The sequence below is a fragment of the Sminthopsis crassicaudata genome, chromosome 3 (genome assembly GCF_048593235.1).
Source record: "Sminthopsis crassicaudata isolate SCR6 chromosome 3, ASM4859323v1, whole genome shotgun sequence".
NCBI classification, from domain to species: Eukaryota; Metazoa; Chordata; class Mammalia; order Dasyuromorphia; family Dasyuridae; genus Sminthopsis; species Sminthopsis crassicaudata.
In genome coordinates, this window is record NC_133619.1 from 452,179,146 (window position 1) to 452,323,324 (window position 144,179).

At 33.1% G+C, this 144,179-nt stretch overlaps 1 long non-coding RNA gene across 1 annotated transcript; it reads right to left on the reverse strand.

The window, feature by feature from the left end:
• Window positions 1-26,830: 26,830 nt before the first annotated feature.
• Window positions 26,831-95,701, reverse strand: LOC141562923 (uncharacterized). The gene is made up of 2 exons (XR_012488284.1): window positions 95,626-95,701; window positions 26,831-27,238 (listed from the first exon to the last, which is right to left on the reverse strand). It is a non-coding gene; the product is annotated as an uncharacterized LOC141562923 (long non-coding RNA).
• Between the last annotated feature and the right edge of the window lie 48,478 nt (window positions 95,702-144,179).

Genomic DNA, 144,179 nt, shown 5'->3' on the forward strand with positions numbered 1-144,179 from the left:
TGCCCCACGTTGGGCGCCAATTGTAATGTTCTGATCGTCTCTCAGTTGTAATCCTTCTTTGGGAGGAGGTTTCTTTTCTGTATAATCTTTTCCTCTATGAGCAGGTTTCTTGGGAGGCTTCTGGGGCCTCCAGCCAGCCTCTTCTTCTTCCTGAATCCTGGATCTGAATCTCCTCCAGCTCTTGTCCTTCCTCAGTCCAGACTGCTCACCAGGCTCAATGTTGCCTCTTTTTATCCTCCCAGAGAATGGGTGTGGGATAATGCAAGGGCTTCTGGGAAGAAGTACTCTAACCAATGAACTTGCTCCTCTTAGAATTCCTAAGGTGTAAACTCCCTTTAAAGGCCCAAACCAAAGGTCTGAGCCAGAGAACTGTCAAGTCGACCTGAGTTCTCACCTTGTAATTGTCCAGACAACCTGAATTCTCCCCTTGTCACTGTCCAGACAACCTGAGTTCTCACCTAGTAATCCTAACAAATGAGTTTTTAAATTGTGGCTAGATTTGAATTAACGTCTTTCTTGCCTTAGGTCTAGAAATCTTTACACTATGAAAGAATTATATTCAATGAAGCAATTAACAAAAAATAACTTTTTTGGTTACCCTAGCAATCTGTGGGAAAGTAATAGAAGAGAGAAGACAAGCATAAATGGACACTAATTAAGAGTGTATTACTTCAAGGTACTGTACTATATATTTGGTAATTTGTGGCAATTCAAAGAGAAAATTGAAATATGTATCAGTAGATAGAACACTGGACCTGATGTCAAGAAGAAGTGATTTCAACTGTGAACTTAAACCCATTATTAACTGTACATTCCTGAACAAATCACTTAATTTCTACTTGCTTCACTTTTTTATCTGTAAAAACTAGATTATTAATCATACTTCCCAATATTGTTGAGAGGATAAAATCAGATCATATTTATAAAAGCAAAATTTAAAGCAATATTTGAGTGTACTAGTATTAAATATCAGATAGAAAGCTATCAAGAAGCCAAACAAGGTAATCTAAAATTTTTTAAAGAAGAGAATACTATCAGCTTGTAGACTCAAAGAAAGCTACATGGCAAACAGTGTACTTGAACTGAACCTCAAAAGAAGATGAAATTTCTCAGAGGGAGCAATGAAGAGGGATTATATTCTAGCCAGGCATGATGGTCCCTTATAAATACATGGAAGTAAGAAGTGATATATTGAGTTATGGTATATTATGAGATATGCTATTTCTAGGCCTTGCTTTTTTCCCTTTTTAAAAAAATTGATTCCCTTGATAGTGATTCCCTTGATTTTTTCTTAACACAAATACACACACACACAGACAGACATACAGACACACACACATAAATGTGTGTGTGTGAGTGTGTGTGTTATGTTTTCATAACTCAGTTTGTAGCCTTGAAGTTTTCAGTGCTTTTTAAGTGGAATGGTCCACTTTGTTCACTGCCTCTATGATTGCTCAGCCAAGTTGAGGTCTGTTGGATTAGGTGTGGTCAAATGGGAAGTTCTGCAGGTTCAGAGTAACTAAACTGCTGACTAACTCTTGACTTGATCTTTTGCCCTAATAATTTCACTGAAGGCTTTTATATAAAGCTAAAAGTTAAAATTGAGTACTCCATTTTGCTCCTGGCTCAGAACCACATAACTAATTTTTTGGAACTTATTCCTTATTCCATATTTAGCTAGAGTGTCTCTCACTCATAACATCTTCTCTCATCCCTAGAACTACAACTGAGTAAATAGATGGAATATAAAACAGAGCAACTAGATAGCACCTGTCACTGTTTCCAATGAATTGCCTGGGCTCTCTTTCTACTACAGTGTTTCCTGAGCTGAGATTTAGTCTCAGCCCCTTTATTGTTCATAAACTTAGGAATGTTTTCCACAACTATCTCTGCTGCTGAGCATGCTGCTAAGTTGTCCTCCTGGACAACCAACAACCAAGTTTTCACAAACAACTCTGTCTCCCTATACTTCCCTGATCTAGAAAAATGACTTATTCTTACTTCTTGTCAGATTTTTCTACCAGAACTCAATTTGATATATTTTCTTCCTTGTTGTGAAAGAGGTATGTGGAATGATCTGGGAAAAAATGCTGGCTTTAACTTCACCATCTTGACTCCACCTCCTCTATGTAAACTTTAAAATTAAATTGTAAGTGGGTTGAGATTTGTATGTATAATTGATATCCCATTTCTTGCCCACAGAATTTGTGGTGGAGGTTGAGTACAAGGAAGGAAGGAAATTTGGAACAGAATTTTTTTAAAAAATAAATTTAAAAAATAAATAAATAATAAACAATTTAATTGAGATCTATCTTTTTAGAATAATTTGGCAAGACAACAGAATTGTTATTATGTGTCAGACACTGAACTAACCATGCAGGATATAAAGACATAAATTAAAGGGATTTCATTATTCAAAGGATTGATATGCTATCACAACATTTACTTATAGATGTGATGAGCATGTGTGTGTGTGTGTGTGTGTGTGTGTGTGTGTGTGTGTCTGTATGTGTGTGTGTGTGTGTGTGTGTGTGTGTGTTTAAGGGCATAGAATAGGCAAGTCACAAGTGAGGTGTAGAAGCTGTGAAAAGTGCATCAACTGAATTTTGGAGCAACCTGATGTTTCTAAGAAATAGCAAAGAAGAGACAGTGCAATGATACTTGCACTGTCTTGCTCTCATCAAATCACATCTAGAGTATTAGTTTAGTTTTATGGTCATTAGTATTCTCATTTCCAGTTTGGTCCTCCTCAACTCATCCTCTTCATTGGCATTCCTAAAATACAAGATAAGAGGGAAGGGAAAAGATTACTTTATCCTCCAGAGTAAATATGCCAGCAGTTTTCAGTAAGAAACCATGTATCTATGAAAACATGAATCACAAATAATCCAGAAAAATATACCTCTGTAGATGCAATGTATTTGCAGTTTTATAGTCATATTGTGGACCCATAAATTATTCTACCTATTTCTGTCAATATGCTCCACTCTGCCCACCCACCATCCATTGCCTACTTAAAGTTGCCAAATCAGACTAGCCTTCATTAAAGTCTAAATGACTTAATTTGTTTCTCCAATAAGGCTGTCCAAATCACTTAGAAAGTGAAAGGAAGAAAATTCAAGGGATCCACTTTCCAAGTTTCTCAAATTGTCACATAAATTAGAAAAATATAACTTCTCTCTCAATTTTTCCCCTAATCCTCCTTGTACAGCATTATTGCAGTTATTTCTGGCTGATAAAAGTGTTAAACAAAACTATTAAGTTACAAAACTGAAGTTTCCATATCAAGAACCTTCTCTTTGATCACTTTAAGAAAATCAGCTCCAGATTCTGAGTCACATATTAGTGTTTACTTGTGCCAGACAGTGCAGAGAACTAGTGGAGTGTTTGGTGCCAGCAGAAATTTCCACTAGTTTCCCTATGTTTTTTTTCTTTATTATAGATTTCAAGTTCAATGTGTTTTTAACATATTTCTTTTTTATACTAGAAAGAGTCACAACATTAGTGCAAATGGCAACCATTCCACTTGTCATCCCGTGTGATACTGGTCTATGTTTTTTCATTTAATCTTCCCTAAAGCTTCCTCACAGTGTCTTAAATATACCCTTCTGGTTCTTTTAATATTTCAGGGATACCATGACTCAGAGCCTACTCATCAACTATAAGACTAACCCAAACCTTTTTTTTCTGATCATCTAGAAATAAAGGTAAAGATAAAATCAGATCTATAATTACATTGCTTTGGGGAACTCATAGTGAGAAAATCTCCTCTGCCAAAGAATCTAAGTTACCTACTCTGCAAGGAGCAGCTAGATAGCACAATAGATAGAATCAGCAAGTCTCATGTTCCTGAATTCAAATCTGTCCTTACTAGCCATGGCAAGTCATTTAACCCCATTTGCCTCTGTTACTCCATCTGCAAATGAGCTAGAGAAGGAAATGGCCAACCAATTCAATATCTAAGAAAACCCCAAATAGAACCACGAAGGTGGCACAGTGGATAGAGCACCAGCCTTGAATTCAGGGGAACCTGAGTTCAAATGTGCTCTCAGACACTTAACACTTCCTAGCTGTGTGACCCTGAGCAAGTCACTTAACCCCAGCCTCAGAAAAAAAAATTTTTTTTTGAAAAAAAAAATGTATATTACATCAGCTGAAGTAAGAGATAAGGTATTAAGGAACAGGTCAATTCTCCAAGAGCCTCCACAGCTGTGGAGCATAGCATCTGAAGGAGTTGCAGGGCAGCCTTTGCTGACACAGGTGTTGCAGACTGGGAATGAGATAAATTGGAGGAAGAGGGAAGAGAAGAGAGGTCAGACAACACAATGGCCTCTCAGTTAGGTCAGACAACTGCAACCACCTCTCAGTCTCCTTGTATCATCCTCTCACAAGAGGAGATCCATTCTGGATTGGATCTCCAACAGCCACTGTCAGTTGGCTTCCATGTATTCCAACAGCTCTCCCATGTATTCCACCAATAAGGCCCCATTTATTTCCAAATATTCTTAAATATGATGCCTTAAAAACTCTTTCTTATTATCATACAAACTATTATGTCCTGACGGTGTCCTTGATATAAGGCTAAATATACCCTAGCTTAAATGTATATGAACAGTCCAAATTAATTTAAAATGTTTATGAAATTGGAATTACAAATATAGGCAAAAATATTTAGCTTGATAGAACATTTTATTTATTTTAACACTAATTTTGAGTTCCAAATTTTCTCCATTTCCCTATAGCAAACACCCACCCATTGAGAAGGCAAGCAATATCCATTTCCGATGTGAAATCATGCAAAAAGATATTTCTGTATTATTTCTAGGAAATTTTAGATTTGCTGTAGACAAGATTCTTAACATTTTTAAATATCTTGGATCCCCCTTTTGGAAGTCTAGTGAAATCTATAGAATTTTTCTCACAATAAACTGTATGTATATGTACAGTTATATACATATACAAAATGTATAAATTAAATATATAGGATTATAAAGGAAACCAATTATATTGAAATTTTAAGTTTACTTATTTCAATTGAAGAACCCAGTGCTATACAGGATCAGGACCAATTAAACCAAAACATTATGCCCCTCAAAATTTTCAAGTCTTTTCAAACTAGGCCCCACTTTCTTGAGTCTCCATATTGATTGAACCATTTTGAGTGGAAGTGGGGGACAAGAAATGCAAGAAATATAGAAAGTGATCATGCTAATTTAAATATGTTCAAACCAGTAATGAATTTGGAAAAATATTAAGCAAGTATTTTTTGAGCAAAACCTAAATATCTAGAGCTATATTGAAATTATTTGTTATAAAACTGTCAATAATTTAATGGATACATTCCTAAATAACTACAGATTGAGTTCTGATGCCAAGAGGTAATTCCTTAAGTAACTCATTGATCATATGTACCTAACAAAATCTTTATTTTACATGCCACTAACAATATAAAATTCAAACAGGAGAGTAAGGTGATGTAATGCATATTATACCACCTGAAAGAACTGATAAGACCCCATTTATTCCATCTAAAAATTCTCTCCTGTCACCATTTAAACTATTATGTTCTGCTAATATCTTTAATATAAGACAATATAATATTACTTGTCATTCCTCATTAATTTAGGACCTAATTATCCAAGATCATGTTGGTCCAGTTTATTTATATAATGAAGTTACTGCTAAACAGGGAATCTGCAAGGATATTTTGGTTTTATAGAATAATTCTTGAAGCCTTAAATAGAGCAACCAATATTTAACTATTTTAATAAGCCAAACCTCTGTTTTGAAAGAGGGAAAAACAGATTTGTTTTAGCATGCTCATCCAAGGAAAAAAATCAAATTGAATGAGCAACAAATTTTTCAATTTTTTTCCTAAAAGTCTTTGACAGACTCAGAAGAGAAACAGATTTTTAAATGTTAAGTAAAAAAACTGAGAGCAACAGTTTTTAAACCTCTGACACAGTCACTAAGAAACAGATTCTGTTAACTTCAAAGAGAAGCTGCTGAAAGGGATCGTTATTTTTCCAAATATTCTGACAGTCAGAAAGCAATGGATCTTTTTAAAAGAAAAGTTCTCACAAACATTTAAATTTTTACATACAAAATACTAGCAATATTTAGCTTGGGAGCTGGTGATGACAGAAAAGAATATCTCTATCAGCATTTATTTCAGTCTTACATATTTCCTATGCATGCAGAAGTCATCTATTTCAAGTAGTAAAGCCATGCATAAAAGAAAACTACAGGTTGGATAGGGAAGCAAGGAATTGATCTATAAATATCTCCTTGGATTAATAATGTATTGCTGGTCTTTTATAAATGAACTCCTGCTTTGAAATGTTCAATATATTAATGAAAAGACTTATTGCATAGGTATTACATTGAGAACACAATCTCCTAATTCACCTTAGTTAGAACCTTAGTTCTAAGCAAAAACTTCAGATGGATCAAGAGTTGATTTGTTTGCTCTTCTGTTCTCTTTCCTTTACAAATCTGCCTTCTATTGATGTAGCTGAAAAATCCTCCCTCCTTTTCCTCATGAGTCTTTTCTTCTCAGCTAGCTATTACCTAATCCCAACAAAAGTGCTAGCCCATTAAAGTTTATAGTGTAACCCATACTAAAGGTATTTGCATTTTGCATTTTATAGATGACTCAAAAACCAAAGATAATTAATACACATTATCATTTTAATTGTATTTTCTAATCCCCAGCATCTGCAAGCAGGTAGTATAGTAAATATATAATAATATAATATGCATAATAATAGTTTATAATAAATAAATAAAACAAATAATTTGTTAATCATATGAGAATGGGGCATTCAAAAGGAATTGAAAACAAAAAAAAATTGAAAAAAAAAAAAAAGGGTGAAAACTTGCCTTTTGTCATATTAGAAATAATTATTTACTCTCCATTAGGCCTTTGAGATGTTAGTCATCTAGTCTAGTGGTTCCCAAGCTTAAGACCAATGAGCCACATTTTGTTGTTGTTCTTATTTTACTCAAACAAAATGTGCAGGGACCTAAAGAGCCTTCTATAGATTGCATAAATGATATCTCACATATATATGCTCTATTGTTTCCAAATGCTTATAGGTACTATTTTGGCCAATAAACCCTTTTGAAATATAATTGAATTTATCTTTTATCTTTTCTTAATCCATAAGTAGTAAGACTACATCTAGTATTTAGTGTGGGTACCTGAAATTTTTTTATTGGTATTAAAATGCAGAGAAAGAACAAAATTTTTACTTCATAATGTGATCTAGTCATAGAAACATAAATTTAGACATAAAACAGACCTCAGAAGTCTGAACATGTTATTTAACATTTGAAGAAATTGAGGGCTAAGATGTTTTAAATGACTTATCTTAGGTTGCACAGGTAATAAATGCAAACTCAGCTCCTCCACCTTAAAGATCAGTATTCTTTCCACTAAATCTTGTCCACCTCCTAAAGGGTAATTACTTATACAAGACCTCAAGGCTGATTGTTTGCTAAGCTAGGACAAGAACCATGACTCATGATTCCAATCCAGTATTCTTTCTACTAGAGAATACACCCAAAAACTAACACTAGCCCTCAATAGTGATCACCTTTCCAGTAGGCATTGCATTTGGCAAATTAGAGTAATTTAACTTTTATAAGGGGATTCAAATTAACAAGGAATATAATTCATCAAATGTCTAAGTATAAAAAATATTCTTTGAGCACCTACATTGCTTTTCTTATATCATTTTTTAACTGTAATTATTATATTTGGGAGTATGTTAGAAGGAGACAATTCAAAGAGCCTCCAATTGCAAACCTGGGTCACAAAAGGAATATGTTCTTCCATAATAACTATTTGGGACTTTCATGAGTTCACAATGGAATTGAATATAGCATGAAATATAATGTTAAATTCTTAGAAACAGCACATATTTAGCAAACTTGAACTCAATGTACTTTTTCCCCCTAGAACTTGATTAAAGTATTATTTGGCCTTATAAATCTGAGATTGGAAAATATTTTAAAAGAGTGGTAACATAAAAAATAATAAAAATAAAAATTAGAGGCAATTAGGTGGCACAGTGGATGGAGCACCAGGCCTGAAGTCAAGAAGACCTGAGTTCAGATATGGCCTTAGATACTTAATACCTAACTGTGTGACCCTGGGCAACTCACTTAACCCCAATTGCCTCAGAAAAAAAAGTAAATAAAAAAGAATGGTAACTGTAATGTTCTTCTCTAAATTATAAACTTCTCTGGGAGCAGGTTTCTTGGGGTACTTCTGGAGGCAGCCTTAATTTCAGTTCAGTGTAATAATCACCTCAAATACAGCCAGGAGTTAAAGTCCAGAGCCTTTATTGTCTCCTTCAAAATAGACCAGTTAGCTTTCTCAGAGGCCTATCTCTCTCTCCTTGGTTCCAAGAGCTCTTGCCACTAGTCCCTTGTCTCTGCCAGCTTCAGCCTCTCGTCCTCCCAATGTCTCCAGTCAGCACAAAGGTGGAAGTTGGAATGAATCTGACTACACCTCCAAGAGTGGGCTTCTGTGTCTGAGAGCTTCTTGCTTATATGCTGTTCACTGAGTATACTCCAATCATTACATCACTAGGAAACCATTATTTGTTGTAGGATTAAACCAATGCTAAACTAGATTTAACCACTTGTCTCCTCAATTCCACTTAGTACCTTGTTTCAAGTTCTGGCCCATAACATCTCCTTATATGATCAGATCAATCATGCTGAACCATGCTAAATTAGATAATTATTGTCTCTATCTATTAAGAATCATAACAGGTAACATAATATATGTATGAAATATAAAGCCAATTGTAGCAAATGCAGACTGTTAATGGCTCTTACTAAGTTGTCTTTCTGCCTAGAAATGACAAAGTTACACAATTTAAATTGAAAAGAGGCAGAGCAAAACTCTCCTGTGAAACAAAAATTTATATTGATTGACCCAAAGAAGAGAGTCTGAGATAGAAGGAAATTTTTAAAGAACAATTTAGTGATTATGTGGATGTTTATGTGTAATCTAGAAAACATATAATTTTCTGACTATTTACCTAAGGTGCCAGGATAAAATGTTGACTACCTCAAATGTTATCTACTATCTTTTGTTCATGTGTAATTTTATTCAAAAAATTTTATATTGATATTAAGTTGCAGGGAAGATGCCACTTCTACTTGATAATGTTATCTAGTCTTAGGAACAATTTAGAGAAAGAAGGGATCTCAGAAAACAAGCACAAACTTTTCATTTAATAATTGAAAAAATTGAGGCATAAGTAATGAAGTGACTTGCTAAGTTCCACAAGAAATAAATGTCAGATTCATTGCTCTCACTAAGTGGTCAGGATCTTCTTAATGATATAAGGAATATGTGGACAATTGATTGAAGAAAAAAAATAGACACGAGAAACATGAATCTCAGAGTTGGAAGGGAATCCTGAGACCATGTGGTTCAATGCACAAATGACTTAGAATATCTTTTCCAACCTGGCCAAACAAGTAGTAGTTTATTTACTGTTTGAAGGCTTCCAGGAAAGGGTACCTCCTCTGCCTTCCTAAATAGTCTGTTCTACTTTTAGTTCATAGTTGCTGGAGAGTTTTTCCCTACATCAAGATGTAACTTGTTCAGGTCAGGATGATTCAAAACTCAGACAGAAGTCATTCTGTATGCCTCTTTTGAAATTAAAGAAACAGGAATTTTGAGATTTGTTCAGCTTGATTTTTTTTGGCTACCATATCATATACTGTTGATTCATAACTTGTATTCTGAAGCTTTAAAATCATTGGAAGGGAGAGGAGAATTGTTGTTATGAATATATTCCCTTGATTATAAATCCAGATATAAACCATGTACTGTATTTGAATCCATTTTTTTTGGATGTGGCAAAAAACCTAGCTGAATATTTAAAGATAAACAGGTTGTAATCAAAAGCCTAATTCTTTTCATAAAAACATATTTTAAATCAACCCAGTGGAAACCACAGAATTTTTACTTCTTGGAGCAGATAGATTGAAACACAAAGTACTTGGGTTTTTTCAGGGTCACATAGCAAGTCAGAAGCAGAGTTTAAAATAACTCAATGGAATTTAAACATCTGAGGTAGACCAAGATCAATTGCCCACTAAAATTTCATTACGGCAGTTGCATTAATGAATTAAAGATGAATTATTTCATCCACTGACATGGGTATTTCTTCCAATTGCACATGTTGTAACCTTTCTAGCACTTAGGGAGATAGTCTCTAAGACTTGTTATAGTCTAAAAATTAATCTCTCCCTAAGGCCAAACTATCCATGAACCTCTCTAAATTTAGCTAGGTTAGTCCTCAGATGACATAATCAGTCCACCCTTGGATCAATACTGGAATATTTTTCAGCTTGATTTGGAAACCACAATCACCTCTATACCATAATGAGCCATTATAAATAGTCTGTCAAGTATTATACTTTATAAAGAGCCTTAATGAAGGAAGACTGGATATTTAATATTTGTATAATATCAAGTGATACATTACCTTATCTAGTGTCTCTGTTTTTGTGTATGAGGGCTGCATTTTTCAATGGAACAATTAAGCAAAATTTGCCATGTAATGGTGGTAGAGACAGGTATGTACTATCACATATAAGACCAGAGGTTAGAGTTTTTTGGTATACCTTACTTGAGGCACACATGATTTTATTTATTGACAGTACTTTCAAAACTTCAAAATAAAATTATACATAAAAATAAAGACTAGATAGATTTTTTAATCTCCTTTTTGATTGAGAGCCAAATATCTTTCAAATATTTCAAAATTTTGGTTTCTATCAATTCTCAGTCATAATCAGGGATTTTTGTGGCTATAAGTGGCCAAATAGTTCTATAATTTCCTGTTTATTACTTAGTCTGTCTCAACTCCATTTTGTGAAATATATATTTATGAAAATAGAAGGAAGAGAATCTTAGGATTGGACGCCACTACAGACAGAAACTACAATAGAAGTAATCAAGTTTAACCCATTTTCAAGATAAGGAAAATGAAGTCTAGAGAGATAACATTATATACATATCTAGCTAGAAGCAAGTACTTTATTATTTCTACAATACTAAGTGAGCCAAATCTATTCTTTTCAAATACTCAGAAAATGCTGGATATTCCCTGCATGGCTTTAAGACAAAAAACATAAATTTTCATTTTTAAATTAAATTTTATTTTATTTTAGAATCTGCAGTTTCCCACTCTCTTACTAATTGTATGATTCTGAACAAGTTACTTAAACATTATTTGCCTCAGTATCCCCAACTATAAAATGAGGATAGCACCTACCTGAAAAGGTGGTTGTAGATTAAATGAGGTAATCTTCCTGGCATATAGTTAATGCCATATAAACGCTTATCCACCACTTCCACCTCCAATTAAGAAAGCAAGAAAAATAAAACCTTTATTACAAACATGTAATCAAGCAAAAAAAAAAAAAAAAGTCTCAATCTGTACTCTAAATCTATCAAGGATTTGACAAATCTATCAGGAAAGGATTAGCTTTGTTTCATTTTTAGTGTTCTGGAATTGTGATTGTTCATTACACTTCCTTAATCTTTCAGATTAAAAACTTGTCTTTACAAATTTAAGTTAATGTAGAAATCGTTTTATTCGTTCATTCTGCTCACTCTGACTTGAATCTTCTCATGTTTCTTTGATATCATTTTCTTCATTATTTTACACCACAATAGAATTTCATTACACAATATATCACAACTTACTCAATCATTCTGCAATTGATAGCCCCATTTAGTTTCCAGTTCTTTGATGCTAAAAAAAATTAATAATTACTGTGATTGTTTTGGAACACATAAATAATTGCTCTTGTTCTTTGACCTCTTTAAGATATATAGCATTAGAGGTATTACAGAGCCAAAGGGTATTTCATATTAAATAACTTTTAATTGTAAATTATTTTCCAGAATGATTTGGATCACTTCGCAACTCTATCAATAATGCATTTTATTTTTCTGTCAACTTTACCACCTTGATATGTGTGAAGTATACCATAGAGTTTTTTCTTACTTTACATTTTCTAATTATTAGTGATTTAGAGCATTTTATATGGATATTTATAGGTCGGACTTCTTTCTCTGAAAACTGCCTATTTATATATTTTGGCCATTTATCAAGTGAGGAATGACTTTAATTTTTATAAATTTGAATCAACTCCCTATATTTAAAAATGAGATCTTATCAGAGAAATTTTCTGCATTTTCCCATTTATCTGCTTCTCCTTAATTTAGGTCAATATTCAGCATTTTATGGATACTCCTGAATTCATTTTTTTTGTACAAATGCTTTTTATTTGATTTAATCAAAATTGCCTCTTTTATCTTATATTACCTTCTCTATCTCTTCTTTGTTCAGAAAACTACACATCCATAAATCTGACAGGCAAATTTTTTTCTTTTATTTATTGTTCTTATTTCTCTAATGTGTTTATTATATCATACTTTATGCCTAAGTCACATATCCACCTGGAGCCTGTCTTGGTATATGGTGTGATATGTTGGTCTATGCCTCGTTTCTGCCAGATCGTTTTAGTTTATACAATGTTTTTTGTCAAATAGTGGGTTCTTTCCTCAGAAGCTGAGGTGTAGGGTTTATCGAACATGATTCTACTATGCATATTTTCTTCTATATGTTAATTTACCTAATCTGTTCCACTGATAAATAAATCTATTTATTAACCAGTATCAAACTGCAGAACTACCGTTGTAATAGATAACACTTATATAGCAATTTAAGTTTTACAGAGTGCCTTACAAATATTATCTAATTTTTTCCTTATGATAATCCTTGAGGCTTGTATTATTATTATTTCTTTAGACTAATGAGGTAAATGAGGAATACAGAAATGATGCAGCTAGTAAGGGACTCAATAAGGTTAGAAATTATGTATTCCTGACTTCAGATCCAATAATCTATCCACCAAAGTATCTAACAATTTCTCAATGAGTTGAGAATCAGAAAAGTACCTGACAGTTTTTTCTATATATTTTTGACAAATATTGAGAGTGTACCAAAAATGAGTCAAAGCCAAAGAATGAAATGAAAGTCTTATGATTTCTATGGCCTAAAAGAATGGAAAGATGATTCATTATTAATATGTTCCTTTTGTATTTAAAATCTACACCTGGATTTTTCTAAGTAAATTATAAAAGCATAGTCTTTAAATTTTATGTAGAAGAAATGGATTTGTATTTTCTACCTAGGTTGCTAGAGGATCATTAATATCTTTCCCTAAGTCTATCATATTACAGAAGTTCCTCAAATAGGAAAAGAGGATGTAACTGCAGTAATTAGTTATCATGTGTCAAATATTCTTCTCATTGATTATCTTTAAAATATAGAGATAACTGCTAATACCTAGATTTTACACTTACATTGCACTTTATCTGAGGGACATTGAAAATAGTGTTTTATTCTTTCTCAAAGACTTTTTATTAAATTATAATAAAATTATTCACCATTTAAAATTAACAATAGTTTGCTCAGCAAAAAAAGAATGCTTGCTAACATACAAACCCCAATTGCCTCAACAAAAAAAAAAAAGAATGCTTCCTAACAATAGATTTTTTTTTAAAAATCCAAACTTTTTTTCTATCTCTAATATCTTTACCTGTTCCTCATTAGATACAATGTCCTGAGACATCAACTAATTTTTCTCTTCATGTTTAATAAGAGTATTGCTTTCTTATTCTTCAGTTAGATTTAATTTTTCCCAGAGATGTGCATATTATCCTTATTCTTTCTTCACTAAATAAGAAATGTCATCCACTGAAGGCTTTAGTGGCATATTTTCCTGCCTACACACTGGATAAGTTCCAATTTTTTTGCTAACTTTCTAACCAAGCTATCAAGGGCTTGCAGATAAATCTGCTTCCCTCCATTGTGATCTCTTCTTGTTCTTAACTATTCCAATTCGAGGTATAACTTTTGTCATCATTCAGGGTATCCTATTAGTCTTGTGCAATTTTAAACTTTAGTAGCTTAAAATTATACTTTAAAGATTAAATTTTTCATTTAAGGTTTAATAGCTGAAAATCACAATGAGATTTTTGAAACAGCTTGCCAAATAAATGGCATTCTATCAAGAGATTACTACTCTTAAAAAGGAAATCTTACAAGCATCTGTTAAACACTTTGCTAATTATAAGGCACTGTGCTAATCACTGGGAATATGAAAACAAAAACAGTCCTGTCCCTCCAAGACCTAGAAGTTTTAATTCTAATGACACATATAAAGTAGATACAGGATAATCTAGAAGAAGGCATGACCCTCTGGCTGGACTAGGAGAAGCTTCCTATGAAATTGAAGAAAGAGATTTTAAGAGAGGTAGATAAGAAGATGAGAGATTGGCAGTTCAAAGACAAGGCCATAAGATGTGTGTTGGACATCCATCAGACCAGAGGAATTCTGTAGTGCATAAAGTGGGAGCAATATGAAATAATTGGAGTGATGAGAAGGGCTCATGTTGCAAAGAACTTAAAAGGTTAATAGAGGAATTTCTATTTAATCCTAGAGATAATTAAGGGTCACTTGAACTGAAGTACTGGGTTGATGTGGTCGAACAAGCATTTTAGGAAGATCTAGATTTTTTAACTTGCTGATATTTATAGTTTTAGAATTTATGTGTAATGTTTGGGCTAGCTTTCTGAAGGTCCTTCAGATGGGCCTTGGTCTCAGCAGGATAGACACCACGAGAATGGTCAAGAATAAAGTCTAGATTTTTTATTCTGACCCAGTCTTGATCTTAGTGCAGGAGGCATGAGAACATCACAAGGCTGGCCAAAGATAGGTCTATCTTTCAGTCCTTCTTAGCCTTTATATCCCTTATTGTAATTACATCATTACAACATACTAATTATGTGTGAATTTAGAGAGCCATTACACCACCATAATAAGTATTAAATATATATGTGAACTAGAGAATCATTATCTCATCAATTGCACTGAATTAATACCTTGTTTAAAGTATACTTCTCCAGAGTTCCGGCTCTCTACATTTATGCAATCTTTTTATAGTGTTACCAAGGAATGGAATTAGTTGGTGCAGAATTAGAACTATCGGGTGGACCAAGAAAAGATATAAATTCATTTTGTACATTTTCTGATGTCTTTAAGAAACTTTTAGACATCTCACAAAGTGTTATCATTCCATAGTGGTTTAAAAATAACTAGTTTGTCCACCAACTTCCTCCTACCCCTTTTTCTAGACTACAAAGTTAAATAAACTCTATCCTTTCCATCTTTTCTAACATCTCTCAGGAGGTAATATAGTCTAGGACAGAAGAAAACATAAATTTATTAGGTATCTACCATGTGGTAGGTACTTTACTTAGCACTTTACAAATTGTATCTAACTTGATACTGACAGCAACCTTAGAAGATAGATTCTATAATTATCTCCATTTTGCACCTGAGAAAACTGAAACTGGGATTGAATGACTTGCCCAGAGTCACACAACTATTAAGTGTCTGATACAGAATTTGAATTCAGGTTTTCCAGGGCCCAAAAACATTGCTAACAGAAAACATTCTATTATGGGAGAAATATCTTTGATCTATATTGGAAAGAGTACCAGACTCTGAATTAAGATTCTCTTGAGTTCCAATACTGGCTCTTACTCATCAACTCTGTGACTGTAGGCAAGTCACTATGAGGAGATTTCTTTTTCTCATCCATAGAATGTCTACTACCCACATCATACATTTGTTTCCAGTAAAAGCACAGCAAGAAAGAAAAGTGCTTTTTCCAGGTCACATAGGTATAAGGTAAAGGAAATGCCACTTAGCAAGGTTTTGTTGTTATTTGTTTTTGTTCTTGAGGCAATTGGGAAAGTTGCTCAGGGTTATATAGCTAGGACATAATAATTTAAAGTCTGCCACATTTCTTGCAGTTTTTGATTTGATTTCATTTCAATGGATCACTTAGCTTTCCCAGACTTTTGTTCTAGTAGAATACTTGCAACCTACTGAATGCTTTTCAATGTTCACTTTTATTGTAGTATATTTATTTCTAAAGTTGCTCCCAAGTTTTCCCATGTGGATTAGAACTCTTCCTTAATACTTCAACATAAGTATTTGTTTTCTTTAGAGATGACTGAAAATAATACCCATGAGTATCTACTTTTCTCCATCCTTAGCTTCTCACCTCAAATATTGCTTTTGTTCTAATCAGAGTAATGCCAATGCTGCCTGTAAGATATCAACAGGAAAAAAAATCAAATTACCTAGAGACTCTGTGCCTCCTGAATTTATCAGTAGAAAACTAAAATGATAAACAATCCATTCCTACTGTCACCACAACTTTTCAAAAAATTCAGAAACTATATTATTAAAGCATTCAAACACTTGGCCTGACATTTCAGAAGTATGTGTTTGGGGTTGGGAAATGGTTCTCCCTTCTGAGAAGGGGGAAGAGAAAAATGGTTTACCACATGCTTTTGTTTAAGAAAGGTTTAGAATTGTGTTTTTTTTAATGCACAACATGGCCTAGATTCCATGCTTCCTTCCTTCCCCATCCCTTTCCCTCCTTCTCCCAGGAAACCATTCTTTATAACAAAGAATTTTTTTAAAAGGATTTGGAAAGAACCAGCAAAATCAATCAACATATAAATAAAAATAATGGTAACAACAATAACAACTAATATTTATATAATGCTTTTAGATTTACAAGATGCATATGTGATTCTCACCACAGTCCTATGAGAAAGATACTTTTATTCTCACCATTTTACACATGAAGAAACTAAAGCACAGAATGGATAAGTGACTTGCTCAGTGTTATACAGTCTGTATCTGAGCCAGTCTGAGGCCAGAATTAACTTCCAGTCTTCCTAGATATTATAATACCTTGTATTCTGTTCACTGAAAAAAAAAAGCTGACATTTGTAACATTGTACATCATGGACTATTGACCTCTTCAAAAAAGAAATTAGGAGGGGTGTATATTTTTTTTTATTTTTCACAGCATTTCAATTTCTCTTGATTATGATTGTACTCTTTCAATTTACATATTATTAGGTGTTGTGGATGTTCTTCTGACTCTGCTTAACATTTCATGTTTATTTTTTTTCTTAAAGACAGAAGTGTCCTTCACATTCATATAACAATTTGTTTAGCAGTTCTCAATGATGCATAATTTTTATTGTAACAGAAAATTAAGTGAATTTTGTATTTCACAACTTCATTAATTTGCATTTTTAAAGGTTTTTGTTATGCTCCTAATAACTAGAATGAAAAATTGAAAATTTAGAGTCAAATAACAATGGAACAGGTTTAGTTACAATAGCCAAATTAATCTTAAATATCAGGAGACATTTGAAGACAGAAAACATCTTCACTTTTTTTGTAAGCAGAATATAAGGGGAAATTCATTTAAATTTTCTTTTTTACCTTATTGAAAGATCTGTATAAAATACAGTATAAAATAATTGCAAGGTTGTGTGCATATCATAATAGCTAGAATGCCAGCCTTAAAGTCAGAAACACTTGGTTTCTAGTTCTACCTTGAATTTGGTAACTCTGAGCAAGTCATCCATGATATCCCAGGTCACTCACTAAAACTATAAAATTCAAAGCAATTTTAATTGAGAGATTCAGATAGAATTTCTTTACTACACCAATGAAATCAGTGATTCGGTTTTTAAAAGATATTGTTAGACAATACCAGATGATGATCAATTCTGATGGATGTGGCCATCTTCAACAATGAGATGAACCAAATCAGTTCCAATAGAGCAGTAATGAACTGAACCACCTACACCCAGTGAAAGAACTCTGGGAGATGACTATGAACCACTGCATAGAATTCCTAATATCTCTATTTTTGTCTGCCTGCATTTTTGATTTCCTTCACAGGTTAATGTGATTCTTTTTGTACAGCAAAATAACTGTTTGGAAATGTGTACATATATTGCATTTAATCTATACTTTAACATATGTAACATGTATTGATCAACCTGCCATCTGGGGGAGGGGGGTGGGGGGAAAAAGGGGAAAAATTGAAACAAAAGGCTTGGCAATTGTCAGTGCTATAAAATTACCCATGCATATACCTTGTAAATAAAAAGCTATAATAAAAAAATAAAAAGTGACATTATCTGTTATGATTTGATACTACAAATAAAGCTAGTCAAATGCCATGTTAAAAAAAAGGATATTGTTAGGTTTATTGTGTGACTTTTTTAATTGATTAAACAAAAACAAACAAAAACAAACCCACACTACTACAACAAATTGTATAAAATCAACATGGAAAAGTAAAAAATTCTAGTTGATTACAATGATCAATATAGTATGATAATGTCAAAATGAAATGACATATCCTTTCTTTTATATGGTAATAAACTTACTTTTTTGATAGTGAAAATTAAATACATCCTTTAGAGGTATCCCAATGAAATTTTTTTCCTGTATTTTAAGTCTCAGTAATTTTAACATTTTATTTTAAATTTTAACACTAAAAAAGCATTTGTGTGTTCAGAGAAGCAAAAAGAGGATTCTATATACCATGAATCTCCATTTTACACAGATTTGTTTTTTAAACTGTTATTATAAATTCTATACTTTATTTTCAAAATTAAACTAATACATGTTTTCCTCTGAATTTCACTTTTCTTTTGTAACTATACTAAAATATTACTCTGTGTGACCCTGGGCGTGTCACTTAACCCAGCAATAAAAAAAATAAATAAATAAATAAATAAATAAATAAAATAAAAAATAAAAAGTTACTCTAGACTTTTTGGGGATTGTATAGAGAGAGGCATTCCTACTGCTAACCTGTTTTCTCTTCTCATCTTCCTTCTTCCCATTCATGAGTAAAGACGCAAACCCTTTTAACAAGCACAGAAAAATCAAATAAATCCTTACATTTGGCAAGACCAAAAATTTATGCCTGCACTTTGTGTAAATCACCTCTCTATCAGAAAGTAGATAACAGGCAAAGATTTGCTTAGTCAGTTCTTTGATCAGATTCTGAAATTTGGGGTAGTTTGTTTTGTGGTTTTGTTGTTTTTTACAATTGTTTTTTCCTTATAAAAATTGTTCTGCTTCTGCTTATCTTATTTTGCATAACTTCATGCTATTCAAGATTCTCTGAAATTGTCTCTTTGTTTCTTTGAATATTCCATTTTATTCATATGTAACTTTTTTCCTGTCGTCCTCCAAGGTCTGAGATCATACAAGGCACCCTCTCATTTTCTACTTTAAAAAAAAAATGTTTCTCTTTTTAATCCAGCAATGCTTTAGTATCAAGAAGCTTATTTTGTTTGACAATTCCCTCCCTGAATTATGCTCCCTCTTAACCCTGTACCTTATCCTTGCTTAACCAGTAAAGCTTGATATTTCTTCACCAAATTTTAGCACATTCATAATCTTCTTTTTACCCTTTCATATGTGTGAAACTCATTCCCACTTTCACCACTCATCTCCTATTACTACTTTTCTCACATGCCTCAAATATGAGAAGTAGCAAAATCTACATTCTTCTTTTGTTCAATAAAATTTTCTTCATTTTACCCTCCCATTTATTTTCCCTGTTAAAACCCTTCAAATAGAACCAATCCCCTCTTTCATCTTATGTTTTCCTTATTAAATCCATTGAGACAATTTAAAGAAATCAAGGTTATGAAATGATACCTGTTTATTCTTCCCTTTTACATATTAACATTGTATCATCATTCAATTCCTACCAATTGTTTAAATAAATTTACTTTTCTAGATTTCTCAAGACTCTGCATATATTTCAAAGTGCTTACTCAGCTCTGGTCCTTTCACAAAAACTACTTAAAATTTCTCAATTCCGTTAAAAATCCATTTTTCCCTACAGAATTTTACTCAGCTTGGCAAGGTAAATTATATTGTTTATACATCTATATTATTTGCCTTTGGGATTATTATTATTCTAAATCTGATGGTTTTTAGTGGGAACAGTGTAATCCTATAATTTCTTGGTGTCTTAACCTTTTTTCACAATGCTTGACTTTTTTTTTCATTGACTAGAGCTTTCTATTTTGGCTATGACATTTCTAGGACCTTTCTTTTTTGTATATTCCTTCAAAGACTGATTGGGAGAGTCTTCATATCTTTACTTTTACTTTGCCCTTTGCTCTTAATAGATCTGGGCAGCTTTTATTTATGAATTCTTAAACTATAGTGTCTATGCTTTTTTTTCAGGCAGCCCAATGATTCTTAAATTTTCTCTCTTTGACCTTTTTCAGGTCAGTTTTTATATCAATAGCTTATATTTTCTTCTTTTTTCATTATTTTGATTCTGTTCTAATATTTTTTGCTCTCAAGGAGTCATTGACTTGTTTTCTCTAGTCTTTCTGAGATTCTATTTCATAGGTTTTTACCACATTTTTTGCTAACCTTGTAATTCTCCTGTCAATTTTCCTCAAGAGCTTTTATTTCATTTCTTTTATCTCTTCATTTCTTCTACATATTCATAAAGTTCTCATGGAGAATCCTTTTTTTCTCTTTTAGACTTTTTTTTTTACAATTGTTATGAAGGAAATTTATTTTAATTGTTGATATTGAATAGTGTTTTCTGAACTTTCTCCAGCCTTAGTTATAGTATTAGGCCTTTGGATCAGTCAGTTTTTGTCCCATACTATGCTTTTGGGTAATATGATCAGTCATTTTGAGTCTTACCCTGTATTCCTCCTGTATCCCCCAGAGTTCTTGTACTGAACTCCACCTCCTAGATTTGATCCCCTTAAAGGTTCAGAATGTTAGATTTTAAAGGCTCACTCTAATATCTCAATACAACATTTTTAGATTCTTTAAAGCCTCTGGGCCAAGGCTGACCAGATCTGGACAGTGCAATACCAGAATGGTCTGGTCTGTACCAGACCACTGGCCTGCTCCCTGGGGTTATAATTCTTTTCACTCTATTGCTTTCTCAAGGAGACCTGTGCCCTTGCTTCCTTCAAACACAATAATGCAGGCTCCATATATCAGAGGCTATCTCTGGTCTTATTGGAAGGCTACTCTGTATTAATACTGTAGCACTGGCTTTGCTTGGGAGACGGAGTTTTTGTTAACTTATGGAGTAGAAGATATCACTTTGCATGCTTTCTCATTGGATTTCTTCATAATTGTATATTCTGGTTTGAACTTCAGGGTAGCCATTCTGCTCAGAAGTCAACTCAGTGCATTATTAAAAAATAAAAGGACTTATTTTTACAAAAACTAATCAAATTAAATCATAAAATTCTCCCAGATTTAACAAGTAGGACTTCTTTGACCTTTGAGTTTCCTAAAATGGGAGAGTTGAAAAGGAAGCATACAGCTCAAGTGACTTTTTCTTTTCTTTTAGCTTTAGAGTTTTAAGATGCATACTCTGCTAACTGTGGAGAGAATAACCTGCTGTTAACATAATGTATAAAAGTGGTATAAGCAATCATATCACTCCCAAATATGCTAAAATAGACAGACTATGCAGTTAAATTAAACTATATTCTGAGAAATATGTTGTTCCCTTTGGGGAGGGATTTCATTCTTTTTAAAGAATTTATTGTTGTAAATAAATATAATTTTGTTTCAGATTCCATGGAAGTATGAATTGAACTTCCTGTGAAAGAGCTGGTTGGTTATCATATCTTTATTAACAAGGGCTTGTGGGAAGAGATACCTGTGAGATGCATACATCTTTATTGGCATATTATGGAACAACTAAAATAGTAAAATGTAATATTATAAACTACTAATAATCGGTTCTGACTTTCAGAATTAAATTACTTTTCTTTCCATTATTTCAGTATAGTAGTAGTAGCAGAAGTAGCAACAATGGACTATTCTTGTTGTAAGAAAATATAGTAACTTTTTAAAAATCATGCTATTAAAGCCATATTTTCTTCCCTACTCACCACATTTGCAAGACAGACTATGTTTAGATGTACAGCCTTTATCATTGAAACAATGAAATTATCATTCATTTATTAAGTACGCATTCAGTATAGAGCAGGGGTTAACATATATATGTATGTGTATATACATATATATGTGTGTATGTATGTATATATACACATACTCACATATATACATTTGCATCTATGTGCATTATACACACATATTTACATAACTATGCGTCAATATAATTGGCTTCCTTTGTAATCCTACATATTTTAGTTTTTCCATTCAAAAATATTCTTCCGAGAAAGGATTTTATCAAAGTGCTAAATGTGTCTAATATGTGTACAAACACAGAAAAACACACATCATTAAGAACTGCTGGTATTAAAAAAATCTATTATCTTCATTTATGAATAGGGGAGCTTTGCTAGAGATAAAAAGTCCTGCACAAAGTCCTCCTAGCTTGATTGTTTGACACCTGACTCCTAGGGAACTCAAATACTTGAAATATTATGCACTCTCAAAAGCTTTCAGCCTCAAAACAAGAAAATGCTCTCTCTAAGGCATTCAATCCACTGTGAGTGATTAATCTTTTCCCTGATGAATCAGTAGTTAATTGTGTTGGGTTTTTCCCCCCAACTCTTATGCTATGGGCACTTATCAATGTTTGTCAACTTGTGATGACTTAGATATGCTATCATTAATTTACCACAAAATCCCAGATGTGGATCATTTTAATGTCCTTATGGTTATATGTGATATAGGGCAAGAGAGTACTAGGTCAGGATCAAGATTAACAGAGTTCAATTACTATCTCTGCCTGTTGCTACTTGTATGACCTCTATTGAAGAGACAAGTCATTTAACTTCTCTGTAACTCTGCTTTCTCATCTATAGCCCATTTCTTTTGCCATGATACCAGAACGAAGAACAGGGAAACTTTTAAATTTGAATCCCATTGATACAGAGTTGGAGGTAATTCAAAAAAGTGACAGCTGAGGTTTCCATGAAGTGGAGACGAAGAGGGAACAGTAACAGAACTATGGAGGTAGTCATTGCAAAGACACTGAGAAAGGAGCCGAAGGGCCAATGTAAAAGGGTAGAGAGGAAAAACCAGTTTGGCTATTTCATAGAAGAAACATAGAAGGAATATAATATACATGAGGATGGAAAGATAGATTGTAATCATGCTGTAGAGGTTTTCAAAAGACAAAGAGTAGTTTATATTTTTATCCTAGAAGCAAAAGTGGAGGTTCAGTACAGAAGTGACATGATCAGATTTGCATTTAAGAAAAATCAATTTAATGGCTATGTGGAAGGTGAATTAAAACTGAGATATTTAAGGCAGGGAGGCTTCAGAATTCAATATAATGATCTAAATGGGAGGTGAACAAAATCCCAAACTGAAGAGATTATAAGTCCATTTGATATGTATACATGCATGTAATGTCCTATACATAGGAAATGTTTTCCTAAATGGTTTTGATTTATATTTTGTGTAACAATTTTCTAAAGAATGTCATATTCCATATCATATATAAAATTTCATATGATACATGTGTATATATATATATATATATATATACATATATATATGTAATTAAAGTTGGTTAGGAAAATATTTCTAGTATATATGTTAATATTCAGCCATAACTGAAGCCTTATAGGATAGGAGACATGGGAGTTAACCTCAATAGTATAGAGATTTTTCCTATATTACTGAACTAGGAAGCTAGCAGTAAACAGCTTGCTTGGTTTATGATTATTAGTGGACTTTGAGGGCAATTCTTACCTAATCCTCCTTTAAAAAAAATGCTGTATTCTTTTTATTGTACATGTGCAGTTATTTCCACTTTCTCACTGTTCAAAAAAGTCTGGATTTTTAATATCCAATTTTTTTTAGGGGGAAGGGGAGGAAGAGGGATCTCATTCCCTTTCTTATGCCCAACTTCATTCTCAACTCTAATATAATGAAAGACTACTTTTGGAATCCAAGTCTGAGAATTTTATAGAAAGTAGGAGGCTCTCACTAAGGCTGAATGAAAAACAGGGTTCTTTACATCTTTCAGTGAAGCTTAATTTATCCTAAATCAAAGCATTCTTAAAATACCTATCAGGTGAGAACAGGCTGTTGACTGAATCCTGCACTTTCTGTCCTCTGCTGTAAATGAGAGCTCCACTCTTCAGCTTCTTGAAAGAGCACTCCCCAGCCTGCCAATCCCTGGCCCTGAAAGGGCAAAAGGATAGTACAAACTGCTACAGCTGAGGAATAATGTAGTCACGTTTCCCTCCTCCCACAGTTTCTTACACAATAGATATTTTAAGAAACCTTTATTGTTCTTCTGTAAGAAGCATAGAAATTTTAGGATTTTTTTTAAGATTAAAAGATTACATAAATGACTCTCATAATTCAGAAAATATATTTACCTTTTCATTTACTTTTTAAAATTATTATAAAATATTGGAAAACATTTCAAGTCAGAACAATATAAGCATGTTTTATTGTATCTTTGGAAGTTTGCTGCCTTACCTTTCTTATCTTTTCAAAAGAAAAGTATTTTGTTATTCCTGGTTATTGCTATACTTAAATAGGGAAAAGGTTCAAAACTGGAATGTAAATTCATCAAGGATTTATTAAAAGCCTACTATGTGTATATGTTTAGGCACTCTGTGCAATGTGAAATAAATGTAAGATGAGTATTTGTGCTGGGGAAACCTATAGTCTTGTCAAGAAGATAGGATATACACTTGAAATAATTAAAATAATAATATAAGAATGACAGTGGGATCCAGTGGAAAGATCATGGATTAATTGTCAACTGAGTTCATTTTTCTTTATTAACTAAATAAGAAGGTTAGATGACCTTAGACGTCCCTTCTAGCTCTAAATCTTTGAACTCTGGATACTATTCCCTTTGACAAACATTTGGTAAATGTGTAAACCACTGCTAAGAGTTGTTGATAACAGAGATAGATGTAACACAAGCCCTGGCTTCAATATATATATATATATATATATATATATATATATATATATATGCAAAAGAACAAATACACCCAAAAAATATGGTTTTAAAAGAATAAAATAAGGAGGCAAATATAGAGTATTAGTGAGAAATTATTTTAACCAAGTTTGCAGAATTCATGGAAAACTCTTGGAGATAATAGGGCCCCAAAGGAAAGAAGACACTTCAGTAAACCAAGTGGGTGAAGAATTCACTGAATGTCTAGAATGGCAAGATCAAAGGCACAAGACAGAAGAGGAAAGGTACTGGAAAGAAATCCAGTTTGGCTGGAATATGTGAAGGAAAGAAATATATGATTATATAGTTAATTTTTAAATCATTTAAAAAAAAAAACAAAGTTAGGGCCAAAGACAGATTTTAATGTGGAAGTAAGTTAGGTTTTTAAGTTATTGAGTCTGAGCTATAATGGACCATTCAATCAGAAATATTCAGAAGCTATCAGAGGTTTAGAAGGAAATAAATCATTGTATAAGAGATGAATAACTCATAAAATTAATAAGAGAGAAAAATATGCTTTAGAGATCAGAGTGGGGAGAAATCAGGATAGACTAAAATAATGAAGTCCTCCAAGGAATTTTTTTTACATAAATGACTGGAGGTGTCTCTACCAACTATCACCCTGGTACTACAAACTCAACCTTTTCAAATCTGGCTTATCCTATCTCTTCAAGGCCTATTCCTCTTAACATCCTTAGAGATTATATGAACATCCTTCAAAAATCATCCAAGCTCAAAAACTTAGAATCATTTTAGACCCTGATTTTTTACTTCCAATTAATTGCAAATTCCTTCACCACTTTAATATCTTACAGCTGTCTTCTCCTCTCCATCCATTGATTGGAGCTTCCATTTTAACTTACTTATTATATTGTTTATTTCTTATTTAAGAAATTTCCCTGCATCCAGTATTCTCTCCACTGCCCCCATCCCCCAAATTGACCCTTCAAGCTCTTGACAACAATACTCTTCCTATTCCTAATGAAATATTCTTTCATTAAAATTCTCTGACATATCATAACAGCAAAATGGAGATCCCATATCTTCAGAGGCTGCATAAGGACAGTAAATCGGATTGGGGGTTACTGTGTATTTTTGTTCTATGCCATGATTACCATGGCTAAAGAACTGATGACCAAATCACTGAGCTAATGTTTATAAATCTAACTGTTTTCATCAAGTTGGCTCTCTGAAAGCAATTATAGTGTATTTCCAGGCCCATATCTGAAAGGCTTTTCAGTCAGTAAACATTCAATAGTCAATAAATATTTATTATTTGTTGTTGTTTTGCTGTTCATGTTGTTCATATCTGATACTTCATAAGCCCATTTGCTTTTTGTTTGCAAAGTTACCTGAGTGGTTTGCCATTTCCTTTCTTCAGCTCCTTTTCCAATTGAGGAAACTGAGACAAACAGGATTAACTGACTTGGCTAGGGTCACACTGGTACTGTCATAGGCCAGATTTGAACTTAGGAAAATGAGTCTTCCTGACTTCAGGCCCAGCATTCTATGTATCACCTAGCTGCTTTTTTTGTTGCTGTTCTATAAGATCCAATTTTATTCTGGGTTTTGTTCTCATAACTTTATTGATAAATATTGGTAAATTAAGGAGATATCTTCCTCAATCATGTGAAGGCCTCTCTTGATGGAATGGGTGGATGACAACAGCTTGTTCCAATGGTCCTGGGCATTGTGGAACACTTAGAGTTTAGTCAGACACAGAAGGTCATTTTCATTTACTGCATTCTAAACCATCTCCAGTTGTCTTGAATTTTGTATTGCCATTGAATCTCAACAACTCTTAAAGAGTATACAAACTGACTTTGTATATCTCTGCCTCACTTAAATCCAATTCACATATTTGGCTACCCATGTTCAAAAGCTAGGGATACAAATAAGAAAAAGAAAGTCAGTATCTGCTCTCAGAGAGTTTATAATATAAGAAAGGGAGAGGACCACCAGCGGGTATCCAGCTTGGGGGCATGATGTTTTTGTAGTTGAAATGAAGCAGAGCAGCTAATGGGAAATGCTCTTTGGAGGAGTTTAATACTTTACCCATAGCTTTCTAATCATAGGGGAAAAGCAACTGGGGATAAGGAGATATTAAGTATCAAGGCTGAATCATTTTCCATGAGGATGAAATTTCAAGTGATGAACTTATCCTGGGGAAATCCATAGTATTCATCAAGTTGAAGCCAAGCAGAAAGGCTAGTGCAAAATGAGGTTATGGCTAACCTTCCAGAGTTGGGTCTCCTTTTCCATGCATAGCCTTCTTTTTCACTTAATTTTATTTTTTCAATGAAAAAATATTTTTCTTCTTTTCCTCTATTGAAAAAGAAAGAAGAAAAATAAAACCCAGATTATAAATATGCATAATCAAGCAAAATGAATTCTCATATTTTACATGGCCAAAAAAGTCTTTCTCGATCTATGCTTTTGTCTACTACCTTCTTATCAATATATAGGCTGCATGTTTCATCTTCATACCTAAGGAATCCTGGTTTTATCACTGTGTTACATTGATCTTGTTTGTTTTTCATACATAGTCATTTGTCCTTGAAACATTGTTATAGTATGATTTCATGTACACTAGAAAATAATGAAAGTTATAAGCTTTATCCAAGTTTGGTAGAAACTATTTTGGGTGTAAATTTTGAGATCAGATTCAATGAATATAAGGTTTGCAGCAGATCTTTTAGAGACATAAGGAAAAATATATAGGCTTCTATGTATGTGTCTGTCTATTTTTATGAAAGCTAAAAGAAATTCTCCAGGTTTTCCACATTTGGGATCATGATCTCTGTCCAATTTTGGATCATTCCCTCTGTAATTACCTTATGCTAAACATGATTTAAGTTTCCTCATATAACTCTTTTCTCATCTTTACTGACAGCACAGTGGTAAGGTAACCTGTATTTGGACCCCTAGAGAAGATAATTTAATTATAGAATACATTGATTTACTCATAAATAGTTGACATTTTGTTATAATTTGATCATTCATATCTCCTATTTACTAAGACACTTGGATCCGCATATAGCATTTCTAGAAAGCTATCTAAGAATCAGTTAAAAGTGGGAGCAGAACAATATAATACACATATTGTCAATGAAGCATGTTAGAAAGGGATCAGATGCTATAAAACCCTTCCTTTGATTTGAATTTGACAATGGTAACAGGACATATGTTCAAAAATAAATCTTACAGCAAGGCAGTTTGTCTTTTATATCTTTGGTGACTTCATCCACATCATTAAAATTCACAGTAGCAAAATATGAATTTGGTTAAAACTCATACCTCCTCTGAAAACTCTGAATAAACTTGAAATGGGATCCCCTAAATAGAGTGAGCCAGATGTTTGTACCTAAAGCAGTTACATGTCTTTTATAGAGCATGTATGTCTTCTTATGGTTTTATAAGCCTTATTGCACAAATATTATTTTAATATTATTACTAATTATGACAAATTCCATCTAATAATTTTTTAATTTTTTAGTACCACATAGTCAAATGTTTTTTTTACTAAATTTTCTTGATAATTGATAAAAATGCAACATATATTATACATATACACTTTTTCCTGTTAAGAAAGACTCTTTTATTTAGAATCCCTTATTTAAATGTATTTCTTTCCAAATTGGCCCATTGATTTTAATGAGGGCAAATATCAGAATGAAAGTTATTATGCATCATGTCATATTCTAAGGCCTAGAATTTAACTGTGCAGGCCTATATTAGTTTATAGTAAGATTCCCTCTAATCTGTTAGGTCTAGAGATAATATAGCATTGAATTGAATAGTGAATAGTGGAAGATTGACTTGAAATCAGAATAGTTAAATTCAAATCCAGGTTCAGTCCATTTGTAGTTGTGTGACTATGGGCAAATTATCAAGCCCTTCTATGTTTGTTTTCTCATCTTTGAAATGACAAAAATGATCATACTCTATGTACCTTAATGATGAGATGTAAAGGAAATCACTTTATAATTCTTAAGATATTGTGTAATTGTGAGTCACTATCACTAGAAAGCGGATCTAGCAGTTCAAATATATATATCAAGATAGCTCTGGAATGATGCATCTGTCTAGAATGCTTTTAATCAATAAGTTAATAAACAAATACTATATTTCACTTATTATGCTGAGCTTAGAATAAACAGGAAAAAACAAAAACACTTCTTACTTTAAATAGGTATAGTCAAAATACATACAGAAGAGGTAGAAAATAGCCTTAGAGGAAAAGGATCTAGAAATAGTAAAGGCCGGCAGAATGTGGTGAATGTGTTGAATTTTGAAGGAAGCTAAGATTTTAGAAGACAGTAAGAAGAGAGAGCATTCAGTGAAGGAAAAGGGAATAAACATTTATTAAGCACCTACTATGAATCAAGCAGTATGCTAAGCACTTTACAGATATTCTAGCAAAGATGACTAACAGACAGTGAAAAAGTAGAGACAGTGCATGTGTGATGAAGAACAGGAGACCACCACAGAAGGTATGAAGTTGAGTAATAGATAATAGGATAACACGATTGGAATGGGCCAGATTGTGAAGAATTTTAACTGACAAAGACATGATTTTATTTTTAATCCTAAAATTATTAGAGAATCACTGGTGGGATGGCAAAATCAAACATGCACTTTAGGAAAATCACTTTGACAGCTTTATAGAAGTAAAGAGATTAAAGTGGAGAGGAGTTGGAGCCAGAAAGACTAATTTGAAGACTATTATAATGGTCCAAGTGAGAAGAGACTTGTTGGGATCAAATAAGACAAATATGTATGAAGTCCTTTAAAGTGCTGTAGAAATGTGAACAATTCTTATCATCATTCCCCTCCTATATTTGGTACTTTGGGCAATATAATAAATAAAAATCTGTGGTTTTATGTATCAAAATAGAAAAATTAAAGGGCAAGTTTGTCCTTGGATGAATTTTATTTCCATATGTGTGTATGTGTATAGCCTTGGTTATTCCTCAATTAGAAATCATAACCTGGATTACAGAGGATGAAAAGGGAAGTAATGTACATTGAAGTTTGAAATATAGTTTAGGGGTCAGGTTATCCTAATATTACAGAGAGCCCCTAGAGGTTTTTTCTTATTTTAAGTAGGAGATTCACTCTGTACTTAATGAAAAATCACTGGCAGCTATCTGAAGAATGAGTGTGACTGAGGAGAGACTTGAAGTAGGGAGACCAATTAGCAGACCATTGAACTGGTCTAGGCAAGAGATAACGAACATAAGGGAGAGAGTAGGGATAGTGATAAAGATTTGGAAATTATATGCATAAAAATGATAATCTTACTCATGAGAGTAACAAGTTCAAGTAGAGAACATAAAAATAAAAGATTGGGATAAAGATTTGGGAAACATCTATTATTGTTTAATAATTCTTCAGTTGTATCCAGTTCTTTGTGCTTCTTTGGGGGGTTTTCTTAGCAAAGATACTGGCGTGATTTGTGATTTCCTTCCCCACCTCATTTTATAGATGAGGGATTGAAGCAAACAAGATTAAGTTATTGTCCAGGGTCACAAAGTCAATAAATGTCTGAGGCTGGATTTGAACTCAAGAAGATGAGTATTGTTACTCTAGGTCCACTACTCTATCCACTGAGCCACCTAGATGTCCCTGCAGTTATAGTTAGGAAATAATATAAACGATGAGCTAGTAATGATTTAAAGGAGCAAACAGGACTAGTAGGATAAGAACTAGGAAAAAGCAGTGCCCACAAAAATTCGGAGGTGAGAGAGTTTTCAGGAGAAAGAGGGTAGACAAAATCTAATGCAGAAAAAAAGTCAATAAGGAGGAAGGAAAAAAGATAAAGTAGATGTTTAAGAAAATCTAGATAATTTTAGAGAGAATAGTTTTAGTTGAGTTGGAAGTCTGACTGTAAAGGTCTGAGTAGTGAAGAAGAGAAGAAATGGAACCAAGTATATATAACATTTTGTAGATGTTTGTTGATAAATTGAGAAGTTATACAACAAGATAGCTTGACTGGATGGTAGTATGGTAGTAGGATGGCAGTATGGTAGTAGGATGGTAGTTAAAGGTGTTTTAAGGATGGGGGAGCCTCAGGCATATTACTGAGAAAGGCAGCTTCCTTATCTGATAAAGGAGACAGTGGTCTCTTAAGTCCTTCACATTTCCAAATCTATGATCTTATGACTAGATAAATTCGGAATCCCATTCCAGTACTAAATCTAATTTAGTCTGCAATATATGGAAGTTCTGGTCCTTTTCTTTTTCTTGTGCTGGTAAAAACCAGAGTTGGGGGAGAGGATCATATAACATTAAGCTCTTCTTTTGACAGTTACACCTTTGTTTATTTATCTACTCAAGAGTATGACATTCCATTAATAAATAATGGACATAAGTATTTCACAATTCCACAGGTCTCATATATATGAGAGACACTACACACACATGCATACAACACACATATGTATAGTGCAGTGTTAAGATTACTAGGTGAGAACTCAGGTTGTCTGGACAGTGACAAGGTGAGAACTCAGGTTGATTTGATAGAAGGAGCAAGCTCATTGGCTGAAGTGGTTCTTCCCAGAAGCCCTTGCATTATCCCACGCCCATTCTCTGGGAGGATAAAAGAGGACAGCACTCCAGGAAGAGGAGAAGTCTCTGCATTACATCAGGCTTGACGGGGCTCTCTGCAGGAAGGGAAGTCACTTCTCTGGACAAGAGTTAACACCAACTGCCTGGAGACAACGATTCACTACAGTGCAGGGTGTATATAGATATTATATGTGAACATATGTGTATGTCACTATAGTAGTCATCTCTTCATCTATGTGTGAGGCTGTGTGGCCTGCCAATAATAACAATTTCAAAATGATAGTTTGTATTTTATAAGAGCATAGACTCATAGATTTAAAGTTGAAAGGGATCTTAGAGGCCACCTAAGTGGCCAAAAAAAGATTCAAAAAAGGGTAAATTACTTGCCCAAGGTCACATAGCTAATAACTCTATGAAGCAGAATCTGAATTTGTTTTCTGTTCAAACCTTAGATTTTTATTTAATCCTTTTTTTTTTTAATTTTCACTACAATAGAGGGTTTAGGACAGACATTAGAGGTATCAAGATAAGGAAAGATTATCCCAATTTTATAGATAAGGAAATATAAGTTTGGACTACACAGACAGTATGAAGCAAAATGAAAATTAAATTAATATTTTTTGCCCTATGCCCTGTTGTCTCAATAAACTAGAATGCAACTGGTAGGCTGGCCTTTGTCAGGACAATGATAATCAAATTATCCATAAGAAAAAAAATTTTGGTGGGCACAGAACCAGAGAAAGGAAATAAGTTGTTTCCAAAAGGAAATCCGAATCAAGCCAATATGGCTTAGCACCAAAACCATTAACACCCCTCCCCTGCCAACTCATTCTCTCAGCAAAATATGTCTGTCCAAATAACAGTTGCTAGTGATAAATCAAAACTCCCAAAATATAACTGTAAAACTCCTGAGTGTAGAGAGAACTATATTAAAATGAATTGAGAAAATGTTTAATAAATAAATAATTATATAATACAGTGTAGGCAATGTTAATTTGTGATTTTGTAAGTCAATATACAACACACAGGAATTGAATTATATCTGAATTTGTCATTGCTTCTCTAGAGCAAAGCATACTTTCTCTTGGTCAGTGCTTGAAAACAAAGTCTTTTCCTCTTTTTCCTCTGGGGAAAGAGGGAGAAACAGAGAGACAGACAGAGAGACAGACAGAGAGACAGACAGAGAGACAGACAGAGAGACAGACAGAGAGACAGACAGAGAGAATGAGGGAAGAGGGAGGGAGGGGGAGAGGGAGATAGACTTTCCCTTACTGTCCCATAACATAATCAATATTGCTTTTTTTTAGATCTGTTAGAGAAAGGCGAAGTTAAACATAGCTGCTAAATAGTGGTGCTTTGCAATTTTGAAAAAAAGGGAGTGTGGGTGAAATGGAAAGTATCAGATTTGGAAAGAAAAGAAGTAGGTTTCAGTGCCAGCTCTGACTCTTGCTTTCTCTGTGACCTACCATAAGTCACATGACCTGTTTGGATCTCAGTGTCCTGGCCTGTAAAATGAAGGGATTGAACTAAGGGCCCTTCTAGCTCCAAAGTTATCATAAAGCCAAATAACAGAATAAGGAAAGCTTAATTTCTCATTGCTAGGGACTGTGACTGAAGCAGAACTTCTGAGAGCTTATCAGGTCTCTAGGGAAGGGGTTGAGAAGTTGAAATGGTGGCTGAGGAAACTTCCCCAAGAGAGCCTTGGGAAAACAGTCAGAGATTAGTAATAAGTGAAAAATATCATGTGGAACAGAGAAAGGGCCCCTCTACTATTCCCATTCTGTCTTACCATTTCAGTCATATCACTGAAGAGAAGACTACTCTCTGAAGAAAAAAATTAAAACTAAAGCTTGGCATTACATGAGAAGCCAGAATTGTCTTTGGGAAGGGAAAGTGGAGAACATCCTCTTCATAGAGGAATAAATGGCACCCCTTCTAGATCTCATTTCATAAAATATTATTCATGCTTTTAACTGGGAAATTGATAAGATCACACAAAGTCATTTAATTGGTGGGTCTTTGAGCAAAGAGAATTAAAGCAAAATTCATTTATATTTCAGAAAAATAAATGTAGTCTACATTGGGTTTTTATCACTAAAATCAGTCCTGGAATGGGTCCTAAAAGGAAAAGAAAGTTCTATGACTCTGGCAGATTCTAGGGAGATTTTAGGATTTGGGGATTACTTCCTGAGACCTGGGATTTGTTTATAAAGTTCTTCGAAGTATGTTGCCCAATAGATTTATACTTTAAAAATTTAGTGGACTTCCTAGCAGAGTAATTTCCCAAATTACTGTATGGATACTAAGTACACCTGACATTTTGTGGTAGAAAATTTTCCTAACCAGATAGAACCATTTCTATGGCATAGCAAAGATAGGGGAATTGCCAAGCTTCTGTGTGTACATTTGTTTGGTCCCCTGAATTATTAACATTAAATCAGTAGGAAAGGCAGCATATCAGTATAAGACCTGATTTCAAGTCTTGTTTTTAGCAGTTGGAAACATAGATGGAGAACCGAAGGGAAACATAAAGATCATCTATTCCAACTATCATATTTTACAGAGAAGTTGTAACTGGCCCAAAGTCATACAAGAACTAAGTGATTAGGAGTTGGACTTTGAACCTAGATTCTAGGATATCAAATCCAGCATACTGTGCCTCATTGCCTCCAAGTGACTAGCCCTTGTCCACAGGAAAGTTATTTAACTTCTCAGGGGTTGCAGGTACCTTTCTGGGATTGATCTACATTAGCACAGGAAACTTTCATATTAGAATATTCCCACAATCCAGACTTTCCTGCTAGTTTATGGTCACACTCAACATTCCTATTGTACTCTTCTTCACTAAGTAATTTTCCCCCAGTTTCAAACACCCTGAGCATGACATAAGTTATTATTCTATTAATATGGAGGGTCATTTGAATTTTCATTTTTGAGAATAAATTGTCTCAAGGCACAGAAACTTTTATATGACATATTAGAAGCTATTAAATATATATCATGTCTTATCTTGCTGTGATGTGCTTTATTTTAAAAAGATGCAAAGCTACTTATTGATTTTGTCATTAAACACTTTTTGTGATAGTTTCAACTAAATAATATTTTCTATTTCAATGAAGAAACTTTAATAGTTTAGTTTTCTTAAATTTCAAAGGTATCTCAAACTTTTAACTATCTCAAAATGAATTTTTCTAAGTACTTTTTATGAACCAAATTAAATCAAATTCAGAAAGATATTCAAAAGGCCACTAATACTGAAAACTGTGGGATGGAAGAATGAATAAAGAATAATACTTTAATTAACTAAAAGCTGAACTTTGCCTTGGTTTTCACCCCAAAAGAAGGATAATTAGAAACAACATGGTGAAATATTTTTTCATATGACTTTTACTGAATGAGGCCAAAATGACAATCATGATAAAAGGAGAAAATTGAATTTAACTCACAAATTAAAAGAAGAAAAATGCATACTCTGTGGCCTCTTTATTCTTTACTTAATTCACTAAATTATTCCTATATTAGGACAAAATAAATCACTGAGTGCTTCAATAATTATCACATCAGGGATGTGTTAATGTAGAATGATAGATTTAATGTTTAATCTTTCAGAATCAAAACTTCTTTCCCCCAGAATTTATATATAGATTATTTTAAGGTTGTATTCTCTCTGAAGAGGCAGATAGAGAATAAGTTTGGAAAACATATATTCTAATTCTACCTCTGACATATATTGACTGTGTGACTCTGGGAAAGTCATTTATGCTCTTGGTACTCTGTGTCACTCTGACTATACATTGCTAATAAAGAGCAAACCCACATTGCTAAAGGGAGTTTCCTACAACAATGAAATTACAAACCTAAACCTGTATACTTATCTTATTTTAACTGAGGAAGAAAAATTAATATATGTATATTAATAATGCATGCCTATATATATATGTATATGTATACATATATATGTATATATACTAGTTTTAATGCTGAAAACTCAAGTAACAAGATCTTACTTGAACTAAAAGCATGCTTGATTTGTAATCCAGAGAAATGTATTGCATTCCCAATTCTGACCTTTGCCAGGGCATGGGCAAGACAATTGAGTCTTCTGTGCTTCAGTGTCTTCAACTGTAAAATGGATATGGCACAAATTGGCCTGAATAGAAAGTAAATTACCTCTTCTTCTAAACCAAAGGAAAGAGAAAGAAAGAAGTGGTAACTAAAGAATTAGTAAATGAAAAATAAAAGATTTATTAAGCATTTACCATGTGCCAAAGTGTGTACTGAGAGTTTCAAAGCAAGACAATCACTATCTTTGATTGAATAAACAATATAAGGGGCACTAAAGACCAGAAAGAGTTGTTTTAGTAGGGGAAATAAAACAACATGGAAATTTATTGACAGTTCTTACCAGTAGGCATTTGGTGGTACAGTAGATAAGAGTAGTACCTGGAGTAAAGAAGACTCCAAGCTCAAATCCAGTCTTAGACGTTAGTTAGGTAACCCAGAACAAGTATTTTAATTTCTGTTTGGTTCAGTTTCTTAAACTGTAAAATGGGGGAAACTACAGCATCTACTTCACAAAATTATTGGCAAGATCAAATGAGAGAGCATTCATTAAAGTACTTAGCACAATGTCTGGCAACTAATAATAATGTCATATAGGTGTTTATTCACCCTTCCCAGTAGCGATAGCCATTTTCAACTTGATTATACTTCTCAAGATGAGATTTGAAAGTAGAATTGGAAAGTAGGGAAGAGAAGAGAAAGTTTTGAATAATTACAGTAAAGAATGAAGAATGAGATAGGTATCAATAAAGCAAGAAAAAGTATCAATCAATGAGATTGTGTAAAATAAATACATTTATGATGGATAATATAATTAGAGATAACATCACTCATGCTACCTACTTCACAAGATTGTTGAAAGTATATCACTAAGCATTTCTATGAATTACTATTTTTGCTACTAAACAATTATTAAATAATTATGGTCATTGAACTTTGAGTACATTATCACTCTTTGACTCAATTAAAATTCTTCTATTAAGCAGATGCTATTTTGTTATGTTTCAGGCATATAGATGCCATACTACTTTAAAGAACTAAGAGTAAGAGGCAAAAGATGGAGAGATATACATATAGTAAACAAATACATGGTAGAATGAGGTAAATGAAAAAGGGAGGTTCAAGAAAAGAATGAGGAGAAAGTTAATCACTTTTACCAGATGAGGTCCAATTTGGCTTTCTGAAAGAGGTGGCACCTGAGTTGTGCCTTAGGAAAATTTAATGACTTCAGCAGATAAAGAGGAGAGGAGAATGAAAAATTAGTCCAGTTGTGAGGGAACAAGTGACTGAAATATCACTTTCCTCAAAATTATTTCTAATTATGTTGCTGTTTATAGGTTTTCCTTTTCACATCAAGCTCTTCCTTGTAATTTGGGCTAAAACAGTCACCTTGTCTCAGATGTATGCCCTCTGGGTTAATCTTTCTGTTGTTATTGTTCCCCAGAATTTTGTACCTGTGCCATTTTTGCTTGAAATTATGCTCCAAATGGTCTATAACCATTTGTTTTGTCAGTTCAGCTTGCCTTGGTTCTATTTGATGACTGTCTGGATAACTGGATTAAGTCCAACAATTCAAGTATAGCTGGTACAAAAAGCATGCATTCTCTCCTACTGACTAAAGTGACTTTGAGTATTTTAATGATAAAACTTAAACCATTTGCTGCTTCATAGTGTGACATTTGCTTCTCCAGCATAGATATAAACATTCATTGTTTTTATTTGGATAAATCCATTTTTTTCCCTAAACTGAAATTGGAAGTTGAGTTTTAGCATCCAAGAGGTCCCAGTTAAGAATTTCTGGGGACACTAAGGCGAAGATACCAAAGATCTGAGTATGTGATTTCTGGACCACTCTCTACCATGATGATTCTAGATGAATTCATCTAGATGAATTCAGCCAAAATGCTGGAACTCTGTCTTCCCAGAAATCAGCCGGAGTCAGGATCACTAAACGTCTTTATTCTTGATCTTTTACAGTCAAGGTCAGGGGGATAGGTTTAGCAATCTCACACACACCTTCCTCCCTCAAACGCCACGAGAGACTGAAGGATGGAACTGAATACTTAACTTGGTAAACAGAAAGAAAGAAGTGCAAATTTAACAACTTCTTGGGGTTGGATTACTAGGCTGTATGAAAAGAAATGAAAAAAATAAGAGGAAAGAACTAAAAGGTAGGTAAAGTTAAGTAGCTTCTAGGTACAAAGATGGAATTCTGCTCAGCAAATGAAATGACAAGTGAAAGAAACAAGCCTAAGGAAAAAGGAGTAGTGAAAAATGCTCTAATTTCATTGTTTTTGTTGTTGTAATAATAATTTATTACTATCATTTATATAACTCCTTAAATTTATCAAAGTGCTTTATATATTTAAATCCCATTTTATCCTCACAGAAAACCTGGGATATATGATGCTATTATTATCTTCATTTCACAGATGAAAAAAATTGAGGCAGACAGAGGTTGTGACTTGGGTCAGAAAGTTAGTGAGTATCTGAAGCCACATTTGATCTTAGGTCTTCAGGCCCAGAGTTCTATCCACCTTATTGCCTCTAGGATTTATTTTCAGAGAACTGTATTCATAACCGGACTTTTTTCTATGACTACTATAACTTAAACAAGTCACAGCTTTTCTGGCACTTAGTTTTCTTCATCTCTAAAACAGGGGATTAGATTGGGATCTGTCTCAGTTCTAAATCCTGTGAAACCTACAAAAGTATTGAGCAAAAGACCAGCCCAGTAGAGAATGAAACCCTTTTAAGGTCAAAGAAACAAAAGAGGAAAAAGAAGCCAGAGAGACAGACTAAGGTAGAGATAGATTAGCATATGTAATGCTATTCTCACATACCATACAAAATTATTGGGGCACTCAGTGGTTGACACCACAACATTAATACGTGGAATTAGAGAAAAATAGAAATCACATGTAGTAATTCAAAATCCATTTCTGTGAAGACTAATATGTCCACTTTAACAGAGATATATGGTAAGTTTTTTTTAGTTATATATTAATTTGTATATTTGAATCCAAGGATACATACATTCTTTGAGCAGAAAACCATTAATAGTAACTAGACATACATAATTTATTAGAAGGGCAACAAATAATTACGGAAGCTTTGGAAATATCAGAGAAGTTTGGAAGATAAATGTTAAGGAAAGGAACTAGTTTAGAAAAGATGGACTCAGGGGCTGGCAAAAAATCTTGGGAGAATATTTGAGAAATTAAAGAATGCCAGGCTTTTGTATATCAACTAATAGATGTATCGACTCTTATTGTCATGAATACTCTACAATAGGGAACTGTAACATTCTGTTTGGGAGCTAAGGGTCAGCAATAATGCTAAGAACTGAATTCAGAAAGTAGTACAACTAATCTTTAGGAAACCTTGGAAGCCAAGGACCACATTTTAAATCATTCATATGCTCTAGATCATAATTTCATCCAGGTGGCACACAAAATCATTATGGCATAGGAGATATTTGTAGGTTGAATCACTTGAATTACTCAATCAACAAGTATTTGTTAGGTGCTTATTATGTGCCAGACATGGTGCTAGGTGCCATGGATACAAATGCAATGAAGGCAACAATCCCAACAAATGAGGAGATCACATTTAACTAGGATAAAAGAAGACCATACATAAGTCTATAAAGAATAATTTCAGTGAGTATAAATATTAATATATACAAATGTTAAATACAAGGTAGTTTTAGAGTGAAGGTATTAGTAGTTAGGTTTCCCATAGAAAATGGTTGGACCATATTTTGAAGGAAGAAAGGTATTCTGTGAAGCAGAGTTAGGAGGAAAGAGAATACACAATTACATAGTACTTATTATATGTCAGGAGATATTATGCTATGTTTACAAATAATATCCCCTTTGACCATCCCAACAGTTGAGGAAACAAGCAAACATAGATCAAGTAACTTGCCCAGGGTGATACAGTCTGAGGTTGGAGTTGAACTCCTTCTCTACCCATTGTAACACCCAGCTACCTCTGAATCAACTCACTTCCCATAGGGAAGGGCAAAAAGGGTTTGGTTAGATTGTGAATTGGAACAGGAAGAATAATATTCAAGAAGACAGTAAAAATAAGTTGGGTGCATATTGTATAGGCCTTTAAAAGATAAATAGAGGATTTTATACTTGCGTGGAGGAGCAATAGGAAGTCACTAGAGTTGATGCAATTAAGGAATACAACTTTGGCCAAGAATCACAAGGAAAGACTTGTTAGAAGTGAACTGAGATATACATGTGGGTGATAAGAAATGGAAGGCATTTCTGGTTACCTCTTTAACTTCAATATGGCTTGAAATATAATATTTGATATAATATTATAGGGCAGAGTTTAAGTAAGAATCCAGAAGGAAAAAGGACTGGCAGAGAAACTGACAGATTTAATAAACAGAAATATGAAATCACAAATAGCTCAAGGAAGGACAGGAATAAGTTGTAAGACTGAAAAAGGATAGGCCTGCAAACTGCAGGGAAAAAAAATAGGTTAATATCTCTACTTCACCTAACCTCAGTCTATTTGAGTCATGTCTTGCAAGGTCATATGACATCCCTTCTGAAATCATGGCCCAAAAAATGGCAGATTAATGCTGACAAGCCAGGTGGACCTAGCCTTCATAAAATGATGTTTTAGTATATCTCATAAGAATTCTTAGCACTAGAACTTTAATTTTGTATCAATCCAAGTGAAGAAAAGAAAATGCATTTCTTTGATCACATCTTCATTAAAAGTTTTTTCAATTCATGATTTAAAAATGGAAGAGATCTTAGGGATCTTAGGTCCAAATAATTCATCATACTGATGAAGAAATAAGCCCAGAAAAATTAAGAAATTTGTCCAAACCCTTTACTTTAAGCCAGAAGAGCTAAATTCTATTCCAGGCCCTCTGAATCCAAATTGTTTCCCCATTATCCTGTGGTGCCTCTTCTTTAAGGGGCAGGAAGAGCCTTGGTGAGATCAATAAACCTTAAAAGCAGATAGCTTCTTAGGATTCTGCTCTTACTTGGCTTGGGCTCCTATGTAACCTTACATTCTAATTATCCTTTCCTGCATTCATATAAAAAATCTTCAATAAAAGTTATTTTAAAGATAAATGTGCCTTAAATCCAGAGGCTTCCAAAATTTTTGGATGGCACTGAACAGAGAAGTTAGTGCTCCCATCCTTGTATTTATTTATATTTTTCTATTTATATTGATTCTTCATATATGTCCATATATATGTGTACATGTATACTTGTTTCCTTATTAGACTACAAGGTACTTGTGAGTAGAAATTCTTTATTTATATCCCTATCACCCAGCATAGTTCTTAACAAAAACTAATAAATATTTATTGATTTATTAATAAATTCTGACCAACCCAGATTCAAGATGTAAAACAATAGGTAGAAAAAAATTAGCAAAACCCATACAATATATGAAGGAAAGAAACATAGAATAAATCTAGTCCTGGATGGAGAGATTGTGAATGCCTTTAAATGAGAAATAGAGGGGTTTGTATTTATTGTAGAGAAGAGATTTTTAACCTAAGGACTATGAGCTTTTCTTAATTCTTTAAAACCATTTTGACATATTTGGTTTCTTTTGCCATTCTACACATTTTATTTTATGTGTTTAAAAATGATGTTCTAGGAAAGGGACCTGTATATGCAAAAATGTTTTTGGCAGCCTTTTTTGTAGTGACTAGAAACTGGAAATTGAATGTTTGCCCATCAATTTGGAGAATGCCTGAGTAAATTGTGGTATATAAATGTTATGGAATATTATTATTCTGTAAGAAATGACCAGCAGGATGAATACAGAGAGGCTTGGAGGGACTTACATGAACTGATGCTAAGTGAAATGAGCAGAATCAGATCATTATACACTTCAACAACAATGTTGTATGAGAATGTATTCTGATGGACGTGGCCATCTTCAACAATGAGAGGATCCAAATCAGTTCCAATTGATCAGTAATGAAAAGAACAAGCTACACCCAGCAAAAGAACACTGGGCAATGAGTGTGAACCACAACATAGCATTTATACTCTTTTTGTTATTGTTTGCTTGCATTTTTGTTTTTCTTCCCATGTTATTTTTACCTCCTTTCTAAATCTGATTTTTCATGTGTAGCAAGACAACTGTATAAATTTGTTTACATATATTGTATTTAATATATGCTTTAACATATTTAACATATATGGGACTACCTTCCATCTAGGGGAGGGAGTGGAGGGAAGGAAGGGAAAAGTTGGAACAGAAGTTTTTGCAAGGGTCAATGTTGAAAATTACCCATGCATGTTTTGTCAATAAAAAGCTATTTTAAAAAATTTAAATGATATTCTAAGAAGTGGTCTATAGGCATCATCAAATTGCTAGGGGGCTACATGACACAAAAAGAAGTTAAGAATCTCTTGATTAAAGCCAATAAGAAGCCATTGGAGCTTCTTAAGTAGGGGTATGAAATCATCAGACATAGACTTTAGATATGTCATTTGGCAGCCTTTGGAGAAAGGATTAAAGAGGATAGAAACTAGAGAAAAGAAAAGATAAATCAAGAATCTGTTAGGATACTACAGTGGAAAAGTTATAAATATCTATATAATAAAGTATAATTCAATATGTAAGTGGATATTTTGGCATATGATGTTATATCTGATGATCTGTGGTGTATTCAATATGAAAAAGGGAGTTTTGGATGAAAGTTTGGCAAAGAGAATTCAGTTCAACAAATATTTATTCAGGATCTTCTTTGTTCAAGACTTTTGATGGGAAGAGAAAAATAAATGTACATGAAAGCAAGAAATGAGGGACATTAGTTAGTAAAGAAAAATTTAACAGTAAGGAGATGTGAAAAAAAACAAAGTAAATAGGAGCAAAACATTAAAGATAGAGAAAAATTAAATGGAAAGAAGCAAACATTTATGAAATTTGGCTTAGATCAATATTAATTATGAAACCCCATTTGGAAGAAGTTATTTGTAAAAGATCTAAGTTCATGTGGAAAGGAAATTCAAATGATATATAGTAGAATATAAGCTAATACAGGAATTACTGAAGAAACAACTCCTTGCTATTTCATTAGTAAAGTAATTTTGCTTGTATTAAGAAACTATCTGTCAATGTTTGGAATCGACATCTGATTCACCATTTTCCATTTCTAATTATTACCCAGGGTTATCAGAAAGTAAAGAGGATATTGGGAGATGGTAAAATTATAGCTTCAGTGGCAAAGAAAAGCTTTCACATATCAGGCTGATTGCTTCACAACCCAAAATAGTGAATTGTAACTAATTTGAACTATATTGATCATAATCAAAATTAAAGATCCTTTTTCACATATTAGGGAAGTAACATTTGATGAGCCAAGAATATACAAATATTCTGGAATATATGGCTGTCAAGAAAGTTAATTCGATTTTAGGTAACACTATCTTTCTAGTTTTAGATACTATGAATTTCAATCACTCCACCACAATCACCACCACTCTGCTCTGCCATAGTCAGAATATTTCTGGAGGATTACATGCATTTCTGGACACCTAATTTAAGGAAAGCAATTATTAATTAGAATGACATCAAGATCATGCCATATGAGGATATAACAGAGAAATGAAAATGGTCAGTCTAGAGAAGAGACGATAACTATCATTAGTTATTTGAATGGCTATCCCATGAAAGGGAGATTAGACTAACTCTGTTTGTCCAAAGAGAACAAAAAGAGAAAATTTTGATGAAAGTTGCAAAGATTACTTTAGGGTAAATGCAGAGAGAGCAACCATAACAGATCTGCAGGTATCATGAGCAGTCTCAAGAGACAGCAGCTTCCCTTAAATGGAATTCTACATGTGAAGGTTCATTTGTCACATCTGTTTGTATATGGTATTCTTCTTCAATTATGGGTTGAACCACATGCCATCTGAGGTCTGTTTAAATTATGAAATTTTATGACCCTTTGCTGGTCCATAAGTTTTCAGTAGAATGTGTGTTCTTAAGGAAATAGATTATTCCTTAAAGGAAAAGATTCATTCTTTATATTCCCTAGCATTTATCATGGTTCTTGGCATATAGTAGGACCTAATAGATGTTTACTGATTTGCTATATATTTACTGAATATTTCCAGTGTGCATACACTAAATTAGAAGGTGGAGAAACACCACATGTCTCTTCATATTCTCTTTCTTGTTAAATGATGACTTGAGAATTTGAAAAGAAAAAAATAGCCAACTAGACTAATAATTATAGTCAACTCGATTTCAGTTGTCTGAAAGATCTCTGGAGTGCAGTGGAGTATGGTGAGAAGAGGTGAGTGACAAAAAGAGATATAAATCTCTGAGTCAAACAATTGCAGTAGAAATACCCATTCATGTTTTTCTGACATCAAAAATGATACTAATGAAACTATTATTACCTGATTGCTAGGATCCCCAAAGACTACCTTGGATATATTGATTTTTTTTCTCTGTGTAATTGCTATAAATTGCAATATGAAGCAGAATTTAGTCACTGCTTGCAAATATATATTGCTAATGAAAATCTGTGGTTGGTTAGAGGGTTTCTCTCATGATATCAATGGTCCTTTTCATCTCTTCTGTGTTTAGTGAAAAGAGAAAATATGTGTATTGCTACATAGATATCCATTACTATTTTTTATTTGTAATATGTTGCTATTATCCCATTACTCCTTTATTCAGAAACCTGTGGTATTTCTTCAGCGCCAACCAAATTTTTAAATCCTAATTATAACATCAAAGATCTTTAACAATCTGAGTCCAAGGGGCAGAGCAAAGATGGCAGAGAGTAGACAGTTCTTAATCTGAACTCTTTGTGGCTTCCTTCAGAATAACATCAGATTAAGCCTCTGAATGGATTTTAGAGTGAAAGAATGCACAAATATTTGGAGTGTAGCAAATTTCTAGTAGAAGATATTTTGGAAGAACTTCAGGAAAGGTCTTTCTCAATTGGGCAGGAATGAAATGACCCAAAGCAGGCACAGTACAGGGAGACCAGGGCAGAGAGACACATGCTGGGGAATGTACTGAGAAGCTCTTAGCCAAAATACAACAATGATGGTTACTCTGTCCTGGTTCAGAAGTCAGTAGATCAGCAGATTATCTGTGAGACCTCCAATTCAACTACATAAGGCAAATAATGAGCCCCTGAACCCCATTATAACAAGTGGGACTTGGCCACACCCACTCAACATGGAAGGAAGCTGGCATCACAGGTCCCAGGGGAGCATGAAGCTGCTATTGTCTCTAGAAAAAGCTTTGCCATAAGAGTAGAACTCAACCTTGAAAAATGAGCAAAAAAAAAAGCAAAAGAAAAAAAAATTCTGACCATAGATAGCTATTAGGAAGAACAGACAGATCTCAAGCTCTGAGGATAGTTATGGTAAAACTTCCCCAGATGAAGTCTCAAAGGGTGATTATGAGTTGCTCTCCAACTCAAAAGTCTCTCTTGAAAGAATTCAGAAAAGTATTAAAAGAAAGTTTAAAAGATAAAATTGAGGAAAGAAAATGAGAGTTTTTGAAAAGGAAACACAGAATTGTTTGAAGAAAATCATTCTTTAAAAATAGACTTGGCAAAAAAAGAAATCATGGACAAAACAACTCATTTAAAAGTTCAATTGGCCAAATGCAAAAAAGGAGGTAAAAAAAGCTATCTGAAGAAAATAATTGAATAAGATTTAGAATCAAACAAATGGAAGTGACTAACTTAATGAAACATCAAGAATTAGTCAAACAAAGCCAACATAATGAAAAAATAGAAAATAATGTAAAATAGCTCATCAAAACAAAAACAAAACAATTGATTTGGAAAATAAATCCAGTGGAGACAATCTAAGAATTATTGTACATGCCTGAAAACCATGGTGAAAAAAAAGAGCCTAGACATCTTTTTTTTTTTTTGAGGCTGGGGTTAAGTGACTTGCCCAGGGTCACACAGCTAGGAAGAGTTAAGTGTCTGAGACCAGATTTGAACTCCGGTCCTCCGGAATTCAGGGCTGGTGCTCTATCCACTGTGCCACCTATCTGCCCCCCTAGACAATATCTTTCAAGAAATCATCAAGGAAAACTGCCCTGATATCCTAGAACAAGAGGGTAAAATAGTCATTGAAAGAATCTACCAATAACCTCTTGAAAAAGAAATTCTTCTATAAAACAGAAGTGGATATCAGACTAGATTAAAAGCCAGAATCCTGCAATATGTCATTTACAAGAAATACATTTAAAGCAAAGTGATACATACAGAGAAAAGGTAAAAGACTGGAGCAGAATCTATTATGCTTCAGCTGAAGCTAAAAGAAAAGAAAAGAAACTAGGGGTAGAAAATGTATTGGATTGTGCCACAAGAGGAAAAGGGAGGTAAAGCGTGGTAAATTACATCACATAAAGATGCAAAAAAGACCTATTACAATTGAGGGAAGAAGGGAAGAGGGTGAGCATTGTGAAAATTTTAAGTTTATTGGATTTGGCTCAAAAAGAGATTGTCAGACATATTTTGTTTGATAGAGAAATTTATCTCACCTTATAGAGAAATAAGAGGGGAAAGGAGAAAGGAAAGGAGGAGGTTAATAGAAGGGAGAACAGAAGTAGAAGAATAAAGGGATACAAAAGGGGAAGGGATTGTAAAAAGGAAGGATAGATTAAGGGAGGTGGTTGTCAGAAGAAGTACACTGGGAAGGAGGGAAAGGAGGAAAGGAAAGAAAAAATTATAACTTGGGGAAAATAAGATGGTGGGAAATATAGAGTTAGTTATTTTAACCATGAAGGTGAATGGGATGAATTCTTCTATAAAACAGAAGTGGATATAAGACTAGATTAAAAGCCAGAATCCTGCAATATGTCAAAACAATGTTTTTAAAGCTTAAAAAGTTTACGTTCATATATAGGAAAAATAGACTCAATAAAAGATATAAGGAGGGAAACTATATTTTATTACAAGGTACCATAGATAATGAAGTAATATTAATATTAAATATATGCACTAAATGATATGGCATTCAAATTTCTCTTATTGCACAAGAAGAATTGGATTCAGAAGGTTAAAATAACCTGGGAAGAAAAACTAAAATGCAAATAGTTCACACTTATTTCCCAGTGTTCCTTCTCTGGTTGTAGCTGATTCTGTCCATCATTGATCAATTGGAACTGAATTAAATCTTCTCTATGTCAAAGATATCCACTTCCATCAGAATACATCCTCATACAGCATTGTTGTTGAAATGTATAATGATCTCCTGGTTCATGTAAGTTTTCCCAAGCCTCTCTTTATTCATCCTGCTGGTCATTTCTTACAGAACAATAATATTCCATAACATTTATATACCACAATTTACTCAGGCATTCTCCAATTGATGGGCATTGATTTATTTTCCAGTTTCTAGTCACTATAAAAATGGCTATCACAAACATTTTGGTACATACATTTCCCTTCTTTAGTATCTCTTTGGGATATAAGCCCATTAGTAACACTGTTGGATCAAAGGGTAAGCACAGTTTGATAACTTTTGGGGCATAATTTTAGGTTGCTCTCCAGAATGATTGGATTCATTCACAATTCCACCAACAATGCATCAGTGTCTCAGTTTTCCCATATCCCCTCCAACATTTGTCATTTTTTCCTGTCATCTTAGCCAATCTGACAGGTGTGTAGTTTTATCTCAGAGTTGTCTTAATTTGCATTTCTCTGATCAACACTGATTTGGAACAACCTTTCATATGAGTAGAGAAAGTTTCAATTTCTTCATCTGAGAATTGTCTGTTCATATCCTTTGACCATTTATCAATTGGAAAATGGCTTGATTTCTTATAAATTAGAGTTAGTTCTCTATATATTTTGGAAATGAGGCCTTTATCAGAACCTTTAACTGTAAAAATCTTTTCCTAGTTTGTTGCTTCCCTTCTAATCTTGTTTGCATTAATTTTATTTGTATAAAGGCTTTTAATTTGTTATAATCAAAATTTTCTATTTTGTGATCAATAATGATCTCTAGTTCTTCTTTGGTCACAAATTCCTTCCTCCTCCACAAGTATGAGAGGTAAACTATCCTATGTTCCTCTAATATATTTATAATCTCATTCTTTATGCCTAAATCATGGACCCATTTTAATCTTATCTTGGTGTACAGTGTTAAGTGTGGGTCCATGCCTAATTTCTGCCATACTAATTTCCAGTCTTCCCAGCAGTTTTTGTCAAATAATGAATTCTTATTTCAAAAGTTGGGAGGGTTTGTCAAACACTAGATTGCTATAGTTATTGATTATTTTGAACTTTGAACCTAACCTATTCCATTGACCAACTAATCTATTTCTTATCCAATACCAAATGCTTTTGGTGACTACTGCTTTATAATATAGTTTTAGATTAGGTACAGCTAGCCCACCTTCATTTGATTTTTTTTTCATTAATTCCCTCAAAATTCTTGACCTTTTGTTCTTCTATATGAAGTTTGTTGTTATTTTTCTAGGTCATTAAAATAGTTTCTTGGGAGTCTTATTGATATAGCACTAAATAAATAGATTAGGGAATATTGTCATCCTTATTATATTTGCTTGGCCTATCCAAGAGCACTTAATATTTTTCCAATTATTTAAATCTGACTTTATTTGTATGGAAAGCGTTTTATAATTTTACTCATATAAATCCTGACTTTCCTTTGGTAGGTAGATTCCCAAATATTTTATACTATGGACAGTTATTTTGAATGGACTTTCTCTTTGTATCTCTTACTGTTGCATTTTGTTGGTGATGTATAAAAATGCTGAGGATTTATGTGGATTTATTTTATACCCTGCAACATTGCTAAAGTTTTAGATTATTTCTAATAGTGTTTTAGTAGAATCTCTGGGGTTCTCTAAGTATACCATCATATCATCTGCAAAGAGTGATAATTTGGTTTTCTCATTACCTACTCTAATTCCTTTAATCTCTTTCTCAACTCTTATTGCTGAGGCTAGCATTTCTAATACAATATTGAATAATAATGGTAATAGTAGGCAACCATGTTTCACTCCTGATCTTACTGGAAATGGTTCCAGTTTAGCCCCATTACATATGATGCTTACTGATGGTTTTTAATAGATGCCCCTGACTATTTTAAGGAAAAGTCCATTTACTCCTATGGTCTCAAGTGTTTTTATTAGGAATGGATGTTGGATTTTATCAAATGCTTTTTCTGCATCTATTGAGATGATCATATGGTTTTTATTAATTTGATTATTAATATGGTCAATTATACTAACAGTTTTTCTAATATTAAACGAGCCCTGCATTCCTGGTATAAATCCTACTTGATCATAGTGTATTATCCTGGGGCTGATTTTCTGTAATCTTTTTGCTAATATTTTCTTTAAGATTTTAGCATCAATATTCATTAGGGAGATTGGTCTATAATTTTCTTTCTCTGTTTTCAGTCTATCTGGTTTAGGTATCACTATCATGTCTGTGTCATAAAAGGAATTTGGTAGGACCCCTTCAATTACTATTTTTCCAAATAGTTTATATAACATTGGAGTTAATTGTTCTTTAAATATTTGGTAGAATTCACATGTAAATCCATCTGGTCCTGAGGATTTTTTCTTAGGGAGTTAATTAATGGCTTATTCTATTTCTTTTTCTAAGATGGGACTGTTTAACCAATTTATTTCTTCCTCTATTAATCTGGACAAGCTATATTTTTGAAGGTATTCTTCCATTTCATTTATGTTATTGAATTTATTGGCATAAAGTTGGGCAAAGTAACTCCTAATTATTGCTCTAATTTCCTCTTCATTAGTGGTGAGTTCTCCCTTTTCATTTTTAAGACTAACAATTTGCTTTTCCTCTTTCCTTTTTTTAATCAGATTTAGTAAGGGCTTATCTATTGTTTGTTTTTTTTCATAGAACCAATTCTTAGTTTTATTAATTGATTCAATAGTTTTTTTTTGTTTTTTGGGGTTTTTTTACTGTTTTTTTTTTTTTGTTTTTTGTTTTTTGTTTTTACTTTCTCTCCTTTTATTTTTAGAATTTCAAGTTTAGTGTTTGACTTGGGGGTTTTAATTTATTCCTTTTCTAGAATTTTTAGTTGTAAGCCCAATTCATTAACCTTCTCTTTCTCTATTTTATGCAAGTTGGCCTTTAGAGATATAAAATTTCCCCCTATTACCACTTTGGCTGTACCCCACACATTTTGGTATGATATCTCATTATTGTCATTATCTTGGGTAAAATTATTAATTATATCTATAATTTGCTGTTTCATCCAATCATTATTTAGTATGAGATTAGTTAGCTTTTTTTATTGAATGTAGTTTTCATTGCATCATGGTCTGAAAAGGATGCATTTACTATTTCTGCCTTACTGCATTTGAATTTGATGTTTTTATGTCCTAATATATGGTCAATTTTTGCTACTGAGAAGAAAGTGTACTCCTTTCTGTCTCCATTTAGTTTTCTCCACAGATCTATCATATCTAATTTTTCTAGTATTCTATTTACCTCTGACTTCTTATTTATTTTGTGGTTTGATTTATCTAATTCTGAGAGTGCAAGGATGAGATTATAATTTTGCTATATATTTCTTGTTGTAGCTCTCTTAATTTCTCTTAAAAATTTAGATGCTATGTATATATGTTTAATATTGATATTGCTTCATTATCTATTATAGTCTTTAGTAAGATATAATGCCCTTCCTTATCTCTTTTAATTAGATCAATTTTTGCTTTAGTCAAAACAGTTCTTATGAAAAATATTATATCTTTAGGTGCTTACTTGAATAAAATAGAGAAAAAGAAGTTCACTGAATTGGGCATGCAAGTCAAAAACTAGAAAAAGAACTAGAAAAACCCGAAATAAATACCAAATTTGAAATTCTGAAAATGAAAGGGTAGATTAGTAACATTAAAAATAAGAAAACTATTGAACCAATAAACAAAATTAAGAGTTGCCTTTTATGAATAAAACAACATAATAGTTAAACCTTTAATTAATTTGTTTAGAAAAAAGAAAGAAGAAAATCAAATTGCTAGTATCAAAAATGAAAAGAATGAATTATCTGTCAATGAAAAGGAAATCATAGAAATAATTAGAAGGTATTTTGACCAACAATATGCAACAAACTTGAAACTCTAAGTGAAATAGATGAATATTTACAAAGATACAATTTGTCCAAATTTATAGAGGAGGAAATAAATACTTAAATAGTCCTATTTTTAGAAAAAGAAATAGAATAAGCTATTATTCAAGTTCCTAAGAAAAAAATCTTCAGAGCCAGATAGATTTACAAGTGAATTCTATGAAACATTCAAAGAACAATTAATCCCAATACTATACAAACTATTTGGAAAAATAGAGAAAGAAGGATTACTACCAAATTCCTTTTATAACATAAATGTTGTGCATTTATTGATGAATATTGATGCAAACATCTTAATAAAATGTTAGCAAAGAGATTCCATCAAGTTATCACCAGAATAATATACCATGACCAAGTAGGATTTATACTAGAAATGCAGGACTGGTTCAATATTAGGAAAACTATTAGCATAATTGACTATATCAATAACCAAACTAATAGAAATCATATGATTATCTCAAAAGAGGCATAAAAAGCATTTGACAAAATCTAGCACTCATTTCTTAAAAAAAAAAAAAACACAAGAGGACATAGAAATAAATGGAGACTTCCTTAAAACTATCAATAGCACCTATTTAACACCATCATCAAGCATCATATGTAATGAGTATAAACTAGAAACAACCCCAATAAGATCATGGATGAAACAAGGTTGCCCACTATCAACATTATTATTCCCTATTGTATTAGAAGTATTAGCTTTATCAAGAAGAGAAGAAAAAATTAAAATTAAAAAATTATGGTAGGTAATGACAATATGATGGTATACTTAGAGAATCCTAGTGAATCAAGTAAAAAATTATTAGAAACAATTAATAACTTTAGCCAATCTACATACATCATCAGCATTTAAAATAATTGCAGATAATATAAAATATTTGGTAATCTATTTGCCAAGGCAAAGTTAAGAACTATATGAACACAATTACAAAACACTTTCCACACAAATAAAGTTAGATCTAAACAACTGAAAAAATATCAAGTGCTCATAAGTAGACTGAGTTAATATAATAAAAATTACAATTCTACCTAAATTAATCTACTTATTCAATCAAACTGCAAAGAAATAACTTTACAAAGCTAGAAAAAATCTGAAAGAATAAAAAGGTCAAGAATTTCAAGGGAATTAATGAAAAAAGGCAAATGAAGGTGGCCTAGCTATACCAACCTAAAACTATATTATAAAGCAGCAGTCATCAAAACCACTTGGTACTAAGAAATACAGTAGTTAATCAATAGAATAGGTTAGGTTTACAAAACACAATAATAAATAACTATAGTAATCTAATATTTGATAAATCCAAAGACCCCAACTTATGGGATAAGAACTCACTATTTGAAAAAATTATGGGAAAATTGAAAAATAGTATGGCAGAAACTAAGAATTAACCAATATCTAACAACTTATGCCAAGATAAAATCGAAATGGATTCTTTATTTAGACATAAAGAGTGATACTATAAGCAAATTAGAAGAACAGAAGATAATCTGCTTCTCAGATCTGTGGAGAAGGAGAGAATTTATGGCCAAAAAAGAACTACAGTTTATTATGAAATGCAAAATGGATAATTATGATTATATTAAGTTAAAAAGTGTTTGTACAAACAAAACCATTGCAGTCAAGATTAGAAGGAAAGCAGAAAACTAGGGGAAAAATGATATCCAAGGGTATTGATAACGATCTCATTTCTAAAACATAAAGAGAATTGACTCAAATTTATAAGAAAAGATCATTTATCAATGATCAAAGGATATGAACAGACAATTTTCAGAAGAAGAAATTAAAACCATTTCTAGTCATATTAAAACATGCTCTAAAATCACTATTGACAATTCTAAGATATCATTACATACCTTTCAGATTAGTTAAGATGACAGGAAAAGATAATGATAGATGTTGAAGGGGAAATAGCAAAACTGGGGCACTAATACATTGTTGTTGGAATTGTAAACATTCTGGAGACCAATATGTAACTATGCCCAAAGAGTTATCAAACGGTGCATACCCTTTGGTCCAGCAATGTCTCTAGTGGGTCTGTATTGTCATAAAGCATTATGAAATTATAAAATATTATAATAAATATATTATGAATTATAGATATATTATAAATTATATGTTATAATTATAAAAAAGGTAAAATGACCCACTTGTGCAAAAATGTTTGTAGCAGCCTTTTTTGTAATGGCAAGAAACTGGAAACTGAGTGGATGCCCATAAGTTGGGAAATGGCTGAATCAGTCATAGTATATCAATGTTATGGAATATTATTGTTCTATAATAAATGATCAGTAGAATCATTTCAGAAAGGCCTGGAGAGACTTGCATGAACTGATGCTAAGTGAAGTGAGTAGAACTAAGAAAACTTTGTACACAGCAACAACAAATTTATGCCATAGCTCTTTTCAACAAAGAGGTGATTAAGGGCAATTCCAATAGGCCGTGATATAAAGAACTATCTGCATCTAGAAGGAGGACTGTGGGGACGTAATGTGGATTACAAAATAGTATTTTCACCTGAAATTATTTGCATTCAAAGAAAGAACTGATAAATAGCAGTATGTATAGAATAATTTTATATACATACATATCTATTTGTATCTAATAATAGCCACCTGTATAGCAGGTCTGGATGGAGGGCAATAAAAAAAGGAAAAAAAAATTTACATGACAACTATACTATAAATTTAAAAGAAATAGCAAGTTGTACATAACTGCTTTGTACTTTCATGTACAGTCATGGTTTTTTATTATTATTATTATACTATGCCATGGAAAAGCCAAAAATTAAAAATAAATAACTTTTTAAAAATAATGAAAAAGAAAATAATCTGACCTCAACCAACAGTCTGTAATTATTTCACAATATTCCCCTTGATGTCATCTGTGTACCAAACAGTTAGTCTGTGTTCCCTGTTCTCCTTCTTTCTACTATCTCCATGATTTCTTTTATGTCATTCCTATGTCTAGAACAGAGGAAAAATTGAATGACAAAAGATTCTGATCAGATAAAGGTTTCAGTACTTATGGACATGGAATTAGGCCATTTGTAGTTGATGGCATTAATCAAGCATATACAGTTCTCTTTGCATTCCTGAGGTAGAATAAGTCATACAAGTAAGTCATAGGAATTTAATACATTGAGAAACTGAAAATTAAGTTGTATGAGGAAATATCAATATGTATACTGAAGTCCCCTAGAATGAAAAACTAGAATTAGAGGGAAATAATGATTCTGCTCTAGGGATTGAACTCATCATCATCATTTTTTAATCAAGATTCTGAGAGTGAATAATTAACAGCTACCAGAATCTTATTTGGGTGATAAAACATATTTACATTTCCAACATTCTAAATTTCCTTTAAATTACATCAAAGTCTTCTGGGTTTCCACCTGCAGCAGCTGGATATCTCGTAAATATGCAATCAGAATCTAGAAGTGCATTTTTGTCAGTGGAACATGCTTTCCATTCTGTCCCATATTCCAAATAGAGACTGTTTAACATAGTCTAGTCTATAGAGTACTCAATTTAGATTCAGAAAGACCAGGATTCAAATACTATCTCTAATAGTCACTCACTATGTAACTGACAATGTATAGTCACTTCACATCTCTGAAGTTACAGGAGAGTTGCAATCTTCAAAATCACATCAATGTATTCACATAAATTATCTTTTGACCATGAAGGAAAATTTTATGAAGTGTATCAATGACCACTGCTAGTTATTTGTTAATAACCTAGCTAGCTAGCATTTAGGCTTTTAGGGTTTCCAAGTCAAAATGTAAAATGCTCCATTATAATCTGAAACTGGTATTTAGGAAAGACTGTTATCTATCTGGAAACACTAAAGATTTGGAAGTAGTTTCAGAGACAGACACAGTTTCCTGATCATGTGAAATTTTTGTGTATTTTTTTTCAGTTGTCTTTAGCAGAATCGTAATCAAAAATTATTAGAACTGGAAGAGGCCTTAGAAATCAGTTTGTCTGATCTCTTCATTTTTTACCTGAAGAAAAAACTTTCCTGTATTTTAAAAATTTCTTTAACCAGGGTCTGTGATGTCAAATTGCCTTGATGGCATTTGACTCCTTTCCCATTAGCGACCTCAATTTAAGAGATGCATTTAAACAGGTCTCGACTTGCTTTCAACCCTTCAGTTTAATTTTATTTAAGACTTGGTTGGGGAAGGGTGAATGATGGCACAGATCAGGAAAAGACATCAGATACAGACCAAGGCAAATTGAAGGAGAATAGTTTATTCTGTAATACTTCAAAATCTTCATGGTGAAGATGCTATCAATCATCTCAACTTAATGACAAAGCACAAAGAACAGTAAACATAATGCAAAATTCTAAAAGACTTTGAAATCTCATCAAGTAAGAAGAAACAAAAAATTTAAAAGGGGAGCAAAGAATGTGTGTATTTCCATTTAATAATGTCACAAAACAGTAACTTGTGTGGTCCTTGGTGGCAGCATGAATCAAAGGAAATGCTACAAAACACAGAACAGTAAGTTCCTGGCTAATTTGATTATAAAAATTAGAAGGGAAAAAGAGCTAAAAGAATTTCTTAGAAACTCCTCAGTTACCAAAAAAATCCAATTAGGACAGGTTAGTCTAGTTTTCTAACTGGTCCTTGTCCCAGTACCTGGTAGATTAAATTACAAATTATATCAATAGGGCTCTGGGATGTTTTTGTTTGGGAGGAAGAAAGCAATGGAGGGAGGGAAGAAGGAAATGAAGGAAGGAAAAATGAATGGGAAAGAAGGAAGGAAGGAAAGAAAAAGGAAGGAAGGAAGGAAAAAAAACAACCCTGGATTATTCTTGTACTTAGAAATAATTAACTCCTTCTTTCTATAAATTTTCATATTTTTTCTCCCAAAGGAAAAAGCAAAGCTTTAAAAAGTAAAACACTAAAAAGCCTCAGTGAAAAATACTATAACAAAGCATGAAGTACAATTAGAGGGCATGGATGCACTTCAAATGCTCTGTTCTTGTCATTAGATTCTCTCAAGGATGTTTAAAAATTTATACCTTAAGGTTAGTAATATCTTCCTAATGTGTAAATGAGCCAGAATCCTTCACTGTGACTGTAGCTTTACTCAAATTACACATAACAGTAATGAGGTTTTTAATTTAAGCATAGCACTGAGGAAAAGAGAGAATGGCTGTTCTCCTTTACCATTTAATAGCACTTTATAAAAGAGTACTATTCCTGCATTTCTTAAGGAATGAACAAGGGCAAATTATGGAACTAGATCAAGGTTTCTTAACCTTGAATGTGTGTCCTGGACCCTTTTTCAGTGTGGTCAAATTTATGAGCTCTTCAAAACATTTCTAAATTCATATGATAAAATATATAGGATAATAAAGGAAACAAGTGATATTAAAATATAACTATAAAAATAACATAAATAAGAAAAAACAAAATGAACAAAATCCAGATTTACAGATCCCAGGATAAGATTCCCTAGATTAGACTTAGACAAGTATCAAAATTATGAACAGGATACTGGTTCCTCTTTCGCAATTTTTGACAATGTCTTCCTAGAAATATCGGCAATATACTAAAAACAAACATAAGAATAAGCAGAAATTTTATGACAACAAAGAAATGAGAACAATTGTTGCCTCTCCCTTGGGTAATGGTTAAATAATTTTTGTACATGAAAGCAATAATATACCATTGTGACATGACAGATATGATGAATGCAGAAAAGCATAGAAAAATGCATGTAATCTGATTCAAAGTAAAGCAAGCAGACAAAAGAAAACAATAAGCACAATGACTTCAGCAATGTAAATGGAAAGAACAAAATAAAAAGTGAAACTAAAAAATTAAAAAGATGAATGAACCAGCTACACCCAGCAAAACAACTCTAGGAGATGATTATGAACCACTACATAGAATTTCCAATCCCTCTAATTTTGTCTGCCTGAATTTTGGATTTCCTTCAAAGGCTAAATGTACACTATTTCAAAGTCCGATTCTTTTTGTACAGCAAAACAACTGTTTGGTCATGTATACATGTATTATATTTAATTTATACTTTAATATATTTAACATGTATTGGTCGACCTGCCATCTGGGGGCAGAGGGGAGGTGAAGGAGGCGAAAATTGGAACAAAGGGTTTGGCAATTGTCAATGTTGTAAAATTACCCATGCATATATCTGGTAAATAAAAACTATTTTAAAAATTAAAAACATGGTCCTAGGAAGAGGTGGAACATCTATAAATCTGGAAAATTACATATGTCTTTCAGCTTTTTTCCCTATGTATTGACCAATTTTACTAGTAGTTAAAAGGGATAACGAAGTATTATGAGAATGGAGGTGATTGGATACATGAAAACAAGTAGGGAAGAAATCAAAAGCAGATAGCTAATGGAGTTTTTATGGTAAGTTCTCAAGTTTTCCAGTGGAGAGCCAGTCAGACCAAAAAGAAATAAAGGAGATATTTATTATTGATTTAGAATAATACACAGTAATGGGGACAACTTTGAAAGGGAGCTGGGAGCTCTAGCTAGAAAATCAATGTGATTCACTACTTCCATATTATATTCTAATTATCATTTATCCTGAAAAAAGTTTCTCAATTGTTTAAAAAAAAAAGCTACAATTTCTCTATCACATAATGGTGGCACCTCCCTTTTATAATGAATTTCTCTTTTTTGGGGGGGGGGGGTAATTATTTTTTCTAGCCATTTTCCACATTGTCACTTTTTGTTATATTTAATTAATTACTCTAATAATATGTCACAAGAGGCAGCAAGTATATAATGGAAAAAAAGCTGGTCTTCCAGTCTGGAAGACCTGTGCTGATGGAAAGTGGAAAGTACAGTTCCCAGCTCTTTTGAAATATAAGATCTTTCTTTCTTTCTCTTTCTTTTTTTTTTTTTTTGCTGTTTTTTGTACCCTCACCATTTGTCACAATGTAGATTAACTGATTACATCAAGTATAGCTACTAAAATACAAAGTTATCTTAGTTTTCCCAAATAACAATAGTAAAGAATCATTCTCACTAGTTAGTGCTTCTCTGCATTTAGTAAAAATCAAAAGTTACAGGTTGTGCTGAGAGTAAGAGAAGATGATGGAAGTTCAAATAAAGTTGAATCATACACACACATACACACACACACATACACATACACACACACACGCACACACACACAAATTGGAATCAGAATGACAGTAAAGATAAAATAGTCATGAAAATTATGAAAATGAGACCCCAAACAATCAAAATGTTTGCAAGTATAAGACTTCTTTGAAGAATATTAAAAGAAAAGGCTCAGGTGAGATTGAAAAATTGATAGTTTCTATTTCCCATATGGGGGAAGTATAAAAGAAAAATTGAAACAAAAAGACTCACAGATCTTCACAAAATGAAATATAGTGATAAGGGAACAGCCAAACCATTCATCAAGGACAGTTGGTAAAATGGAACTTAGGTTGGTAAGGTATTATGATGAGAACACTGCGCTCAAGAAACCTGAATTCTGGCTGTCTTTATCCCTTTCTCAGTATGTATAATTAGGCATATAACTTATCCTTTATGGGATTGTTTCCTCATTCATGAAATGAAGGTATTAGATTAATTGACTTCTAAAATGCCTTCTAGTATAAGAAACTAAAGCAAAATAAAAATCTTTCTCTGTGTCATCTGTCTATCATCTTTCCCTGATCTTAAAGTGGTGTTGGAAACATTATTCCATTGCTGAATCTATAGCTAAACCACAAATTGAAGCTCATGTTCTTATCTCAAAAGAATAATGGCCACAATTCTACAATAAGTTATTGTGCAGTGACTCAGCAGGACCACTTAACCCATATGTGACTTTTGAATTCACACTAAATCATTGAATGTACAGAAAAGACACAGAAGCTTTGATATTATGATGACATATAGGAACAAAAGGTAGTCATTGCTGAATAAATGAGGGGGGGGATAATTCATTATATTAATTGTTTTATAATCAAAAATAATTTTTAAGAAAGATCTTGAATTTTCTGATTTTGACTATTAAAAACTTTAAGATACAGTAGAATATAATAAAGAGAGCACTGGATTTGAGGAAAGAATAACTGGGTTCAAATCTTGCCTCTGTCACTTAATACCTGTATGGCTTTGAGAAGTTACATAATGTCTCTTTAACAGTTTTCTGTTCCAAAAATTGAGAAGCTTGAAATAGATAGTTTCTAAGGTTACTTCCAACTCTCAGGCTATGATTTAATAAATCTTTAGCTTTTTCTTGGTGTGTCCTTATAAGGCGCATAGGTTAAAATATAAAAATATGATAGGTTTATAGGTTAAAATATAAAAATATCTGTGAAGTATGATCAATATTTATTGAGAATTAATGATTATAGCTAGCCCTTAAAATCAGAATGTTAAACAGACCAAGACAATTCTCAATTGCCAAAGTTTTTCCAGGAGTGTTTGTGTGTTTGTGTGTTTGTATGTGTGTATGTGTGTGATCATAGATTCATAGATCCAAATTTTGTCGTCTTCTTGTTATAAAATATGTGGTATCAACAGAATAGACTTCACTTTACCATGAATATAGATATGTTACATTGAGATCTCATATATGTACTTCTGTTTAACATCCATAAATTTTTTAAAATCCCTTTTTTTTTTCCTTAACTATCATATTTATCCCAACTCTCTCTTATTCCTTTCCAAGCTTCTAGAATTTCAGTTCTAGCCTTTTGGGGATAGAAATCTGTTTTCTTTCAAAAATATTCACAAATATAAAATGTTTCCAAGGATCCAACATTTCTGTGTGCATAAAGCAATAAATTTAATCAATGAGTATAATACATTTGTCTTTTTTTAATTTTTTTATTAATTTTATAATTATAACTTTTTTGACAGTACATATGCATGGGTAATTTTTTACAACATTATCCCTTGCATTCACTTCTGTTCTGAATTTTCCCCTCCTTCCCTCCACCCCCTCCCTTTGATGTCAGGCAGTCCCATACATGTTTAATATGTTATAGTATATCCTAAATACAATATATGTATGCAGAACCGAATTTCTTGTTGCACAGAAAGAATTGGATTCAGAAGGTAAAAATAACCTGGGAAGAAAAACAAAAATGCAAACAGTTTGCACTCATTTCCCAGTGTTTCTTCTCTGGTTGTAGCTGATTCTGTCCATCATTGATCAATTGGAACTGAATTAAATCTTCTCTTTGTTGAAGATATCCACTTCCATCGAATACATCCTCATAAGTATTGTTGTTGAAGTGTATGATGATAAGCTGATTCTGCTCATTTCACTCAGCATCAATTGATGTAAGTCTCTCCAAGCTTCTGCATTCATCCTGCTGGTCCTTTCTTACAGAACAATAATGTTCCATAACATTCATATACCATAATTTACCCAACCATTCTCCAATTGATGGGCATACATTCATTTTCCAGTTTCTAGCCACTACAAAAAGGGCTGCCACAAACATTTTGGCACATACAGGTCCCTTTCCCCTTCTCAGTATTTCTTTGGGATATAAGCCCAGCAGTAACACTGCTGGATCAAAGGGTAAGCACAGTTTGATAACTTTTTGGGCATAATTTCAAATTGCTCTCCAGAATGGTTGGATTCTTTCACAACTCCACCAACAATGTATCAGTGTCCCAGTTTTCCCATATCCCCTCCAACATTCATCATTATTTTTTCCTGTCATCTTAGCCAATCTGACGGGTGTGTAGTTTTATCTCAGAGTTGTCTTAATTTGCATTTCTCTGATCAATAATGATTTGGAACACTCTTTCATATGAGTGGAAATAGTTTCAATTTCATGATCTGAAAATTGTCTCTTCATATCCTTTGACCACTTATCAATTGGAGAATGGCTTGATTTCTTATAAATTAGAGTCAGTTCTCTATATATTTTGGAAATGAGGTCTTTATCAGAACCTTTAGCTGTAAAAATGTTTTCCCAGTTTGTTACTTTCGTCCTAATCTTGTTTGCATTCGTTTTGTTTGTATAAAAACTTTTTAATTTGATGTAATCAAAAATTTCTATTTTATGATCAATAATGATCTCTAGTTCTCCTTTGGTCATAAATTCCTTCCTCCTCCAAAAGTCTGAGAGGTAAACTATACGATGTTCCTCTAATTTATTTATGATCTCGCTCTTTATGGCTAAATCATGGACCCATTTTGATCTTATCTTGGTAATACATTTATGTCATGTTAAACCCTATAAAATGGATATAAATATATGTACATATAATGTATATGAATGAGAGAGAGATTATACAAAAGACCTTTATGTATACATTTCCTGGAACATTGTAAGTGATTAAAGAATGTCTATATATAAGTAACTGATGTGCTATGTATGTTTTAAAGGATACATATAATTTATAGATAGAGACAAATTATGCATTGAGTTTAAAAATTCCTTTCATATCTGAAATGTAATATCCAAAACTATCTATATGTCCTGCTTTCTTTTCTGCTCCAGAAGCTATTATGAGTTCTGATCCATATCATAGCATTTTAATTTATTAAAATGTGTCTAACAAAAGTACCATTAAGGATTATAGAATTTCATCTTGGAAGGAATCTTAAAGGGAATGTGATCTCATTCTCCTTTTACAACTGAGAAGACTAGAACCTAGAAAGGTTAAATGAGCTAGGATTCAAACTCAAATCCTTGATCTCCAAATCCAGTTCTCTTTCTATGCCAGATGCCAATTTCAGTGTGACATTTAAAACTTGAATGCTTAGCTATGAAGAAAAATCTTAAAAGAGAAGACATTGGACAATAAAGTCACAATTAAATTCATTTTAATTGACTCCTTATATGTAAGAATCACAAAATCTATGATTTTAAAGCTGTGCATAATAGAGGTCAGTGGTATAGAGAATTGAAATTCATGCAAGATTGTGAAACATATCTAGAGAGTTTAGAAAGATGACAGAGTAAGCAATGTCTGAGAGCCTTACACAAAATTTCACCAGTGGAGACAAAGGCTTTAAGGTTCTGGGGTTTGTCTGGTTTTACCTAAAAGTCCAATTTGTTAAGATCCTATTAAATCCCTAATTTTATGTATAAGCACACTGCCAAATAAAACTACTTCATTAGCATAGATAGAGAGAGATGTGGCAGGATAGAGATGTAGCTAGGGATCTGTTACTCTCTAAATATGAAAATAGATATGGATAGAAATCACAACATGGGTCTAGATAAAGATACCAATATAAATCTGTTCAATTTGCTGCATTACTGAGTCATTCTCAAAGCAAAATGTAGACTGAGGATAAAAAGTAAAGTAGCAAAATCCCTTATTTCTTGAAATAGATCTTTTCTCCTCAGGGATCTTAGACATTGTCCTCTGAAAACTCTCAAGGCTTTTTTTTCTTGGTCCAGGTATTTGATGCTAACAAAATACATGATAGAGGACGCCTTTATCTCCTAGTTTATGTGAATGCTCCCATATATACCAAGTATAGAAAGGTGGTGGTGAGTCAGTGAAGTACATTCAGGAATCATGAAATCTATTCTCAGCTCTTCCATTCCTTCATTTGGTACTTGTAAACAATTCCTTCTTCTCTCTAAAATCTAATTTCCATAACTAGAAAATAGCTATCTTAATATGACTACAATCCATGGATACTGTAGATCTCTATTAACTGTAAAATATTTTGAAGTAACTTGTAAGAGGCCTTTAAATGGGCTGCACCACAGCGCATCATTGAGGCCCGGAAGTAATTTCTGTGGATATTAGGACTGCCCTTGGGTGGGATCCTGTCCATATTGAGATAGCTTCATAATGGGTGACTCTCTCGCTGATTGGTTGTGTGTGTGACCTCACAGGCCCTATGTAAGCCCACTGCAGGCAGCAGTCGCTCTCTTTAACCTGGCGTTCTTCACCTTGGCTCCCTAGCCTGGGTGGCCAAGCCGAGATGGATAGCCAAAAGAGGTAAGGGTTTTGGTAGTGAACACATGGGTCTTCTGACCAGGTGTTCACTCGGGAACCAACAAGTCAGGGCATCAGTCAGGGCATTATGTGAGTAGGTATAATAAAGGCTTTTAAGATTACACGTGGTTGTTCTTGAGTTTGCTACCGGTTATTAAGCTACAGATTCAAGAGATCGTGGCCAGAGACCTTAGAAGGCCTCAGAGGAGGAGAGCCGGGTAGAGTTCATACTGCAAAAGACAGTGGTCAAAGGTACTCTGGTGGGTCTAGGACAGACTAGTAATAGTAACTGCCAGGAGAGCACATTACAGTAACTGACTAAAAGAAAGAATATGGGATGCTCTGTTGTGTCATACAGCTCTTACTGGAAAACTGAAAATATTAATCCTTATTCTTTCAAATACTTCTTGTATTTGTAAACGTAGCTGTTTAAAATTTGCATTAATTAGCATTATTTTTTCTGTAAAACATAAAACTTAAAAAGTTTATGACATAATTCTTAGGGTGTAATCTCTAGGAAATCCTTAGCATGCAGAGAGATTCTAGATCTTTTCATGTGAAGTCCACTCATGCATAACAAAGGTTATGTACTTTCCCAGAGGTTGTCTTGGATAAGTTGGGAGGGAGGAAAAGACTCCAGGTGAGTTTATTAAATAATTGATAGTGGAAATTGAGTCTAATGAAATTTCCACTATCCTGAAACATGAACTTTATATTTATTATCCTTTATTATCCCCCAATACTTGTGTATGCTCCTGGAATCCTCTGGTTGAAATGTATGTTGATAATATGAAGCCTTTGCTATGCAAATTTTTTCCACAAAATTAGCACTTTCTTCTATTAATCTCACAGGCATATTTTATAAGTGGTGATGATGAACATATCTCACAGGGTTATGTATTCTTAGTAAACATATTTGGTACTAACTACATGTAGAATTTTTTTTTCAAAGTGCGGAAATAAAATTCTTTAATTAAATGAAAAAGCAAAGCTGGTGAGAGAAAACTGTATTCATGAAAAGATACTGTTCTTCATATAGATATACTTAGAAATAGTCTATATTCAATAGCATGTATGAGAAATCAATTAAGTTTGGAGATACTGATGAAACACATTGGGGGAAAACCAATATATTTACTTAAATGGTCATAAAATTCTAAATCATCTGATTCTATTCGCCTGATTTTTATAGATAAGACTAAGAGCCAAAGTTAAAATGATGAAATCTGAGTTAGAGAACCACAAAATCAGAACATCTTAGAACTGAAATTTGTTTTCTAGAGATAGAACAAATTGAATTGAATTGAAATGTTTTCAGAGGCATAGAGCAAAAAGCAGGAAAGAAGGAAATAAGCATTTTTAAGTACCTACTATGCACTAAACCTTTTATAAATATTATCTCATTTATTCCTCACAACTCTGAAAAGTCAATGCTATTGTTATCTCCATTTTATAGTTGAGGAAACTGAAACAAAAAGGTTAAGTGACTTGCTATAGGTTGCACAGGTGCTAGATATTTCACATCTTCCTCACTCTGGACATAGCATTCTCTCCACTGTAACATTCAGCTACCCAAAGCATGATTCTCTTTATAGTATTCCTGACAGATCTAGCCTCTCTTGATTGCTTCTTGTGATAGGAAACTTATTGTCTCATTAGTAATCTATGCCTTTGTTGAATAGTTCTAATTATTAAAAAAAAAAAAAGACTTTGTCTTGCCAAACCAAAATTTGCCTTCCTGTAATGTATTATTGTAAGCCCTAGTTATCCCTTTAATAGTTGCATAGAATATCTGTTCTCTGTGTTCCATATGGCTATAATTCAAATATTAAAAGATGATTGTTAATTCATAGAGAACTGGGACTGCAGTCAGGAAGAGTTTAGTTCAAATACAGTTCTCTAACCTTGGACAAATCATTAACCTTTGCCTTAGTTCCCCTATACTGGGATAAGGATAAAATAGTTATAAAAAAAATAATAATAGTACCTATCCTCAGAGTTGCTGTGAGTATGAAGTGAGATAATATTTATAAAGCATTTTGAAACTCTTAAGGCATTATGTAAATCTTAGCTATCATCATCATTTATTATTATTACTAATTATTATGTTCCTTTGATTGACTTCTTCTGGATACATCTTTTATCTATGTTCCCTTAAAAATGTAGCAATAATAATAACACATAATTTACTCTAATGTGGTCAGATATGTGTAGAACATAATAATACATTTACTTCCTGGATTCTGAATGCTCCAATATATCTGCAATATCATCAATGCAAATATTGCCTCCAAGGCAGAAAACTGAAATCCATCCATAACTGCCCAGGCATATAATGTCCAGATTAGAAGAACTTGGATATGAATACTCTTTTTCTTTTAATTCAGCCTAAAGTGATATTTTATGGGCTGCCATTTTTTTCAGCAAAGACTGATATAGAAGACATTGTTTGAGATGTTTATAATGAGAAAAAGAGGTAAACAGGACCTTGTATCAAGCATGAGATGCAGAAAATAAATAGCATAAGTGGTATACCGATACCCTCCTGATACACCATGGAGGTTTTGTGGGAGAAGGGACTGGAAATGAATCACAAGATATTAAGAAATGGACTGCTTGTAAGCTGCATTCATAAGGATACTAGTCACTGCTGATATCCCTGAATCATCAGAATAATATTAACATTTGTAGCAGGTACGTTGTACTTTTAGTAAATGACGACACTGTCTTTTTTTAATGAACTGTTAAATCAAGTCTCTCCCTTCATGTATTTGTGCAGCTGTTTGTTGTTTAGTTTAGTTTGTTTTTTTTTAACTTTAGAGGGGAGCTTTATTTTTATCTCTTTTTCATTTTGTTTTATTAGTTTGTGTTTCTCAGCCTGATTCATCATGATCATTTTAAACCTTGATTTTTCTTTCCAGCTTTACAGCATGTACAGATTTGACAACCATGTTGTCATCCAAGTCATTGAGAAAATCTAGACCAGGATGAAGCTAAGTACAGGGCTTTAGGGCACACTGTTAGTCAAATCCATCTAGGTTGACACTGATCTATTACTCAACCAGTCACACAGTTAATTAGTAGAACAACCAGAACCAGAACCCAAGTCTCCTAGCTCCTAATCAGTCACATTTCTTCCTTTGTCATAGAAGTAGCTTTTTTTATACAGATCACCCCCATCTATATTTAGGTAAGTCATCAAAAGAAACATTTATCATTGTCACAAAATCAGAGAAGATCTTAATCCATCAAAACTCCTTTTGACCATATTCAGGATGAATTAATAAGAGGGTAGCATGACTTGTTATTTCATTAGGAAAGAATGGTAAATCATTTTCACAAGAGAGAATTAGAAATTCAGTCCTGACAATTCTTTTAGGAGCTTGAGGGAAAGGTTTCTCAACTCTTCCTGGCTCAATTCCCTAGTGGTTATGTTAGGTTCTCTCAGTTTTATAGGTCCAAACACAACAATTCCACTTAACTACTTAACAGTCAGATTTGCTTTTAAAAAGCAATATTTACCTTCAAGACAGCACAATAACAAAACATACTAATATACCTTCCAACTCCTCTATACCAGGGCTACTTAAACTTTTAGCACTCACGATCCCTTTTCACCCAGAAATTTTTGTTACCCTGAGTATATGGATATATAAAATAGGTACACAAATCAAATATTTACTGATAACAAATCATAATTTCACAATCCCCACATTCAGTTACAAGACCTTGTACGGGGTTGCAAATCACAGTCTAAGAAGCTAGACTCTAAATCTTTCCTCCTGCTCCCCTTATGCCTTGTTTCAGTCTTGAAGAAGGAAGAAGTTTAAGTTAATTACTTAACCCAATTCCTGAATAGCATTAGTCCCATCAATTTCCAAATCCAAAACCTCTTTAATTTTTGAGGGCTTCTGTGCTTAGCTAGCTTTAGCCTCTAGTCTAAAATCCTGGGCCCCAAGTTTCTCTTAGCTCAGCTCTCTGGGTATAGGACAAAGTATAAATCCCTATTTTTCAGGGACATGTAGGAGAAGGCACTACCAAGTCTATCCCCAATTACCATAGCCAGTCCATGAGTTATTTAATTTTTTACTCTTAGACACCACTAGAAGAAAGCCTGGGTCAGTCAAGCAGTTTTATAGATATAGGATGGAAAGAGATTGTTCCCACTCACATGGTATGTCTTCTCCCAGAAACAAGTCCTTAGCATCTCCCATGTGAATGCCTCATATTAGGTGGTCTGAACATATGTCAAAACCCATTCCATTAATATATTTAGATGTATGTCTTAGGTAGGAATATTTATGTCTTAGGGGTATGTGTTTATATAAATACATGTGTATAGATTCATACATATAAATATTAGTGGATTGGTGCTTTGGCATATATATGTTTGTGTGTGCATGCATATGTATGGCCATTGAATTGTTAGTTGTAAACATCTAAATTCATTAAATGATATATTTGTTGTGCATTTGGAAAAATACAAATATATTTCCTTCAATAAAAAGACATTAAACTCCTTTTCTTTCTTTCCTTCTTTCTTTCCTACTCCTTTCCTTTCTTTCACCCCTTCTTCCATCTTTATTTCCTCCCTTCCTCCCTCTATCTTGTCTTTCCTCCTCTCTTCCTCCTCCTACTCATCCTCCTTTTCCTCCTCCTCCTCCTCCTCCTCTTTTCTTCTTCTTCTTCTTCTTCTTCTTCTTCTTCTTCTTCTTCTTCTTCTTCTTCTTCTTCTTCTTCTTCTTCTTCTTCTTCTTCTTCTTCTTCTTCTTCTTCTTCTTCTTCTTCTTCTTTTCTCCTTTTCTCTCTGTCTCTGTCTCTCTCTCCCTCTCCCCTTTCTTTCCTTCCCTCCAACATGAAAGCACCAAGGTCTCTCATAACCGGATCCCAGCTCATTTCAGTAATTTACTGACCTTAGCTCCTATTAGGCTGCCAAACAGTCAGATACCTTTTTAATTTCGCCCATTGCATGTCAGATTTCCCAAGCTCAAGAGATCCACCAACCTTAGCAGCCCTGGTAGCAGTTATTACAGGCATGTGCCATCATATCTATTTTATTAACAACTCTTTAACGGGGCTTCCTTTCAAAATTGTCCTGTGGTTGAGTTTCAGTGAGATTTGTTTTCAAAATTATATTACTGGACACCATGCACTTGTTTGACTGTGTTCACTCTGTCTTTAGTTTTATGGTCACCTATCAACTACTAAAGATCTTTTCTGAAGCATCCCACAGATTTCTATGTCCCATTATCTTCTACTCAAAATTGGAAAGTGTGGTGGAAGTAGACTGGGCAAGGCATATTTTTGTATATTTTTGGAAAGATAATTATAGTAAAATATCTTTTCCACTGAAGGTTGTTTTCCTTTACCCAGTAAAATAAAGCTTAAGAGTGATAATTCTTTATTCATCATTCATCATCAGTCTCATAAATTCCAAAGAAGTAATTTTACTATCTGAGATCAGGGCTGAAGAGGGAAGTGTCAGGCATTATAGAAAACTCAGAACAGGAAAAGATAGTAAGTAGTGAATATCATGTGGAAATGAAATTAATAAGCTATGCTGTAGCTTCACATGAAGAGTTACTTGGAATCTATTGATTTGATCCCCTCATTCCCCTTGGAAATTCCCTAGAATCCCTGGGGAGAGAATATATTAACTTCAATAATTTTTGACAGAGAAAGTTCAAGTACCATTAAACTATGATAGGCAGTCCATGTTCAATCTCCTTTTTACTAACAACTTTCTTTTATACAATTTTATCCTTTTGAATATTTTGTTTTATCAAATTTAGTTGCATTGTGATTAATAAATTTTGTATGCTCATTCACTGAGACTTGCATCTGATTTATAGAATGTTATGATTAAATTGTGCCTGATGAGATATACTTTAGAAAGACATTGCACATGTGTTATTATTGTTGTTTCTCTTTCATTTTCATTGAGGATTATTATGTCAGAGAGGTGATGCCATGACATACAAGTGAATTGGATTTCATTGAGGGAAGGCTGTGCAAAGTTACTAGCCTTACTTTCTCCTTCAAAGCCATCTGGGTCCCATGGCAAGATACATATAACAAGACTACAGGAGATGGACCTAGAACTTGACCTTTTTAAGCTAGGGTCTTTAATAAGTCTTAGTTTGATTAATTCTCAAGAATGTTCAACAAAGGCACTCTTTAGTCCTCATGAATATAGTGTGTCTCCTTTATTTATAAAGCATTACTTTTTAATTTTTTGATAAATTTTTTAAAATCTTTTTACAATACTTTAGGGATAATATATTATTTTTAATACCACAAGTACTTTATTTTTAAATAGCTTTTTATTTACAAGATATATGCATGGATAATTTTCAAGGATTGACAGTTGCAAACTTTTTGTTCCAACTTTTCCTTCTTTCCCCCAACCCCCTCCCCCAGATGGCAGGTTGATCAATACATGTTAAATATGTTAAAGTACAAGTTAAGTACAATAGATATATACATGTCCATACAGTTATTTTGCTATGCAAAAAGAATCGGACTTTGAAATAGTGTACAATTAGCCTGTGAAGGAAATAAAAAATGCAGGCGGGCAAAAATAGAGGGATTGGGAATTTTATGTAGTGATTCAAAGTCATCTCCCAGAGTTCTTTCACTGGGTTTAGCTGATTCGATTCATTACTGCTCTATTGGAACTGATTTGATTCATCTCATTGTTGAAGAGGGCTACATCCATCAGAATTGGTCATCATAGAGTATTGTTGTTGGTCCTGCTCATTCCACTCAGCATTAGTTCATGTAAGTCACTCCAAGCATTTCTGAAATCATCCCTGTTGGTTATTTCTTACAGAACAATGATATTCCATAATATTCATATACCACAATTTATTCAGCCATTCTCCAATTGATGGGCATCCACTCAGTTTCCAGTTTCTGACCACTACAAAGAAAGCTGCCACAAACATTCTTGCACATACAGGTCTCTTTCCCGTCTTTAAAATCTCTTTGTCATATAAACCCAGTAGTAACACTGTTGGATCAAAGGGTATGCACAGTTTGATAACTTTTTGGGGATAGTTCCAAATTGCTCTCCAGAATGGGTGGATGAATTCACAATTCCACCAACAATGTATCAGTATCCCAGTTTTCCCATATCCCCTCCAACATTCCACATTATCTTTTCCTGTCATTCTAGGCTATCTGACAGGTGTGTAGTGGATAACTCTGAAACATATCTTAATTTGCATTTCTCTGATTAATAATGACTTGGAGCATCTTTTCATATGGCTAGAAACAGTTTCAATTTCTTTGTCTGAGAATTGTGTGTTCATAATCTTTGGCCATTTATCAATTGGAGAATTGTAATGTTCTCTTCTCTAAAGCATAATGTTCTCTTAGAGGCAGGTTTCTTGGGGAGCTTCTGGCAGCAGCCTTAGTTTCAGTTCAGTTCAATAGTCACAAATGCAGCCAGGAGTTTAAGTCCAACTCCTTTATTGTCTCTTCCAAAATCTTATCTCCTTCACTTGGGGCTCGGCTAGTTTTCTGGAGGCCTTCCTCTTTCCTTGATTCCTGAGAGCAATTATCTGATTGTCTCCATCCAGCACAAAGGTAGAAATGGGAATGAATCTTGACTCTGAATCTCCTTGAGCTTCCAGTGGGCTTGTCCTTTTTTATGCTCTTTTAAAGGTGTGAAAGGTATGAACTCTGAATTAGAGAACTGTTAAGTACCATGCTAAATTAGACAACTGACTTAGCACCTTGTATGAATCCTAACAGAGAATGGTTCTATTTCTTATAAATTAGAGTCAATTCTCTATATATTTTGGAAATGAGGCCTTTATCAGAACCTTTGACTCTGAAAATATTTTCCTAGTTTATTGCTTCCCTTCTAATCTTGTCTGCATTAGTTTTGTTTGTTCAAAAACTTTTCAATTTGATATAATAAAAATTTTCTATTTTGTGATCAATAATGATCTCTAGTTCTTCTGTCGTCATAAATTCCTTTTTTTCCCACAGGTCTGAGAGGTAAACTATCCTATGTTCTTCTAATTTATTTATAATTTTATTCTTTATGCCTAGGACATTAACCCATGTTGATTTTATCTTGGTGTATGGTGTTAAGTGTGAGTCAATGCCTAGTTTCTGCCATACTAATTTACAATTTTCACAGCAGTTTTTGTCAAACAGTGAGTTCTTATCCCAAAAGCTGGGGTTTTTGGGTTTGTCAAACACTAGATTATTAAAGTTATTGACTATTCTGTCCTTTGAACCTAAGCTATTCCACAGATCAACTATTTCTTAGCCAATACCAAATGGTTTTGTTAACCACTGCCTTATAATATAATTTTAGATCTGGCACAACTAGGCCACCTTCATTTGATTTTTTTTAATTAAGTCCCTTGAAATTTTTTCCATATGAACTTTGTTGTTATTTTTTCTAGGCCTTTAAAATAATTTTTGGGAGTCTGATTGGTATAGCACTAAATAAATAGATTAATTTAAATAATATTGTCATCTTTATTACATTTGCTCACTCTATCCAAGAGCATTTGATATTTTTCCAATTGGTTAGATCTAACTTTATTTGCATGGAAAGTGTTTTGTAGTTTTGCCCATATAGTTCATGATTTTCCCTTGGCAGACAGATTTCTAAATATTTTTATACTATTGGTAGTTGCTTTAAATGGAATTTCTCTTTGTAACTCTAAGTGTTGGATTTTGTTAGTGATACATAAGAATGTTGATGATTTATGTGGGTTTATTCTGTATCCTGCAACTTTGCTAAAGGTGTGGATTATTTCTAATAGATTTTTAGTAGAATCACTGGGGTTCTGTAAGTATACCATCATATCATCAGCAAAGAGTGATAATTGGTTTCCTTATTACCTACTCTAATTCCTTTAATCTCTTTCTCAACTCTTATTGCCAAAACTAGCATTCCTAATACAATATTAAATAGTAATGGTGATAATGGGCAAACCTTGTTTCACTCCTGATCTTAATGGGAATGGTTCCAGTTTATCCCCCATTACATATGATGTTTACTGATGGTTATAAATAGATGCTACTGATTATTTTAAGGAAAAGTCCATTTATTCCTATACTCTCGAGTATTTTTAATGGGAATGGATTTTATCAAATGCTTTTTCTGCATCTATTGAGATGATCATATGGTTTTTGTTAATTGGGTTATTAATATGGTCAATTATACTAATAGTTTTCCTAATATTGAACCAGCCCTGCATTCCTGGTATAAATCCTACTTGATCATGGTGTATTATCCTGGGGATGGTTTTTTGCAGTCTTTTTGCTAATATCTTATTTAAGATTTTAGCATCAATATTCATTAGGGAGATTGGGCTATAATTTTCTTTCTCTATCAGTACCATATCTGTGTCATAAAAGGAATTTCGTAGGACTCCTTCATTCCCTATTTTTTCAGATACTTTATATAGCATTGGGGCTAATTGTTCTTTAAATGTTTGGTAGAATTCACATGTAAATCCATCTAGTCCTGGGGATTTTTTCTTAGAAAATTGATTAATAGTGTATTCTATTTCCTTTTCTGAAATGGGACTATTATTTAAGTAATTTACTTCCTCCTCTATTAATCTGGGAAGCCTATATTTTTGGAGGTAGTCATCCATTTCACTTAAGTTATCAAATTTACTGGCATAAAGTTGGGCAAAGTAACTCCTTATTATTGCTCGAATTTCCTCTTCATTGGTGGAAAGTTCTCCCTCTTCATTTTTAAGACTAACAATTTGATTTTCCTCTTTTCTTTTTCTAATCAGATTTACCAAAGGTTTATCTATTTTATTGTGTTTTTTTTTCATAAAACCACCTCTTTGTTTTATTTATTAATTCAATAATTTTACTTTCAATATTATTAATTTCTTCTTTTAATTTTAGAATTTCAATTATAGTATTTGATTGGGGGGTTTAATTTGGTCTTTTTCTAGCTTTTTAAGTTGCAAGTCCAATTCACTGATCTTCTCTTTCTCTATTTTATTCAACTAAGCCTATAAAGATATAAAATTTCCCCTAACTGTTTTGGCTGCATCCCACAAATTTTGGTATGATGTCTCATTATTGTCATTATCTTGAGTGAAATTATTAATTGTGTCTATAATTTGCTGTTTCATTCAATCATTCTTTAAGATTAGCTTATTTAGTTTCCAATTACTTTTTGATCTATTTACCCTTACTTTTTGTTGAATGTAGTTTTTAATGCATCGTGATCTGAAAAGAAAGCATTTACTATTTCTGCCTTCCTGCATTTAATTTTGAGGTCTTTATGAGGGACAATATATTAAACACTGCAAAGAAAACAATTCCTTTGCTCAGTGGTTTCACTCTAATATTTTTGGTTGTATGGGTTTATTCATTGCACAATTTTTTTAATCCAATATTCTCAGGAAAGATTGCTTCCCCCAGGATTTCCAAATGAAATGCTGTTTGTTTCTCTTTGTCATTGTTGTTCATTTGTATCAGTCATGTTCAACTTTTCCCCATTATGGAGTTGTTGGGGTTTTTTAAGCAAAAGTATTGGGTTAGTTTGGCATTTGCTTCTCCATCTAATTTTTATAGATGAGGAAACTGAATCAAAGTTAAATCACTTAGTAAGTATCTGAAACCAGATTTGAACTCAGGAAAATGAATCTTCCTGATTACAAGTCTTATGCTTTATCTACTGTTCCATCTATCTGTCCTTTACATTTTTCAAAATATTTATGATTTGCCTTCTAAGCTTTGTCTTAAAACTATGTCCTTACCACAGCTTCCTGGACTGAAATCTGCAAGACATCCATTAGCACTCTGCTGATTATTTAATATATTCTATATGATTCAATTACCTGTGAAGCGATAACCACTTTAATATGATATATCAAGTGAGATTATTGCTTTTGGTGGCCATAAGCAAATATGTGGCTTTCAGAAGACTTCTGCAGGTGTTTGTTCTCCCAGGTGTTTTCTTGGCTTCCACCACTCACTGGAATGCAAGTCAAGCTAGGATTCCAGTAGCAAAATAAAACTGCATGAATCTTCCAACAGTTGCGATAAATTAGCAAATACCTCTAAAAAGATGTTCAATTTTCTTTCTATCCCAGGGATTCCAAAAGCATTATCTGGCTGTCACAATGTTGCAAAGAACTTCTTATAATAAAGATTTCATTCATTTACTATTTTTTTTAAACAACTCCTATACATAAGGCATTGTGAATGCTGGCAAATATAAACTAGGTTGCTGACCTCACAGGATTTTCAATGCAATTGAAAAGAAAAGGCCTTGTATGAAAATTTTATTAATAAAAGCATTAAATAAAAACACAAAATATCACTAAAAGACAACAGTTTCTAAATCAGTCTCTTGCACATAGTAAACATTTGACAAATAATTGTTGATTTCATTTATTGCTGTTTCACGGTGACATTTGCAAGGAACAAAGAGTTGTATTAATGAGGTGTTATATGAGTTGGGACAGAATGGTCACAGAGGATGTCATAGAATTGGAATTTGAGCTGTATATTAAAGAATGGGTAGGATTTAGAAAAGTGGATTTTGGTATGGAAGAAATTTGCCTTTCTTTTTTTTGTTATATTTTCTTTTCCCCAATATTTGTAATTGGACTAATGTCCTTTTCACTGGCCTATGACTTCAAATAAGCAAAAACATTAACCAAATTCTTAGTTTATGTAAAAACAGCCATGCAAGGTAGTGAGATTTAATAAAGTTTAGTTAAAATGAAAGAAATAAAGAAAGAAAGAAAGAAAGAAAGAAAGAAAGAAAGAAAGAAAGAAAGAAAGAAGAAAGAAAGAAAGAAAGAAAGAAAGAAAGAAAGAAAGAAAGAAAGAAAGAAAGAAAGAAAGAAAGAAAGAAAGAAAGAAAGAAAGAAAGAAAGAAGAAAGAAAGAAAGAAAGAAGAAAGAAAGAAGGAAGAGGAAGGGAGGGAGGGAGGGAAGGAAGGAAGGAAGAAAGGAAGGAAGGTAGGGAGGGAGGAAGAAGGAAGGAAGGAAGGAAGGAAGGAAGGAAGGAAGGAAGGGAGGGAGGGAGGGAGGAAGGAAGGAAGGAAGGAAGGAAGGAAGGAAGGAAGGAAGGAAGGAAGGAAGGAAGGAAGGAAGGAAGGAAGGAAGAAGGAAGGAAGGAAGGAAGGAAGGAAGAGAAAGGAAAGAAGGAAGGAAGGAAGGAAGGAAGAAAGGAAAGAAGGAAGGAAGGAAGGAAGGAAGGAAGGAAGGAAGGAAGGAAGGAAGGAAGGAAGGAAGGTAGGAAGGAAGGAAGAGGAAGAAAGGAAAGAAGGAAGGAAGGAAGGAAGGAAGGAAGAGAAAAAAGAAGGAAGGAAGGAAGGAAAGAAGGAAGGAAGGAAGGAAGGAAGAGAAAATGAAAGGAAAAAGACAAAACTTTAGGGAGTTTACCTTTAAGTAAAGGGATGTTTAATAATAATGCAGGCATAATACACAGTGACAGTGGATCCACAATGGAAATCACATGCCTTCATTCTACTTAAGAAAACTCATCAAATCATCTGGGGGAAAAATAATGTAATGTTATGTAGAAAAAAGATGGAACTTCAAAGGAGCAGTTTGATTTTCAATGTTTCTCTTGTGTTTATTAATGTCTTTGTTTTTACATCACAATTATTTCTTAAACTATTTCTCATCCACCCATACTTAACAAACCATTTCTTGGTAACAAAGATAGAAAACAGGGAAAAAGCAATATAAAAAAATACTAACCAATTAAACAACAGTGTCTGGTAGCCCACAAAGTATTTCCTAACCAATAGTAAACCTTTACAATAAAGAGAAGAAGGTACATTTCTCATTAATTCTCCAGAACCTAACTTAATTATTATATTTGTGCTGTATTTAGTTTCACTTTTTAAAAATTCTTATCATTTGCACTATTTGTAGTCCAAATGAATATTGTTTTCCTAGTCTTGTTTCAATCAACATTAATTTCATACATGTTTTCTATGGTTTCCTGATTCTTCATAGACTTTATTTTTTTTCCATTTATGTATGACAACCTGTTTTAAAACAAATTTAATATCAGATAAATACTGTCCCAAGAATTCCAAGATGCTGGTAATTAGAAAATAGCAAGAACATATTTAGCATGTATTATTCCAGAGCTTATAAAGTTTAAGCACTTACCATTGGTTATTATCATTTGTGTATCCTTTATTTCTGGCATATATGCTAGTGAAACAGAGGTTGTTATTGTTGTTTGTCCTTCATTCTCAAAGAAACCATGACATTGGGGAGGTGATGCCATAATATGCAAGTGAATTGGATTTCAGTGAGAGAGGGCTTTACAAGGTCACATGGCTCACTTTCTCCTCCAAAGCCATCTGGTTTCAGTGGCAAGAGATAGATCAGAATAATTGGGGATGGCCTCTATGGACAGAACATATACATACACATGCACAAGCTAGACATAACAGTAGGTAGAAAGTTGGCCTGGCCTGGAAAAATTTGCAGACTGATGCTAAGTGAAACAAGCAGAACTAGGAAAACATCGTATACCATAACAAAAAGAATATGCAATGATCAACTATGAAAAACTTGGTTCTTCTCAGCCGTTTAGTGATCTGAAGAAATCCCAATAGATTTTGAACAGAAAATTCCATCTGCAGCTAGAAAAAGATCTAAGGAGACTGAATGTAAATCAACACATACTATGTTCATTTCTTTTTTGTTTTGTGTGTGTTTTTTTTTCTACCATGGCTTTCCCTTTTGGTCTGATTTTTCTGCCCCACCATCATTCATAAAGCAATGTATATTAAAAATAAATAAAATATTTTTAAAAGAAAAGAAAAGAAAGCTGGGCCTGGAGTAGGAAGTACTGAGTTTAAAAGTGGTCTGACACTGTCCTAGCTACGTGATTCTGGGCAAGACAGTCCCATTTGCCCCAGTTTCCTCCTTTGTAAAATAAGCTGGAAAAGAATAGCAAACCATTGTAATATCTTTGCCAAGGAAACCTCAAATAAATTCACAGACATAACTGAAACAAATAAACACAGTGGTGGAGGGTGATCTGGTAATGATATAGAGTGATTAGTTTATAGTTGGAAGGGACTTCAGAAATCATTTAATCCAGGAATTCTTAATCCTTTTTGTGTCATTGACCCCTTTAGACATCTGGAGAAGTATATGGATATGGTTTTAAGTGCAGAAAATTAGTAGGATCAAAGAAAAGAAAATATACTGAAGTAAATATGCTTAGGATCTGTGGACCCTAGAATAAGAACTACTGATCTTTTCCAAACTTCTCAATTCATGTATAAAGAAATTGATACTCAAAGATATGAAATGAATTCATGAAATCATAGATCTAGAAGTAAAAAAAAAAAAACTCTGATCTTACTTAGGTCAACCTCTTCATTTTATAAATAAAGAAACAGGAGCTCAGAGCTCAGAAACTGAGGGAAGTGACTTGTGTAAAGTCACCAAAGGCAGTAGGCTTCAGAGGCAGGATTTGAACTAAGGCCCTCTAACTGGGAGAAGGGGGAAGGGGAGAGGGGAAGGCAATGCTCTTTCCATTGTATAACTATTCAATAGCTTGTGTTTACGTTAGTACTATTCTTGACAATCATTTGAACATAACTACAAAGGTCACTGATAATTAATGTACTTGAAGCAATAAGCATTAGCTCCATAGTGCCAAGAACTGGCCCTATTTGACATAATGTGAAGCAGACAGACTGACATAATATGATGTGCGGAAATGTAAATCTTTACTCTGGAGCCTCAAACAATTCTCTCACTGGTCTCCTACAATATATTTTACCTGAAAAATATCCTCAAAGCTATAACTGAATTGAGCTCTGACCTGGCAACTTAGAGATGAATGTTAGCTGTTATGAAATGCCTATTAAGGAAAATTACCAAACTCTTATGGTTTTTCTTTGACATTAATATACTAGAATTTGGAATCATACAGGCCCCATCATGAGAAAACAATTATCAAGGCAACAAGAAAAGCAGAATATGGGAATCTAACCAAGACTACTTTTATAGGGCTTAGGAAATATAATCAGAGAGTAGACAAATACAGCATGGAACACTATGGCAAAAAAAAAGATAGCAATCATCAATACAGCATTGGTTTCGCAATTGACAACCACTTGGCCAGATCTATGATGAATATCCTACAAGCAGATAGGATGGTGCAGGTGAAAGTTCCATCTCTATAATGTGACAGTTAATTGAGATTAAGCTCTCACAGAGGAAGAACCCAGAATATTTTATAGTAAGAAGCAAGTGTCCTGGCAGATTAAGCACTCTATACTTATATTATTTTCAAGGAACAATTCAGGAGTGATTTAGACTATTGGAGAGGAAAAAGTCTCTAGACATGCAAAGAGGACCAGCCTTAAAATCAGGAGACCTGAGTTCAAATGTGACCTCAAACACTTAATACTTCCTAGCTGTGTGACTCTGGGCAAGTCACTTAATCCCAATTGCCTCAGGAAAAAAAAAAAAAAGAGTGGTAGGGACATAAATTTGTCCACTCAGAAATAAAAAGCAATTAACAAAATATAGCTTCAACAGAAGATGCTTAAAGAAAATTATATAGAGTTAATATGAACCTTGTATTTATTATTGTATATCTATTAGGTACCCCTTAAATATATTTGCCCAAATGAAGAAAGGGCTTAAATTAACTACATATCCTTTTAATTATTTATTTGTAACTTTCTTTTCTTTAAATTTTGAGTTTCACATTCTCTCCCTCCCTCTCATCTCTCTCTCTCCCACAAAGAAGTAAGTAAATTATATCAGTTATACATGCAAAATCATGCAAAATACAATTCCTCATTAGCCATATCACAAAGTTATACTTTAATTTGTATCCAGAGTTCATCAGTTTTTTCTCTGGAGGTAAATAGCGTTTTTCTATGGGTCCTTTGTAATTATCTTGGATTATTGAATTGATCAAAGTAGCCAAGTCTTTCACAGTTGATCTTCATTATAACATTGCAATGTACAATAAATTTCCTGGTTCTTCTCAGTTTTCGTCACTTCTTATAGCTTTCGTCATATTTTTTTTTTCTGAAACCAAACCCCTTTGTCATGTCTTAGAACAATAGAGTTCCATTATAATTATATGCCACAACTTATTCAGTCATTCTCCAATTGATAAACATTCTCTCAATTTCCAAATTTTTGGATATAGCCCCTTCCCCCTTTTTTATCATCTATTTTATCATCTTAATATTGGTATTGCTGGATCAAAGGGTATGTACAACTTTATATCCTTTTGGGAATAGTCCCAAATTGTTCTCCAGAATGGTTGAATCAAGTTTATTAGAGTATCTATTTTCTCTCATGCCCTTCATTTCTGATAGATGTAAGGTGATACCTCAGTTATTTTAATTTGTATTTCTCTATTAACTAGTAATTTAGAGCATCTTTTTCATATATCTATAGATAGCAAAAAATTGCCTGTTCAAAATCTTTAATCATTTACCAATTGGGGAATGACTCTTAATTTTTATAAAGTTTTACTCAGTTCCCTGTATCCTTTTTAAATGAGACCCTTATCAGAGGAACTTGCTATAAAATGTTTAGATATTTGCTTCATTGTCTACAGTATCTTTTTGCAAAATGTAGTTCCTCTAATTATCTCTTTTAATTAGTTCTCTTTTTGCTTTTGCTTTGTCTGACATCATGATTGCTACCCCTGAATTTTTACTTCAGCTAAAGCATAATGGATTCTGCTTCAGCTCTTTTATTAGAACTTCACGTTCTAATTTCTGTGTTCTGTTTCAGTGTATCTCTTTTAAACAACATATTGTTGGATTCTGGTCTCTAATCTATTATGCCATTGACTTCCATTTTATGGATGAGTTAATGCTATTCATATTCACAGTTATGATTACTAACTGTGCATTTATCTCTGCCTATTTTCTTCTGTTTGTGCATTTCTCTCTTTTAATTTGGTCCCTCTTCAAAAGTCTGTTTTGCCTCTGTCAACTGTCTTGCTTTATCCATCTTCCTTTTGTTCCTTCCCTCCATACCTTTTATAACCTTCCTTTCTAATTTCCCTATTGAGTAAGTCAGATTTCTATGCCCAACTGAGTGTGTATATATAATCTTCCCTCTTTGAACTTATTTTGATGAGTGAGATTCAAACATTGCCTGCCACACCTTATCCCATTTTCTCCTCTCCGTAAAAGCTCTTCCTTGCATGTCTCTTTTATGTGAAAAAAAGTATTCTTCCTCTCTCTTTCCTTTTCTGCCAATGTATTCCACTTTCTTGTCCCTTCATTTTTTATCTCATCCGAATATAATTGACTCACATTTGTGCCATCTATCTAGGTAATCTCCTTTTAAATGTCCTAATAATAATAAAAGTTCTTAGGAGCTACATGTATAATTTTCCCAAACAGGAATGCAAACATTTAACTTTATTGAGTCACTTATAATTACTCTTTCATGTTTATGTTTTTGTGCTTTTCTTGAAGCTTGTGTTTGAACATCAAATTTTCCATTCAGCAATGGACTTTTTAGTGGAAATGCTTAAAAGTCCTTTATTTCATTTAATGTCATTTTCCCATGAATAATTATACTCAGTTTTCCTGAATAAGTTATTCTTATTGTAATCCTATAGTCATTTTGCCTTCCAGAATATTTCAAGCCCTCTATTCCTTTTACATGGAAACTGCTAAATTCTGTGTGATCATGACTGGTTTCATGATATTTTAATTGCTTCTTTCTGGCTAACTGCAATATTTTCTCCTTGACCTTGGAGCTCTGAAATGTGGCTATGACATTGCTAGGAGTTTTTGTTTTGGGATCTCTTTCAGAAAATAATCAATAGATTCCTTCCATCTCTATTTCATCTTTTTTAGCTTAAGATACTAGAACACTTTTCCTTTAATTTCTTGAAATATGATGTCTACACTCTTTTTAAATTATGACTTTCAGGAAACCCAATTATTCTTAAATTATCTCTCCTCAATCTATTTTTCAGATCAAGTTATTTTCTGATGAAATATTTCATATTTTCTTCTATTTTTTTTCATTCTTTTGACTTTGTCTATTGGTTCTTGATATTTTATGGAGTCGTTAGTTTCTAGGTATCCAGTTCTAATTTTTAGGGAATTCTTTTCTTCAATGAATATTTATGCCTCTTTTACTCTCCGGGCCAATTCTGCTTTTTAAGATGTCATTTCCTTCAATATTTTTTGTTCCTCTTTTACCAATCTGTTCATTCTCATTTCATAATTTTCTTATATTGTTTTCATTTCTTTTCCCAATTTTTCTCTACCACTGTCAACTCTTTCTTTAATTCTTTCAGGAAGTCTTTCTAGGTTTGGGATCAATTAGCATTTTTCATTGAGATTTTGCATATAGCTGTTTTCACAGGGATGTTTTCTTCTGAGTTTGTCTTCATCTTCCCTGCCATTGTAGTAGCTTTTTATGGTCAAATTGTTGTTGTTGTTGTTGTTATTGATCATTTTTCCAGCCTATTTCTTGACTTTGAATTTTATGTTAAAGGTGGGCTTTGCTAACCTAGAGATAGGGAGGCAGTGACTGAATTTTCAGATTTTTTTGCACTTCTGTTTTCAGAAGTAGTTTTATGGTCTAAAAGTTTTTGGTGTTTTCAGATTGATGTGATCCCAGGAAAGGTGTGGTTACTGCTCTCCTGGTCTGCTTTCTCATCTTTACCCAAGAGAGTTCCCAATCTCTTGTAGCTGCAAGCACTAGTGCTCTCCCTGAAACTGACTTAGTCCTGTATTCTCCTGCAGCCACAATCCCTAGTGCTCCTCTTAGCATTGGAACTGAAACCTGGGTTCAAAGAGAAGCTCTCCTCTTTACCCTGAGCCTGTGACCCACTGCTTATGAGTAATGACATTACAATTCAACACCAAATTTTGTAGCTAGTGCCAACAAAGAGTCCCTTGTAATCTCTTTCTGACCAATTATTCTCTCTATTCTCTCCCTCTCTCCCTCTCTCCCTCTCTCCCTCCCTCCCTCTCCCCCCCCCCCCCTCTCTCTCTCTCTCTCTCTCTCTCTCTCTCTCTCTCTCTCTCTCTCTCTCTCACACACACACACACACACACACACACACACACACACACTCCTTTCTGTCTCTGGGCGAAGGACTCCCAAGGCTGCTGCTGCTATTTCTGCAACCTCCAGGATCCATTAGTGGTACAATTGTTGCACTCTAGGCTGACTCCCACTCCAGTGTCACAGACCTCTCATGCTGACCACCTAAGTTGTCTTAGGGTAGAAAAATAACTGATCTCTTGTTGACTCTGCTGTTCCAAAATTTAATTTGAGAAGCTATTTTTAAATTATTTGGAAGGGCATGTTGAAAGAGTTCAGCTGAGTTGCTGTCTATATTCTACCATCTTGGGTTTGCTCTCTACTATACAGCTTTAAAGCAGGGTCCAGTAATTAAAGATCCAGTGCATAAAACTGACTGACTGACATACATACAACATTTATATTAAACAAGAATCTTCACAAAAATCTTTTGAGAACGAAAGGCAAGGCTTTGCTGAAATTAATGCTGGTGAATTGAGAAGTAGACAGGTTTTATCAATAGTTTGCTGAAATAGCTGGAAGTTTCCCTGCAATTTAAAAAGAGAGGTAAATCACTTGGTAGAACAAGAAGGACAGGTACTAAGTCTAAGGTAAGATCTCATTTAATAGGCAGAGGACAAAGATCTTAATGTGAAGGTGATTAAAAGAATAGGCTAGATTGAAATATAAGATTGAAAATAACAATACTAATATAAGGAAGGCAGCCTAACACAGAATGAATAGATTTTAGACTTTGGAGTCAAATCCTGTCTCTGATATATCCTAGTTGCCTGACTAGGGTCCCCAAGCAATTCTCTAAGGCTATAAATTATAGGAATTGGCAGATCTACATTAGGGTGGAAAGTTCCCATATTGGGAGTTCTCTACACTGATAAAATCACTAGTCCAGATCCTCTCCCCTACTAAAAAAGAAAAAAAAAAGAAAAAAAAAAAAAAGAAAAAACAATACAATACGAGTTATGGCTCATGTTTATATAATGTTTTATGATTTAGAAAGTGTTTTTGTATTATGCCTGCTGGGATAGAAGTTGAGATATAACAAAAGATGACAGCAAACACATGTCTGAGAGCTATGTAGTTGAGCTTTGAAAGCAACAGTTATACATTTGTATTTGATTTAGAATTATCATCACATCAAGTTCATACGTATAAACTCATCTTTAGATAATTGTCTAGAAATTCCATGAATTTTAATTTTTTCTGCCCAAACTTGTTTTAAAGTTCCTTTGGAATTTCTTCCTTTGGAGAAGAGATTCTAGCATCTGTTCAAGCTCACCAGCAGTCAAAGAATAGAGGAAGCATGTGATCTATAAATAAGTAGATATCTATTAACTAATTGACCCTAGCTGATAATAAAGAGGGGTATGATTTGAGTTCAAAATATTTCCATATCTAGTTTGATCATTACAATAGCCCTATAAATTAGACAATTCAGAAAATGATCTTTTTTTACATATTTTACAAATGAGAAAATTGAAGCATATTGAAGGTATTAAATTTTTCCACTGCTAAGTGACTAAGAAGTGAAAGACCCAAGTCTCCTCTTACATTGATCTAAAATTGGTTTGAGGAGAAGAAAACAATTAAAGTGGCAATTGACTTTTATTTATTAAAGGAGACAGGAGAAAAATTTAACAGGTCCAAAAGATTTAAACCTTAATTCCAAAACTAGAACTGAGCAATAGGCAAAGTTGTAATAAGCTTAGCCATACCTATGCTGATGAAGGAATTAGATAATCTAAGCTTCTTTTTCAAAAAAAAAAAAAAAGAAGAAGAAGAAGATGGAAAATGTGTACAAACAGTCAAGGTGAGATAGAATATTTTAAATTTATTCAACCATTCTTATTTGTCCCTCACTCTAGTAGTGCCTCATGGTTCAGATGTGCCTGACATAAATATTCCTTTTCCACTGTTTTAAATAATAGTAAAGTATCTATCATTCTCTTTTCCTTGTATTAGCTCTGAACTCCCCACTAAAGACAAAGCTTCCAGCAAAATACAGCAGTACCAGATGTACATCTCTTCTCTGAGGATATTTCTCACTCAAGTTTCCTCCTTCAAACTAAATATATCCAGTCTAGCAAAGCCTGATGGCTAATGCTGTTTATAAAGACAAAGTAAATATCTAATTGGTTTCAGGCTTTCATGAGGGAAAACAAGGGAAGAAAATAGAGACATGGTTACCTCCTAGGTATCTACAGAATAGGATTTCATTCCCCGCCCCCCCCAAGAAAAAAGCATCTATCTCTACATTTCCTATTACCTGAGAGTGAAAGTTCTGTTTTCTTTGTGGCAATTGCTTCCTCCTTTGTCATGTATCTCTATTCTTCCTTTTGTTTTATGGTTTTTGGTTTTTGGTTTTTTGTTTTTTTTCTTTTCAAGGGATTAATCCACATGTCATAAAAGGATCACCTCCTATGGCTGTTTTTTTTAGTTAGTTTAAGACCAGTTTTCCAGACACTTTTCTATTGTTATGTTCTGGGCTTTCAAGAACCACTCCCTTATGTTTAGAAAGAGGGAAACAGGTATTAAGTGATTATTATATGTAAGGCACTGTACTCTTCATTTAGAGAGTATTGACTCTTCTCCACAGCTTCTAATATCTCCTTTAAAATAATAATAATGATTCTTGTAATAATAATAAAATTATAATAATGACAATAATAGCTTTTAAAATTTTTCTATACAGACCATTAAAATTCCATAGTCCTCAACTACTAAAATTTGCTGTTGAAAATATAAATTCTGAAATGTTATTAAAAATATCAGTTCTAAAAAGAGACATATTTTCTCCATAAATTTTAAAAGATCTAGAATCAAGGAATAGGGAGCAAAAGGTTAAAATAAAATGGAAATGGACTTTACAGGAAAAATAGAAGTGAGAATTTTTGTTTTTGTTTTTTAATGTGGGAAACAGAATTTTTCCTATTAACTGTGAATGAAGAAAGAAGTATGTAGGAGACACATTTGATAGCATTTTCTGATAAAAAAAAATTGTTCCCAGAAAACCCTAAGATTTATGGATGAAAAAGATAAGGAAGATAAAGTTTTTAGTAAAAGAACAACAAGGAATTTTCCAGATTTTTTCATCCATGTGATCATAGCAAACATAGTAGAAATATATCATATAGATGATGCTATATTTGTCAATTAATAAAACCGGGGACATCCTTGAGCCAGTCTTACTAACTTTCATTAGATAAAGATAATGATAATATAATGACGATAACAATAACACACATTGATGTAGCATTTAAAGATTACCATAGATACAGTTATCCAAAAAGAATGAGTAGAAATGGTGATTCAGATATGTAGAGCAAAGGCAGATGTTCTCTTTCTGTGTGGGGGAGTGGGAAATCAGAACAAAAATTTTCAAAACTTAAAGACCAAAAATGACAGCAGAGTATCAGGGTAATTGAGAACTCAGAGCATCCCACACTGACCTGGAATAGACAATGATTATATAGCTGCCCAGGGAAAGGGAACAGAAGAAGTGAAATAATTCCAGTGGTACTGATTTCTTTTAAATCCTCAAGTACTATTTTGAGTGTAAAATACCACACACACATACCCCATGTAGCTTCTGAATGCAATCTGTTAACTATGGGTTTTCTGGGAGGAAAGCAGAATGCATATATTCTAAACAACTGCCCTAGTTTCATTTTCCTAATAATTTGTTCCTTCCCTTTGTCTAGCAATAATCTCAAGGAAAAAAATAATAAACTGAAGAAAAGTGTCAAAAATATTAATTTAACAAAAATTAAAGATTATTTTACATTGTTGTTTGAGGTAGGTCTCATAAACCTTTTTTTTTTTTTCATTCAGCAAACTTCTTTTGATCACCTCCTATGTGCTAAGCACTATGCTAGACACAAAAGATATGTAACATTCATGGTCACTGTTCTATCATCGGAGACTTAAGAAATTAAAATATCAGGGAGAATTTTAAAAGTATCTAAAATATTCTACTTGGTCACTGGAATGTTTTGCTTTGGTTTTATGTAATCGTTATTATGGAATTTATCCATTACAAAAACAAACTATTTGCTTCTTTACTTTATCAAAAACAAACAAACAAAAAAAAAAGTAAATGAATGATCTTGAGGATATATGAGATATATATTTCACTCACGGAAGATTTGGGAGTTGAATTCTCAATTGATTTAATTTGTTGACTGAATTCTCAAATTCTCATTCAATGGTACTGCCCAATACAATACCAAACAATATTAAATATGTAAATACAGGAAAATATTTATACTTTTTGGTCTTATTCATTGTCCATTCCTTTTTTTCCACCCATTTCCACCCTTCCTCTGGGAAATTTCTCTAACTTTAATTGGAGATCCTAATGCTGGAAATTCTTAAGTTTCACAAATGAGAAGGTTAAGAACATGATTAATCACCCTGTCCTCTAATGTAGAAATAATAGTAGCTTTTGGCTTAGCCTCTTAGCTCTCAAGACTTCGGATGGAGAATGCTAAGTTCACCTTTGAGAATTCTCACTGGGGCAGCAGACCAATCCATGCATATATTTAAATTCTCTCCTTTCTCTCCTAGGTCTCACCTTTTCCTTCCTCTCTTTCTCAATAGAATAGGTGAGGGCCTGACAAGAAGTCCAAAAAGAGAGAGGGAAAACCAGAAAAAGGTTGAGAAGTGATGAAAATGTCTACCCAGAATTTTTATGTCTAAAGAGATGTACTAAAAAGTGTCATAATTTGTAACTCTAGGTCTCCCTCAGTTTGAGGGGAAAAAATATCAGAAATATATAAATAATTCCTCTCAACTCTAAGCAGCATGCACTCCTTGGCATACATTGGATAAATGAATAAAGACATGTGGTACTGATTCTATTTTGTGGGAAAAGAAAAGAATATTTTAAATTTGTGCAGAAAATACATAAATTTAAATTCAATAAATACATCTGGTCTTGGCAATGTTTTTACCACTCCAGAAACTTAGTTAGAATTTTAAAGGAGTTATTCTATAGAATTAATTAGGATGGAAGTTTTAGCCAATTTGAGGGAAAAAAAATCTAGAAAGGTTAAGATACTCTGGCAGAAGCATTTAAAGAGTAAAGAATAAGGATGAATTCTTAATGTAAAGTAAATTTGATTCCCTAGAGCACAACTTTAAAGCCAACATTAAGGTCATGGAACCACAAAATGCTAAAATTGGAAAGGATGTAAGAAATCTGTTCATCCAACTGAAAAAAAAAAAAAAGAATAAGAAGAAGAAGAAGAAGGAAAGAATAACAATGAAAAAAGTGCCTAACATTGTTAGGAAGTCAAAAAGAAAAACAGCCAATAACTAGTGTGAGGTCATTGAATACCATATCAAAAAAAACTGAATTAAAGTCAATAAATATTATTGGATTTTTTTTTTGTAAATATGAAGAGCCAATTGACAGTAGTCCTTTTCAGATGATAAGCTAACATATTCTTTCCCATATGTGAGTGAATACAGGAAGTAAATTCATGGGATATTATTCCACAATTTTCTTTTCAATAATTATTTTGAAGGATCTACTGTTTAAAAACATTGAGCCCTACAAAGCAAATGTGAAAAAGCAAAAGCTTATTCTGGAAATAGAATTGCTTGAATTCATTTCTGGCTCACCTGCATTGGTAGGCATTGCTATAGCAACAGAAAAAATCTGAAACTCTGAGGGAAAAAAATAGATGAGAAACAACACCAAACCACAGAGAATCATAGAAAGAATGTCACAAAAGGTAGAAGGTGGGGGGTGTGGTTGGGAAATCAAGCCTAAAAGTGAATAGGAAAACATGAAAGATGAGAAATAAAAAAGTTAAGGGGTTGAATCAAACTGAAAGAATAAATGAAAAATCTTTGCTTTGAAAATTCATTATTTGTGCATTATTGATTTAAACAGGTAACATTTAAAAATGTAGACAAATACTTTAACTCATGAATCCTTACAGGGACATTTAAAAACTATTCACATGAGTCCTACAAGGGAAAGAATAGTTCTGCTTACCCAACATGCAAGTTTGCTTTGCCCACATACCTTATGCACAGCTGCAAGTCTTTTGGGAAGTGACAATGTAGAATTGGAAAACTTATGGTTTGATACCAATGGAATGAATTCAGATTCCATTACTCAATTACTAGCTTTTACCTAACTCCCCAGGAAAACATGAAGGAAAAAATGGATATGAAATCTGAGGACTCAGGTTTGAATCCCAACTTAGAGTCAGTACCTAGGAGGCAGATCTCTTAATCTATCTGATCCTTATCTATTAAATAAGAAGTTGGATTAAATGACCTCTGAAGATTTTTTTTTAGATTAAAAATCTATAAACCTTTGAAAAGAAATGCCACTTTAACACTGGAGAAGTTTAAGCAAGCTCTTCATCTAGCAATTGTATTGGCTATACAACCATCAAAGTAAGAAGGCAAGAAGTCAACCCAGTGAATGAATTCTAGGCAGAGATGTATATAATTAAGGATTTGAGGGCCAGAAAAAGGCAGGAAGAAAAGTGTTTTCAAATTATATTTGAGACAACTTTAGTTGGAAAAAGACCTCATAGAAGGAAAGACTCTACATGTTCAATCAGGAGTCTAGTTCAAACACTCATTCTTGCTGACCATTACTCGAAGAAGTATAAATATTACTAGTGCCTTCTAAATGTTACTTTTCAAAGTAAAAATTTGTTTTAGCCCTCCACCCCATCCCATTAATTATAGCCATGATTCTAGAAACTAAAGACTCTAGACTTAATATTACCAAGAGTACAAGCCAGACTGAAAAATGGAAATTAGGAAAACACTTCATTTTAAATATTTTTCTCCTTCCTCTTAGTCTTTTAACTGTTTAAAGCATGAGAGTCCCAATAATATTCTCTTTATGTGGTATTCAATCAATCAATGGGCATTTATTAAGTATCTTATTATGTAATGGTGGAGAAACTGAAGCAAGATAGAGATTAGAGAGTATTTAATAATCTTTTAAATGGGAGAGATTTACTGGGACCAAATGAATCCATGGTTTGGTCCCATGGCTGAATGTGACTATCATCTCCAAGAATCCAGCAAACAATGTGAGTTCTCAATGACCTATATACACATGGCTCAGACTCAGAGGGTAGATTGAGGCAGTGGTGGAGTCTGGGTGCTGAGAGCAAGAACGGGACTCTGACAGGGTGGGGTGAGCTACAGGAGATGGGGGGGCATCTTGTTAAGATGGCATCTGACATTCCAATAGCTTGGGATGAGGAAAGGCATTCTCTGATATTCTAAAACATAAGATCTTTTATCCTTATCAAATATTCTGATAAAGAGGGAGGAGAGGTTTTGCAGGACTGAGTTGTGAGCTGAAGCAGAAAAACTGAATCAGGACTGGGTCAGGAAAATTGGGGAAACTGAGTCAGGATAATGAAAGAGAACTGAGGCATAATAGGCTAAAAAATAGACGGTATGGTTTAATGGATAGAAATGTGGCATAGAAGCCAGGAAGATGTGGGTTCAAGTCTCATCACTGACCATTAATTACCCTGTTATTTAACTTCTCCATACTCTAGACAGATTTGCTTGTTTGTTTTCCTTTTTTTCACTATATAAATTTTTTTTAATAATAGTTTTTTTTTTCCGAATACATGTCAAGATAGTTTTCAACATTCACCTTTGCAAAACCTTGTGTTCCTAATAATTTTCCTCCCTCCTTTTCTAACCCCTTCACCTAGACAGCAAGCTGTCTAATATAGGTTAAACATATACAATTTTTCTAAATCTATTTCCATATTCATCATGCTGCCCAAGAAAAATTAAATCCAAAGGGGAAAAAAAACATAAGGAAAAAATAAGCAAACAAATAAACAACAGCAACATTAACAAAAGGTGAAAATACTATGCTTTCATCTACATTCAATCTCCACAGTTTTCTCACTGGATACACACATTTCTTTCCATCCCAACGCTATTGTAATTGCCGTGAATCGTGTAAATTTTTCCAAGCTTTTATTAAATCAACCTGCTCATTATTTCTTACAGAACAATAATATTTTGTTACATATGTATACCATAACTTATTCAACCATTCCCCAATTGAGGGGCATCCACTCAATTTCCAGTTCCTTGACAATACAAAAAAAAAAAAAAAGCTGCTACAAACATGTTTGCATGTTTCCTTCTTTGAAGATCATTTTAAGATACAGACCCAGTAGAGGTATTGCTGAATCAAAGGGTGTATACAGTTTGATAGCCCTTAGGGCATAGTTCCAAATTGCTCTCTGGAATGCTTGGATCAATTACAACTTGAGCAACAATGTATTAGTGCTCCAGTTTTCGCACATCCCCTCCAACATATATGATTATCTTGTCCTGTTAGCTTAACCAATCTGAGAGGTATGAAGTGATACGTCAGAGTTACTTTAATTTGCATTTCTTTAATCAATAGTGATTTAGAGCATTTTTTCATATGACTAGAAATGGCTTTAATAGCTTTGTCTGAAAATTGCTCATATCCTTTGACCATTTATCAACTGGGGAATGACTGTTATTCTTATTAATTTGAGTTAATTCTCTCTATATTTTAGAAATGAGGCCTTTATCAAAAACATCAGATGTAAAAAAAATTTTCTTAGCTTTCTGCTGCCTTTCTAATCTTAAGCCACATTGGTTTTGTTTGTACACAAACTTTTTAATTTAATATAAACAAAATTACACATTTTGTATTACATAATGTACTCTAGTTCTTCTTTGGCAACACTATAATTTGTAGATAATATGCTGAACTTTTAAGGAAGATTAAGTTTTCTCACTACTATACTACTAATGAAATCTAGAGTGCTAAACTCTGAGGATACAAAGACAAAAACTGAAATAGCTCTGCCCTTAAGAGGATTATATCTTTGGGGAATGTGTATAGATTGTGAATGTATAAATAAAGAAAGAAAGAACCTAGGTCAAAGAAGGAGGGAGGAGGGCCATAGCAGTTGGAGTTATCAGGAAAGACTTTACATAAAATGTGAGCCATGAAGGAAACCAAGAAGTGGAAATAAGAGAAGAATAGGGAGGGAAGGAATAGTCTGTGAGATAGAAGAGGAAATGGTTTGTTTTGTGTGAGGAATAGCAAGTTGGGTGGTAAATACTTATTGAAGTACAGGAAATATGTAACTGAATAACTGAAGAATAGGAAAGGTTCATTCAAATCAAGATTTAAATACCAAATAGTCCAAATTAACCAAGGAGAGAAACATGTCATCTACTGGATTTTTACTAGTTTGTTTGAATTTTAAACAATTTTTATTCATTGTTCTATATCTTCAGGCAGTTGGGTCCCCCACGTGAGTCAGCCAGACATATACTTCAAGATAACATGATTCCCCTGAAATTATAGCTATGAAATAAAAATATTGTCCACATTAACCACTGAAAAGCTATGCAACTTTTAATGATCTCTAAAGATGAATATTTCTTGATCTACAAAAAGGAAAATGTAAATTACTAATAGCCACTAATTCTATAACTATAATTTTGAAATTATATTACTTAATATTCATAAGCAAAGTTCATATTCAGTTCAAATTTTGCTTCAAAGATTTCTACTATAATCAGTAAATAAAAAGATAATTTTATTGAGAAAAATCAACAGAAAAAAAATCTTAGTTCCACAGCATTATGAATATTTTGAATTTTTTATTATATCCTCCATATGATACACCTACAGAAATTTTGCTAATATGCCAGTGTTTTCCATGCCAGACAATCTGATTCATTCAGTATATACATTCCCCTGCCAAATCAATTATAGAACAAACAGATGGACTAACCAGCCAATCACAGATCTTTGCCATGATTGTAAGACACCTGAATCCTGAGGCCCATGAGATGATATAATGTTTAAGGCAGTCAGTCCACTTAAGTACTGAGGGAATTTGACTTCATGTGACATATGCCTCCAGGGTAAATTTGAGCAAAGATGTGAGAAATATTTACATTTCCCTATAGACATAGTGTAAATAATATGATTCAGCATCCTGTACCCATGACTAAGATGAGATTAATGAATTTTTTGTCTTTCAATGTCTTTTCATTTTTTTTTCCTTTTTTCTTCTTACAATAAATCTTTCTTCTGTGTCTAATTCATTAATTTTCCAATTGGAATGAATTTTTTAGAAATTATTTCAATATTTCAATGAATTCATGATGTCACCGTATACTTATAAAGGTCACAACTCATCCAATTATCTTGTGTGGAGAATCCTTTTTATATCCTTTCTATAAATTCTCCATATAGGATCTACTTAATACATTGACAGCCTTCTCCTGGTTCTTTTCATAATTCATAGTTACAACATACTGTTGAGTATCCGTGTGTTCATATTCTTCATCCTCCATACGTGATTTTTTCCTATTTTCTTTTTCAATTATAAATGTACCTTATCATGAACTTGGTGCAATTTCTTCTTTGAAAACTGTCTTTGCTAATAGTCAATCACATCTACCATGTTTTCTATTGTCCCTTGGGTCATCCACAATTTTAATTTTTCTAAGATTATTATATGTATCCCATGTTTGGAAACTACTATCAATGTAGGATCAAAAAATTAAAAACAAATTTTTTCAACCAGGAATCAGTTTGGAATTAATAAAAGTATTATATAATTTTATAAATGTGATCTAATCTAATCTCTTATTTTCTGTTATAGCCCCAGTTCATTTTTTAATAAATATATATGATAAGTGATAATATATCCATGATAAATATACTGAGAAATTTTAAACCAATGGATTCCTTGTCCATAATTTGTGTAATCAAAATTCTTCAACTACCTAGTTTTTCTAGTGTGGAAGATTCCTTAAAAACTCTAAATGTCATTGAAAATGTACCATAGGATGCTGGGGCTGAATTCCATCAGAACAATGTTATCTATAAGCAAGAGTATTTGGCCTCAAGGGAATCTCTCTACAGAGGTCACACTAGAAGCAATCCATTAAAAAAAAAAAATTCATTGTATTGAGGCCTTTGATTCTTGTAGCAATTAATTTCAAATATAGTCACCACCACCACCACCTCCCATTCTGTCCTCAGGAGTGAATCATGCTTTGTAAGAATGAAAAATAGTAAAGCATGAATAATAAAAATAATAACTGAGTTTGATAATAAATACAATATGATGCTGTGTTTTCTGTCCAATATGGACAATTAGGTAGCACAATGATATATAGAGTGATATATCTGGAGTCAGGAAGACTTACCTCTCTGTGTTCAAAGAGGTTCTCAGTCACTTAATGGCTGTGTGACCCTAAACAAGTAGCTAAACGTGTTACAATTTCCCTTAGAGCCTTATCTGTAAAATGAGCTGGAGAAGAAAATGGCAAACCACTCTAGGATTATTGCTGAGAAAACCCCAAATGGGATCACATAGAGTTGGACACAACTAAACAACTTTCTGTTCAAAGGCAGAAGAATCAATTCCATCAATTTCAGGGACCATTGTAGGTTTTTCAGTTACTTAGAGTCTGCCTTATTTGCAGTGACCATTTTTTTTTTCTTTTAAAAGTTATTTATTTTAATTTTATTGATGCTTTAGGTTTTTTACAGTACTGTCATTTCCATATATATCCCTCCACACTGCTACTCCAAATGTATTTTCCAAATCATAAATTACTAATGCAGAGATCTCATTTAATGTTATATGCAACATTATATATCTATAGCTCCTTATTTCTCCAATGAAGGGAAGGAGAACCATTTGCTCATCTCTTCTCCAGGACCCATATTGGTCATTATGATTATATATCATTGCCCTTTGTTTCATTTTTCTTTTTGTTTTCATTAATGATCTTATCCCTTGCATTATGATAATCATGTACATTGTTCAGTTTCTGCTTATTTTATTCTTCATTGGTTCATTTTCTCTAAATCTTTAGAAATTTATATTTATGCAATTCTTCATATGCACAATAATATTCTATTAAAAACATAACTACAATTTGTTCTGCCATTTTCTAATCAAGGGACATTTCTTTTGTTTCTAGTCCTTGGTACCACAAAATAGTAGAGTTGTGAATATTTTGTTATACATTAGACCTTTCTTTGTTTAACTTTCTGAATTATATACCCATAGTATATTCCCTAGGTAAAAAAAAGTTAATGTTTTAGTCACTTCTTTTCACATAAAGCATTTTCTAGAAAGATTGGAAACAACAGTTTTTTGTACTTTATTAGGTATAGAAAGAGAAAGAGAAAATAAGGAAAGGAATGAAGCTCCCCTAGGAAAACTAGAAAAGTCATCTAACCTCATCTATTGAAATTACATTGGATTTGTTTTTATATAATATATAGAAATATTTATTAGGTATATAATATATTTAACATAAAAAAATTATACTTGTCATCCCCCCAAAATATTCTATATGCTATACATTATGCAAGTTAAACAAAAAAATTATTGCATAGTAAACTTGCAAATATAAAAGTCATAAATACAGATGCAAATAAGGGATGCAGAAATAATTGAGGATTAAACTTGGCTACTCACAAGAGAATAGTGATTAAGACTTACACATAATTATGGGGCTGTTCACCTTCTACAACCTTGAGAACTGAGAGCAGTTTCTAGATCTTATGACTGAACATGTGCCTCATAGCAATCATTAGTCACCAAACTGGCTTCATGTTCCCAGCTCTCAGGCACACAGGTCTCCTTGCACACCATAATAATTCTAACTCTTGTTGTGCTTTCCCTCATTATGCTAACCATCCCATTCTGAAGTACCATAATTCCCAGTGGGGTTCATAGAAGCTTCTTCAATGCAATTCAAGAGGCTATGTTTTGTTTTCTTTTTTTTTCTTTATGAGACCTTTGCATGTATGTTATAAACATTATAAAATACTGTATTTATATAGGAGTTTTTGATATTTCAAACTAGTATGTGTCTTCTGGGTCCAAATATTAAGATCTCCATTATATACAAGTGGCTTAAGTTGTTAACTTTTTCAAGGTTTTTTTTTTTTTTTTTATCAAGATTATCTTTACAATTGATGTTTGAAATTAAACATTCAGAATTTTTTTGTTGCAAATTTGTTATGTAAAAATTTTATTTGTAAGCATTACAGAAATATATCTTATTTCTTATGTTACATTTTACCAAATTAGGGAATGGATTTTATTGTTGGTTCATTTTAATTGTGTCTGATTCCTCATGACCTCATTTGGGATTTTGTTGGCAGAAATGGTTTCCATTTCCTTTTTTAAGCTTATTTTACAAAGGTGAAAACTGAGGCAAACATGGTTAAGCAACTTGCCTAGGGTCACACAGCTAGTGTCTGAGGCCACATTTGAACTTAGAAAGATGTCTTCCTGACTCCAGACCCAGCTCTCTATTCACTATGCCAAAAGCTGCCAGGAAATTGATATCAGTTTATAAATTACTATCTCCTAAATGAAAATTTAATCCATACATTAAGTTATTGTTATTTTATCCTCCTCTTGCCCATATAGTATATACCTACATAGAAAAAGTTTCACAAAAGCAAAAGGCATTTATTTGGATATTTTAAATTGCACAAGGAAACCAAGACAGTTTTGTATTTTGTTTGTATTAGTAATGCATTGCAGAGGAAGTGGATAAAGCAAGCACTGCACTTGGAGTCAAAAATTCCAGAGTTCAAATCCTTCCTTAAATGATTACTGTGCAATCCTGACAAAGCTGAACATCTGCCAGCCTCAGTTTCATTATCAACATAATGAGAAATAAGTATACTTATCCCACATGACTGTTTTGATAATCAAATTTGATACTATCTGTAAAGTACTTTGCTGTCCGTATCATCTTCAAAACCAAATTGCAACAATGACAATCTATAGCATTGACATATTATATAGAGGTTTGTAAACAATTCATCTCTTTACTTAGAAGTTATTTGATTTTCTAATTGACCAGCCACAACCCTAGTCTTACTGAACTGGCATGTACTTAAGACCAAGCAGACTGGAGGGATCCTTGCTTACCTTATTTCATTCTTTTGTCTTTTCACACCTACTCTTATCCCATTGTGTCCCAAGCCATTTATCAATTGCTCTCCTAAGCTTTTGACTGTCTGTATGCTTAATATTGAATCAGTTGTTATGCCTTGTCACCTTGGTTTCTAGAAATGTAACTATGGAGATAATATGATATAGTAGAATGAAGTCTAGTTCTAGAGCCAGAGGACCTGAGTACAAAAGTCATCTGTGAAACACTTATTGACTGTGTATCCTTTGGCAAGTCATTGAAACCCAACTTCCTTATTTATATGAGAGAGAAAGAGAGAGAGAGAGAGAGAGAGAGAGAGAGAGAGAGAGAGAGAGAGAGAGAGAGAGAGAGAGAGAAAGAGAGAGAGAGAGAGAGAGAGAATGAGAGAGAGAATGAGAGAGAGAGAGAACGAGAGAGAGAAGGAGAGAGAGAGACAGAGAAAGAGAGAGAGAGAGAAAGAGAGAAGAGAGAGAGGAGAGAGAGAGAGGGAGAAGGAGAGAGAGAGAAGGAGAGAGAGAGAAGAAGAGAGAGAGAAGGAGAGAGAGAGAAGGAGAGAGAGAGAGAAGGAGAGAGAGAGGGAGAAGGAGAGAGAGAGAAGGAGAGAGAGAGAAGGAGAGAGAGAGAGAGAGAGAGAGACAGAGAAAGAGAGAGAGAGATGAGAGAGAGAAGGAGAGAGAGAGAGGGAGAAGGAGAGAGAGAGAGGAGAGAGAGAGAGAAGAAGAGAGAGAGAGAAGGAGAGAGAGAGAGAGAGAGAGAAGGAGAGAGAGAGAGAAAAGGAGAGAGTTAAACTATATATAAACTATGAAATTCCTAAGATCTGTGGTGATAAGCAATCAATCAAACAGATAACAAACATTTATTAAGCCCTTTTCTGCATAGCAAACAGTGTCCTAGGCTTTGGAGACACAAAGACAAAAGTGAGATATTCTCTGCCTTTTATTCTCTTTAGGGGTGCATGTATACAAATAAGAAATACATCATATAATAATAATAGCTAATAATAAAAACTTTTACATAGCAGTTACTACATGCCAGCCATTGTGCTAGGCACATTACAATTATCATCTCATTTGATCTCTACAACAGCCATCAAAGCTAGGTTCTATCATCTTTTTAAAGAGGATGATATTGACTAAGATATAGAACATAAATAGCATTTAATCTCAAAGAGGCATAAAAAAAATCAGAAAACATTACATGAAGGACCTAGAATTTGAGCTGATGTTTGAAAGGAACTAGAGATTCCAAGAGTTAGTGTTGAGAAAAAAAGGGGGGGGCATTCTGGAAATGGGGTGGGGAGGAACACTGGTAGAAATTGGCAGTATCTTGTGCATGAAGAATAACAAGGAGGTCATTTTGTCTGGAGTGCAAAGTAGTTGTGGGATCAGTAAAGAAAAGGGATGAGTTAAAATAGTATTAAGGAAATAGCATCAACAGAATTTGGCAATTAATTCAACATAGGAGGGAGGAAGTGAAAAGATGAGAATGAATTCTAGGTCACTGAGCAAGCAGTTACAACTGGTAAAAATTATCATCTAAGACACTATGAAGATAGATCTCAACTGTGCCTGAATGAATAATCAGACTTGAGAACACTAGCTCTGGAGTGGGGGGACCTGATTTTAAATACCACGTCTGACAGTGATTATTTGTGTGAATTTGTGCTAGACACAATCTCCTTACCTCCTTTTTCTCATCTGTAAATAAGGGGCTAAACCAGATGGCCTCTGTCTTCCCTTACAACTCTAAATCAATGACTTTATGACAGTTAAAACCAAGAGATGAAGAATTAACTAACTAATATCAATTAAGAGATGAGGTCTGAGTAAAAGCCTAAAATTAGGAACAGGATATACAGTATTAACTAACCCAAAGCCAAATACCTAAAATATATCATAGGATAGCTAGATAGTGCAGTGTTGGAGTGCTGAGCCTGGAGTCAGGGAGGTTCATCTTCCTGAATTCAAATTTGACCTCAGACCCTTCCTAGCTGTGTGACCCTGAACAAGTCACTTAACCCTGTTTGCCTCACTTTCTTCATCTGTAAAATGAGCTGGAAAAATAAATGGCAAACCACTCTTATTATCTTTACTAAGAAAACCCCAAAAGGGATCACAAAAAGTAGGGCATATCTGAAATAACTGAACACCAGCAAAGACATATCAGGCATGAAACTTCCCAAAGTTAGTGACAAATAAAGACAGAAGTATAACTAAATCAAAACAAATATGTACCAATATTTTGGGGAAAGGTGATAGCTATCCCTAAGCATTATCCCCACTCCCAAAGTCCTGTCCTTTTGGTGTTCCATTTTCAGCTAACATTTTTAAAGTGCTTTCTCTGTGACAAGCCCTATACTAATTGCTGGAAATGACAAGAAAGGCAAAAAGAAAAAGGGGATGGGGGTAACCCCCTGCAAGGACATCAAATTCTAATGGGAGAGACAACAAGCAAACAATGATGTACATATAAGATATATATGGCATAAATGAGAGGATCTGAGAGAAAAGGCACTGGTTGGGGAACAGCAGGGAGGAACAGGAAGTAAATAATGAGAAAGCCCTGTTTTAACTGAGTCTTGAAAGAAGCCAGGGAAGCCAGGAGAGAGAAGAAAGAGGAAGAATATTCTCAGAAAGGGAGATAACCAGTGAAAAAGCACAACCTGGAGATGGATTTAACATATATAAGGAACAGAAAGAAAGCCAGTGTAACTGGATCATAGATTATATGAAAAAGGTCAAAGGTAGGGAAGGTAATCACTTGGGTCATATGATGCAACCTGTGCTTTAGGAATTTCATTTTAGCAATTGAGCAAAGGCAGAATTAGATCATTCTTCCTCAGGCCAAATAGGCCTGCCACATTGGAGAACTCAAGACTGTGCTTTAGTTTCCATCTTCTTCCAAGCCCATGTGGAGAGAGAATCATTGTGTTCTATTTCTGTTATTGTGATCCTCAGTACCATGGAATTTGAAGGTAATTTTCTTTTGAGGCTTTAGTTATAAATATGTAAATATGATTTCTTATTCTTTTAAAACATCCTCGCTAGTGGATCACCTAGCACAAATAAGCATCTGCTCAAAGAATCTATTTCTGTATTCAGATTAAGAGATACTGAGTTCATTTTCTTCCTTTCTAGATGTTATATGAGCAATTGAGTTTTTTGTATTCCTATAAAACTGTATCTGTCAAACATACACACACACACACACACACACACACACACACACACATACACACACACACACACACACACAGAATTCACTTGATGTGGCATTTTCTATGGATACTCCATTTATCTACAATAATATCATAGGTATGCTTATTATTTCAAAGTCAAGTCCTATTTGCTTTTATATTATATTGCTGAATATACACATCTTAACCTGAAACAGGATGGCGGAAGGGAAACATCTATCCACATATTTGTTCTCCTCTTAATGGAGAAAAAAATGATTAAATAATTACTTAACGAAATTGTCTGTAACTTAGATTGGTATTTTTTTCTAACATAATCTTTGAAAAAACCCTTAAGCTTTGAAACTCTTATACATGATAGATGCTCAATAAATTCTTACTAAATGAATGAAAATTTCATTAGTTTAAGAAATGAAAACTTTTCAAGTGAATTTGTGGATAACTTGTGAAAAATAATATATTGTTCCACATAAGAGAATTAAACAAATACAAGTTTGAAAGTGACTATTTTATATATAAATACTGCAGAAAAAAGTCCAGAAAACTTAATGAAACACGTAACTAAATCCAACAAAATAATTCTCTCAACTTCCCACCCACCCCACCACCTTTACCAACTTGGGATTATATTATAGTGAATTAAAATATACATGCAATAAAAATGATATCATCATAGAAAACATAAAATTTAAGTCTGAGCTGAACTCCTCTGTGACAGCTCTAAAGCTGTGAATCTATATTCTGATAGTTATAATCTATATAAAATCTATAAAAAGCAAAGAAGTAATACTTTCACTCTGATAGGTCCACATTACATAATAAATAATTTTATTTAATAAATATGTGCCAAAAAGTTATTATAAATCATATTTTTGAAAGTTAAAGCCATCTATAAATGTTCTTTGGGATCTTTCTATCTAAATAACTCTGTGTCATTACATTTATTATATTATGTATCATTCTTTTAAGTAATAATCTCATTTTTTGCAAAAATATAATTTGCATATGTTAATTTTTATATTCTTAATTTACCTTTTCATTTGAAGAAACATTAACGTTGATAAAATTTTAACATTAGAAAGCACCTCAGAAGTCACTTAGACCAAATTCCTGATCAAATTAATTATTAAGCATTTATCGAATGTTTACTATGTCCTCATCATTTTGCTCATTGCTGAAAATAATGGCTTTGAATCCCACCTATGTTATTTACAATTTGATTTTAGTGCTTTTCCTCTTAGATAACCCCCAATTTCTCCTGTATTTATCTTCTTGTATATTTTCTCCCTTATTACATTGTGAGTTCCTTGAGAACAAGGACTAATCTTTTTGCTCTTCATTGTATCCTCTGTGTTTAGCAGACTACCTGACACATAGTAAATACTTTTGATTGACCAAAAAAATGTCTACTTAACTGTGGCATGTAACCTCATAGCAACTCATCTATAAAATGAATAAACTAAACTCAATGACATCTAAGGTCGTATGCAGTCCCAAATTATATAATCCAGTGACTCATTAACCTTAGTTCTATCCTTTGGGGAGATCTTTAAAAAACCAATTCCTCTTTCACATAATAATGTTTTAAATATTTGAAGATAGCTATCATGCTATCAGCCTTCTTCCCCATTCACAAAGGCACAAAATCTGTTCTTCTCTGGGTTAAATACTCTAATTTTTTTACTATTATTATTCCTTATTATATTATTATTCCTAATTAATTTTTATATGGTATAATTTCCAATTCTTCACATCAAGAAACTTCTCCAGATATGATTGTTTGTCAACATCCCTCCTATAATATGACTGCTGTACACAATATTGCAGATATATTCAATAGATAAAAAGTACAATATAATGCTCATCCTTCTTCTTCTGGACAGTGTGGCTCTATTAAATCAATTTAAGACTGAGTTAACTTTTTTGGCTACCATTTAATATTGTTGATTCACATTCAACTTATAAGTCCACTAAAATACCCTATTTTTTCCCACAGGAACTTTGATAGACCTCCCTCAACCTTTACTTGTACAACTCACTTTTTCTTAACTTATAGATAGATTTTTTTAATGTATCTTTATTAAAATTTATCTTAGTTTGACCCATAATTCTTAACCTATAAACTTTTTTCTGGATTCTGATTCATCTGTCTAATGTGTTAGATCTTTCTCCCAAATTTGTTTTATATACAATTTTTATAAAAATGCCATTTCTGCCTTCAACCAAATCACTGACAATTTCATTGGGATAGATGAAAGTCAAGGACAGATCCCTGGGATAAGACTTTACTTTTAATTGGCATTTATTTCTTAATCACTATTCTTTTCATCTACTTATTTTGCCAGGTCCATATTACTTTTCCCATATCTGTCTGTCATTTTTACAAAGGTATTATAAGCTTCTGTGTCAAATCTAGCTACATTCTGTCCATGGGATTCACCTAATTTTCTAGTGCAATGAACCTGTCCAAAGTGGAATGAAAAAAACAAAAGAAATTAGGTCACTCTGATGACATGTTCTTTATAGTAACCAATTTAAATGTTTAATTTTACTAATTTTTCTTTATATCTTTTTAAAAATCTAATCATAGTTCTCCCCATTATTCTTCCCCATCCTCCTATGGAGCCATTCTATATAATATGTAGCATTGTCTTGTTTTGTTTTAAGACAAGAAAAAAAAAAAAAGGAAAAATTAACAGAAGTAATCAATACAATGAAAAAAATTCCAAAAACTTTGTACACAGCACACAAAACACCTCTAATCCTTTCACCTCAATTAAAGTATCATCTCATATTCCTTCATTTAATTCATATTTGATCTTTATAATTTTTCCACATCCACTTTTGATGTTTTCTTATTTCTGCCTACTTTATTTAGCATCAATTTATGTAGATCTTTCAATGCTTCTCTGTATTTATCATTTCCATTCATTTTTATAACACTATAATGTTCCACTAAATTCATGTATAATAACCATCTAATATAATTATCCCACTCATGGCATCTATTTTGTTTCTGATTTGCTAATACAAAATTACTGCTCTAAATATTTTAGTATAAATAAAAGTTCTTTTCTGATTAGTGACCTCCCTGAGGTATAAATCCAGTAATAGAATCTCTTGGTCAAAGGGCATGAACATTTTACTCATTTTATTTCCAAATTCCAAATTGCTTTCCAAAATAGTTGTACAAATTACAATCCCATCAATGATTTGCTAGTGTGCCACAAGACCTCCAACATGAACTATATCCAATTTTTAGTAGTTTTTGCCAAAGAAGTAATTTGACTATATATGTACACAAACACACACACACACACACACACACACACACACACACACACACACACACACACACACTGACTCTTTGTGATTGCTACTTCCCTTTTTTAAGTCAATATAAATCATTCCTATAATTATACATTATAATTTTGCCCAGTATCTAAATCAAATTAACTTCTAGTACATTCCAAATGTTTTTCATTCTTTTGAGTTGGTTATGGGGATGCCTATTCCTTCACCTACCCACTTCTGGTAGGTTAATGGTATAGGCCAGAAAATATTAAAGCCTCCAGCAGTTGATTCTGATTTGTTTCCTACCTCTGACATTATATGGAGAAAAATGATAATAATTGACTAGTAACATGAGACATGAAAGTTTTCAAATGTAGATTCCAGATGAGGTAGGTTCCAGAACAAAGGTAGAGGAGAATCAGAACCTGCGTTCAGGTTTAGAGCATAGACAGCCTATCTACAGGATGCTTATGTATCTCAGAAGTAAAACAAACAAGCAAAACAAAACAAAGATCAGATCGCAGCTTTCTCAAATTACCACAGTAGTTTATCTGGGCCTAGTGACAAAATTAATGAGAACAATTTAGTGCTATCTTAATATCTTCTCATTTATCTTAGAATTTACCAAGTGAGTAAGAGAGAAAGAGAATAATAGATAAAATATGAATGCACATTCACATTAACATATATATGTATGTGTATATATACATATATATGTATAGACATATTTGAGTGTATCTACTCTAGTGTAGAAAGAGAACCAAAAAATAATCCAGGGGTAGGGGGGAGCTGTCTGCAATTAGAGAATAGCAGGAAGATGATTTGGTGACCAGAAAATGAGATGGAGAAGCAGAAAGAGAGGTAGACCAAGAATCAAGTGTCATATACGCCAAGGAAAAAGAGCTTTAAGGAAGCACTAATTAACACTGGCAAATGCTGCCAACATGTCAAGAAGAAAGAGTATTCAGAAAAAGTCTTTGGTTTAACTATTAAAAGGTCACTGATGACCTTTTGAAAGGACAATTGGTGATCTAGCTTTTGTAGCAGCAACAGTAGTATTTTGTAGTATTAACGTATCAGCTTGGACTGCAAAAAGCCTTGCAGTTATAGAGATGGATGAAAAATGTGTAACCCCAAAAGATAGCAAAAAATAGCTGCAGGGGAAGGAAATATGTCAAGAATAAAGTAAACTTTTAAGGGAAAAAATAAGTATAGGTATTCACCGGATCCTTTGGAAACTTTAGTTTATTGTACTTCTATATGCCCAAATTTTTTCCTCAAGTACTCCTCTCTTGACACTGAAACCATCCCAAAGGATTCTAACAGTATATTTGTACCACTCTTGCCATCCATCTTTCTTTCTCCTTCATCTTACTAAACCAGGAGAAAGGTTGATATAATTCTTGTTCTCACTGACACTTCTAGGCTATTCTTCTATTATAATTCATTATTTACTTCTTTCAAGTTTATGCCATGCAACTCTCCCACAAACTGATCATATTTGTTGACAACTACACAACTCTAATATATTTTTCCATTTATCTTATCTTTAGCACTTAGTTAATAATCTTTACCCTGTCTCCTTGACAAGTCCACTATCTTTGAAGTCCCTTCTACATTTTCTATCCAAGAACCATATTGAATATTATATTCATTGCTGTACTGCTTCCACCCACATGTTTTTTCATGTTGTTCCTTATTCCTATACTCCCATAGTTATTTGTTCAACTCATCCATCCTTCAATACCTCACTAAGTTACCACCTCTTTTAAAACCTCTTCTGATTCTGTTAGTGGAAGAGATAACTGAGATTAGGGGGAGTGGGGAAACTGGACATGACATAATTTTAGGATTTTTTAACCAACTTTTCACAGCACATACCAGAAGCAAAATAAGAGCAGGTTGTGAAGTAGAGAGAGGCACTATTAAGAATTTTCCTAACTTCCCCATTTCAATGATGGTACTTCAATTCCTCTAGTCACCCAGATTCACAACCTCAGATCATCCTCAACTCATTACTATTCCCACCCATCCCAAATCTATTCCCCAATCCAATATGAATTTATTAAATTCCTATTGTATTCAACCACCATAGTAGATGATGAAAATAAAAATCAAAAAAACAAAACCACCTTTGCTCTCAAGGAACTTGAATCTATTTGAGAAAATATCAACCCAAATAAGTGAATACAAATTATGTGCAAAGCAAAGGCAAAGTAATTGCATTTCTCTCCAGTCACAAGATAATCTTATTTCAAGCCTTGGTCACTTCTTCCCTGGACCTTTGCAAGAGCCCCCTGATTCTTCTTCCTACCTTTCATCTTTCCTTTTTTCAATCTAACTTCCACATGCCTGCCAATCTGATAATCCTAAAGCACTGCTCTTTTTCAGGGATTAGAATTATTATAATTCATTAAGGTATTTCCAAGTTAAAGATCTTGGGAGTCAAATAGTTTCAGGTAATAGTAAAGTTTAAGGTGGGATGATTAGCAAGGCAAAGTAATAACAAAGTGCCCAGACAGCATTCTGTCATATTCTTCTATGTTATTCTGGATACCCAGTCTTCTTATTCACTGATTTATCAGAAAAAGTCAGTGCTATACCTTCTCCAAATACACTCCTTCCACCATGATTTTTCAGATGAATGCATAGTTGGTTGCAGTGATCAGAATGCATAATTCCAGGGATCAGCAGACACAGGAGCATTGTATATTTGATCACTATGCCTAGGAATGACAGTTAATTGCATTAGGAGTTTAATTTAAGCCTTTTTTTTTTTTTGCAGTTTCTAAAAGTAAGTGGGAGAATGAATAGAACAGAATGTTCTCATTTTGCAGAAATAGAATAGCTAACTACCTCAAGAGAGAAATTAGACCGGATACTCTTTTAAAAGACACACATGAAAAGGGGCAGGAGAAAAAATACCCTTTCAAAGCAACTTTATCCTTTGGTATTTCTGTGAATTTTCATCACACACACACACAAAAAACAAATTTACAGTGCATATATGTTTGATCTCCACAACTATAAAATATGTTTCCATTTAAAGATAAAGAAAGAAATTCAAATTTAATTTTGTTTTAAAAAATAAATTTAAACATTTTATATGCTGAATAAACTCTTCAACATTTTAAGATTTGACATTATTGTAGAGATTTAATCATCCAAAGAATCATGATTAAATATACTAGTTTATGGCATGCTTAATTGCCCTCTACTTATTTAACAAAATTTATTAAGCATCTACTGTATTTAATGCCTTGAATCACCTAACAATCTAGTTTTGAAAATCAAGATTATCTAAAAATGATTTTTAAAAAACCCATATTACATATATGTGGTGATAGGGGAGAGATGTCAAAATGTTTGAGAAAATGTAGTGGCCAACAAAGTACAGCTGCCAGGGGAAAGAAGCATATTGTAAAATAATGCTATAAACTTCTCTAAATTGTCTTTCTGGGGGACAACTCACTTGGCCTGCCCTAGCTTCATATTTCCTCTTTCTATCACAAGCTCAACCTGGACACAATCTTTTGATTGATAAGAACTAAAAAATGGTGAGAGATCAAGCCTGGAAAGATTAATTTGGAAGTCATATCTTAAAATTAGTATTTTTCCACAAGTCTAAAAGAACCAATATTAATTCTGACTTAAAAATCTACTAATTATCCAAAGCAGCAATAGACCTGATTTTCAAGATAGGACCTGAAAACATATAAGTAGTCTCAAATATTGACAGAGGAGTTAAAAATTTTGGTAGTGTCATCTAGAATCCATGTTCAAGTTATATTTATTGATATGAAACATTTTTCAAGTTGGGAATTTCAAACAATAATGAGCAATTTCCAATTTTAAGGACCTGTTTTAAAAACACAGCAAATTATTTTGTTTTTGCTTATAATTGCTGTTAACTGGTTTTTCTCTATGGGAAAAAAAACAAAATCATTAGGTTTTAGTTTTTCAGACTGAAATTAGAGTAGGTAGACCTCCACATTTAATTCATTATCAGATCCAACCATCTCCAAGTTACCATTGAATTCTATCAATTTTTTTCACTACCAAGTGCTTTTGGTTCATTCCTTTTTTTTTTGTTTGTTTTGTTTTCAGATACTCTCACATTATGTTCATACAATTAAAATAAATTTGAAGTTTCTAAGTATCTTGAGAGTTCATTCCCTGTGTAACTAATATTATTAAAATGGCTTCCTTTCCTGTTATGGGGTTAAACATGTTTGAGAAAATGTCAGATGATTTGTTTGTTTGTCAGATGATCTGTGCTGGAAAAAAAACAAATGAGAACTTGTTGAGCTGAGAATTTTCATTCTTATAGTGTCCTGTCTCTCCTGAGTTGATATCCCTCATATAATTTTATTCCACAGGACATGGGGATCCTATCCATCCTTTCTCTGAATACTTCTGAAAGCCACTCTTTCAATAACCCAGTCCAATGTTCTAGCCTGTCAACGTAATTGTAGACCCTGGCTACTATCCAGTGTGTTATCAATCTCTTTCAGCTTTGTGTCATTTGTAAGACTAAAAGGATGCCATTACAGGGGGTATGCTGATTAATGATTAGTAATTATCTCTCTGGAAAAAAAAAAGGTATGCAAGAAATACTTTTAAGCTTAATCCACATCCTTAATATTTCCTCTATCACATTCTTAAGTCTAGACAATCAATAAATCAAGCCCTTCTTTGTAGCTTTTACCAATTTATAGGGTGTAAAACCTCACAAGGAATTTAACAATTGGCTATATGACATGGCTCCAGGAAACCCCTTATACCATTTCTATCTATATGTAAGTCATTGGTACTAAATAGTCAACATTCCTGAATCAACCACAGATCTCTAAGGTACTTGGCTGAATATCTCCTTGCAAGTTGACATTGAATCATTAATGTGGTATTTAATAATGCCTTCTATTTAAGCAGTTCTTATTCCATTGAATGGTACTATTATCTAGGCCATATTTTTTTCATTTTTATACAATAAGAGAAGGAGAAATTATCAAATATTTTGCCAAAAATCTAAGTAAACTATATCTATAGTATTTCCCTAGGTAAGCTACATCTATTGCACTTCAGTTTCCTTTTCAAAAAGGGAAACACATGGAGCAGCTAGGTGGTGCAGTGGATAGAGCACCATCCTTGAAGTCAGGAGGACCTGAGTTCAAATCTGATCTCAGACACTTAATATTTCCTAGCTATGTGACTCTAGGCAAGTCACTTAACCCCAATTGCCTCGAGAAAAGGAAAGGGAAATAAAATTAGTTCTCGAAATTACTCAAGCTAATTTTAATAATCCTTTAGCAAATAATGATGAGTATAAAATAACATTTATAATAGTACTTAATATATGCCATGCACTATGTCAAGCACTTGACATATTATCTCATTTGATTCTTACAATAACCCTAAGGTAGGTGCTCTTACTACTTCAATTTTACAAATGATGAAAATGAGGTAAAGTTTAAGTGGCTTGCCTGGAACTACACTGCTAGTAAGTGTCTGAAACCAGATTTGAACTCAGATCTTCATGACTCCAGAATCAGTGTTCTAGTCAATTGCCTTACTAATGATCACTTTAACAATAAATTTTAGAATTTTCCTAGGACTTAAATTTTAATTTACTACTCCAAACCAATCAACAGATTCCATTCTTTTTTGTTTTTTTCTTTTAAAATCAATGTGACGTTTGTCCTTCTCTAATCTATGGCAGCTCTTCCATCCATTAGCTTTCTGATATCACTGACAATCTACAAAACTCACCTTTGCTAATTCCTTCTGCTCTAAGAGCTACTAGATGTCCTCTTGCTATTTCCTTACTTTTCTTGGGAACCAACCCTTCTATTAGCCATCTCTGTACTGTGTTTTCCATTCCAATGAGCATTCTTTTTGACAAAGAAACCAGAAATAAAATAATAATGTGGTGGTTCTACCTTCCTTGTTAATAATTTTCATCACTGCATCCCTCCTCAGTGGTGTTTTTTCCTTTGATCATTTTCTTTTCCCCAATATATTTTAATCACATCTTAGATGGCTTCACCAATCTCAGCTCTAACATTCAGAGTTTTAACACTTCTGACATTTTTCTTACATGATCGTTACACACTTTTATATTCATCCTCTGTTCCCTGCTTTTGCTTCCATCTTCTGTATTTGCCTGTTTAAAATTTCAGTTGGTTATGGAGTTTCCCATATATTCAAATTGATCTCTTCACAATCCTCTTTTTTTTCCTTCTCACAACTTCTCATTCCTCCTGATGTCCATAAGACATAGAGATCCAATTTATTTTTCTACTTAATTCTTTGAAATCTGCTCTCCCAAAATCCAGGTTTCATATTAAAACTGTCTAGCTTTCCTCTCCTTTATCATAGACTCTAACTGGACATAATAATTTCTCCCTCAAAGTTCTCATCACTTTTCCTTCAGCAAGTTTTTCCTGTTGTTGACAACCAGACCGTGCAATACACTTGCAAGCCACTTGGAAAGCAAGTTTATTGTCTTCCTGCTACATTAGTATAAACATGCCATGATGTATGTCTATGAAAAATAGAGAAAATTATTTCCCCTTGCAGATTTTTCTGCACTTTTAGAACTTGAAATTATCATTGTCATGTCAGAAAATGTTTCCTTTCTTTACTTTTGGCAGTGAGTAAACTATCTTATTTCCTGATGATTGGGACTCCCTGTGGCTACTATATCATGCCATTGTGACAAGTTGATGATATTCTTCCAACTTTTGACTATTTTGTATGTCTATTAAGGGGCTTTGTAGTACACTTTAATGACAAAATCACTTTGTTTCTGTTTCTTTTGGTGTTTATTCTCTCTACTTCATTGTGCTTTCCCCCTATGTTTCCTGGATTTCCCCATGAGTATGTTTACTTAATATGATTCTCATTACATTAGCACCCACCCCATCTTGACTTTAATGTAATCTAATTCTCTTAAATAAAATTTACACAACTAGAGCCATCTTTAAGTAATGGAACATATACCACTAACCTTATTAATAACTCCTGTGAAGCCAAATGCTACTTCTTATGTTAGAATTTCTAGTTCTTATTTTATGGCCCCCACTTTGTGCTTCTTTATATAATATTGGAGATCTTATAAATTTTATAATTGGATTTTTTAAATAATTGCTTGCATGCAAAAATAGTTTTCAACATTTGCCCTTGTAAAATCTTGTGTTCTATATTTTTCTCCCTCTCCCTACCTTCTCATTACCCTAGACAGCAAGTACTCAATAGGTTAGATGTATACAATTCTTCTAGATATATTTCCACATTTTTCATTCTACACAAGAAAAATAAGCTCAAAAAGGAAAAAAATGAAAGAAAAAAAAAAAACAAGCAAGCAAACAACAACAACAAAGGTAGAAGTCCTATGTTATAACTGGCTCTTTACTTGAATTGTGAACTCCTTTACCTCTGGAATGTCTTAACTTATTTTTCTTATATTTTACTCCAGCTATATTTTGTATGGTATTATACTTCATTAATAAATGTGGGTAATTTTATCTCTCATCCTTCTTTTTCAACTTAAGACACTTCTAATTAGCTTTTTTAAGACTATAAAGCAAATAAAATTTTAGTTTGTAATATGTACTCCATCTTTGGCCATAGGTGTGCCATTCCTATATTTGAAACAGTAATCCAGAAATGTAAATCCCATCCTTAGACACAACTTTCTTACATAACTGTACTTCCCAAGTTCAACTCTCTATTAAACAAAATGTTTATTAAGCACCTACTATGTGCAAAGTCTTAGACTAGGTAATGGAGATAAAACATAGAAAAAGAAAATAGTCCCTACCTGCAAAGAAATTACATTCTACTAGAGTGAAACAAAATTTGTTTATAAGCAAGTATAATACAGGGAAAATTAAAGAAAGAGAATCACTAATAACTAAGAGGATTAAGGAGGCTTTTCTTTTGAGGTCTTACCTAAATTAAAACTTGAAGAATATTGTTTGCCATTGATTATTGAAAAGAATCAATGATATCAGGAAGATGGTATCTTAATTTCTAAGTAAGTGGGATTTAAATGAAGAAGGAATGTGCCAAATCTCCAGACTCAATTTCTTTTCCAGAGTCACTTGGGTCTAGTGGCAAGACATGACTCAAGATGAGTGGAAATGACCTTGCATGCAGTGGAAGACCCTACTCTTTTTTAAATTAAAGCTTTCCCAGGTCTCAATTTGTCTGAGGTAATACTTATTCAGTGATTAAAGCTAGATAAGAAATGAGACCCAAAAAATTATCTCCTTTTTACCAAGTTAACAAAAAAAAAATCTGGAAGACTCACAGGATTTCTGATCAGAACAAAACAATTGCTATCCATACTCTGAGCCAACAAAACCCAAACAATGGTTATGGGACTCTGTCACCAATCAGTGAGAAACAGAGTGATTTGAACTTAAGATCTAGCAAAATAGCACCTTCTGGTTTCAAATGGGCTTCATTGAAAGCTGGATTCTGAGAGCTCCATTTCAATAATTTTATATTCTTTGAACAAAGGATTCTGGGTAAGGCTTACATTAACAATTTCTAATTTCTGATTTTTTACTATGAGAATGATTTCCTTAATCCTTTGTCTTCTGGAGAATATATATCTCTTGCAGATAGAGCTTGTTTCCTTTTTTGCACTTGTATTTCCAACTTTAGCACAGTATTTGTTGCATGAAAGGCATTTTAAATATTTACTATCCAAGCATGTTGGAGAAGTAACAATAGATAGCATTGTTAGAGAAGTCATGGAATAATGCAGATAGGTCCAGTGTAAAGGAGATTATCAGTAGTATACAAAGTTTCAGAGAGGTCAAAGATGATGACTAGAAATGGTCAGCGGATTTAGCACTAGTATTTTAGTAACCCTCTGTCTATTACTCTTTATTTTACAAAGCACTTTCTTCACTACAAGCCCAAGAAGTACATAATAGAATGTAAAGTATATAAAGCTCAGGATACATTTGGAGATTTTTGTCCATCACTAATGTTTTGCACATAATTGGCACCTAGTTGTATTGGACTGAATTGTAAGTTTTGTTATTCTCTTGTAATAGGTGAAGAAAAGACTTAGAGAAGTTAAATACCCTGCCAGTTATCACTCACAGTGGCAAACTCATACTCTCTTATATTTTCTGAGGGCCAAGTTGATGGTCTTTAATTTCCTTTCATCTTTCTCTTTTAGATGAGTCATCTTCTTAAGGAGGTTTGATTAAATTAGCTCTTATCTGGTTAGCATTGTTAAGGTAAGGTCTTCGGCAAGTAAAAGTTGTAAAGAGACTTTATCTAAGGGGAAATATCTTGCCAGATAGTTTATTTTATATCTCAGTCAGATTTTATATCTCCTTTAATTTATATCTCAGTCACATTCTTCAATAGAAAAGGGCAGAAAAAGTAGGAGAAATAGAGAGTTAGCAAGCTGAATATCTGGAAGGTCAAGACTCTTCTAATCAAATGCAGCAGCTTTTCTTCTCCCCCAGCTGAGGTAGATATTGAATCTAGTTTGTGGATAAATTACTGATAGGATCAATAAATGGAAGGAAAGTAAGAAGCCAAGAGTTTACCCATTTAAAAAAAAAAAGTGAACAGAGGAAAGAAAATAGTTAATTAGTAAGAGATAGAGAAACCCAGGAAGGTACACTAAGCTAAGATCCAAGGGTATATGATAACAAGAGAAAGAAAATACCAAAGCTGTTTTTATGCAGAATAAAATATTTTTCCATGGTGTTATAATATCAGATCTCAAAGGGTTAATAAGGGAAGAAGGGGAGTGCTCTATAGGGTTGTGAAGAGTAGTAGAGAGTGATAAAGGTAGCTAATATAGAATATGGTTATAAAAGATGGAGAAAAAAAAAAAAGAAAGAATGAAAAAGCAGTATGACCAAATAAAATATTTTCCAGAACACTACCCCTACCCCTCCAAAAAAAATGGCCATATTAAATGGTAGGAGAGAAGCCAAAAGAGACAGATTTCATGCTTCTAAATAAGGAATTGCTGAAAATGGGAGCAAGTTTCTTGAGGGAGAAAAAGAATCCAAAATAGTGTCCACCAGAAGTGTCAAACACATGGTCAGCCTAGGCAGCCCACAACATTCCCAATTGTGGCCTACACCAGATCAAAATGAACTTAACAAAATAAATAAAATACAATAAAATAAAATATAATGTCCCATTTTAAAATCAAGTTGATATTTCATCCTTAGCTATCCTTATGTATGAATTAATGATTGTGTTGTTATATGAGCTTGACACTACTGGCTACACAGTGTCCCCTGACATTCTCATATACCATGATGACTTTGAATATCCCCTTTCCAGATGACTCTTCCATGTATATTCTCAGACTAAAACTCTCCCAGGAACACCAGCTACAGAACAATCATCTATTCTTTTTTTTTTTTTTTTTTTTTTTTTTTTTGGCTACCAAACTGACCATATATTAAAGAGATTTTACTTTACATCATTCATAAATTAATTATTTTTCTTTACATAAAAGTTGCGGTTTTTTAAGTTTTTGTTTCATTTTGTTTTCCCTTTTCAGTAACAAAGCTGCTTCTCTTCACACTAAGCACCTCAAACAACCCATCTAAAATCTGAAAACCAAAAACCTTCCCCTTTCTCTAGCTTCTTTATTTCTCTGTTCATAATCAACCCAGCCACTCAAGTTCATAATCTCAGAATCATTTTCAACTTAAACCTTACTCTCTAGACCAGTTGCCAATTTGTGCCAATTTTACCTCCCCTCTATTATAACTGTCTTCTCCTCTTCATACATGCTACCAGCACCCTAGTTCAGACCCTTATCACCTCTTGCCTGGACAGTTGTAAAGATTTCACAATATATTTTCTTGCTTCCAGTCTATTTTTCCTATGAAGATTTTTCACATTGTTGACTGAATTTTGATCTTCTTAATTTACTGCTCCCCATTGTCACTCCTGTTGTTAGTTATTATTCATATAGCATCAAAATTTGCAAAGTGTTTTATATGTTATTTCACTTGATCCCCACAACAACTTTTTAAGATAGTTCTTATTATGGGCTTTAGCTTTCGTTTTTTTTTTGTTTTGTTTGGATTGGGGGGGGGGGGTGCCGAGGCGATTGAGGTCAAGTGACTTGCCCAAGTAAGATGGTTCATATTATTATCATTATTACTATTATTCTCATTATTATTAGATGAGGAAACTGAGTCTGGAGGAGGTTATAAGTGACTTTCTCAGGGTCACACAACTAAAAAAATGTTGAAGGTAGGAAGGGAAATCAGATTTTTCTGACTCCAGGTTTAGAATACAAATACATTGTGTGACCCAGCTCTGTTCAAAAAAGAAAAAAATTATTGACTTCCCTCTTTAAAGTGCTATGAATGCCAGCCATTATTGTTGTTTGTTGTGGTGGTGGTGGAGGTGGTGGTGGTAGTTGTTGTTGTTGCTGTATTGAGGTAGCTGTGGACTTGGAATCAGATCTGAGTTCAAATCTTACCTCACATATTCACTAGCTATGTCATCCACGCCAAGTTGCTGAAGTTCTCTCCTTCAATTTCCTTAATTCCAAAATAGGAGTGATATTAACAGCTACATATCAAGATTTTTGTGAGGATAAAATGAGATAATATTTGTATTTGTAAAAAGCACTTAGCACAGTACCTGGCATATAATATGGGCTATATAAATGCCTATTCTCTTTTCCTTCCCTTGTTGTTATTATCTTTGTACACACTCTCTCATTTGGCACAATATCTTGCACATAATAGCACTTGAATGTTTATTGTATTTATGGCTTACCCATTACAGATTTTTATAATACTTTAAAGTATCCAAAGCTCTTTCATTACCATTATGATTATGGTGTAATTGGGGCAAAGATTATTATCCCATTTTTATAGATCAGGAAACTGAAACTTAAAGATTTTCTCAGGGTCACATAACTATACTCAGCTGCTCTCTTTGCAAGCCAAGTACAATGATCTATTCATGTGCCATGTTGCCTCTGCAATGTACACAAGGAGCACTGGAGAAACTAAAGTACAAAGATTGTTTATTCAAATCCTAGAATTGTCTGTCAGCAATAGACCTAGCAAATCCCCAGATATCTTCCCATCTACATAGAAAACCTAGGCCAAGAATTAGTCATTCAGAGAAATTCATAATTACTGCCAGAGCTCTTATAAGTATTTTTCTATTTCACCAGTTGCTTTCCCATGTCTTTCCCTGTGATGTAGTTATATTAAAGACACAGTATTTCAGCTGTGGAAAGGGGGAAATGGTAATTTAGCGTTATAAGAATGAAAGGACACAAAATCATTTTCTACCAACACTAGGATACTGTAATATTTGTCAGTTTATTATCACAAATCCCCTCATATACACACTTTCAAAAAGAATTTGACAAATCATGCTGAGTATACTAACCTGTCATGCAACCAATTATACCCTTTGTAGATGAGCAAAGTTACTAAGAGATAGATTTGTTGCCCATTTTCCCTACAACCATCAATATAGAGAGAGTCAAACAATATTCTCTGATATTAATAAAAGCCATGGAAAGGAGTATTATAGAAAGAAAAAAAGTTTTATTCACCTTATTTTCTAACATGTATCTTCTGACCTAATTAATGAGGTCTCTTTATTGTATTACTCTTGTGCTTTCATGTTCATTTCTTCCTTGACCTAAACAGGAATTTCCTCCTTTTCCTTCTTGAGAAGCCAACTGATTTTTCACGACCCCTCTCATAGGAGTTGTTTTTCAGTCATGTCTGAGTGACCCCATTTCAGGTTTTCTTAACAAAGATACTAGAATTGTTTACCATTTCGTTCTCTAGCTCATTTTACAAATGAGGAACTGAGGCAAATAGGGTTAAATGACTTGCCTTGGATCATGCAACTGTCTGAGATCAGATTTGAACTCAGGAAGTTAAATCTTCCTGACTCTAGGCCCAGCATTATCCATTGCACCATTTAGTTGCCCCCTCTCCTCAGAGTACAGGATCACAGGTAGAGAATTAGTAAGGATTTTAGATACTTGAATACCCTCATTTTATAAATGAGGATATCTAAGGAGGATAGAAGTTTTAGTAAATAGTAGAACCAGGATGAAAACCATATCACCCTTTGACCTAAATCCAATTTTCTTTTCATGTTGTCTAATTCACAATTTACATGAAACTCATACTAATATTTCCTCTTGCTCAGCATTCTGGCCCATATCATAGATGTGAACCCAGAATTATAGCTTCTTTGTTTGGTGATTGTTCATTAAACAGTAAGATTCTTGGGAGCAAGGGCCATTTTTTAAACTTCCTTCACATCCCCATTGCTTAGCACAGAGTAGTCACTTCATATCTTGACTGTATAAGTTTTGTCTTTACATTAGCTCCCTGAGAACAAGAATCATGTCCAGATGCCCCAGGGATATTTAATAGAATGATATGTACTTGCTACATATTTGTTGTCTTGAATTATGTCTCCCTCATTTTAGTGGGCCAAATGCTAAATTAGAAGATAGAAACAGTACAGAATTTTTCTTTTAAAATTCAAAGCAATATGCTGGGTCTGCCACAGCCAGGGAATGGAATTGTTGGCATTTAGAATAGAATAGAATGTATCTCATTGTCATTCTAGAAATATTTGGGGATCAGAAGTATCACAGAATTTGAAAATTGTATCAACCTTTTCTTCTGTTCTTAAACAGATCAGGTGTCTGGGTTTCTAATTTAGTTTGAATCAGAAATATATTTTGTAAGTTATAAGAAAATTTATTAGGAAGCAGCCCCAGCTGTAACTGAAAATATCTTTGACATTTTTTTTAAAGTGTCTAACAATTTGTTTCTCTTCAACAAACATTTGTTGAGTTCCTACTATGTGCAAGACACTATACTAGGTATTATATCTTACGGAGAGAAAGGAGATAAACTCTTGTTTTAAAAATGAAGTTTAGTTAAGAAGATAAGACATGAAAAATGATAAAATAGCACAAAATATTAACTTGAACCATAATAAGAGAGGTACAGTTTGAGTTCAGAAGACAAAGGAAAACTTCCTGAAAGAGCAAACATTTGACTTTGGTCTTAAAATTGGTTATGATTGGACAAATAGAGGCAAGAAGTAAAGGGAGAAGGGTAGAGAGGGAATTCTAGATTAAAATTACAGTGTGAACAGACACAGAAGCAGGAAATTTTGAGGCATATTCAAGAAATGTTTAGTAATCTAATGAGACTTAAGTATAGGATGTTTGAAAGGAAGTAGATGGACATAAAATTGGAAAGTTAGGTTGGAAGTTAAATCTTGGAAAAGGAGGAGGAAGAAATTTGGTATTAATTTTTCCATATTCATGCCTGATCATAATTATATTCATAAGCATCTTCTAAGATTTTCCTGCTGATTATTAGAGATGCTTCAAAAAAAAAAAACAAATATAATTAAATACTTAAAAGGATTTTAATAACCTTGTTGTTCTAGTACCTTAAAAATGAATACAATTATTGTAAAGTGCTTTGTATCATGTTGCATAAACAGTAATTATAATTAAAAGGTAATCATAGTAAATACTATTATATGCATAGCTGCATATAATAGTTACTAGATGCTTAAGATAGAATTTTGACTATACTGCTAATGAGCACTTGAAACCCATTGTCAATTATTAAGCTACAGAACAAATTGCTAAAGAATTTGTGAACCTATCTGACCATTTGTTTTAGTTGTTCTGATTTTAGTTAAATTCTTTGAGTTACATATTTCAATATGTTTTATTTTATACAGACATAAAACAGTACAATATTTGCCCCATTTGTTTATAATTAACATATTTACATAGAAAGTTTGGGAAGCGTCAATCCAGAAATTGAATTTTCCCTATAGTATTGAGGTAATGAGGTAAAATGAGGTAAAAAACAAAAGTGAATGTAAATTCCATAAGAGATCTAATAATTGTCTAATGTTCCCAAAGTCTACCATTGATGGCACACTGGTCCCTTATACCATGTATATAACTTGTAAAGGGCTTTGCATAGAGTTGCAAAAGCAATAGTTTATAATTGTTTTCATGTTTACTTCATAGGGCAAAAGCTACACATGACCATAACAATATGTCAAAAAGTATAATAGCAATTACAACCAATTATTGACAGTAGCAAACAATTCGGAATTGCACTGACTGTGAAAATGGGGAATCCCCTAGTCTCATCTTCAACTTTTCACTTTCCTCTTCCCCATCTTCACCATCTAATAGAATGTAAGCTGTATGAAGGCAGAGACTATTTCATTTTATATCTTTAGCTTTAATATAAATCCTGATAAGTAACACTTTATAAAGGGTTGTTTCTGTCTCCTGAAACTTTGATATGTTTTTTCTTTGTATACTTTTTCTCACATTATCACTTAACTTCCATCAAATTCTAATATAGCAAGAGATACTATTTCTTATCTATTAGGCTCTTTCCTGCTACTTGCAAACATGTCCAGGACTCTTTACCCAAATGCCTTAAAAAATCCTCAATAGGCACTACCATGTAAGGTAAAATAAAATCATATATAAGCTAGCCTTATATCCAGGAATATGGTGCTAAGTTTAACAACTAGCTCTCTGGAAAAAAAAAAAATGCACAGCATAATTTAAAATTTAATCTTCATTCACTTTATTAAGTCTCAACAATAAGCAAAATAATAAATCAAGCCCAGTCATATCATTTGTTGATTTGAGGTGTAAATGCTAATCATTTAAATCAGATATCAACAGATATGATTCAAGCTGGCTCCAGCACAATATATCTCTGCTCCTTTTTTTCAGTAAAATTATTTTTTTTTAACTGTAAAAGGCTGAAACACTGAGTTGATGAACTGAAGTTGGACAACTGAGCACTTAAAGCTAATTAATAATTGGACAATACTCTATTAGCATATGCTTAGAAAATGGCCCTTCCCACTATTCTGTGATGGATCAATCTTTTGGTGTATACAGGGAATTGTGGGAAGAATCAGAAGGTGGAGAAAGACAAGGCAGAGTCACTTTTGTAAGGTAGACAAAGAGGAGAGGTCGTGGAGATCCTGTGTCCATCCAATTCACTTCTACCCCTAAAGATCAAGAACTTTTGCTTATCCTGACTCCAGCTGCTTCTAAGATATCCAGGCTGCTAACTCAGTCTTCACAAAAAACCAGAAATTTCTACTGTTCCATTAATTAACCCTTTTCTAAGCCTCCATATCAATATTTTGATTCCATCAGTCAACCATATTGCTTTCTGACATTGCTGATATTCTCCTACTTGCTTTTTTGTAAATCTTGTCTTTTTTGCTCTTTTTTGACATTGTTGACCACCTCCTCTTATTTGATATTCTCTTCTCTCTTGGTTTTCATGATATGGCTCTCTCAATTCTTCTCCTAGTTATTGGAGTGCTACTTCTTAGTCTCTTTTGTTGAATTATCATCTACATATTGTCCATTAACTGTTGGTATATTCCAAGCTTTGTCTTGGGTTCTATTCTTATTTTTCTGTTTAGTCTTTTATTTTCTGACTTCATTAGCTACAATCATTTCAGTATTATCTCTACTCAGATGATTCCTACATCTTTATTCCAGACCAAGGCTCACACATGATATCAATTTCCATATCAAAAATTAGTGATTGGATTTTTTAAAGACTTTTCCATAAGCATCCCCAATATGAATATCTAAAATACTCGAAAACTAATTTTGCTTTCAAACTATGACTTTCAGGTTTACTACCATCCTCCTTATCAATGAGTTTAAAAATCTCAGTGTCATTCTAGACTTTTTACTATCCTTCATTTTACAGGTCCAATCAGTTGCCAGTTCTCATTATTTCTATTTTCACATCTCCATTCTAGTACAGGGCTTCATCATCTCACCTGTGCACTTTTGCAGTATCCCCTTCCCTGCCTCAAACACCTCCCTATTTTAATGCATTCTTCATATAACTATCAAAATGATTTCCCTAAGACAAGTAATTAATCAACAAGCATTGATTGATCACTTAACAAGTGATCAAAACACTACACTAGACATAATATATACAAATAAAAAGAATAAAACAATTTCTACTAAAAAGAAGCTTAAATGTTAATAGGGGAAATAAACACATATAAAAATGTATAGCATAAATAAAAACAGAATATATGCAAATATTGTTAAATGTATATTAGAGGGGTGGTTACTGGTTGTTGGGAAGCTCTGAAAGGACTTCTTGCATCAGATACTGCTAAAGGAAGGAAGGAAGAGAAGTCACATTGCCCATAAGAAAAATTATTTCAGCAGAAGTGTATAGAAAGAAGTGGAGTGGTGAAAACTTGTGTCAGGGAAATCAATTAGGAGCTGTTGGCAGTAAGTGATCTAGGCAAGAGATGGTAAAAGCCAGGACTAAGGTGGAAGCTGTGTGAATAGAGACAACAACTTGAACTTAAGATATACCATGAAGGCAAAAAGAGGAAGATTTCATAATTGATCAGATATTAGTTGAGGTCTGACTATGTGGCTCACACCCTTACTCTGTAAACTTCAATGGTTTCATACTATTTCTGGGGTCAAATATAATTTTCTGTTAGGCATTTAAAGATCTTCACAATCCATTCCATTCCTGTCTTTTCAGTCTTCTTACATTATTCCATGTACTCTAAATGAAATTTATGTTCCTCTCTGGGAGTTTGACTATGAACCACTACATAGAACTCCAAATTCCTCGATTTTTGTCCTCCTACATTTTTTATTTCCTTCACAGGCTAATTGTATACTGTTTCAAAGTCCGATTCTTTTTGTACAGCAAAATAACTGTTTGGACATGTATACATATATTGTATTTAACTTATACTTTAACATATTTAACATGTATTGGTCAACCTGCCATCTGGGGGAAGGGGTGGAGGGAAGGAGGGGAAAAGTTGGAACAAAAGGCTTTGCAGTTGTCAATGCTGAAAAATTAACTATGCATAAAATAAATAAATAAATAATTGTTTTAAAAAAAGAAATAATTAGGAAGGAGAACAAAAAAGAAAAAAGAAAAAGAAAAAGAAAGTTATGTTCCTAAAGTAACCATATTTGCCTTCTTGTTGATCCTCACACAAAATCCTCACTCATCTCCCATGCCTTTGCACTCCAGCCCTGGAATTCTCTTTCTCCATACTACTATCACTTAAATCTTTTGGTTTCCTTCAAAAATCAGCTCAAGTGTCAAGATCAGTAGTAGGCCTTTCAAAGTCTTATGTCTGTTTTGTGTGTCTTCTATATATACATACATGTACATGTTGTCTCCCCTATTAGCATTAGTCTCTTCAAGGGCAGGGTCTTATTCACTCTGGTCTTTATATCAGCAGACTTTATCCTGACTGATGAGTTCAAATTTGTCTCCTTTTGTTGCAATTTCTAGGTTAGTTTGTTTATTGTCTATCTCTGTGCATTCAGATTAAGACATCTAAAACAAGGATAAATGTTTGTTCTCTTTTGGGATATTGTTTTAATGCTTTAAAATTTACAAATCATTTAACATATGTAAATTTGGTCCAAACAAATAACTCTGTAAGATATTATTGTTATCCCAATATTACAGATGAGTAAATTGAGGCTGAGAGTCAAATGATTTATTCCACATCACATAGCTAAGTAAGTTTCTGCAGTAGGATTTTTATTCATATCTTAACCTAGAGTCCAGTACTATATCCCTCTCTGCTTTCTACCTATCTCCCCTGAAGTATGGGCTCAATCTTTGGTTAACTTTCCTTCTGCATCATACTTAATTACTTTCTATGCCAGGTTAATCTGATTTATCTGAACAATTTTCTCAATTCCCTCTCTTTTTCCACTTAAATCACATTTGATTCCATCTTTGGCCTATGTCTTAAACTATGGTCCAGAAATTAAAATCTTGTCAGCCGTAATATCTATTCTGTTCCAAAAGGGTAGAATGTACACACAATGTTTTTCATTATCATTGTCAGGAGCAGCAGTAGCATTGTCCCCCAACAATGATTTTCCTGCATGGCATAGGGGAATCATGTTGATTTGTAAGTTACCAAAGATAGCAATGGCTAGAATAAAATAATTCAAGTCCAGATATAAAAAGTATTTTCTATTAAATTTGTTGATTTACCCATTTGGAAGCTTACTTTTACAAGTTACAGATCACATTTAATTAATGTATTAATAAATGGAATCATGGAATTCTTCTTTTCTCCAAACTTCTAAATCCTTTATATATCTCTCCTACATAACTGTTCTCTCACTCATTATATGGATCCCAGTAGCTGTCCTGAATAATGTTGATTGCTCCTTTTTTCTTGTAGCTCTGTAGAGACCTGATAAATATGGTTTTGGCCATTTTATAGTTTTCCTTCATGAATTCAGCAGCCAAAGCTTATGCAAGTTGTAGTAAATTGAGGAGATGATATAAGGATTCCAGATCATGTATTCTGGAGAGCCCCACATTACAATTAGACAGAGATGTAAATAGGTCCCACTGTGGGGTACAGGAGAGGGAGGTAAGAAGAACTTCATCATCTGAGACCAAAAAAGTAAAAGAATTGTAAATGGTATTTGAATCTCCAGTATGTTTTAGCAGCTGGTACATATGAACATAATTAAATTGAATTGTACACCTTCATCTTCTCTTGCCACCAACACCAAGTCAGATAGATTAAACTGTCTCTTTGCACTTCCACATTTTTCTTGGGCTAAAGTTTTAATGACTTCTTTTAACCTTCATGAATGCCCTTAGTTATTCATTATGATCCTAGGATTATAGATATAAGGAGGGCAATTATCTCAAAAGAAATCTAATACAATCCTATCATTTTATAAATGAGAAAACTAAAGCATATGAAGTTAAATGACTTGCTCACAACTGTATGGGTAGTGAGGGTCAGAAGCAAATGGATGCTTCTTCTAAAATGATTTCACATAAATAAACATATTGAAAAGGACAGGGAGAAGGAAAAATTCCATAATATGTATGATGTGCCCTTGGCAATAGACCATATAGGGATCACCCTGAGCCACAGAAACTAGCCTTAGCTGGGAGGCTAATTGTCTGTCAAATTTCTAACTTCTAAAAGAAAATGGAATAAGAAAAGCTGCAAAGGGACTTGCCATACATACATATCAGCACTTGTGCCTTGTTAGCACCTTCTCTCCTAACTAGCTTATCTTGCCTCTGGGCCAAAATACCTAAAATACCTTCACAGTGAAATCCAAAGGAAATACCAGTGAATCCTTAAGATAGCAAAAATGCAGAGGAAACCCAGATTCTGTTTTTAAAATAAAATCAGTCAGTAAATGTTAACTGAACAATCACTAAATTTGAGTCACTCTGTTATGGCAGATATAAAAAAAAAAAAGTTAGTTGAAAATCTTGCCTTCAATAAGCTCACTATCTGATTTAAGAAGTTTGTTCTATCTATATAAAACCTTAAATAAGAATTCAAGAGTTAAATAATAGGAGATAAAATTCAATACAAAACAATACAGAAGATTTAATGTCCACATTAGATTAAGGGCTAATTTATAGAGAGTAAAATGTTATACATTCAAAAGAATAAAAAGAGCACTGCAGTGGATATCAGGAAAGCATTCCCACAAATGATGGTGGGATTTGAATTGGTCCTTGAGGAACAAGTAGGATTTATAAGATAGAAGGTTCAGAGACAGGAGAAATGTCTATGAAGTCACTGAAGCATCAGAGTATAAATTTTCATAAGGAATTAATGAAGAGGTCAGTTTGATTGGAGTAGAAGAATTAAGGGAGATACTCAGCTAAAAGAAAGCAGAGAAGAAATGAGGAGGGAAATGAATTAGAGGAAAATAATGAATTTTTAAATAATTTAATGTAGTAAAATATTAATTAGTTTTTGAAGTAAATGTTTAGGTTTTTATTGTCTTTTAATTATGCCAATTAATTCAATGTAGTTCCTCCTTAATTAAAAGAATGGTTTCTTAACTTAATTGCCAAGGTTTTAAAATTAACTTTATTTTTTAATCCCCAATCAATCTTTTTACTGAAGTAAGACAAGTTCTCATATCCAATACCTCTCTTCTCTACTCCCTCAGGCCACCTTTGCCTGTGTGGCTTTCTCTTAAAGGTCCCAAGATGTATTTTCATTTTATTGGGGGACTCTTAAAAACTGTGGGACATGTGGTAATTAAGACCCATATAATAGAATCTCTTAAGATACATTTTAGTATGATGGGGCAATATATTTTTGAACAGATTTTTTTTCTTATTATCCTTCAAATTATACCATGCTGGTAGCCATAACTTATAAGGAAAGCTCTGAAGGAAAAATGTTTTCTGCTCTCACTTCTCTCTGCCATCCCCCCCACCAGCTCTTAGTGTATTTAGTTGTTTTTATTATCAGTGAAAGTGCTGTATCTCCTAAAAAGTAAGCTTCTTGATGGCAGGAACATTTTTTTAAAAAATCTTTGTATATACTTTATTTTGCCCAGTGTTTTAAACTTAGTTCCACTTACATTACTTTGTATATAATAGGCATTTAATTAATGATTGTCAAGTGAATGGGGGAGAATTTGTCTTCTGCAATAAATTAAAATAAGCTTTTAAAATATTGTGGGTAAATTTTTTTTTTTTTTTTTTTTTTTTTTTTTTAGGAAAGCACAATATATATCTTGGCCAACATTTTGACAAATTAATTTGACTAAATAATTTGACAAATTTTGGATAAGTATTCTAACTTCTAAATGCTTCTCAAATATAATAGAAATCTTAGACCTTTTGAGGTAATAGAAAATGCATTGACTTCTTTGAATAATCCTAGACTACCAATGACAGCAAATGATCAAACTTAGTCTTATGAATTTGTGCGTAGTTTAAAGTAAAGGGTTTTTGTTTTTATTTTTTTAATTCATCTAGGTATAGTGGATACAACTTGGATCTCAATTCAACCTGAGTTCAAGTCTTGCTTCAGACATTTACTAGCTTGTGTGGATAAGTCAATTAACCTCAGTTTACTTTGGTTTCCTTATCAGCAAAATAAGGATAATAATAATACCTCCCTCCCAGAATTGTGAGGATCAAATGAAATATTTATAAAGCATAGTGCCTGATACATCATAAGCACTATATAAATGTTAACTATTAAATTATGATTATTATTAGTAAATAGATATCTATTCAAGTCTATTTGGGATTTTTACCAAAATATGCATGGATGAAAAGATATTCTAATAATTCATCCAAATTCAAATTCTTACATTTATTTCTACTACTTTTCCAATTCCTGAAAATGGCAAAGTGTTTTATTTGTTTTCTTCACAAAGGGAGGTATAGAAAGATATTTGTTGCTTTTTTTCCCTATAAGTAAAATTTAAAATTACACCAAAGCTAAAACAGAGGTTTCTTCTTCATTTTCCCATGGAAAAAAATGAGATGGAGGGTAATACACAATTAGTAATTATAACTGTGAATGTAAATGGGATAAAGCTTACTTAGAAAAATGGAGGCAGATAAGAGAATTGATAAAAACAAACCAGAATCCAACAATAGGTTGTTTATAAAAGAAACACTTGAAGCAGACATATACAGAAAGAATGAAAATAAATGGCTAGAGCAGAATCTAGCATGTGTAATTTGAAGTAAAAACAAATAAAAAGGTAGGATAGTGATCATGATCTCAAACAAAACAAAAGCAAAATATATCTAATTAAAAAGGAAAATCAAGTGAAATATATGTTGTTAAAAGGAATCATAGATAATAAAGTGATTTCAAAAAAATTTTACAACAAATTCATTAGATAAAAATCTCAGTTCTCATATACATCCTGAAGAATTAAGTTAAATTTATAAAAATAAGAGCCACTCCTCAATAGATCAAATTGATCAAAGGATATGAAGACATTTTCAGAAGAAATCAGTTATCTTTGTCATATGAAAAAAAATGCTCTAAATTGCTATTGATCAAATATATGCAAATTAAAACACTGAACTACCACCACATACATATCAAAAATGACAAATAATGGAGAGGATGAGGAAAAAATAGATATACTAATGAACTCTTGGTGGAGTTGTAAACTAGTCCGAATATTTTGTGGAAGAATCTGGAACAATGCTTAAAAGGCCATAAAACTGTATATACCTTTTAACTTATCAATATCACTACTAGGGTTTAAAACTAGAGTTTAACCAGGAGTGAGAATATTTGTTATTGAGTGGAGGGACCACTCCTTTACCTTCAAAGGTTAAGTATAACAGAAGGTAGGGACCTAAAGTCAAAGAAAGTATTGCTCTTCTTTGCAGTTGGCAGCATGAGGTAGAGATTGCTTTATGATAGCACAGATGGAAGAGGCCAGAACCTGCCCTCTTTAACCTTTTCTCAAAGGACATGATGTACCCATTAGAAAAGGGAAAACTGAAGGCACTAATGTCTGGTCTGAGGTGACTTGTGGTGACAAACCCTTCTAGTCATAAAGAAATACTTCCTCAGAAGATAGGCTATTTTATTTGTAAACATTTCTGCTTATAGAAGTTTTTCCTTATGATGAGTCAAAACATATGCCTCAGTAGCTTGTACTTAGTAGCCTTAGTTTTGCTCTTTAATATATGAAGCATAAATATAAAGTAGTTATTACACAGTATTTTCTAAAGGAGATTGCCTTAGTTTGAAACCAAAATATCATAGGTTGTGATGTTTTTTTTTTTAATTTTCATATGTTATAAGCCTTTGACTGTGGAAGTTGCAATATGAAATATATGGTAATGTCAAAATCTGAAATATTTCTGCTTTTGTCAATTTTGTGAAGATACTCTCAGTTCATAGTGTGTCAGACACTTACTCTTTTTTCCCTCTAAGTTAGTTCTACTTGGTATATAGCAGGGTGGAAATTGGAAGAGTGTGATACATGACAGGGAACTTATTGTTGAATTGGATAAAATCTGGCACAAAGAGACTAGACTTTCAATATTCTCCAAAAGTTTGTGATATCATTACTGAATAAGTCAGGTAATATAGTCCATCAGGGTTTAAGAATAAGATTAAAAAACAATTTCAATTAAATTCACATCATATTTTATTGAGCATAGCATTTGGTGCACTGGAGATATAACCCTGGATTATAATTCATGTTCCTTTATTTATTCATTCAGCAAATATTTATTGGCCCTCTACTATATAGCAATGATTTCTTGACTTCCCAATATCACAACCTGAGTAAGATTCTGTAATTATTCCACTCAGAGGTTTCTGCAAGAAATCACAATGCTTTCATGGTCCAAGGATTTAACAAGTAATGAATATTATTGTTTCTCTTCTTTTTCCATCCAATTTAGTACTCAATTTCCTCAGAAAATATTAGCTGCTTTTAAAAAATGCTGTTTTCAAATTCATGAAAATAAGAGCCCTATTTCTTTAAGCTTACATAACTGTCAGAATGCAGGCTTTATTAATGGTAGAATGGTCCAGATCGCTGGGTTTTTAAACCTGAAATCTTTGGGGAACATCTGAGTTGGGAAAGTCCTAATAGCAATAAGAAATATAGATATTCAGGAAGTTGGCATCAGAATATGCAAGCAGTAAGTGGTAATTGATCTTGGCAGACAGTTGGGGCATGCAATTTGGAGAATCTGGCAATAGGTAAAGGATGGAAGTCCAAGCAGGCAGAAACATTTGGAGCTCTGTATTAGGGTAGATTGGCAGAAGATTGACAAGTCACAGGTTCCAGCAGATGATAGTTTTTAGAGAGACCTAGTAGCAATAATCAAATCATGGATACTGATTCAGGAGCATATTCCAATTTCTTAGAGAACTGAGTAAACCAGGGAGGATACCAGTCCAAAAGGAACCATAATACTGGACAGGAAACATAGGGATCCATTCAGATATATAGTTTAAACTGAGTACCAAGTAAAGAACTGTTCAAGAGGAATAAGCTAAGGATCCATTTCAAGTCTTTCTTCTTTTTTCTTTCTTTCTTTTTTTTCTTTCTTTCCTTCCTTCCTTCCTTCTTCCTTCCTTCCTCCTTCCTTCCTTCCTTCCTTCCTTCCTTCCTTCCTTCCTTCCTTCCTTCCTTCCTTCCTTCCTTCCTTCCTTCCTTCCTTCCTTCCTTCCTTCCTTCCTTCCTTCCTTCTTTCTTTCTTTCTTTCTTTCTTTCTTTCTTTCTTTCTTTTCTTTCTTTCTTTCTTTCTTTTCTTTTCTTTCTCTTTCTTTCTTTCTTTCTTTCTTCCTTTCTTCCTTCCTTCCTTCCTTCCTTCCTTTCTTTCTTCCTTTCTTTCTTTCTCTTTCTTTTCTTTCTTTCTTTCTTTCTTTCTTTCTTTCTTTCTTTCTTTCTTTCTTTCTTTCTTTCTTTCTTTCTTTCTTTTCTTTCTTTCTTTCTTTCTTTCTTTCTTTCTTTCTTTCTTTCTTTCTTTCTTTCTTTCTTCCTTTCTTTCTTCCTTCTCTCTCCTTCCTTTCCTTTCCTTCCTTCCTTCCTTCCTTCCTTCCTTCCTTCCTTCCTTCCTAGGCAATTGGGGTTAAGTGACTTGCCCAGAGTCATATAGCTAGGAAGTGTTAAGTGTCTGAGGTCACATTTGAACTCAGATCCTCCTGACTTCAGAGCTGGTGCTCTCCACTGCACTACCTAGCTGCCCCAATCCATTTCAATTCATTTAAAAAATAAAAATAGAATAAAATTTTATTATACTAATATACTGATAAACAGAAAACATAACTACCCTTCCTTCCAGAAGTTTATATTTTTTCTGCAGTAAGATTGCAGCAAGCATCATAAACACAAATAAATAGTTCTTCTTATTTCTATATACAAAGTTCTACTCAAGTACATGAAACTGCTAAAATCTGAAGGTATCAGTAACATCTGAGGAAAGAGTTGTTCCTAGGGATGCTAAAAGGTGAAGAAAAGATTTCAAATATGGAATAATCAGTTATTCCATAACAGGAATAACACAGTTACTGAAAAAGACAGGTGCTCAATAGAATTGATTTGATGTTTAATCTGTGGGCTATGTCCAGGGTAGTGGTTTTTTTAAAATTTTATTTCTTTTACTTAGAAGTTAGATTATCCCCTGACCACCATGGGATGGAACTCATAAATTGACTGTTCTCCATGCCATAACACTCTCTTTCCTTCATTCTGCCTACTTTTCAGCTGGAGAAAAAAAAAAAAAACAGCTTCCCATAATTGGTTGTGTTATTTTGCCAACTTCTTCAGAGAATCTTGCTCAATTTCCTTTGCTGCAAAATACTTCTCCACTGGTCCACTGGTTAGGGTCTTTCCTTCTAATGGTTGCTCATTTTCCCTTTCTAATCAGATGGTTTCTACCTCAATTATTGTGCTTTATTTTTTCTATGACACACACACACACACATCTGCCCTTAATGCAAACCCCTTTCTTTCCAAAGGGCCCAACACTGTTGTCACTCTTCTATAGACTTTGGCACTATTTACTGATCTTTTGGATGCCCAGAATTGGATGAGCTCCATCTCCCTTAGGAGCCGAGGGTGTCATTTGGGCTATAAGGTGGTGCCATCAGAGCTTTATTTGAATGGTTTGAAAACTCAGAATATTCATCTTTAATTTCACCTTGTCAGGTCTTATCCTAGATAATTATACTACTCACTTAATGGCCTTTAATAAAATTCTAGCATTGGAAAAGTAGTAAGGCTTTAGTCTGGTTGTGCTGGGAGGTTCACCCACTCTATCACAATGTGTCCTTAATGAACAACTGCTGTGGATGCCTCTTTTTCTTTATCAAGAAGGACTCCTACTGGTCATTGCAGTAATACTTATATTCTATCTTTACCAGTCCCACTTTTCTGGGTTCCACTGGCCTATCTGGATTGAATTGACAAAGGAATTAGGAATATCTCTCAGATCCTCAGGATGGAGGTAGAAGTGCTCAGAGAACATTTAGCTCCTAGGACACCTCTATTCTCTCTCTTTCTTTTGATTGTCTGTTTTCTTCTGAGCTAAGCACTTGTCATCAGAGGAATATCTGAGGAATAAATGGCTACAAATAAATAAAATCATTTTAAACTTCACCCCAGTAGTATTTAACTTTCTTGAGTGCAGTGATTATTTTGTTTGTATAGCACAATGCCTTTTCATAAAATGATTTTTTGATAAATGTGTGCTAAATTTTTTGATGTAAGCATTTCAAATAATTCAGGGAAATTTTATTTTTCTTTTTATGATGAATAGCTAACAATTCTCCATGTTTTGCTAGGGGCACAATTTTATATTTCTATTTAGAGTTATTAGGGAGAGTTGCAATTATCATAGAGTATATCTTGATAATTCTTAAATGAAATCTTTCTCTCTTTTTTTGGCTAAGGTAATTGGGATTAAGTGACATGCCCAGGATCAGACAGGTAAGAAGTATTAAGTGTCTGAGGTCACATTTGAACTCAGGTCCTCCTGACTTCATCAGTTCCTCCTTACTTTATCAGGTCCTCCTGACTTACTGAAATCTAATAGTATCTATAATATGTGACTTCTGAAGAGATTAAAAAAAATAAATACAATACAGAAGCCTCAGATTTAGAATGATAGCAGAAGGTATCTTAGATATTAGATAACTTCAGCTTCTTCATTTTTAATGATAAAGAAACTTAGACCCAGAGAGGTAGATCAAGCAACTCGGATAGTTATTACAATGGAGCAGAAGTTACTTAGAAATCATTTAATAACAAAGCTATGACTAGAATCTATATCTCCTAATTTGTATATTCAAGCTTTCTGTGGTTTGGCAAAGAAAGACTCTTTGGGATTTACTTGGGTTTTATTTTTATTTTGTTTTCATTTACAGATTTCATGTCTATTTCATATATTGATTGACCTCAAGTTAAATGATGATAAAGACTTAAGCAAGACTAATTCAGCAGAAATGAGAGATTGCTTCACATTTGAAAGTAATGATAGTTTGTCTGTCTCCCTGTGTCTATCTCTATTTGTATCTGTCTCTGTCAGTCTGTCTTTCCATCTTCTATCTCCATCTTATCTTTCTGGGATCTAAACTAGGCTTGAAGGTAAATCTATAATGTTTATTTGGCTCCAATTATTTTTCTAAAAATTGGAAACATGTGTTTAATCCTCCTAATCAGAACCACAACTATGATGTATTTTATTCTAAAAGGATAATGAATAGCCTGAAGGATAATGTCAGTAGTACTGAGCTATATTTCAATTTTTATTCATCATTCAGTCAACCTACAGTTATTAAAGTACTCATGTGTAGTAGGCATATAACCACTAAACACAGGAAATAACAATGGAAATAGCACTGCAGATAGAAACAAATACAACAATCCCTATTCTCAAAAGGTGTGTAAGTAAGAAGTAAAATTAAGCATTGATTGAATCATTACCAAATATAATGTGATTATTTGTAAGAATTAGTAGACTAGTAATGAAGATAACACAATTTGGGTACCAGAACTGTGATTAATTCACTGACTCTCCTAACTTCCTAGACCTCTGCTTCCTCATCTGCAAAATAGGTGACTGATCTTTCTTTATTTTTATTTCTCATCCCATTTACTTAACCTCATTTCCAAATCCAACTGTTCCTTTAATTTCTAACTCCTTAAATAGCAATTCAGCTTCCTTTGGCCTCCTAGAGGTGTGGTGAGTGTGATTGCTGTTTGTTAGGTAAGCTTTCTTCCAGATGGGCTTTTCCAAGTTAATTTACTTCAAAGAACTCTGTGCCCTGAGTGCCTATTTTGCTTCCACTTTTTCAACAATATAATTGTACCATTACATTGACTGTAACATGTTCCAGGCAAAGAATGGAAGCTTTATCTGAAAATCCTTAGTACAAACAATAAATCAAAAGGTCATAGGTTTATACAAAGGGGTTCTCTGCAGAGCTTCTGTATAATTTCTGTTACTAGGAAACTATTACCTTAAAGTGTCTTTCAAAGTTTACATTTTATGTGTGCAAGAGTGTATATGTATGAGTATACACTATGTGTTCATCTAGATGTGTGATTTCATGGGGAAATTCCAAAGTAAATCCTCTGCACTTCCTAATACAACATTTTAGAGAGTTTATTACAGCAAAGAGATATTAGTAATTTGCTCAGATTCACAAAGGCAGGATATGTCCAAGGTATGACACTTGAATCTAGATTTTTCTGATTTCAAGACTAGTCATTATTTATCCTACATTATCTCTTATATATGAGGTATGTGTATTATTTGATTTATTTTTTGTATGTATGTAACTACATCCATATTTATATATTTACATATATGCAAGCTTCCTATGTGATCATGGGTGAGGTCCATTATCTCTATACCCAAGTAACTCTGTTAAGTGTGTTTTTATAGGCAAATTATTTATCTATAGTCAAGGTAGGAATTTCCACACTAAGAGTTTTCCATGCTGATAAAATCACTGGTTTGGACCAAAAATATATAAGATATGCATATACACATATACTTATCTATAACAAGATATATGCATGTATATTATAAAAGTACATTTCATACATATAAATATAAGTACATTGCAGCACATGCATTATAAATATATATGGATGCATGTCCATGTATACATGTGTTTATAGAAGAGTATCTAAGGTATATTACTTATGTGGCATATACTATCCTAAAATTTTCAATATGTGCAAAAAATTAAAAAGGAAACTATTGTGCTATAGAGTAAGATGTTTATAAATAGAAATACCGAAAAAAGGAGGTAATTAAAAATGAAAGAGTTAACTTAAAAAAAAAAACCTTAAGATTAACCTGTTTCTTGATTACTATGTTTAGAAACACATTGAAGATTATTTTTAAGAGTACAACTAAACTTGCCCAGGTTTATGATTTTTTTGTATTAAAGCTATAGTTTTGTATTATAAGGCAGTGGTGGAGGAGTACTTGGTTACATTATCAGATTTCTTTTCTGAAATTAGAGTCTTTAGATTTTACCATTAGCCAAAAAGTTTAAAGATGCATATATTACTTTGACCAGATTTTTCTCAAAATTTAAAATGCGTTGTAAAACTCTCAATCACAGAAACAATATAGTATAGAAAGCTGTTACCAAATGTAGTAAAGTTATAGTTTGGGGTGGTATCAACACATAAGAAAAGTTAGGGTGACTAGATATTTAAGTTAACTTAAGTAAAATAACCCTTAATATAGTAAACTATAGTGAGAACCATTGGCATAGTTTGAAAACTCAAGAGAAGAAAATTCTACAAAAATAAATAAATAAAACTACCAAGAACCTTAGTTTTATTTCTCCACTACTTATAGACATGCGTAACTTCACTGGCTCACTTCAAGGTAGAACCTGGTAATTTCACTAACTAATACTTTTCTAAAGATATTCTCCTATGATTTAATTTATAAGCACTTATAATCACAAGACAAGACATAAAACAATTTTATTAGCATGTTATAGGATACCAAGAGGATTGAAACTTGAATCCATAGGGAGTATCACACACATACATTCCTGAGTGGATACTGGCCCAGTCTTTGTAATTTTCATTACTTCCATGTATGGTGTTCCAGAAATGCATTATTCTACATTGGTTATCTTTGCTAAAAAGCCTTGCTCAATTAATGTAACACTATATGAAAAAAAGAATTTGAAAAAGCCATAAATGAACTTTCCCTAATCCCTTCCCTTAAAAAACCTTTAGCAGCACATAAATTCACCTAGTGAATTCTGTCAAATATTCAAAGAACCATTAATTACAATAATACAAAAACTATTTGCAATACTAATAAAATAGGCATGATACTTTAACCAGGGAGAAATAAAACTGTTTTTGGGAGGGAAAAACTGATTGATAGTAGTTAACACTGCTAAGAAATATATAAATTATTATCATATAAACTATAACAATACATTAGAAAGACCATTTTTGGTTTACATAAGAAATTTGGGATTACTTCAATATAAGAAAAATCACAAATATGATAAATAATATTAATAAATTATAGAAATATAAAAATGTCTAAGTAAATCATGCTAAAAAGGCTTTTTGACAAAATCTAACATGCATTTGATGAATAATTCTTGAAAGCCTAGGACTAATTTGAATGTTTCTTTACAAAGTTGGTAACATATTTTAATCAAAGAGCAAACATTACATCTAATTTTAAAAGTTAGATTCATTTCCAATAAGATCAGAGGTAAAACAAGGATATCCATTGTCACCACTATATTTCGAACAGAGCTATCTATGATAATTATAGAAATAAGATAAGAAAAGAAGGTGAGAACATAAGTAAAGAGACAATTAACAAATAAAAATATTGCTTTTTGAAAATTGTATAATGTTGTACAGAAGAGAACCTTAGAAAGTCAACATGCGGGCTGCATGTTTGAAATCACTGTTTCAAAAGACTTCATAAATCCCTATAAATCTTCACAATAAGTGAATGATTTAAACTTTTTACTACATTGGATATGTTTGTGTGAGAAAAATAATTTAATATAATAAATATTGTTCAATATAATTTGTATGGCTTCTATTATTACTTCAGTTGTAAATTTTTCTCCTATTCATATATCAAAAATTTCTTTTTTGTTCTTTTAAATTATTTATGATGCTACTTTTTATATCTAAGTCATGTATTTATTTGGAGCCTAAATGAGTTCATGAAATAGCAAATTGTTACCCCTATAGAGGGGATCATTTATAGTTACTCAAAGACTCTGTTACAGTGTTGTAACAGACACTTTGTTCTGTAAATTGCATGCTTAATCTGTTGCACTAGTTAATTTCTCCTTTAAAAATTATGAAATTATTTTAATGATTACTATTTTGTCATACATTCTGAGATTTGGTACTAATAAAGTTTCTCTCACACTTCTTTTGTCATTAACTTTGTTATTCTTGACCTTTTCTTCCTCTATATAAATTGCATTTTTATTTTTTTTTCTGTTTTTATTTTGTTTTATTTATTCTGTTTTTATTTGATGTCACTGTTTTAAAAGAACTGATCTTAGTATAGTAAAGATGGATTAGATGTATATAATTTAGCTTTTGCTGTGAGACATTGTTAATGTTTGAATTTGCTTATCTCTAATTCTTTATGTCAAAGGAAGAGATTCTAGAAAATAGAAAACAGATTTTAAGTCATTAACTTTTTTTAAACAATCAATAAAACTAAGGTTTTAGAAAAAGACTTACTTTTTCTAGAGGATTGCATAGTTCTTGTCAATGAATAACTATGTGTCTTTCTCCCCAGATGATAAAAATTGTTGAAATAGCATCTTATAAATGGAAGTTCAGTTAAAATCTAATTTTTCACTTACTTCTTTTTCTTTGTAATGCACTCAGTGCCAGATGCTTATTAACAAGAGAAATAGAATTGTAAGAATAGACTCTTGAAATGCTGGGTCTTGGTTCTGACCATCTCTCTGTTATTCTCTCAGCTTTCACTGATAACAACAATAGAGGTGATGGGCAACACAGAAAGGAGGAAGAGTAGTCTAGCAATGTCATAAAAATAATCAGTGGTCACACAGAGAGTGACTTGACCTTCAGCTTAATTCCATTTTTAGGCTGATGATCAAAGGATTCAGTGGTATAGTTCTTCATCTCATAGGACTTTGCTCCAGATTAGCTGGATTCTTGGGAATTCCATCTGCCAGTCACTCCTATAATTATTATTTTATGCAAATCTAATTATGTTCAGTCACTTCTGGAGAGGAAAGTTGTAATTCTTTTCTAGATACGGATTGTATATAATGATGAAAGTGATAATAGAGGTCAACCTAAAAGTCAGAAAGAGCATGGAAAAATCCATTTCTGGCACATTTCTGGCTGCGTAAACTTAGAAAGTCATTTAATTTCTCAATGTTACAGATAATTCTCTAAGGTAGCAATTGCAGATTAGGAACTATTCAGTGTTGATAGAGGGATTCTTTATGCCAGTGAAATCAGAAATCATAGGATCATTGAGTTGGAAACTTAAAGATAATCTAGTCCAATACTTCACAATTAATGTAACAATGTGTAACAAATGTAAAGAAATGTAACAAAAAAATGAAGAACAGAAAAGATAAATAATTTGCCCAAAATGACAGAGGGAATAATTGACACACAAGATTTGAACCTAGATGATCTGACTCCAAACCCAACATACTTTCCATTGCTTCACACATTAGTTCTTTTTCCTCCTAGACCCCTTACCAAAAACAGACAAACATGCATGGACACCTGATGGCACATAAAGTCATCATATGTCAAATTTAGCAGGTCCTTTAAAGCTCAGCCACTCCAACTACTTGTTTTCATAAACAAGGGAACTGTTTCTGGGCTGCTGAGGTCATACAACTGAGTAAAGTATGAGTAAAGTACAGGCAGAGATAAGGATAGAACCTGAGGCTCCTAATGGCCAGCAGAGTATTCTTTTCATTTGCTCATAAAGATATCCAAACTGAAGCCTCAAACATGTTTATACCTACTAAAGTTTATTTTCAATGAATCATTTCCAAAAAGAATCAAATCATATTCTTGTTATTAAACCATAGAGAATTCAATTGCTTTGGAAATATTTATGTATAAAAGCACAAAGATTGTTTGTGGAAGATAATTAGCTCTCATTGCATATTGCATAAAGCTCAGACCAGGGTTGGTACTTCTCTATTTGTGCTCAGGCAGCTGGCCAGACCGTCCTGAATTACTAACATGCTATTACTTTTTTATTTTCATTTTAATTTAATTAACTGTTAGGAAAGCAAAAATAACTCTATTTTCTCTCTATTTTCCTTACCATATGCCCCACACCCCCCCCCCCACCATCAGGATAATCTATCTTGCCCAATAAAGGCACCCTACATTAATTATCACTGTATCTCTTTCAGTCTCTATAAGTCAAAATACTGCAGAGATTGCTGGCCGTCTGCCAATGGACACTGTATTTCTTTCTTCACTCATTCCCCTTCATTCTTCTCTCATTAATTGCCTGTGAAATTGTCACATGTATTTTGTAAGCCACTTTTCTTCATGAGATCCCAATTCATTTAAAATTATATCCAGCTTGAAACACTGGAGATCACATGCTCTTTTGTATTTCAAGAAACTTTATTTTTAGTCTGGCTTTTCTTTTCGAGCTTTGTCAGCATGTCCTACTCTGCTCTCTGGGCTTGGAGGACCTGCTTAACAGAAAAATGCAAATGTGAAAAGAGAAAAAGGAAAGAAAAGAATCTGGTTTTTGGCCAGAAAGCCTCCTAACAAGTCACTTATTTATCTTGCCAAATTGCAAGCTATGCAAGCCATTATTCCATTTATGTGTTGTTAATACAGGAAATCACCTTTCAGATCTTCTAATAAAACAATAAAATCAGAAAAGCCCATGTTTTTTTTTTTTTCCCTATTTCCCATTCTTTCTTCTTCATACAAAACAGTAGCTGCAAAGTCCAGAACTAAGAATGAAGTGCCAAATACACATGTTGCCGAAGAGTTCTCTAGTCACAAATCATTCCACAATGTCAGAATTTCTTGAGATAGGATATATCATTGACATGAAGAAGGGTCATATCTATCCCTTCTAATAGGAGGTGTGGCATTATTTATGGATTTTTTTAAAAAATGGAATGACAAGGGTAAGAATTGAGGTAGGTCAATGAGAAAGCAACTTGAACCATTTCAGGAAAATGCTCTGACTCTAATATTTCAGGATAAACCCTATGAGGTGATTTCTGGTTACCATAAAATTTTGGTCACTTCTGTAGATTTGTATATTTAGGATTTGATTTTTACTGGAGATTGAATATTTCTCTGGAGTATACGATCATAAAGAAATGTAAATTATAATTTAATTTGTAAATCCAGTGTTAAACTTGTCACAGTGTTAAAGTTAGATTTTTATGGTTACAAAGAAATTTCCATACACATTGGAGCATATATGAATAGGGAACTAGGTTTACACTAGTGTGTTTAACTTGAGAGATGCTAACTTAAAGTTTTAGCTGGAAGTCTTCCACGCCACAATAATCCCAAATTGCTGATTATGTGTTAAGAGACATATTAAGCAGCAATATGAGCTTTGGTAATGTACATTTTTCTAGTGTTTTTACTGTAGTAATAGTGAACTTCCTTGAATTGTCAGATTATTCTTCAGGATTGTTCTCATATAGAATCAGTGAAGAAGAGAGAAGGGATTGCTAACATCTTTATACCCTCTTCTCCTTTGCTGGAAGATCTGCCAATTACCATCTATCAGTCTGATTACTTATGTATCTATCTGTCTGTCTGTCTGTCTGTCTACCTAAGTGCCCAGCTATCTACTTATCTTCAAGGAATCAGAGAGAGAAAGAACACAGATTGGTATACATGGTCCTTTAAGGCTTCATGAACAGTTTTGACTGGTAAGCTTTGAATTTATTTGCCTTTTCATTCTTTCCTCCTCATCCATTTCATTTGTTTCTGACTCTTCACAACTTGTGTGTTGTTTTTTTGTTTGTTTGTTTGTTTGTTTGTTTTTGGCAACAATACTAGAAGGATTTGCCATTTCCTTCCTAATGTCCCTAAGAAGTAGTGGAAAATAGCAGCTAGCTCAAAGTCCTTAAAGGTATTGACAGAGGGCATGTCTTTAAGATCTGACAAATATATATATATATATATATATATATATATATATATATATATATTATCATTTAGCTGCCTCTTGATTCTGTTATTTTATAAGAAAAAAACTAACAAAAATCACACCAAGTACATAGTTGTGGGGACCCAAACATCATAAGGGGTCTGCTAAATTTATTCTGGAATTTAAAGTCTTTTACAACCTAGATAACACCTATCTTACCAATATTCTTTCCAGTCTTATTAATTCCCTTTACATGCTCTTCATGCTCTTTATCTTTAAAGTACTTTAAAATTATTTTCCATATACTTTGCTTTACTTACATATGCATGTTTTATCCCCTCCAGTAGAATGTAAGGTTGATCACTGAGAGAAGAGACTGTTTTGTTTTATATCTTCAGCATCTAGAATAATGCCCTTGCACATAGAAAGGACTTAATAAAGGTTTGTTTCATTGAATTGAACTAGGCAACTATTAAGAGTAAATTGTCTGGAGCCAATAGGTCTTGATCATGTAATTAGAACATCAATTCAGTATCACAAAGCTGTGTGCAATTTATTGCAAACAGTTAAAGTAGTTTGTTGCCAAATAAAACACAGAGAGTGGAACATGAAGCTATATCCTCTTCTTCAATTGAATCTATCAAAATGGTACCAAAATCACACTCCTTATAATATGGTATAAACAGTGTCATAATTTTTCTAATGCCTCAAAAGTCTGTGACTTCATCTGTGCTGATGAATCTTTTCAAGATTTAAAGTGTTCATAAAGAACAATCTTCTGGTGGTAAGCCTTCATGATCTTAGCTAGACCATTCCTTTGACTTAGAGGCAGATAATTCATCACCCAGTCTTTACTGGAAATTGCTCAAGGTTGATGAACTGTGCAGGAATTGATTGTTGGCATAAACTTTAGGAACCTAGTAGTACCTCAGCATTCTCATAAGGTATAAAAGGTGACACTGACTACCCATATGACCTGGGATAAGTTAAATAAGCCTTTCTAGGTATCAGTCTCTTCTTCTGTAAAATAAGATTGTTGAATTAGTGGCCTCCAAAGTCCCTCCCACCCATAAATCTAAAAGATCTTGAGAGAAGGTCTTAATTTCTATGTGAACAGAAAGTAAAACCTCTTAACTTTTACCCCTTGGGATCAATGAATTTCTACTTACTGGTTAAAAAACTCTTAATGTTCCTGTAAACTGAATGATATCTTCTGAGTTTGTTTTGCATAGGTTTAATAATCAAGGGACTATGATCAGTTACTGCCACCATTCAAACCCTGAAGTGAGACGCTTTAAAATGATTGGAAAATTTTATGAAATTATGAATATGGGAAGAAAGGCTTAAGAGAAGAATTATATTATAAACTATATACTATATATTAATAAATCCATAAATTTGTAGATCTTATAATATACATGATTCTTTAAGAAATATTATCTTCAGGTATTTTCCAATGTGTGTGCATGTCTGTTTTTCTCTTATGTGGATAATTAATTATTTTGATCGTTGTAACGAGGGAAAGGAAAGGGGGAACCCCATTTCTCGGCACATAGATAATCCCATGAGGCACAGTGTCCCCTGTAAAATGAATTTACAGGCCTGAAAACCTAGATTGATAAATAAAAGGTTTATTGTAGAAATTGGAAGTAAACTTCAGTTAGAAAGATGCCAGGGCCAGAGGTGGCCGCTGGGCGGGCAGGAACCCTTACATGGCTGGAAAGATACCATGTGTTGGCTGAGAGGGCTCCCGAAAAGAGGGCTCCGGCTTGGCTCTTTATATCTAGAAGATGATGGGCGGTACCCCTAAGCTCTCGGAGGGCTTTTCAGTTACCTCAGATCAGGTGATGGCTGGGGGAAGCTGAGCTGATAGTGGGGCTGGGCCCAGATATTCAAAGGGTGCTTTTGACCAGGATTTGTGAATCAAGGTCAGCCATGGGTTGGGCAATTAGAAAGGAATCTTAAAAGGACCTCAACCCCCATCACTTGTAGTTCTTTTTTGAGGATAAATTTTAAATATTTTTCATACTTTCATACTGTTAGTGATTTATTTCTCAAGACATATTTCAGTATATATATATATATATATATATATATATATATATATATATATATATACACATACATATATATACACACATACATTTATACATACATATATGTGTATATATACATATATATTTATACATACATATATGTATATATATATACATATATATTTATACATACATATATATTTATACATACATATATGTCAGGTGTTTTGTCAACAGTGGATATGATATGCTGGAATTCATGGCTTCCAGACAAGAAATTTTTAAATGTCAAAGAGTAAGAAACAGCTCAATTTCTTCCTTTTTTCACATAACACAAGTGTCTTATCTTGTTAATAAACCATTCTTCTATCCCATTGGGCCTAACAGTAATGATTTAAGATTACATTAATGTTGTAAGGACAGATTTTACCCTACTATCATTTTAAGGCATTACCTTGGCACTACTGCAATTTGCTTGTCACATTTTACATGAACTGATGTTAATCTCTGATGATTGCTCAACATCAGTGTTGTTTCAAGTTAGCCATTTGAATGTAGTTTACATCAGAGGCACTGCAGACAACATAATCAAAATGGCAGGGCAATCAAATACAAATAAAGGGCACTGAAGTCATTTGGCAATGAAAAACATGGTGTGAGACCCAACAAATAAACATCTTATGTATTTAAGGGAGAGAGAGGGTCATGACAATCACACTTTCAGATTGTTTTTCAACAATCATAAATTATATTTTTGCCTCCAGTGAAATTCTAAATACACTTTAGATTATTTTTAAATAAGAGAAAAAAAGTGTTTGTACTATAAAAATATTAATCTGCACATTTAATACTTCCTATGTTGAGTACTTAAAATTTTTATAATATCTCATTAAATATTTAGAACAATGTCCTTTCAAGCTGTATTAAAACATCCCCATGTTCTTCCTCTCCAAAAAAATCCTTCCTTTTGGTTTATCAATGATGAGTGGTTTGGAGGTTGTGACATCACCAACAATTCTGCATCTTATAAGCCTTAATTATTCCTCGACATTTGATCTAAGGTTATATTTCAGGAGGCCAAGACAAACAAAGTACAACATGATAATGTTGTAAATTTTTAGTGGAAGCAAAGTCAAGTGTAGTACTGCCAAAAGGGAATAAACTTTTAGGGAATTTTGCTACAATTCAGGCCCAAGGAGAGCCAGATATTAAACAGTAAACATTCAAGATTCTTTGAATTGGTGTTTCATGTCATGACTGAGAATGCACAATGGATGTGGCATGTGAGGTCAGAACAAATACTCCAGAAATCAGGTCCAGAGTTCTCAGATCACATCACAGGGTTAGGTGAAGAAAAAAGAAACTGGGAATAAGTAAATTCATTTGGCTCCTCTTTTATTTTGTTAAATTTTGCTGAATCACATGTCTGTTCACATTCTTAAAATAAAATACTCTATTCACAGAATTATGGTTTAAAAAAAAAGATTACACAAGGGAACAAACATTATCTAGTACTTGTTTCCTTCTCTCAACACACAGAAAGAAAAAGTGAATTGAGATCCCATGAGTTTTCCATTAACCATATGCCCTGTAAAAGTTAGTTTGTGCTGGGTCGAGTTTTTCCACCCCTGGAGCTGAAAAGAAAACAAATCACCAACCTGGTGACTGTCTGCAGCTGCTATCAACATGGGGATATAATACTGACTATGAAATCTGCAAGGCCTTTTTGGTAGAAAACTATCTGTAACATGAAAGTACTACATGCACATAAACAATCTGGAAGCAATTCCCTTACTGGTGCTGAGGGGAAAACTGAACAATTAAGAAAGAAATCAAAAAGTTTGAATCATAAGTTTCATTCTGCTACATAATTCTTTGAAATCTTCAGGAAGTTTTCCAAAAATAAATAAAAAGAATTGTTTTAGCCTTGCGTATGTCATTAGAGTGAGGATACCAGTGTAAATATGTAACCGAACATCTTTTGGGCCACATTTTCCTAGAACCCAAGTTGTTTTACATTCAACACCTTTGTAAAAGAACATTAACTCTTTCAAGTCAATGAGATGTTAGTAAATGTGATATGTCTTTTATTGTGTATCAGCACCAATATCATCTTGATAGTAACTAGAAAGTTGGGGAATTGCTATAAACAGTTACTATACAATCTTCCTTCTTTCCCTTGCTTCATTTATCATGATTTCTCATTTTTATGTGCATTAATCAACATACATATTTTCAGTGCCTACTATAAGCTAAGAACTGTGCTAAATGTTAGAAATATAAAGTAAATGAAAAAGATCCTATTCAGAAGAAGTCTACATTGGGTAGGAAAACAACTTCTTTCAAGATGTGTTTATATTATTTGTATAGATAATTTATTTAAATACTTAGAATATTAGAACTGGAAGGGTCCTCAGGAAAAAAAACTGATCTAGGCCATTCATTTTATATATGAGAATACTGAGGCATCACAGAATTATAAAGTGACTCTTCTGAGACCCAATAACTGTATGGCAATTCCAAAACTACAATCCTAGATCTCAATGATTTTGTATTCAGAGACTCTGATGTCAAATCTCATCTCTGTCATTCTCTCTATTTTATATATAATCTCCTTAGGCCTTGCATTCTCATCTATAAATTTCAAGGTTTGGACTAATCATAATAGCTAGTATTTATATGGAATTTTAAAGTTTTCAAAGTTCTCTAAAATGTTATTTCATTTTATCCCTACCATAATCCTAAAAGGTAATTATAATTATTAATCCCATTTTGAAAATTAGGAAACTGAGGCAGACCATGATTAAATAACTTATCAAGAATGACATAGCTAAAGAAATAGAACGGTAGATCAGTGGAACAAATTAGATACAAAGGACAAAAAAGGGTACATCTATAGCAATCTAATCTTTGACAAACCCAAAGATACCAACATTAGGGACAAAAATTCATTATTCGGAAAAAAAACTGTTGGGAAAACTGGAAATTAGTATGGCAGAAATTAGATATGGAGCCACACTTAACACCATATACCAAGATAAGATCAAAATGGGTCCATGATTTAGGCATAAAAAATGAGATCATAAATAGATTAGAGGAACAGAGAATAGTCTACCTCTCAGACCTGTGGAGGAGGAAGGAATTTATGACCAGAGGAGAACTAGAGATCATTATTGATCACAAAATAGAAGATTTTGATTACATCAAACTAAAAAGTTTCTGTACAAACAATACTAATGCAAACAAGATTAGAAGGGAAGTAACAAATTGGGAAAATATTTTTAAAAGTAAAGGTTCTGACAAAGGTCTCATTTCCAAAATATATAGAGAACTGATCCTGATTTATAGGAAACCAAACCATTCTCCAATTGATAAATGGTCAAGGGATATGAACAGACAATTCTCTGATGATGAAATTGAAACTATTTCCACTCATATGAAAGAGTGTTCCAAATCACTACTGATCAGAGAAATGCAAATTAAGACAACTCTGAGATACCACTACACACCTGTCAGATTGGCTAAGATGACAGGAACAAATAATGATGAATGTTGGAGGGGATGTGGGAAAACTGGGACACTGATACATTGTTGGTGGAGTTGTGAAAGAATCCAGCCATTCTGGAGAGCAATTTGGAACTATGCCCAAAAAGTTGTCAAACTGTGTATACCATTTGACCCAGCATTGCTGTTATTGGGATTATATCCCAAAGAAGTACTAAAGAGTGGAAAGGCACCTGTATGTGCCAAAATGTTTGTGGCAGCTCTTTTTGTTGTAGCTAGAAACTGGAAGTTGAATGGATGTCCATCAATTGGAGAATGGTTGGGTAAATTGTGGTATGTGAAGGTTATGGAATATTATTGCTCTGTAAGAAATGACCAGCAGGAGGAATACAGAGAGGCTTGGAGAGACTTAAATCAACTGTTGCTGAGTGAAATGAGCAGAACCAGAAGATCACTATACACTTCAACAACAATACTGTATGAGGATGTATTCTGATGGAAGTGGAAATCTTCAACATAAAGAAGATCCATCTCACTTCCAGTTGATCAATGATGGACAGAAATAACTATACCCAGAGAAGGAACACTGGGAAGCGAATGTAAATTGTTAGCACTACTGTCTATCTACCCAGGTTACTTATACCTTCGGAAGCTAATACTTAATGTGCAACAAGAAAATGGTATTTACACACATATAGTGTATCTAGATTATATTGTAACACATGTAAAATGTATGGGATTACCTGCCATCGGGGGGAGGGAGTGGAGGGAGGGAGGGGATAATTTGGAAAAATGAATAAAAAAAAAAGAATGACATAGCTAGTATGTCTGAAGCTGGACTTGAACTAAACCCTTTGACTCTTGAATCAATACTCCATTCACTAGGCCACCTGGCTATTCCAAGTCTATGTTTTCATTGGTTTGGATGATATCCTTCCTAGCATGCAAATTTCCTTCACCAGAGAAGACAAGCAATTGCTGTAAAATTTAATTAATGA